Genomic DNA, 141,676 nt, shown 5'->3' with positions numbered 1-141,676 from the left:
TTGAGGGGAGGAAGAAGAGAAATAGACAAGGAACAAAATAAGTGAGTACATTTCTTAGCAATTAGGAGTTGAAAAATGCTATGATGAGAAATAAAGCAAGAAGAGTGTGTGGATTTGTTCCGGCGGCCGTAACAAAGTGCCACTGACTGGGTGGCTACAACAACAGACATTTATTGTCGCACAGTAAAGGGAGGCAGGGAGTCTGATATCAGGTGTTGGCTTCGTTCTGAGGCCTCTCTCCATGGCTCGTAGACACCTGTCTTTCCCAGTGTCTTCACATGGTCTTCCTCTTTGTTTGTGTCTGTGTCAAATTTATTCTTTTTTTCAAACTGTACTCATTAGTCTTTATTGAAATTACTATTAAAATGACCAGTAAACTACCATTTATACAGGATGAGTAGAGAACATGGCATTCTTTAGAGAAAGACAATTCATACATGGTTTATTTCTTTCTTTTTTTTTTTTTTTTTTTTTTGAGACAGAGTCTCCCTTTGTTGCCCGGGCTAGAGTGAGTGCTGTGGCGTCAGCCTAGCTCACAGCAACCTCAAACTCCTGGGCTCAAGCAATCCTCCTGCCTCAGCCTCCCGAGTAGCTGGGACTACAGGCATGCGCCACCATGCCCAGCTAATTTTTTCCTATATATATTTTAGTTGGCCAGATAATTTCTTTCTATTTATAGTAGAGACAGGGTCTTGCTCTTGCTCAGGCTGGTCTCGAACTCCTGACCTCAAGCGATCCACCCGCCTCGGCCTCCCAGAGTGCTAAGATTACAGGCGTGAGCCACCGCGCCCGGCCTGATTTATTTCTTTATCTCATTTTAATCCATTGATTAGGCCCTCAGGACAAGCTTAAAGCAGAGATGGGGTCATTTGTGTCTCATTCCTAACTTTGTTTTGTGTGTAGAGACAGGATCTCACTACATTGCTCCCACTGGTGTCAAACTCCTGGCCTCAAGTGATCCTCCTGCCTCAGCCTCCTGAAGTGCTGGGATTACAGGTGTGAGCCATGGCACCCAGCCTCTAATTTTATTTTTATATTTAAAAGCAAGTTTTTTAATTGACAAATTTAATTGTGTTATAATTAAGGCCTACTCATATGGCCTTGTTTTACCTTTATTACTTGGGTGAAGGTACTGTCTCCAAACAGCCACTTTCTGAGTTACTGGAGGTTAGACTTCAATATAGGAATCTGGGGGGATAATTCATCCGTGACATAGAGTGATAGGAGTGTTGGGTGGAGTGGTGACTATATTAAGTAAGAGGCCAGAGACAGCCTCACTGTGTAAGTGACATCTGAGCAGAGGCCTGAAGGAGGTGAAGTTGTACAAGCCATTTAGCTATCTGAGAGAAGAGCTTTCCAGGCAGAAGGAACAGCAGCATGTGCAAAGGCCCTGAAGCAGGACCGTGTGTGCCTTGCTCAAGGAATAACGAAGCGTCCCTTGTGGATGTGGGTGACACAGACCGTGGCTTCAGGAATCCACACCTCATCAAACAGCATATTTCCAATCCCAAACTGATTTTCCCCTCTCTAGTCAGCCCCCACCTCTGGCCTCTCGGTATCTGTCCAAGAAAAGCAAATCTATTGGAAGGCTGGCATGAATGAAATAGAATTGGGAGGCTCAACCTCATGCACAAATATTTCATAAGTCACCTCAACACCCACAGGTATAAGCAGGTGGGTGCAGAGAGTGAAGATGCCCTAGAATTGCAAAGAACCGGTTATAGGAAGGGAGAATTACGTCCGTTGTATTTCCTCTCACTCTGCTTTAAACATGCAAAGAAACGAGAACCCTCCCAGTCTCCCCTAAGCAGATCAACTCAATATCAGCTTAACGAATGCAGTCACTCTTTCGTTTCATTTCAAATCCTACAACTAATGGAGTTTAATAGATATACCCTTCAAGCCTCCTTTAAGCTTCAATTTATTCCTGTGAAACCTCACTCTTAATCACCTACGACTGTGCATTCATAAAGTCTTTTATGTTTTGCCAAATGCTTTCCCACTGCACTGAAAAACAAAGTCTGCTACTCATTTTATAACCACTTAGGCATGGACAGCATGCTCCTTCCCATTTTACAGAAATAAAACCAAGGACAGGAGGTAGATTCAAGTATCTTCCATGACGCACAGCCAAGCCTTGCTTCAAGGTTCCATTTCTACCTCCAGGAGTTCTCCCTCCCCTCAAAATATTCTGACTGCATCAAATTAAAGGAAGAGGCCAGGCACGGTGGTGCACACTGTATTCCCAGCACTTTGGGAGGCTGAGGCAGGAGGATTGCTTGAGGCCAAGAGTTCGAGACCAGCCTGGACAACATAGTCTCTACAAAAAATTTAAAAATTATCCAAGTATAGTGGTGCACGCCGGTAGTCCCAGCTATCTGGGAGGCTGAGGCAGGAGGATCACTTGAGCCCAGGAGTTTGAGGCTGCAGTGAGCTATGATGACATCACTGTACTCCAGCCTGGGTGACAGAGAGAGTGTGAGACCCTGTCTCAAAAAAAAAAAAAAAAATAGAGAGGGAGAGAAAGAAAGAAAGACACCAGCCAGCTTCCAGGTTGGGTGTGCTGTCGAGCTACAACCCCAGAGAGCAGACACGTTGGAAGCACTCTGATGGAAAGAACTCTAAATAGCAGAAGCGGTTCCATACCTGGGAAGGCAGGAAGAGGAGCCAGAAAGCTAAAGCCTAAGGCACACAGCCCAGGTGTCATCCTCGTAGATGTGCACCTGCTTCTCCCACGGGCCCGAGACAGGCTGCTCCCAGGGGCTACAGCACACAGCTCCCAGGCTCCGCCGTCTCATTATGGGCGCCCAATTCCCCCCGATGCACGAGCAATCATGGCTTTTTGCTTCCCTTCACTCCCGCCGTCGAATCCATCCACAGTCCCATCCACTCGCCTCCAAAATATATCCTGAATCCAACCACTTCCTGCCGCTGCAGGGCTGCCACCCTCGCTCCCCCAGACTGGGGCAGTGACCTCTCCCCTCCTCGTCACTCCAAATCCATCTACCCTCTGCAGTCAGTGGGGTCTTGCTAAAATGTCAGTTGGCACCTTCGCTGGTATTGGAATAACACGGCAGCCTCATCGCCTCCCCTCCTCCTCCTTGCCCAATAAGCCCAAGACTCACTGGCTTCCGCCCTGTTCCTGGGCTCTGCCAAGTTCATTCCACTTTTGCACCTGCTTTCTGTCTTCCTGGAATGCTTCTGCTCTAGGCTCGGATGAGCCCACTTCCTCTCACCATTCGAGGCTGTGACTGGATGCTGCTGGGCCTCCTGTCTAAAGCAACGCCATGGACAGGTGCTCTCTGTCGTACCCTCCAGCAAGGTCCTCCTCGTGGTCCTTGGATGTGGGCTGTAGAGCATCCACCTCCCCCATAGGATGCCACGTGGACAAGGATCTTGGTCTGTCTCATCTGTCGGTCGGTCCCCAGCACCTTAAATACTTCTTGCCTCAATGAATGACTGAATGAATGTTCCTAGGAATGAGTCTGCCCAGAAAAATGTCATCAAGCACCTTCCAAACTGCTGCCTGGGGACCGAGGCTTTTTTTTTTAAAGTACAGAAGGGATAAAGAAGGCATATTCCAACCCCAGCACACAACGAGCTGTGGGGACCCAGGCGAATGACGTAAGTCTCTGGGTCTCTGCTTTCTCTTCCACGACATGGGGACCATGAAGTACTTCCCAAAGCTGCCTCGAGAGGGGTCACTGGGCTCCCCTGTAAGACAGCAGCATCCGAAGTCCAAGGCCGGCCACGGGGGGTGCTCGGTCGACACCTGCTTTCGTGTTGATTTGTGGCAGGTGAACCAAATGGGACGTCCGCAGGAAAGGGGGACAGCTGCTCCAGCAATGTCACCGAGGACGCTTTGTAGAGCCCTCGTGAGTGGTTCTAACAGAGCCCCAGCTGTCCTGTGTGTACACATGAGAAACAAACACATCCCCGGCCCCGCAGACACTGCCCAGCCGGGTGTCCGTCCCTGCGTCCCTGGCACCTGGGAGGCCCCCTGACCGGTGTGTGCATGCGTGCACGCGTGCTCTCTCTCTCTCTCTCTCTCTCTGTTTGCCCAACCACAGCACGGAGGAAGTGGCGAAGCACATGGTGTTTGCTTCACCTAGAAGCAGCTGGGTTCTGCCAACAGACGGTGCCAAAAGAAGACAATGAGAAAAAGCAAATAGAAGAAAATAAACGGCCCTATGCCCAAGGCCACAGAGAGCCTTGTTGCTCATGTCACAGCAAGAATAGAACCTGCCCAGCGCACCAGGTAGCTGTTGTACCCATCACTTTCCCACACCTGAGATGGGGGCTGACACACCCTCTTCCCCCTCACCAAGCCTGGATCAGCCTGTGTTGCCATGGCAACCCAGTGGCACCTGGAGATGCTCCTGATTCATACAGTCTGGTCCAGGAGCTGTAGGGGGAGAGACAGGAAGGGAGGGACCACAAGGAAGTCTCAGAGGCACCTTCAGTGACCTCCCCCACCCCCATATGGACAGGGACATTTATACAGCTGTGCCGGGCACCAGGCCTCACCACCCATCAATGAGACAAGTGGTAACTATGGGTAAAACTGAGTGACAGATATAGCACTTAAGCAAAAAAAAAAAAAAAGTGGAGGAAAAACATTCTCTAAAACTTCGCAGGCAGGCTGGATGCAGTGGCTCACTCCTGTAATCCCAGCACTCCAGGAGGCTGAGGCGGGAGGATCACTTGAGGTCAGGAGTTCGAGACCATCCTGAGCAAGAGCAAGACCCCGTCTCTACAAAAAATAGAAAAATTAGCCGGGTGTGGTGGCGTGTACGTGTAGTCCCAGCTACTCAGGAGGCTGAGGCAGGAGGATCGCTTGAGCTCAGGAGTTCGAGGTTGCAGTGAGCTATGATGACACCACTGCACTCCAGCCCAGGTAACAGCGTGAGACCCTGTCTCAGAAAAACAAAACAACCAAACACACACAAAACCTTTGCAGGCTTGTGTACACATTTAAAAACCATGTGATGCTCTTAGGGAATGGGAGCTCAAATATCCCCTACTACATCCTTGATCCCAGGAAATAAAACTGGGACGAGGCAGAACTATAACCTTACATACTCTCCATTTAACCTCTGGGGTGGGAGAATGTCTTTTCCCCCTCATCCTCGAGGAAAAATTAAAAACTAATAATTACTCGGTAGGTCCACTCCTCAATATAAACCCGACAGAAACGAGTGCATATGGCCACCAAAAGGCATGTCCAAGATTGTTCGTGCTGCTCACCTTCACCATAGTTTGAAACTGGAAACATCGCAAAGGTCCCCAAATCAAAACACAAATTGTGACATGTCCGTAGGGTGGAAGACTATGCAACAGTGGAACAAAACGTGCTCCAGGCAACAGTGTGGAGGGATCTCACAGACAGACACGAAACAGGATCCACTGGAGGAGTCCATGTATATGAAGTTTAAAAACAGGCAAAATGAATTGAGGGTGAGGAGAGAGGGGTTGTTACCTGGCACAGGTCACAAAGGGACCTGCCGATAGGGTTGCCAGACAAAACACAGGATGTCCCATGGCATGGGATATATATGCATAGTAAACGCTACTCACTGTCTATCTGAAACCCAAATTTAACTGGGCATTATAGATTTTTATTTGCTTAACCAAACAACACTACCCACTGGGGGCTGAAAATTCCTTGACTTTTTTTTTTATTTGAGACAGAGTCTCACTCTGCCTGTCACCCGGGCTAGAGTGCAGTAGTGTGATCATAGCTCACTGCAAACTTGAACTCCTGGGCTCAAGAGATCTTCCTGCCTCAGCCTCCTGAGTACCTGGGACTCCAGGTGGGTGCCATGGCGCCTGGCTGATTTTTCTATTTTTAGTAGAGATGGGGTCTTGCTCTTGCTCAGGGTGATCTTGAACTCCTGGCTTCAAGTGATCCCCCTGTCTCGGCCTCCCAGAGTGCTAGGATTACAGGTGTGAGCCACCTTGCCCAGCCTAAATCCCTTGACTTTTGGCCTGGGTGATGGTGGTGACACAGGAGGTACATGTGTACCAAGTCATTTGAGCATTTTCCTGCGTGTTTGTTACACCGTGATAAATATTTTTAAAGCCAAAATAATCACACTCAGTTTATCAAGAGGGATTATATGTGCCCTTCCTCCCCGAAACCAAGTTTTAAGCTGGCAGAAAGGGAACATAGACGATAAAAGATCTCAGGCCAGGTCTCCCCACCCAAACACAAGTCCCCAGGGAAGTAGAAAACCTACTCCCTAATGTTACAACTGAAACAGAGGCTCACAGAGGTGAAGTGGGTCACCCAAGGTCCCACAGCCCAGAGCAGACAGATCAGGATAGGGACTTAGGTTTCTCGGGACTCTGAAGGCCTCTTTCTGAGCCCAGAACCTGGAATTGAGCGTTTTTTCTTGCCAGGCTCACTTCTCCCAAAAGATATTTATATAACATAATATATATTACATTCTATAAAGGGACTTCGCCACTGGAATCAAAGTTACAGATCTTAATATAGGGGGATTATCAGGCAGGCCTAACGTAATCATATAGACACATAAAAGCAGGAGAAGGAGGCAGAAGAATCGGTCAGAGGCGCAACACAGGAAGATTTTGGGCTCCGGAAGGAAGGGAAGCCCAGCCACACTGTGATTTCAGCCCAGCCACGCCTGCTGGATGGATTTCTGACCTCTGGAAACTATAAGATAAATAAATGCTGTTGTTGAGCCATTTATTTTGTGGTCATTCGGGGTAGCAGCAATGGAAGAGCTAATAGACAATCAGATACAGAATAATTTTTTACAAACATGGAATCTGTGAGGTCATGTATGTGTATATAACTACACACACACACACACGCACACACAAAGTCTCCAACTGTTTTTTTGCTTAATACTATATTGTGGATGACATTCCACATCAGTTCCTACAGTATTTTTTAATGACTCCATAGAATTTATCTGATCTGGACATCTGGGTCTTTCTGATTTTTTGCTGTTCCCCAGAATGCTGTAGCCAATGCCCTGTAGGTAGATCTCTGCGTTCTGCTACAGGCATCTCTGTGGAATACATTCCTAGAAGTGGAATTGCTATTTCAAAGAGCGTGCACATTTTAAAATTTGACAGATACTGCCACCAAAATCAATCAATCAATCGCAACACCCTGGTGAATATAAATTGGTCACTGAGCCCTGGCGAGGTGGCTCACGCCTGTAATCCTAGCACTCTGGGAGGCCAAGATCGTTTGAGCTCAGGAGTTTGAGACCAGCCTGAGCAAGAGTAAAGCCTGTCTCTACAAAAAATAGAAAAATTAGCCAGGCATGGTGGCACACTCCTGTAGTCCCAGCTACTCGGGAGGCTGAGGCAGGAGGATCGCTTGAGCCCAGGAGTTTGAGGTTGCAGTGAACTACGATGACACCACTGTGCTCTAGCCTGGGTGACAGAGTGAGACTCTGTCTCAAAAAAAAAAAAAAAAAAAAAAAAAAAAGAGCAGCTTTAAAAGAGTGTCCACACATTAAATCATATCTCCTCCCCTCACCTCTCTTGTTCTTTCTTTGCAGGCTTTTTTTTCTTTCTTCCCCTTGTCATTTGATCCTGTCCTTCTTTGTGTGGTAAGAGCTCAGTCGATAAAACATCTTAACTAGCCCCGGACAAAACAGGGTTGCTGAGCCCCATGGAAATGGTCTCCCTTCCTGAGCTCTAAACTGAAAAGTGTGAAATTCAGCAGAGCATGGATTCTAACAGCTCCCAAGGAAGAGCCAGGATGGAGAATAATCCAAATGTCATTTTTAATCGACCTTCAAATGCATTCGTCACCTTCCGGATGATGTTTTCTTTGGCTGATAGTAAAAGTGACTTCCGGGCCCTGAACAAACACTCCGTTGCAGGTAGCTAGACACGGAGCAAGTGTTCAGGATCTACCTAGAACCAAAAATTCATAACCAGGAAACGACCCACACGTCCATCGATGGATGGATGGACGGATAAACAGTATGTGTTGTACGCATACAATGAAATATTATTCAGCCTCAAAAAGGAAGGAAACTCTGACACACACCACAACATGGATGAACTGTGAGGACATTATGCTAAGGGAACTAAACTGGACACCAAAGTGAAGTACTGCATGACTCCACTTAGATAAAGTTCCTAGAGTCATCATATTCATAGAGATAGAAAGTAGGGCCGGGCGCGGTGGCTCACGCCTGTAATCCTAGCCCTCTGGGAGGCCGAGGCGGGTGGATCGCTCTAGGTCAGGAGTTCGAGACCAGCCTGAGCAAGAGCGAGACCCCGTCTCTACTAAAAATAGAAAAAATTAGCTGAGGCGTGGTAGCACACATTTGTAGTCCCAGCTACTCAAGAGGCTGAGGCAGGAGGATTTCTTGAGCCCAGGAGTTTGAGGTTATAGTGAGCTATGATGACACCACTGTGCTGTAGCCTGGGTGACAGAGCGTAGATCCTGTCAAGAAAAGAAAAGAAAAGAAGGAAAGAAAGGAAAGACAGAAAGAAGAAAGGTGTGTGCCAGGCCTGGAGTAGGGGGTAATGGGGAGTTCGTGTTTAATGAGGACCGAGTTTCTGTTGTGTTGAAAAAGTTTTGGGGATGGACGGTGGTGATGGTTGCACAACTATAGGAATGTACTTAATGCCACTGAACTGTATGCTTAAAAATGGTTAAGATGGTCAATTTTACGTTATGTGTACTTTATCAAAATTTTCCAGAATGTCTAAAAAAAACCCCATTACTGATGATCCCAAAACATCTGCCCATCCTCATGTAGATACTTAAGTTCACAGTGGGCAGGTGCCCTGACGTTTCAGCCTTGATGCGTCATAGCTTCAGTATCCGCTTGCTGAGCTTTGATGGGTAGACACAGGCACACACAAGGGCTTCTGTCTGTATTCCGACCACAGCTGAAGCTACCCCATCTCGGGCAGGGTGGACTCCACTCCTGCCCCATCTTTGCACAGACGAGCAAGGTGAAAGAAAAAATAAAGCCAGGGCCAACAAGAGCTCTCATCGCTTGGGGCAAAACTCCAGAAGTGCCCCACATACATGAGAACAGAGCTAAATAAAACGCCAGGCCAGATGGCGAAGGTTGAACGCGAGGGGCTGAGACCAGCAAGCCGACATAGCCCTGAGTGTGGCTGGAAATGTTCATCCCCTGGTGAGAATAAACCATGTCGCAGCTGGTGTCGTTTCCCACCCACTTTCTCTCTCACCAGCCGGACGGTGCAATCATGGTGTGGCCACACACACACACACACACACACACACACACACACACGCTCGCCCTCCCGCTGGCATGAACAGATCGCCTGAGCTGGCTGGAAGGTTGAGCAGCCCTGGGACAGCGACAGGGATTGCAGGAAGGAGAGAGGAACAGACACCCCCTGGGGGTGCAGGCTGCTGGGCTGTATCCACCACTTCATGGCTCTGTTTCCCCCCTACCGCTCGTTCATGCGTTCACCATTCATTCATTGAACTATACTGATGTCCCTACTGTATGCCAGACACTGTTCCCAACGCTGGGGACCCAGCAATGAACAAAACAGATAAGAGTCCCTCCTGGAGCTGACATCCTAATGGGGAAGATGGACACGCAACAAGAAAAACAAGTGAAATATACAGAATGGCAGATGGGAGAAAAGAAAATGAAAGAGGAGGAGAGGGAAGGTGAGGCGGCTCGTCACCGAGGTAAGGTGGCCAGAAGGGCCTCACTGAGAGAGAAACATTTGAGGAAAGACCTGAAGACAGAGGAAACAGCCTGTGCAAAGGCCCTGTGGCTGGGGTGTGCCTGGTGTGTTCAAGGATCAGCGAGGAGGCCCGTGTGGCTGCAGTGAGTGACTGAGGGGGTGAATGCAAGGAGATGAGCAAGGTGGAGCCATGTAAGGTTGTAGGCAGATGAGGGATGTGGCGTAACTCTGATGGTCACAGGAGCTCCCTGGAAGCCGAGTTTTCAAGAACCCCAAAATGCAGTGGAATTGATCACCCCAGCTATTGTGGGCTCCTTTCCTCTCTCCCTCATTCACCCCCACATTCTACTCATTATCAGAGCTGATGACGCGCTTTCATCTCTCCCGTGATGTGGCTCCAACCTGCCTTCTACCCTCGTTTCCCACTGCCCTCTTCATGAAGCCTAGCCTCTTCTAGAAAATTCTGCCAGGGCTCACCCCCCCCACCTGCCCCTTTGGGCCCACAGCACCCTACCTCCAGCACCTGCCACTTCCCACCCGGGGCTTGCCTGGACACAGGAGGTGCCGTCCACCTGCAGGGGACAGGTGAGAGGTGCTCCAGGGTTCCACTCCTGGAATATCTCTCCATCAATGACTGACAGAAGTTAGTGGAGAAATGTCCCCATCTTTGAACCAGCCCGTTTGAGCTTAAATCCTGGCTCAGCCATCTCCTGCTGTGTGACCTTGGGTAAATCACTTCACCTCTCTGGGCCACAGTTTCTTCAATGGGAACTCTAAAAGCACATACTTCATGGTGTCGTTGTGAGGATGAAACAACTGAATTCTATGTAACAGTGTCCTGCACACAGTAAGCCGTATAGAAGGGTTTGCTCTTATTAATATTATTACTGTGGGTGTGATGATGATTTCATTCTCGGTTTGATCCTCAAAGCCTAGCCCGTGGCCTGGCCAACAGGAAGAACTCAATAAGTAATTCTTGAAAGGTGGACCAATTACTCATCTTGTCCAGGCAGGGCAAAGCCAATGGCACCAGTTCAATATCAGAGCTGGACAAACATTCCGGACTGTCCTCTCTCTTTCTCTTAAACTTGCTTGGCATCATCAGCATGGGAGGGTTAAAAGAAAAAAGTATAGACTACAAGGACAAAAATAAAACTTCTCCCAATGGGAAAGTATTTTGCTAATGTTTCTCCCACAAAGTAATCTGTGAGTCTGTTCCCTAAGTCATTCTTGGGCATGGGTGGGTGGGTAATTTTGCTTATAGCCTCATTGAATTTTTTTCCCTGCATATGTATTTTTCCACTCCTCAATATTTAGCATCGGTGGGCGTTTCACAATCTCCCTCCCTCATCTGCCTCTTTGGCCAGACAGTGTCTGTGTGTGTCATCAACGTACTCAACGTGTTAAAGCCTTGATTCATTACAAGGGTCATTTGGAATACTCACGTGCTTTGTTGGCTCAACAAATATTTATTGAATACTGACTGTGTGTCACCGTGATTCAATTATCGTTCACCTGGGATCTTAAAACTCCAGAGAAATCATGTAGAAACTGCCTCCCTTGGGGGTTGAAAAAAAATGTAATGATGGCTTTTGCTGGAGAAAAACAATTAGACACCAAACATTGGAGTTTCTCCAAGTTAGAAAAAAGTGAATCCAGTCCGGAAAAAAATGTTTGAAGATGGTGCCTCCCTACACTTTGCTCTTGATTAGTAAGAATTAATGTGTGACTTAGTAGGGTCCACAGTGTGGTTCTGCCACGTGTGTATCTGACTGGGACGATTTAAGGGTAGGTGGGTGGGTAAGGGAAGCATCAGAGAGAGAAGAAAGAAGTGTGAACTACAAAAGAAATTAGAAATGAAAGAAGAGACAAAAAGGCCACCTATTGTATGATTCCATTTATGTGACATATGAGGAGTAAATAAATCCATAGGGACAGGAAGCAGATGAGTGGTCGCCAGGGGCTGCGGGAGAAGAGTATGGGGCGTGACTGCTAATCGGGATGGGGTTTCCCTTTGGGGTGATGAAAAAGTTCTGGAACTAGATAGAGGTGGTGGTTGCACAACATAGTGAACATGCTAAATGCCACTGAATTGTAAACTTTAAAATGGTAAACTGTCCGGGCGCGGTGGCTCACGCCTGTAACCCTAGCACTTTGGGAGGCCGAGGCAGGAGGATCACTTGAGGCCAGGAGTTCAAGACCAGCCTGAGCAATAGCGAGACCCTGTCTCTACAAAAAATAGAAAAATTAGCTGGCTGTGGTGGGGCACACCTGTAGTCCCAGCTAGTCAAAAGGCTGAGGCAGGGGGATCACTGGAGCCCAGGAGTTTGAGGCTGCAGTGAGCTATGATGATGCCACTGCACTGCAGCCTGGGTGACAGAGTGAGACCCTGTATCAAAAAAAAAAAGTAACTTTATGTTCCAAGTATTTTACCACAATTAAAAAAGAACAAATCAGATACATATCCCCACTCTGGAGAGAAATTTAAAAGTAGACAATGGCTGGGCATGGTGGCTCATGCCTGTAATCCTAGCACTCCAGGAGGCCGAAGCTGGAGGATTGCTTGAGCTCAGAAGTTCGAGACCAGCCTCAGCAAGAGAAAGACCCTGTCTCTACTAAAAACAGAAAAATTAGCCAGGCATTTTGGCACACACCTGTAATCCCTGCTATCTGGGAAATTGAAGCAAGAGGATGGCTTGAGCCCAGGAGTTTGAGGTTGCAGTGACCTATGATGATGCCACTGCAGTCTACCCAGGGCAACAGAATGAGACCCTGTCTCCAAAAAACAAGAAACAAAAAAGTAGACAACATTTAGTGAGCACCTATTAGGTACCTGGCACTGAACATCACCCGGCTCTGGCCTCCCAGCAATCCTAAGACACAAGTGCCATCGTTAGCCGCCAATGTTAGCCAGGAACACTGAGGCCCAGAGGGACTGAGAGACTCCTCTGGGTCCCACGCCCATGCGTGTGAGATCTCCAGACGGCCTCAGACTCTGACGGGCACGTGATGCGCCCAGGTAGGGGTGGGGGTGAGGGTGGGGCCTACTGCTACTGCTGCTGTTGCCAGATCTGCACTTTCAGGGGAGGGTCTGCAGGATTCGGACGAGCAGATCTTCCCACTGGGCTAAATCAGTCTTCCCAGGCAAACCTGGCCTTGCCTAAGGGGGGCGGGACCTGGGGGATGGGGTCAGAAAATGCTTGCCCAAAGCCCTTCCTTGTCTGTCCCTGTGAAGACAGCCGGGGTTGAAAGATCCCGGAATAGAAGCTTCCTCCCTTGCCCTGGGCAGAGAGGGCCCTCTGGCCCTGTAGGCTAACATCTCAAAACATAAAAAATGAAATAAATGAACAAACAAACAAATACATAAACAGTTAAAACCCTATACCGGAGCTTTTGATACCCATGAGCTGCAATTTACAATCACTCTGTAAGTCATTCCTCCAGGAATTTTGTTCAATGACAAATCTGCCCTCTGCCCCCATCAAAGGTGCTGAGGTTTCTGATTTCTTCTGGGGGAAGCAGCATTGAATTAAATCCTTCTTATGTGGAGGGAGGGTGACAATTGCACTGAATGACATCTTTATATGTCTCTACAGATTCCTGTGTCTTGGAGAAAGAGTATCAACAGGAATCAACTCAGTGTCTCAGGGCTTCTGGAGTTTGGAGTGTGGGGGGGAATCTTCCTGCAGCCTGGGATTGGGGTGCTGGAAAGTGGGAGGGGGGTGGCTTAGAGGTCACATGGGGAGGGAAGGGTGGGTGTCAGCTGTAGGCACCTGAGATCCTTGCAAGGGACCTAAGACTGTCCCTAAAAGAGCCAGCCTGGGACATGGCAAGGCTGTGCTGAGGTTATCGACTCTGAACATGACCGCCCAGGTACCTAGTGGAAATTCCTCCGCACACCTTTGGCTTTGAGATAAGGAGGAAGGAGGCACAGATATAAGCTTCCCTCTTGATGGTTCGACCTCTGGGAAGCTTCTCCGCCCGCCTGTTTACACTCTAAATTGGCTCCTCTCCCAGGTCAGTCTCTGAGGAGCCCCCAAAGCAAGTGCCCCTGGCAAGGGCAATGAGCACTCAAGGTGCTCCCTGCCCCCATCCCCCGTCCCCGGGGCCGGGCAGCATCTGTTCTATGAAGCTGTCAGCATGGAAGAAGGGAAGAGAGAGGAGGAGAGAGATTGTGCTGCCAATCTTTCTCACTTCTTGAGAAACCAAGCCACTCAGAGGGACAACTCTAAAATAAAAAAAAAAAAGGCAATGGTTTAATGGGGGGCGGGGGTGTCAAGTGCTTTAGCTGTTTTTCATTCAAGTGGAGCGAGGGAGGGGAGAGTATTAAATATTAAACATAGGAAGTAGTTCCCTGAGACGATGCAATTATTCTCAACAGCCTAAACTCCATCCGCCACCCATCTCTCTGTTACCAACACATTCACGCTGCGCTGAGCGCAGAAAACAAGGCCTGGCTACCCCGAACTTTGTTTGGGGTCCCCAAAGCTATGGGCGACGGTGGGGGTGGCGGGAGGCGTTGCATGATTCAAGCACTGTCACTTTTTCAGGTCTCAAAGCAGAGAGAGAGAGAGAGAGAGAGAGAGAATGCGAACTTGAACGGGGGAGTGGGAGAGAGATTCAAAGAGTAGAATTTGACTTAGGTCGGAAACTATGGTTATTAGGAGAATGTCACATGTCCAGGGCAGGTGGCAAAGACGTTGGTTGCTGGGGGAGGTGGTGAGGTTGCTAAGGGCACTTGAAAGAAAATGGATACAATGGATTTTTAAGAAAGAAACAAGTATAAGCTAGAAAGAAGGTGTCTGCACCCCACCCCCAAGAAAAACTCTTCGGAAAGGAGATGAGGTTTTTAAGACAAGAAATAAGCGAAATCTGGAAATAGACTGTCCACCCCCAAAGAAAAACTATTTATTGAGGGAGGCGAGGAAGATCTTTGTGTTTCTACCTTTGCAGAGGTAGGTCGTTTGCTGCAAGGAAAGAAAGATTAAACTCCTTGCAGGGCTCTGTCCCCAGCGCCCCCACCTCTCAGAAGACCCACTCACCTGTATGGCATCCGCGGGGCTCAGGCAACGTGGCTAGTGGGCAGGGCAGCAAGTCCTCCAGGTGTCCCGAGGAGGGTCCCACTTCGTCAGCACCCAGGGGTCCAAGCCATCTGAAGCCCACGAATCCATGGCCCACCCGGTGCAAAGAAGAAGGGACCCCGGAGAGAGGAGGGAGAAAGGGGGTGCCGAGAACAGCCGTGTTCCGAGCACAGGGCCCCCCACAAAGGCAGACACTGAGCGGGGCTGCTGTGCCAGCTGCCAGGGGCAGGAAAAAAAAAAAAAAACGGAGGAGGTTTCCCTGCTGCTGGGAGGAGGGAGGGGAGGACCGCTGGCTCGTCAGCTCCTGAACATCTCCAGCGAGGTACTGCGTGCAAACCCAGCACCCAGAGACAAATCCAGGCAGAAACTAAGAGCATGCCACCCCATTGCTCCTCGGTGAAAAAAAAAAAAAATAAAAGTGATTTCTTGCTCTCTCTTCTCTACGCCCCCTGAACACTGCACCGTGCCCTCCCAGCACAGGGCAAAAATGCAGTCTCAGGAAGGAGACTTTTTTCTCATGCGGCTTCCCTTAAGGAGCAGAGGAAAGTGCTAGCCAGGGATATTCTCTCTCTCTCTCTCTCTCTCTCTCTCACACACACTTGTTCCCGTCGGGGGTCTGGGGAGGGGGAGCGTAGAACAGGCGCCAGGCAGCAGGGATATGGAATCGTGCTTATAATTTAACCACCTCCACTCCACCAGCTTGCAACCTAAATTATTTATGCTCTTAGAAAAAATGGTAATTAGAGGACAGCTGCTAACCCCCTTTCTGAGTCTGTCCTGTTCCTGCTGGAAACAGCCCTCTGCCCCCCACCCCCTTATCCCAACTCCTCCCTGAGGCAGAGGGGTTAGAATTACTAACTAGAAGAGCAAAGTCCGGGAGAGGGAAAATTGAGTCTTTCAATGCAAAAAGGCAATTGACTGCAAGTTAGTAAGTTTGTTTGCAACCTGCATAGACTTATGTTCCAAAAATTAGGGTGACCCCGGCTCTCTTTTTGAAGGGTGTCCTTTTAAAGGTGAGGGTTATATTTTCCCTATGCGAAGCATCTAGAGCAGCGGTCCCCAACCTCCATGGCACCAGGGACTGTTTTCATGGGAGACAATTTTTCCACAGACCGGGGAGCGGGGGATGGTTTCGGGATGATTCGAGTGCATTCCATGTTGTGCGCTTTCTTTCTATTACTACTACGTTGAAATATATCATGAAATAATTAATACAACTCACCATAGATTGGGGACCCCTGATCTAGAGCACATATTTTTTCCAAGGTGGAGCCAAAATGGGAGAATCTACCTCATTAGAAAAAAGCAGCATTGTTTAGACAGGTGGGGAGACTAGAACCTGGCTGGGGGTTAGGAGAAATTAAGGTATTAGTGTGAAGTTTGTACGATCTGCTTGTGGTATTTTAATCACGTTGTTGTTTTTTTTTTTTTTTACAAGTGCTTATCTGTAAGAGGTGCATATTGAAGTATTTACGGATGAGGTGATATGATGTCTGGGTTTGCTTTTTAAAAAAAAAACAACTCCAGAAAACATCCCAAAGGTCCATCAATAGATAAATAGATCAATAAAACACAGTATAACTGTGGAATGGAATATTATTCAGGCAGGAAGGGGAGTGAAGCCCTGACCCACGCTACAACATGGATGAGCTTTAAAAGCATGACACTTTTAAAGCGAAAGAAGCCAGACACAAAAGGCCGCATACGGCATGATTCTATTGATATTCGTGTGAAATACCCAGACTAGGTAAAATCACAGGGACAGAAAGCAGACTGGTGGTTGCCAGGGCCTGGGGACGGGGAGTGGGGAGTGACTGCTCATGGGGACAAGGTTTCCTTTTGAGAAGATAAGAATGTTCTGGAACTAGACAGAGGTGGTGGTTGCGCAGCACTGTGAATGTACTAAATTGCCATACAACTGCACACTTTAAAATGATTAATTTTGTGTTATGTGAGTTTCACCTCCATTTTTTAAAAAAGCTCCCACAAAGAAAGGAGGTGAAAGATTTGCCTGAAGAGCAGAGGATTGCGAATTGAAAACGCTCGGGGATAGGGACTTGGGGACTCATTTTATCTTTCATTGTATTCTTCTCTCTACTTTGTGTATGCCTGAATTTTTTTTTTTTTTTTTTTTTTGAGACAGAGTCTCACTCTGTCGCCCTAGCTAGAGTGCAGTGGTGTCATCGTAGCTCACAGCAACCTCACACTCCTGGGCTCTAGTGATCCTCCTGCCTCAGCCTCCCAAGTACCTGGGACTACAGGTGCGTGCCACCATGCCGATAATTTTCTCTACTTTTAGTAGAGATGGGGTCTCGCTCTTGCTCAGGCTGGTCTCGAACTCCTGAAGCTCAAGTGATCCTCCAGCCTAGGCCTCCCAGAGTGCTAGGATTGTAGGCGTGAGCCACTGAGCCCAGCCGAGACTTTCTAGAGTGAGGTGAGGGGGATTGTATTAGGAAGGATGCAGCTCACACCATGGGCTTGGACCAACAGATGAAGACTGGGAAGGCTTCTCTGTGGTTGAGTCCAGCCTCCAGTTTAGCAGCTATGTGAGCCCCTAGGATGCGAAGTGACTAAAAGCAAAGCTGGGCTGAATGTGGTGGCTCACACCTATAATCCCAGCACTTCAGGAGGCTGAGGCAGGAGGATTGCTTGAGGTCAGGAGTTTGAGACCAGTCTAAGCAAGAGTGAAACCCCGTCTCTACAAATAAATACAAAAAATATATTAGCTGGGCATAGTGGCTTGTGCTTGTAGTCCCAGCTATTTGGGAAGCCGAGGCAGGAGGATCACTTGAGTCCAGGGGTCTGAGGTTGCAGTGAGCTATGGTGATGCCACTGCACTCTAGCCAGGGTGACAGAGCAAGACCTTCTCTCAAAAGAAAAAACAAAGCCCCGATTATAGGCTGGATTTGGTGTTTGGGCTATGGTTTGCTGACCTCTGGTATACGCAAAGCACTTAGCATCTGCTACATACAAAGAACTTTTATAAATTTCAGGTTCTGACGCTTGCATGCTGTGTGACCCTGGGCAAGTCCCTTAAGTTTCCTTTGCCTCCTATTCAAAACTTAGATAATAAGACTTGAGAAATGTTGTTTGAGAAGAAAACAAGACGTGGTTATTAAACTGCATTGTGAACTCTAAAATGCTATGCAATATAAGATGTTATTATTGTTATGCAGGGAGACATAAGTCTGTGCAATTAGCATTGAATTTTCCTGTTCTTAAATCACATGACTTCTATGAGTCACTTCAGGATGAACATAAATAGCCATCCTGGTTTCCTTAAAAGTCCTTTGAAAATGTCAAAGAGTTCTTTCTCCCCCATATGAAGGAGACCACCCTGACTCAACCATCTTTTAAACTCCTTGCAAGAGTTGGTGGCCATGAATAGATTGAACAATTGCCCTCAAATTATTTATTCCTTCCTGTCTGCAAATCTTTGCCATGTTCTCATCAGGGGTGGTGTGTACTTCTCCACCCCTTGGCTTTAAGCTTGGCTACAGGACTTGCTTTGGTCAATGGTGTGTGGACAGAAATGGCAATGAGTCAGTTCCAACCCTGGACCTTCAGAAGCCACTTGTGTCTCCACCTGACCATTTGCACCTTGGCTATCACCATGAGAACAACTGTCCCAGGGGGAAGAGGAGGGGGACACATGGAGCAGAGTCACCCAGCCAAGCACCACCCATATCAGCCAACCCTAGCTGATGCACAGGTGCATGTGGATAACTGACTACTGCTTTGAGCCACTGAGTATTGGAGTAATTCAAAACTGAATGAATTACCTGTGATGCTTAATTTTGAGTCAACTTGACTGGGCTAAGAGATGCTCATATAGCTGGTAAAACATCGTTTCTGGGTGTGTCTATGAGGGTGTTTCCCAAAGAGATTAGCCTTTGAGTCTATAGACTGAGTGAGGAAGATTCACCCTCTCCAATGTGAGTGGACATCATCCAATCTGTTGAGGGCTGGGATAGAACAAAAAGGCGGAGGAAGGGTGAATTCACTGTCTCTTCTTGAGCTGGGGCATCCATCTTTGTCTGTCCTGGGACATCAGAGTTCCTGATTCTTGGGCCTTCAGACTCTGGGACTTACACGAGCTCCCCTCCCCCACCCCAGGTTCTCAGGCCTTCGGACTTGGACTGAATGATACCACCAGCTCTCCCGGGTCTCCAGTGTGCAGATGGCATATGTAGGACTGCTTAGCCTCCATAATCACATGAGCCAATTCCCATAATAAATATTCTCTCATGTATCTATATACAGTTGATCCTTGAACAACTCAAGGCTTAGGAGCACTGAACCCCACACTGTCAAATCTGTGTATAACTTTAGACTCTCCAGTATAGGCTGGGTTATGCCGCAATAACAAACATCCCCAAAATTTCAGCGGCCAAAATGGTAAAACAATTTTTCATTCATGTTAAATGTCCTTTATAGGTGGGCAATATAGTCTGTTTCATATCATTTTCACTCAAAGACTCAGACTGTTGAAGTCTCTGCAATCTTGAACAATGTCAGTTTCCATGGCAACAAAAAGAGAGGTGGAGAATTGTGCCCAGCTCTGAAATGGTCCCTCACAGAAGTGACTCCCATCGCTGCTACTCATATGGCATTGGCCAGAGCAAGTCACACGGCCACACCAAACTTCAAAAGAGTAGAGAAATGCAGTCCTCCTCTGCGTCCATGTATCTGTTCGTGTTTGCTGTGTAACAAACCCCCCAAATTCAGTGGTTTAAAACAACAAAGATTTATTATTTCTCACAATTCTTTGGGTTGACTCTGTGGCTCTTCTAATCTGAGCCTACTCAGTTGATCTCTAAATTCTGATGATGGTTTGGCTGGGGCTGGGTGATCTAGCATGGCCTTATTCGTGTCTGCTGGTTAGGCTGGGGGATGTCTGTTCTTGCAGCGTAACCTAACCTGTACGATTAATATATCTCAGTCCAGAGGTCTGAGATGTCCCTCCCTGTCCCACATGAACTTCACTTTCATAGATCCCAGTCCTAGGGAGATTTTTACACCATCTTCTATTTACTCTTAGAAATCACAATTAACAGGCTGGTTAATCTGGGGATTCCTAGCTGGGACAGCTCATCCCTGCTCCCTGTAGAATCTCATCCTCCAGCAGGCTAGCCTGGCTCAGTTATATGGTGGCAGAGGGTTGTAAGAAAGCAAGAGCGGAAACTGCAAGTCATCTTAGGGTCTAGAGTCAAACTCTCACACCAACATGTCTGCCAAATTCTATTGGTCAAAGCAAGTCACATGGCCAAGACCAGATTCAAAGGATAGAAAAATAGACATCACTTCATGGTGGGAGGAATTTCAAAAAATGTGTGGCCTTCTATATGTACCACAGTCTGGAAGCAGAGAGCAGCCAGATATTAGGAGTGATAATAATCTGTCGCTCATAGGATGATCATGTGCTACTCCAACCAAACTGTTATGCGCTTCTCCGTTAAAGAATATGAGGCAATCAGGATGAGAGATGAGAAGGGAAGAAATCACCATCACACCAGGTCTGCTGCACACAGCTAGGGTGTCCTTTAGATTAGTGCAGTGCCCAACCTGTACAACTGTCAATGATACATGTACAACTGATATATTGTAGTCAGTAATTCCTCTCCCCATTCATTTACCCACCTCCAGCAAAGTGTGGGTGCGTAGCTCTGAGCCCAGACTATCAAAATTCTTGTGTCAAGAGATTTCACAGATCCTGGACTGAAAACAATTATAACTGCTTGGGCTTGCTCTTACCTCTGCCTGGCTCTTTTTTCTCTCTCTTTGATTATATCTATTTCTGACACATCTCACCAGCTCAGTATCAGACAGTTTCTTTTGGCAGGCCAGACTCACATGCATTTATGCTGAATATCCAAGTGCCCTCAAAAATCTATCTTAAGGGGCTATCTGGAGTCAGATTTTCAAACGGACTTGGCCTCCTCAAAGCAGACAAGATCCATCAAGATTGAACTCCTTCTTCTTATACTTCTTCTGGACGTCAGAAAGTGAGAGAAGAAATGCACATTGAACTCAGTTGGGATGTTACGCTCCAAAGCCCTGTTTGTGTAATTCAAAGACACCACGAAAGCCTATTCACTCTGAAAATTTCTGGGCCTTAGCCAGAGAACATTCAAAAGTCATATGCAAGGTTAGGCTCAGTGGCTCACACCTGTAATCCTGGCATCTTGGGAGGCCGAGGTGGAAGGATCACTTGAGGCCAAGAGTTCAAGACCAGTCTGGGCAACATAGCGAGACCCCAGCTCTCCAAAAAATTTTTTAATAATTAGCCAGGCATGGTGGTGCATGCCTGTAGTCCCAACTACTTGAGAGGCTGAGGCAGGAGGATTGCTTGAGCCCAGGAGTTTGAGGTTGCAGTGAGCTATGATTGTGCCATTGCACTCTAGCCTGGGTGACAGAGAGAGACCAGGTCTCAAAAAAAAAAAAAAACTTATATGCAAATATGGGGACAGCACCACAGCAAGCATGCACAATATGTTACCTTCTTCTCTCGTCATCATCATCATCATCATCACCATCATCATGTCTTGGAAAACTCCAGAGCAGTAGTGAATGGTTAAAGCTCTGGAGCCAGATGACCTGCATTAGAACCCTTGCTTAGTACTTAAGCTAGCTTTGTGACTCTGAGGAACTCACCTAACCTCTCTCCGCCTGAACTTTCTCATCTGCAGGATGCAGATGATAATAATCATATTTACATTACAGGGTTGTGAGAAGCTAACAATATGAAGCACAGTGCCTGATACATAATACCTGCTATATAAGCATAAGTCATTACTACTGCTGCTGCTGCTAACATCCATCAGAGCTCAAGCGAAAAACAGAGGGCATACACAAACTGGGTAATCAGAGAAGCAGTTAATCAAATTCATTTACAACAGAGGCAGGATCAGTTGCACGGTGCAACAGCAGCAGCAGAAAGCAGTTACCACCTAAGCCAGGAGGGCCAAAGAGCAGGAAAAGTTTGCAGACTCTGGAGACAGAGAGAGAAGTGTGCACAGAAGGCCTCCTGAAGGAGGTATGACCTTCCATAGAAGGATGTGCGTGACCCAGAATAAATGTAAATTACTGGCCGGGCGCAGTGGCTCACGCCTATAATCCTGGCACTCTGGGAGGCCGAGGTGGGAGGATCGCTTGAGCCCAGGGTTGGAGGTTGCAGTGAGCTGTGATGATGCCACTGTTCTCTAGCTGGGGCGACCAAGTGAGACTCTGTCCCTGCCAAAAAAAAAAAGAAACACTGATATCCAGGGAACCTTCCCAATAAGTCTCAAGGGCAATTCCACCCACACATTTATCTCCGGGTGACATCTGTTTTTGAGCCAGTCCACCCAAGAGAGGAGGGTGATTACTATACTGCTGTTTTCCTGTTCGTGTTCCTCTTGGCCAAAAGAGCAGGCGGCTGGCCAAACTTCAGTGTCCTCCGCGGTGGCAGACGTCTCTCTCTGAGCCTGACAGCTGAAGCTGCACTCACAGAGCACCACTGGGAAACAGGACTCCGCCACTGTGGGTGCTGCGCACCAGCCAATGCCCCTGCCATTTGCTCAGGCGAGAGAGTCACTGCTTGTATATCCTGGGCAAAGTCCAATTACACAATTACCAGTGAGAGAAGGGCAATTAGCAGTGGTCCTTAACCTTTTTGGCACCAGGGACCGGTTTCATGGAAGACAATTTTTCCACGGACTGGAGGGTGGGTAAGGATGGTTTCGGGATGATTCAAGTGCATTATGTTTATTGTGCAGTCAAACCTCTCTGCTAATGATAATCTGTATTTGCAGCCGCTCCCCAGCGCTCGCATCACCGCCTCAGCTCCACCCACATCATCAGACATCAGATTCTTACAAGGAGCTGCAACCTAGATCCCTCGAGTGCGCAGTTTACAGCAGGGTTCGTGCGTCTATGAGAATCTAATGCCCCCACTGATCTGACAGGAGGCGGAACCTATGCGGTGATGCCAGCTATGGGGAGCGGCTGTAAATACAAATGAAGCTTCGCTAGTCACTCACCGCTCACCTCCTGCTGTGCGGCCCAGTTCCTAACAGGCCACGGACAGGTACCAGTCCACAGCCTGGAGGTTGGGGCCACAGCAATTAGGATAGAAGAAACCAAGAAACAAAAATGTGAGGTAAATTGTCCTCCTTCCTCACCGGTATAAACCAATCACTTAAACCAGGAGAGGACACACGGGTTTCAGTGTGTCCTCTCCTGGAATGAAATCTTGTCTGTGCTGAGACCCCAACTTTGCCACTTCTTAGTTCAGTGGTTTCTAAGTTACTCTTTCAGTTGGCCAGGTCTGCCATAATGCAGAACCACACGCAGAGTGGCTTAAGCAACAGAAATCTCGTCTCTCACTGTTTCAGGGGCTGGAAGTTCAAAATCAAGGTTGTCAACAGGATTGGTTCCCTTGAGGCTGTGAGGCAAGGAACTCCAGGCCTCTCTCCTCGGCTTGTAGATAGCGCCATCTTGTTCACAGAGCATTCTCCCTCTGTGTGGGCCTATGTCCAAAAGTCCCCCTTTTTGGCCGGGCGTGGTGGCTCACACCTGTAATCCCAGCACTCTGGGAGGCCAAGGAGGGAGCATCACATGAGGTCAGGAGTTTGAGACCACCCTGAGCAAGAGCGAGACCCCGTGTCTACAAAAAATAGAAGAATTAGCCAGGTGTGGTGGCACATGCCTGTAGTCCCAGCTACTCGGGAGGCTGAGGCAGGAGGATCACTTGAGCCCAGGAGCTTGAGGCTGCAGTGAGCTATGATCACGCCACTGCACTCCAGCATGGGCAACAGAGCAAGACCCTGTCTGTAAAAGAAAAAAATAAGTAAAAATAAAATGAGGACTTGACTTACAGGGCTGGTGTGAGGAAATGAGATAATGAATGCATTGTGCCTGACACGCAGTAAACACTCAGTGCGTGTTAGTTATTATTTTCTTGACCAGTGTTGGGCACTCAGTATGTTGGGAATGAAATAAAAGCAATCCCCCTCCCATGGTGCTGTTAATAGAGACACCAATCTAGGTTGAACAAAAGCATCTTTTTGTGCCAATTCCAAAGGAGAGTGAAGGCTCTGAAGTAGCCAGGTGGGGAGAGACGCCCTTCTCAGTCTAGTCAGTTGTGCTGGGAGGGGGTAAGCAAAGGGGAAGAGAAATCACATCATACCACCATGGCTTCTAGGGCCATTCCTTTGGATAGAAAAAAATAATTCCCAAGGAGAGGGGTGGAGGTCATTGGATTGTGGACAAGTAGACACTCCAAAAGATGTCCACTACAATAACCATTATCTCAGCACTTCATTTCTAATCTTCACTCTAACCTAGAGAGACAATGGCACAAATGTTCAGAACAGCTTGTTATCAGTTACCTATTGCCATGGTAATGCTGTGTAACAAATGGGCACATATGGGCACAAAACATCAGTGGCATACAACAATAAGTCTGTCACTCATACGTCTGGGGCACCCTCACTAATGGGGTGGGGAGGAGGTGGTCAAAACACCAGGCAAGAACTTCTCCTTTTTCCCTACCTCCTTCCCCTTCTCCTCTTCCTTCATCAGTTCTAGCATTTATCAAACGATTCTTATGTCCCGGACGCTGCCCAGAAAGCTTCACAGGTAATTAGTAAGTTCATCCTCACCATGCGTTATAAGTATCACTAACATCCCCACTTTACAGATCAGAAAACTGAGGCACAAAGAAGTTACATAAGTAGCCTGAAAGCAAGCAGCTAGTGAGGGGCAGAATCTAAGAATCCTTGCTTCTGATCCCTATATCCAGAGGGCAAGAAATATTTTCTATAAAGGTCCGGATCATAAATATTTTAGGCTTTGTGGGCCATATGATTTGGCCTTTGGGCTGTAGTTTGCCAGCTGAATCCAACAGCCTAGAAACTTTCAAAGCAAAGCTGACCAGAGCTTCACTTTCCTATGAGATTGCTACCAAAGCCCCAAATACAGCAAGTTTGAAGCATGGTGTAATTCACCAGGAATCAGGCTGATTGGTGCATAATTCGTGATTATCAAAATGATATTTTAATGGCAATCATATTTTTTGTATTTTTTTTAAACTTCTAAGCACTTTCTTATTGCAGGGGGAAAAAAATTGCTACAAAGGAAAACCATGCACTGTCTAGAGCAGGGATTGGCAAACTCTATCCCAGAGGCCAAATCCAGCCACCCCCATGTGTTTATATTGTCTACAGCTGCTGCCACGCTACAGTGGCAGCGAGGAGTAGTTGCTACAGAGAACATATGGTCAGCAAAGCCTAAGCTATTTACTACCCAGCCTTTTATAGAGAAAGCTTGGCAACCCCTAGGCTAGAGAACACTCTTCTGGGTTATCAGATTCGAGCCCTTCCGTTCCTTTGAGCTATTTTACAATTCTGTAAATTCTTGATAAGTGACAGCAATGCAAAATAATCCTTTTTTATAGACATGCAAAAGCTGTAATATCAGCCTGGGCACAGTGGCTCACGCCTGTAATCCTAGCACTCTGGGAGGCCGAGGCAGGAGGATTGCTTGAGTTCAGGAGTTTGAGACCAGCTTGAGCAAGAGCAAGACCCCGTCTCTACTAAAAATAGAAAAATTAGCGAGGTGTTATGGTGCAAACCTGTAGTCCCAGCTACTCAGGAAGCTGAGGCAGGAGGATCCCTTGAGCCGAGGAGTTTGAGGTTGCTGTGTGCTATGATGAGTCCACTGCACTCTAGCCAGGGTGACAGAGAGAGACCCTGTCTCAAAAAAAAAAAAAAAAATAAGAGACTTGAGTGGACACACCTGCTCTTGTCCTCTCACCACACGATGTCTTCTGCCACATTATGATGCAACGAGGAGGCCCTCACCAGGTGCCAGCCCTTCAATCTTGAACTTCCCAGCCTTCAAAACTGTAAGAAATAAAATTTTTTTCCTTGATAAATTACACAGCTTGTGATATTCTGTTATAACAACACAAAATGGACTGAGATGGTATATAAGCGATTGTTGATGCCAAAAGGGTGGATGAGATCCCCCTGAGAAGTGTGGGGAGAAATGACAGTGGAAGAAAAGGCAGATACATGGGGAGGGACAGGGGAAAACAGCAACTGAGGACAGCCACAGGTAGACAGGACACAGTAGCGTTCTGGGCTGCATCAGCCCTGGGCTGAAGGGGTTTCAGGGGCAGAAGCATCAACTCCATCGAGCAGTGCAAGAAAATCAAGGAAGTTAGGACTACAAAGTGGCCATGGGTTTGAGCAAATACCAGGTCACTAGTGACCTTGGCCAGAACAATTTGAGAGGAATGATCAGTTGAAAGGCAAGCAGCAGTGGGCTTGCTGTCAATGGGGGATAGGCAGTGGAACTACAGTTGGCTGAGAAAATGAAAAATCATGCCTCATTGCTGCAAGGTTGCTATGACAACCAAATAAGATGACAGTGAATGCTCTTTTTTTTTAAAGGAAGTTTTTATTGAGGTACAATTTATATACAGTAAATCTCACCCTTTATTAGTGTACAATTCTATAGGCATTGGTAAATACACACAGTTATGTAACCACCACAAAAATCAAGATGTAGGATAGGTCCATGTCCCCAAACAGATTTCTCATGACCTTCTGTAATCAACCCCTTCCTGAACCCTCAGCCCATAGCAATCCTTGGCCTACTTTCTGTCCCTATAGTTTTGCCTTCCCCAGAAGGTCACCTAAATGGAGGTATGCAGCATGTAGCTATCTGAGTGTGGCTCCTGTCACTCTGAATAATGCACTTGAGGTTTACCCTCCTTGTTGTGTCTAACAGTATTTTATTCTTTGTTATTGCCAAATAATATTCCACTGCATATGAAGGCGCCTTGAAAAGTGCGGAACACTGTATGAAACTGTAAGGACTTCTCATTCTTGGAAAATAGACATATGTGCAGGAGGAGAAGTGTGTCTTAGTCTGGGCTCCCTCAGAAGCAGACCTCGAGACATGATTTATGTGAAAGTTGTTTGTTTCAGAATCAGTTCCAGGAGACTCCACAGGGGAATGGAAAGTGCGTCAGGGAAGAAAGGAAGACCAAGATAAGCAAGTCACCACTGTGGGCAACTGAACTTCAGTCTGCTGGGGACCTCTGGGAGGCAGCAGAAAATACAGATCTCAGAATCATCCAAGTGAGGGGCGAGGGAGCTGGGGTATTGATCCTCCACCTTCCTGCAAGTCACTGGTTGACGGCTATTATACATGGAGGACACTAAATCCCTAGCATTTTTCGCCTAATTGTGCAGATCACAATATGCACTCCTAAGGCCAGAGAAGGTCCACAAGCAAATGAATGCAGGTGTTGGCCATTGGAAGTAGGCTGGGGTGTGCTGACTGAGGATGAAGGGGGAGGGGCAGATTATCCTACTGCAGAAGGGTTATATAGTCAGATCATGATCTATTTCCTAATTTTCTTTTTCTTTCTTTCTTTCCTTTTTTTTTTTTTTTTTTTTTTGAGACAAGAGTCTCACTCTGTTGCTCTGGCTAGAGTGCAGTGGTGCCATCATAGTTCAATGCAGCCTCACAGTCCTAGGCTCAAGCGATCCTCCTGCCTCAGCCTCCTACTCAGTTCTGAGTATCTGGGACTATAGGCATGAGCCACACACCCGGCTAATTTTTCTATTTTTAGTGGAGATGGGGTCTCCTTCTTGCTCTGGGCTCAGGCTGGTCTTCAACTCCTGAGCTCAAGTGATCCTTCCACCTCAGCCTCCCAGAGTGCTGGGATTACAGGCACGAGCCACTGCCCCCACTCCTAATTTTCATCTCTTTCTTGAGCTGTAAACATCAAATATGTTCACAGCTGTTCAAGATGCATTGCATGGAGACCTTCTAAATCATCTCCATGTCCTCTAGTTGGGCTTGTTGCTCACAGCTAATCTTGCTGTATTTATAGTTCTTCTCTCCATATACAGTCTTATGGTTTATTTTTGGATTCATGAGTCAGGCATGCATATTCCAAGTATTCATGCTTGTGCTGCTATTTATCTCTCTCTATGGGAAAACAGGGTGTCATGTTCCCTTTTTTCCCCCTGCCTCACTGCACCTACCTCTGACTCTTGCCTGACTGCCTTTTTGCTTCTATTAACCTTTATAAATAACCTTTCCATCGACTTCATATTTAGCCAAATATTCCCAAATATTTTTATTTCGCTTAGTCTGCATGATAACACTAGGAGACAGGCAGGGATTTCTTGCCTCTACTGCATTTTTTTATGCATGAGAAAACTGAGGCTCAGACCTATTAAAAAATTACTGAAGTTTCCCCTACACTATTTCGGATGCTTTCAGTTGTGAATAACTAAAATCCCAAACTGAATTGAACATTAAAGAAAATTATTGGCTCACACGATAAATATAATAAATAAAAAGTAGGATGGGTTTTCAAGAGAAGTTTCATGCAGGTTCAGTGATGTCACTCAGCAACGGCCATCCTCATGGTCACAAAATGGCTGCCAGCGGCTCCTGCAGCTTCATATTCCCTGTTCACAACCAGAGAGAGAGAGATAGAATGCTTCCGTCCTGAGATTCACTCTGATTGGCCCAGTCTAAATTACATCACCACCTCTGAGCCAATGATTATAGCCAGGTAGATGGGGCATGCTGATTGGCCTAAACTGGGTCACATGTTCTACCCAGAGGTTGAGAGGGAAGTCTGATCTATAAAATATCTATAACCTAAAGTCAGAGTGGCTTAAATAAATAGGATTTTAGTTTTTGGACATAAAAAGAAGTATGGAGGTAAATGATAGTGGTTTCTTAAAAGGCCATTTTCCTCTCCTTTTTTCATCCACCCTCCTCATTATATTGGTTTTCATCCTGAAGTTTGGTCACCACCTGATCTCATGATGGCTGCTGCAGCGCCGACATCGTGCTTCCATTTGAAGGAAGGAAGAGAGAGGCTAGGAAAGTTTTAGAGCTTCTCTTTGAGCAGCTCTTGACTCTCAACAAGGAATAAATCTCTCTCTTATTCAGAATCCCTCCAGCAGATTTCCCTATGTTAGGTCAAGTTTTCCCAGTGCAGAGTCTGAAATAAGCATTAGAGTGCAAGAAGTTTATGTAGGAGTTTGGTCCCAGCAGAAACCAGGAAGGAAACAAAGAAAGCAGGACAGAGAAAGGGAAGACAGCAAACTAGATAGAGGAAGTCCTAGCCAGATCCCGCAGGAAGTTCCAGAGCTTAAATCACATCTTGGAGGTTTGTCCCATTGTGTCTCTAAGTTTAATCAGAACCACTATGCATGATCTAGAACAGGGAGTTTATTATGGGGATTTGACCTTGTTTAAGCAGCAAGAGTTCGTGGAGCCTTCTGTGGTCCTCTGTCTGGTGCTGGGTCTGCAGTCACTCCAGGTCAGCCAGGCCATCAGTCAGGAGGGAACGCTGGCTGTGCACAAAAATGGGTAGGAGCAGGAACTCACGAGGGACCTGCATCTGTCTTGCACCACCTGCAACCTTGATGCAGTGGGTGACCTGCAGGTGAAGCCAGCGTCTTTCACCTTGGAACTGCATGTCCAATTGACTCAGTTCTCAGGGAAGATGAAGGAGATCTGGCCGGGGCTGGAGAAGAGCCATCAGAACTGTAGCAACGTGTGTGCACCGCCACCACCACTCCTGGCGCCCTGCAGGGAGATTAAAAACTACAGCCACTGCTTTATATCCATCTTCCCAATCTTGTGCAGATTATTTTAGTGGCCAACTCTAACCCAGAACCACACAGGAAAGAGAGTTTGGAGGAATGTACCTCCAGCATAGCTAAATTGACATTATCCAAAGCTACCAGTCCCACCTGGAGACAGAGGAGCTGGCCATTGGCTATAGGTGCTCCAGGAAGGGGGTAAACGCCCAGGCTCTCCCTAGTCTATCTCCAGGCAAGGAGGTCCCAGTGATAGCCACAGGGGACTGGAAATTGTCAGGAAAACACACAAAACTGGTAAAGGGATCAGAGGGTGTCTGGGCAGGGCATGACAATGGCCACTACCTTTACCCTGCATCTTGATGGCCAGAATTATGTCACAAACCTACCGTAACCCAAACAGGCCAAGGTTCTAGTATGCCCCCGGGGGTAACCAACCCATGCTCACCACATCCACCATCGGCACACAAGCCAGGACAGGGACAAAGTCCTCCACTCTCCATCCAGTGCCTTTGCCATTCTGTTTTCAGTCTTGACCATTTCCAGAACATAACTAATCAAGATTAAATATCCAGAAAATCTTGTTGAAAATGTGTGGTTTTCCTTGCATCTTCCCAAACTAATCCTCAGAACTATTTTCTTCATCTCTAAATCAACTGTTCTTCAAAATGTGCTCTGGGAACCCCCAAACCCTGAAAGATCCTTTCAGGAATCCATGAGGTCCAGTCATGCTCTGAAGCCTGTTCCTATTAGCTGGAAGCAGCCAACTGTTAAAAATTTCAGACACTGGGGCCGGGTGTGGTGGCTCACACTTGTAATCCTAGCACTCTGGGAGGCCAAGGCAGGGTGATTGTTTGAGGTCAGAAGTTCGGGACCAGCCTGAGCAAGAGCGAGACCCCATCTCTACCAAAAATAGAGAAATTAGCTGGGCATCGTGGCACACACCTGTAGTCCCAGCCACTTGGGAGGCTGAGGAAGGAGGATCACTTGAGCTCAGGAGTTCGAGGCTGCAGTGAGTTACAATGATGCCACTGCACTCTACCCAGGGCCACAAAGCAAGACTCTGTCTCAAAAAAAAAAAAAATTCAGGCATTGGTGCGAGCCGGTTGTTAGCTTGAAATTGGCTGTAGAGGAAGTATTTACACCATGGAAATTGGCAGGCAGAGCTTTCTCCCCGACTCCTCTTTCTGGAAAGACCATTGTTAAACATTTACCAGAACACCATTGTTCATAATAGTTTTAAGATGTGATTTTCCTTTTTCTCTGTGCTGTCATTTGTACCGTTGGTACAAAAGAAACAGTGGGAGAAACTGCTGGTGCCTTAGCAGGAATCAAGGAGATATCACAAGACCGTACTAGTAGTTAGATTATTCATCGCGGCACATACTCACAGTAAGGATAAAGAAAGAAAGAGGGAGGGAGGGACGGTAGGAGGGAGAAAGAAAGAAGAAAAGAGACAACCTCATTTAAAACGTGCTCAATTAAACAGTAAAAATTATTAATTTTATTGATTCTTGACCCTGAAGTACATACCTTTTTAATATTTTATGTGAAAAATGGAACTATGATGGATGTCTTGACCTGACAGCCAAATTGACTGGTTTTTTATTGTCATGGAACGCCAAATTTATTTGAAAGAACAACTGACAGACTAATCGGTGTCTGATTCAGACTCAAGCATTTGGCAGAAATTGTCTCAAAAATGAATGAAGTGAGCCTGCCACTTCAAGGAAAACCACTGGCAGCTCTTGCTGCCAACGATAGAATTTGAGCTTTCAGAATAAGATTAGAACTTTGGAAAACACATATTTGTCACCATGGGTTTGACAGCTTCCCAATACTTAAAGACTTTTCAGATGAGTTTGGTGGTGATATTAACAAATGGGATTTTTAAAATATTATGTAATGAAATGTGTCACTTTCTGGAAGATTTGCATAACTCGGTGAACTAATATTTTTCAAAAGACCAATGCATGATGTCACAAAATCATGCAGGGATAAAAATATCCATTCAAAGTACAAGGTAGACCAATGGATTTTAATGAAACGGAGCCAATTGAAATGGTTTCGGATTCCTCACTGCAACTAACCCTTAAGAAAAATTCACTTTTTGAGTTTTGGTATAGTATCTAAGAAGAATTCCTGAAATTTCTGAAATATTGAAATACTTTTTCCTCCCTTTTTCTTTTTTCTGTGGGTTTTTTTTTGTTTTGGTTTGTTTTGTTTTGTTTTGACATAGTCTCACTCTGTCACCCGGGCTAGAGTGCAGTCGTGTCTTTGTAGCTGGTTTAACACCAGCCTGGGCAACATAGCAAGACCTGATCTCTACCAAAAACTTTGGCAAATTAGCCGGGCATGGCGGCACATGCCATAGTCCCAGCTATTCAGGAGGCTGAGGCAGGAGGATCACTTGAGCCCAGGAGTTCAAGGCTGCAGTGAGCTATGATGATACCACTGTACTACAGCCTGAGCAATAGAGTGAGACCCAATCTCTAAAATACCTCCCCAAAAGGCCCATATGACTCTATCTATATGTGGCTTTAATTTTTTTATTTATTCAGAAGGAACTGTCCACCTGAAACGAGCAACAGAGAGACCAACTCTCTTAACCAAGAGTTTATTCCAGAGTATCAGGGGATCGCAATCCTGGATTATGTGTGCTATGGTGGACCACAGGTACATCCAAACAGGTTGGGGCAAGAGGAAGCTTTAAAAAAGAAATAAAAGAAGTCCACATAAGCTGTTTTGAAACAAAGACGACTGGGTACCAGGGCTTGTTGCAGGAGTCCGTGTTAGTTCATTGGTGGAAACAGTCATGTCAGGCAGATGTCCCTGGGCAAGGGCTTATCTGGAATGCCACAGTTCTGAAGAATTCCTTGAATAGCTCTCACCATGAAACCTCCTCCTTCGTGGCCTCCTGGCTCCATTTTGTTAGGATTTGACAGAAGTGATTCCATTTTGATACTGATAACTTTTGTAAAACCACACTAATCCAATTGTTCTGCAACTTGCACATTTTCCCATAGTAACGTATCATGGGGATCTTTCCAGAATAATACACACTACATAGGTCTATGTCTTTCTTCTTAATGACTGCATTAGTAATGTAATAATACCGTGCCTTAAAATTTGTTAGAATCATCCCCAAATGATGGACACTTTCCAGTTCTGGGCTATTTCAAACAATGCTACAGTGAACATCTGCAACCCTATATCTTTGCAAAGTGTATCTGAATATTAAATACCTAGCAATGAGATTTCTAGGTCAAAGCATATAGTAGCTATCACCAATTTTTCTCCAGGAAGATTGCACTAACTTATACTACCACTAATAATGTAGAAGAGTTTACATTTCTACATACACCGAGTGAAATAAGTCAGTCACAAAAAGATAACTGCTGTTTGATTCCATGAGATGCCCAGGGGCTGGGTGTAAGAAAGGAATAGAGGTTATTGTTTAATGGGGACATAGTTTCAGTTTTGCAAGAAGAAAAGAATTCTGGAGATGGTGGTGATGGTTGCACAACAATCTGAGTATACTTATTGCCACTAAACTATACACTTAAAAACAATGAACACGGTAAATTTTGTTATGTGTATTTTACCACAATAAAAAAATTGGGTAAAAAAAAACTTCAAGCATCTCTAACTACTGCCTCTTTGCTCTAAATTGTTTACTTTGTTAATGCTTCTTGGGTAATTTTAGCATTTGTTTAGCCATTCTGAAAGTTAAATTTCTTCCTAATGCCCTCCTCTTCCTCCTAACTCTACCAGAACAATCTTCTCCTAATTCTAGGGCCTGGTTGTTTTTTCTGCCTGGAGGGCTCCCACAGAAACCACAGCACGTCACTCAGAATCACGGGGTGATTGCCTTTCCAGTGGCAGATCACCATGGAATGTTAGCATCACACGTATTAAGAAATTAAAGAGCGGAAAGTGCCTGGCTTAGAAACCAGGGATCTGCACAGAGACACACACACATGGTTCCTCTAAAAGTCCCCCAGTGCAAACATCTGGTCTCAATTTAGGAATTCAATTAGCCGTAGCTGGGAGTTTTTCCTTCCTTTGGACCATGGGGCCTCTCCAAGTGACACGTCCCCCACAAGGACATAGCCATAAAGGACACACAAGGAAAGTAAGAGAAGAGGACCCAGGGAAAAGTTTTCTTTTTTAACAATATTTCTGCCAGTAGAGAAGCAATACTTACTCATCAGTCAAAAACCTGAAGATGTAAAGAAATAAAAATCACTCATTGGGGTAGACAGATAATGTTTTTAACCGTGCAACATCTATTACTCCCTTTTCTTTCCTGATACCAATGGCCTGACCCTCCCTTGGAAAACCTTACCATTCTCCTTCCCTGTGGCTGGAACAGGGCTGGCTGCATCTCTAACTCCTAGCATAGGCTCACCCCTTGGGAAAGCCCCATCCCCTGGCCTCTGAGATTGGTTCAAGGGTGAGTGACCAAAGCTGAATCAATCAGATAGTGCCAGGATTTTGAATGGAGCCAGCAGGAATTGGTTGCATGTCCAACAGAATCCATCTCCCTTTCCCTAAGAATATGGCTCCCCAGCCAAGGACTGCATTTCCCCACCTCCCTTGCAGCTAGACATGGTGCTCAGCAATGGTGCAGAAGTGACTGTGCTTCTTGTAAGCTGAGGCTCTTAAGAAGCAGGTGTATCCCCTCTATGCTCTTTCCCTGGTTTTGCTAGCCTTGAATAGCTGAGCTACCCAGGAAGTCATGTGTGAAAGATGATGGAGCCACCATCTACTCGAGCCCCCAAGTAGATGGGTTAGGCTGCCCGTGTTCAAACTCCAGTCCACTACTACTTAGAAGCTGTGTGACTTTAGACAAGTTACTCGACTTTGCTGTGCCTCTGTTTTCTCATCTATGAAAAAGATATAATAAGCTGGGCATGGTGGTTCACACCTGTATTCCCAGCTACTTTGGAAGCTGAGGTGGGAAAATCACTTGAGCCCAGGAGTTGGAGGCTTCAGTGAGCTATGATTGAGGCACTGCACTCTACCCAGAGCAACAGGGTGAGATCCAGTGTCAAGAAAGAAAGAAGAAGGGAGGGAGGGAGGGAGGATGGATGGAAGGAAGGAAGGAAGGAAGGAAGGAAGGAAGGAAAGAAAGAATAGTACATATGGTAGACGTCAACAGAAAAGAACCCAAACTCTGTAAAATAATTTAAAGAGGTTTATTCTGAGCCTAACATATGTGACCATGGCCCAGAGAACCATGCCCGGGAAGCTTTGAGCAAACAGTATCACCATGGTTGGGTTTCAGTTTGGTTTTATACATTTTAGGGAGATAGGAATTATATGTAAAGTCATACATCAATACATGCAAGGCGTACTTTTTGGTTTAGCCCAAAAAGGCAGGACATCTCAAAGTGGGGGATTGCAGGTTATAGATGGGTTTAAGGATTCTTTGATTTGTGATTGGTTAAAGAAATGAAGCTTTGTCTAAAGGCTTGGAGTGTTTAAGTTAAGACACTCTAGCCTGGGAAACACAGAGAGATCCTGCCTCTAAAAAAATAAGTATAAAGTACTTAGAAGTAATCATAACAGAAACATTACTGTAAGGATTAAATGAAGAAAGTGAGTTTTTTCAATCAAACAATAAGTATATATTAATGTAACATTGGGCAGTTAAGAAATTACAGGCTTCACAGCTTGGGATGGTAGTACATGTGCCTAAAGAATTGCAGTAGTAAACCCTTACCTGCAGTTTGGTTTTCCATGGTTTCAGTTATTCAAGGTTAACCACAATCCAAAAATATTCAATGAAAAATTCCGGAAATAAACAATTCCTTGGTTTTAAATTTCACACCATCCTGAGTAGCATGGCGAAATCTCTTGTCGTCACTCCACTTGTTGGGGACATGAATTCTCCCTTTGTCCAGCGTATCCACCTGTTGGTGACTTCGTAGCCATTTGGGTTATGAGATTGCCTGTCATGGTATCATGGCGCTTGTGTTCAAGTCACCCTTATTTCACTTCATAATGGCCCCAAAGCACAACAGTAGTGATGCCAGCAATTCAGATATGCCAAAGAGAAACCATAAAGTGTTTCCTTGAAGTGAAAAGGTGAAAGTTCTCTACTTAATAAGGAAAAAATCATATGCTGAGGTTGCTAATATCTACAGTAAGAACAAATCTTTGATCCGTGAAATTGTGAAGAAGGAAAAGGAAATTTGTGCATTATATAAATAGGGTTCAGTACAATCCATGGTTTCCCCTGGACATCCACTGGGGGTCTTAGAAATTATCCTGCATGGGTAAGGGACGGCTGCTGCACCCAGGGGCGTGTGTGTGTGTGTGTGTGTGTGTGTGTAGTTTATGCAATATAATCACATGTACAGATCTGTATAACCACCACCACATTCAAGATACAGAACTGTCCCATCTCCACAAACAACCTCCCTCATTCTAATCATACGTTCCCTTCCCTACCGCCTGGCAACCACTAATCTGTTCTCCATCTCTACAATTTTGTCATTTCAAGACTGTTAAATAAATAGAATCATACCACATGAATTTCGGGGTTAGTTTTTCTCACTCAACACAATGCCTTGAGATGCATCCAAGTTGTTCTGCGTATCAATAGTTCATTCCCTTTCATTGCTAAGTAGTATTCCGCCTGAGGAGCTGTTTCACCTCACACACACTCACTCACAAAGATGATCCATACTGCACTGGGCTGCCCTAATCTCTGCTAAAACCACGAGCCTAGAGATACAGTGTTTCTCTTAGATATGCTGGGTGAAGGCAGGGGGGAAGGAGGAACAAAAACCACTGCTTGATTTAATTGTCTACCCTTCACCTGACTGGTGAGGAAGGGATTCTTGCCCTCAGGGTCACGTGAATGGCTAAACACATAAATAACACCTGACACCAGACAGACATGATTGACAGCAGTTTATTGGTCACATATACTCACAGCGTGGGAAAAGGATGCTGCAGGCCATGCAGGGCCATGTGGGGCTGACTTGGGAAAAGAGTGAACAAGTGGGCTGGGCGCGGTGGCTCACACCTGTAATCCTAGCACTCTGGGAGGCCAAGGTGGGAGGATCGCTCGAGGTCAGGAGATTGAGACCAGCCTGAGCAAGAGCAAGACCCCATCTCTACTAAAAATAGAAATAAATGATTTGGACAGCTAAAAATATATAGAAAAAATTAGCCGGGCATGGTGGCTCATGCCTGTAGTCCCAGCTACTCGGGAGGCTGAGGCAGGAGGATCCCTTGAGCCCAGGAGTTTGAGGTTGCTGTGAGCTAGGCTGACGCCATGGCACTGTAGCTTGGGCAGCAGAGCGAGATGCTGTCTCAAAAAAAAAAAAAAAAAGAGTGAACAAGTAGGGGCTGTGGGAGGCAAACTTTGTAGTAACAAGAGGAGGAGGTGGCCCCTGGTTCCCGCAGGAGGATGTGATTGCCTTGTTTGAATGATTCCACATGCTGGCAGGGGACTGAAACCCGCTACTCAGGAATAAACAGGAACTGTGTCTAGTCCATTAGATAAAGCAGGCTTTTTTTGGCTGGGGAGAGAGACCTTCTCTATGGGAGCAGAATGGGAAGGGGAAGTCGGGGTAAGCCATTCGAGGCCCTCCTGGGTTCACCAGATGTCAAAATATAAGCCTTAATGTTAGGCTTTACATCACATTATTTCAGGGCAATATTTCTGAGCACGTATGAATATTATGGACAGACAGAATGGAAATATAGAAATATTCTCTCTGAGGGACTTTATTCATAATCACTGCAGTTGTACAGAAATTGGTGTAAGATGTCTTTTTTTTTTTTCTCTCTTGTGTCCTGGGGAACTAAACTCCCAATGAAGTGAAATGACGTTGGAGAGAACTTTGACCCCACTGCCATGGAGACATTTCTCGCTCATGGGGAAAGGGGAGTTTACGTGAGGATTTCCCGAGGTGATAAGGCACCTGGCCATTGGTGATTCCAGGTGTATCTGATCAACAAGCCAGAAATCGTAAGGATTTCCCGGTATTGACCAGCTGAGAAAGGGAAACGTGGGATCCTAATGCTTCTCTGCGGGAGGTGTTCCCCGCCCCCTCATCCAACACCAGGCAGTTCTGCTCCCTCGTGGTACCCCGAGTCTCCACATCGGAGAAACTAGCACCATTTGCAGTTATGCATAGCCTGTGTGCTCCCTGAAGGTTAATGTGATGAGGCACAAAGCATCGTTGTGCCCTGAATACTGAATCCACCAAGAACTAATACGTGTGTATAGAATAAACAAACGCACAAACCTAACACACATGTGTACTCACTTGCCATGTAGAGCATACTCTTATCATTTTATGTTACCTCGGCATCCATTTTGAACATGAGTTTAACTTTCTCATCCCAGAAGCAGGGCTCAGCCACCCTTGACACAGTTTCAAGTTCTCCACCTCCTACCAGTTCCCCAATGGGGTCAATCCAGATATCTGCCTTGCACGACTGCCTCCTGCTGACCACCTCCCTAAGGGGCAGCTGCATACAACCTGCCAGAATCCCCCCGACTGTCCTCCATACCCTGTATGGACTGCAGATATGCCACAGTGACTACCTCTCAGTCCCAGCCTGACCCCATGGAACTCGTGCCCACTTGGTTTAAACTCAGCAGCTAGAATGCCCCACAGGAAACCTGCTTGGGTAATGTGCTGGACTCCAATAAAGGCTTTGGCCCACAGGTTCTCTCTGTCTCTCTCTCTCCTCCCTCCCCCCTCCCTGCCCCATCACCCCATCCATCATCTGCTGGCTGAGCATGTGTGTCCCAGATGGCTCCCTCTGCTGGCCTCTTCTCTCTGGGATCTGTAAGTAATAAACTGCTTCTGCTATTTCCTGTGTTTTGTTGAGTGGCCTCTTCTGTGTCTCATCCTTCCAACACATCTGAACCTAATTTCTTTCCCAATCAGGGATCTCTAGAATAGGAGTCCCCAACCTATGGTGAGTTGTATAATTATTTCATTATTTATTACAATATAATAGTAATAGAAATAAAGTATACAATAAATGTGATGCACTTGAATCACCCAGAAACCATCCCCCCATCTCTGGTCTGTGGAAAAATTGTCTTCCATGCAAATGGTCCTTGGTGCCAAAAAGGTTGGGTACAGCTTCTCTAGAGAGCAGCTAATGTGGTAGGAATAAACTGGGCATAGGTCAGGTGAAAGCCACAAGGGTGTTTCCCAGCAGGAACAAGTTTCCTGTGAGAGGGACACCTGGTCATGGGTTGGGACACTTAGGCATTAGACTGTCCACCAGGAAAAAGAAATGTCCTGTGAAACCCACACTATAAACACACACAACCAAATCCCTGGAACCGCATCAGGGCAGGGCTAGAGCTTACAGCCAGGCTCCAGGGAGAAATCTCAGGACCAAATTAAAAAGAAATCACAACACCATGGTTTTTATTTTTTAATTTATTTATTTATCTTGAGACAGACTCTCACTCTGTTGCCCTGGGTAGAGTGAAGTGGCATCATCATAGCTCACAGCAACCTCAAACTCCTGGGGTTAAACTGTCCTCTTGCCTCAGCCTCCCGAGTAGCTGGGACCACAGATGCATACACCACCACACCCAGCTAACTTTTCTATTTTTAGTAGAGATGGGGGTCTCACTCTTGCTCAGGCTGGTCTCGAACTGCTGAGCTCAAGTGATCCTCCCACTTCAGCCTCCCAGAGTGCTAGGATTACAGGTGTGAGCCACCGTGCCCGGCCCCTTATTGAATTCTTAGACTGTCACACATTGGCTTCAGGGTTGGCTAGATCCAGGTGCTCAAATAGTGTCAGGTATCTGTTTCTTTCCATTCTCATCCCTGCTCTCTTTGGTGTTGGTTTTATCAGTTGTCAGACTCTCTATAGTGTAGGCAGTTGCATTCTCCTATCTTAATAATTTTAACAAAAGTCCTGGGATTAAGTCTCATTGGCCTGTCTTGAGATGTGTGTTCATGGTTGAACTACATATGGGCAGAAGGATGGAACATACCAACTGGCCAGTCTTGGTCATGTCCCCAATTTTAAAGTTGGCCCCTCTCAAGCCACATGGCTGTGAATGGAACAATGGCTCCCCAAAGGAAAATCAGAAAAAAGAAGATGCTGGGCAGAAAAACCCAGCAGACACTACACCTACACTAAGCAAGTCATTAAAGCTTACTCAAATGTAGTGCTCATGTATTAAAAATAGAAAGTTACTGTAATGTCTTGAGCACTCTATTTTAGTACTCCACCTAGAAGCTGGGCTGACAAACAATACATCACAGCATTGCACACAAGTGTACACCGATAGTCTACATTTCCATAATTTCTTGGAGGAACATTTTGTCTTCATGTTATCTTGAACCGGCCACGGTTTTCAATTGCTGTTCTTTTTGCTTAGCTAATGATAAATTGCAATTGAGCTCGTTATTAGCAATTTAATTTGTTGTGGGTTGTTTGGCAAATCCTACAGTGTTTAATAATACTCATTTGCATCAGCAGTATTTTTGGCCTATAATTGTTCAATAAATAGACTTTAAGTCATGTATGCATTGGGTGAAAATAGGAATCATCTGTACTCTCTCTGCTAAAGCAGATGTACCCACAATTCCCTAACTTTAAGAATGCTTTTAGGACGACATTCCATTTTTAATCACCTAGTTGTTTGTCTTCAGGAAGGTAGGAACAGGTGGGGTCTTGATCCCCTCTTAATTGGGCTGGGGACAAAAAAAATTTAGAGCTGATGGCTTAGAGGAGTTTGCATAGACCAATTTTAATACATTGGAAAATTTACGTGCTACAGAGTAGCAGAGCACATGTTTTAAAAACTGGTCTTAAATTGCGCAGGGTCTCGAAAACTTAATCTAGAACAAAAGCTGGCAAATTTCTTCCATAAATGACCAGAGAGTAAATATTTTTGGCTCTGCAGACTGGATGGTCTCTGTCACAATGACTCAACTCTGATGTTGTAGCACAAAAACAGCCATAGGCAATACATACATGAATGGGCATGGCAGTGTTCAAAAAAAACCTTAATTACAAAAACAAGCAGCCAACTATATTTGGCCCGCCGGCCATAGTTGGTCAACCCCTGGTCTAGACGTTTGGTTTTCCTTCTACTGAACCATTGAGGATGTTACAGATATAAATTTCAGTCCCCAATTTAAATACTTAAGAAAATGTGACCTTATTTTTCTGTTACTGGATTTCACTGGTAGTTTAAATCCCATTCCTCAGGGGTGGTGGAAACTTCATCTCAGCCAATTTAGGGTGTTTCTGTCCTTTTCCTTAGAGCCTCCGTGCTGCATCCCTGGGGCGTGGATAGTGTGTAGGATCTGGGAGGCAGAAGGGTGGGAAAAGTTGCCAAGTCGTTATCTCTCCATGATGTTCCCACAGAGATGTTCCTCATCATTATGATCCTTGGTTATTGGCTGCTATGGGTTGAATTATGTGCCCTCCCAAAAATATATATTTGAGTCTTAACCTCCAGTACCTCAGAATATGACCTTATTAGGGTGGTTACAGATGTAATTTGCTAAGATGAGGTTATACTGGAGTATGGCAGGCCCTTATTCCAATATAACTAGTGTCTTTTAAAGAAAAGGAGAAGAGGCTGGGCGTGGTGGCTCACACCTGTAATCCTAGCACTTTGGGAGGCTGAGAAAGTAGTAAGGTAAGGGGTAAGGACCAGCTTGAGGTAAGGAGTTCACGACCAACCTGAGCAAGAGCAAGACCCCATCTCTACAAAAAAAAAAATAGAAAAATTAGCTGGGCATTGTGGTGCACACCTGTAGTCCCAGCTACTCAGGAGGCTGAGGCAGGAGGATTGCTTGAGCCCAGGAGGTTGCAGTGAGCTATGATTATGCCACCACACTAGAACCCAGGTGAAAGAGCAAGACCCTGCCTCAAAAAAAAAAAAAAAAAAAAAAAAAAAAGGAGACAAGACACAGACACACGAGGGGAGAACGCCATGCAACAACAAGGCAGAGTTTGACATGCTGCAGCTGAGAGCTAAGGAATGCCAAGGTGGACTGCTGGCAAACCATCAGAAACTAGGAAGAGGCAAAGGAGAAATTTTCCCTACAGATTTAGAAAACATGGCCCTGCAGCATCCTGATTTCAGACTTCTAGCCTCTGGAATTCTGAGATAATAAGTTTTGTTGTTTTAAGCACTCAGTTTGTGTTACTTGGTTAAGGCAACTCTCAGAAATGAACACATTGGCCAACACTAGTCACTGCTAGCTCCACTCTTGTTCTCACCTCTTCGGATCCACTGGATCTCCGAGCCACAACCCTTGTCCTGAGTCCATTTCCTTCTCTTTCCAAGGTAACAGCATGGTAGCTAGGGACACAGCTGCCTAGCTTGACATGTCCCAGCCTCCTTGCGGGTAGGTGGAGTCACATGACTGGGTTCTCAGGAGGGGAGGGTGAGAGGAAGTGACATATACCACTTCCCGGTTTGAGTTTTATGACATCACAGACACCCCCTGCATAGTCTCCTCCCCCTTCCTGTTGGCTGGAACAGAGACTGTGATGATCCAGCACTGACCAGGCAGGCAAAGCGATGCTGCTGGGAGGGAGGTTGTGAGCATATGGCTGCACATTAGAGCCTCCTGGGGACTTTTATAACCTACCTAGGTCCCACCATAGACAAGTTAAATCAGAATCTCTGAGGGTGGGGCCCAGCCACCAGTATTTTCTTTTTTGAGACAGGATCTTGCTCTGTCGCCCAGACTAGAGCACAGTGGAGTCATCGTAGCTCACAACAACCTCAAACTCCCAGGCTCAAGCGATCCTCCTGCCTCAGCCTCTCGAGTAGCTGGGACTAAAGGCATGCACCACCATGCCTGGCTAATTTTTTCTAATCTTTTTAGAGATGGGGTCTCACGCTTGTTCAGGCTGGTCTTAAACTCCTGGCCTCAAACGATCCTCCTGCCTTGGCCTCCCAAAGAAGGTAGGTAGGATTAGGACAGTATACTCATTTAGTCAGGTATACTGTCCTCTATTCCCTATGAATTTTATTAACAATTCTGTTAAAATGTCATATTTTATATGTTCAATATGCCTTTGAAAATGTTAAGCGTAGGATATATTAAGTACAGACATCAGTGACTTTAAGACTTGAAAAGATATTACTTGATCTGTACAAGTCTAAAGATCATTAAGACTTGTACAGATCATTTTGTATTTGGCTGCTTTGTTATAAAGGTGAGAAAACTGAGATTTCATTCATCCATTTATCATTCATTTAATACATGCTTATTGGGTAGCAACAAGGGTTCGCTCTTACTGAGAGCTAACTGTGTCAGGCACTGTTCTAGGCCTCTTGCAGGTATTTACTTATGAAACCTTCAAACATCCTTATGATGTTGACACTGTTAGTTACCCCATTTTATGGATGGGGAGTCCAAGACACAGAAAAGTAAAGTTCATGTTTCTAGTGAGTGGTAGAGAAAGGATTCAATGCTAGATGAGCTCATAGTAAAAAAAAAGTCACGGAACGATGACAAGCCACTTTGACAAAGCACAGAAGAAATAATCAACAGGAGATTTAAACCCCCTTCCAAGGTCTGCAGATACTGGAATTGTCAGATACAAATGACTGAAGAAATTTAAGATGCAGTCGCAAAAGTGATCAAACAACAAGAAATTTTGGGGAGCAAATAGAAAGGTGTTTTTTTAATAGAACTTATAAAAATGAAAAATGTAATTGCTGAAATAAAAACTCAACTGATAAAAAGGAGAGTAAACACAACCCGAGAAGAAATGAGTAAACTGGAAGACATAGCTGAAAAAATAACCATGAACATAACACAAAGAGACAAGAGATATAAAATATGAGACAGTAAGAGAGATGATGAGTAAGATGATTATACTCAAGGCACATCTAATCAAAGACCCAGAAGGATTAAGCAGAGAAAATAGAGGAAAAGCAAAATCTAAAGAGATAAGAACTGAAAATTTTCTAAAACTACTGACAAACTTCAGTCCATAGATTCAAGAAGCATAGTATGTCCCAAGCAGGATAAATAAAAAGAAACATATGCCTAGGCACATCTTGGTGAAACTGTAAACACCAAAGACAAGAGAGAAAATCTTAAAAGCAGTCAGCAAGAAATTACACATCATCTGCGCAAAGGAATGATAATTTTAAAACAATTTTTAGACATTGTAGTGAATGTAAGGAATGACAGTTTCAACACAGGCCACCTTCCAACAGTAATAGTGGAAGATAGAAGGCATCGAAAGGATCTCTTGACACAGTTGGAGCAAAAGCCATTCTCCCCTAAAGACCCTTGGCAGCTTTGGTGCCATAAGGGATGAGGAAGGTCGCCACTGAGGACCACCAGGCCCTCGCATCCTAAACAGCAAGGCACTCACGGAAAGCACTGAAAGTAGAGAAGGCAGCAAGGTGGCTGCCACTGGGACTTCAACAGCAGTAAATCTGTTGTGCGCAAACTTTGTCCTGGACACAAATGAAATATCCCCTCAGAATCCTGCAACATAATGTAGGAAACTTGCAGAGAGGAGATGTCAAGGTCTTCCATGTGGAAAATAATGAGCTACTGAAATTCAGGCATTCATGTTAATGTGGTCCCATTTATATTCACCGTCTAATTGGGACTGGACTTTTCTGCTTCTGAGGTCTACTGACTGACCAATAAACTCTAAATTTTGTTTACAAACTCTGACTCAAGTTAAGAACTGAATCCATTTCCCTGAAATATACTCTCATGCTCAGACAGTAAGTGACTGTATCAGCCTATAAACAAGATTCTGAAACAAAGACCTCAAGATATTGAACAATGAGACTCAAGAAAACAATGGCTCAAATAACAAACAAGGTTAAATTCTCCTGCACTTAAGAATCCAGAAGGAGGTTGATGGTCCCACACAGGCAGGTGACTCTGCTGCACAAGGTTATCCTGGGACCCAGCTTTTTATCTCATTGCTCCCCGGTCTCCTGTGTATGTTTTCATCCACATGCCCAATCCGGCTCACTGCTATGTCCTTATTCCAGCCATCAAGAAGGGGGAAAGAGATTCCAGAAGTTCCTTTCTGAGGTAGCGTGCAGGTCATGTGGTCTTTGTGAGAGTCCATCATGGTGTACCGTAGCCAGGGCCAGAAAATGCAGAAGGTGATGGTGCAGCCCATCAAACTCATCTTCAGATACTTACAAAATAGATCCGGATTCAGGTGTGGCTCTATGAGCAAGTGAATATGCAGGGAGAGGGCTGTGGCATTGGTTTTGATGAGTATATGAACCTTGTATTAGGTGATGCAGAAGAGATTCATTCTAAAACAAAGTCAAGAAAACAACTGGGTTGGCTCATGCTCAAAGGAGACAATATTACTCTGCTACAAAGTGTCTCCAACTAGAAATGATCCATGAAGTGAGAAATTATTGAGATGGCAATACAGTGTTTTAAGGTGTACTTGGTTGGGAGGACAGTTCTAAAAACATTTGTTCGTGTTGTTTTGATTACCCTTATGTTATTTCAAAATGACAATAAATGTTGTGGGATTGTTTTTATTTAAAACAAAGGAGGAAAGAGAAAAAGTGGAGGGCAAGTATTTTCTTTTAAGGAAGCAACACAAAATTTACATTACTGTTTCCACTTAAATTCTATTGCTGAGACCTTGGTCATATGACTTGTATAGCTGCAAGAGAAGCTGGGAAGTACAGACGCCAACTGAGTAACTATGTGCCCTGCCAATACTCAACGGAGTTCTATTACCAAAAGTATGAAAGGGAGAGAGATTCCTGGGACAGATGGCAATGCCTGCCCTGGAGGGCAGGAGATAGACAAAGCATGCTGAGATTAACTCACAATTGTTTTCAAATAATAGTGATAACAATAATAGCTAACATTTACATATGATGTGCCAAGCACTACTCTAAGTACTTTACTTGTATTAACTCATTTAATCCTCAACTCTAGGAGGTAGTTACTATATTAATCCCATTTTGTAAATGAGAAAATAAAGACAGAAAGACTAAGTAATATTATACTACCAAGTGGTACAATTAGAGCTAAAACTCTTTGGCCAAAGTCTTATGAAAATTCATTTCCAAACAATGACTTTGCATTTACCTACAAAGTGATTATTTGAGAGAATGTAAAAGAGATTTCTAGGGCCGTGAACAAGAAAGCTAGCAAAGCAACTGATTTCCAGTTTAGTACAAAGAAGCAAACTATTTGCTGAATAGAGAGAAAAACAAAAACACCTCCCTGTTTCATCTCTAAAAACAAGTCCTTTGTGAATATAATCCATTTGCCCCTAGGATGAAGTCAGAGCAATTTCAGTCTCAGAATTTAATCTCTCTTCCAAATATGGTTCCAATTACTAACCCCCCTTGGCTAGAAACCTTCAGAATCCAGAGAATAGTCCTTTCTGGTCCCTAACGTACAGATGTTGGGAGCAAACATTTGTCCGCTGGGAATCTTGGCGGGGCGAAAAATTTTTTTTTAAAAAATTTGCCACCGGCCGGGCGCGGTGGCTCACACCTGTAATCCTAGCACTCTGGGAGGCTGAGGTGGGCGGATCGTTTGAGCTCAGGAGTTCGAGACCAGCCTGAGCAAGAGTGAGACCCCATCTCTACTAAAAATAGGAAGAAATTATATGGACAGCTAAAAATATATATAGAAAAAATTAGCCAGGCATGGTGGTGCATGCCTGTAGTCCCAGCTACTCGGGAGGCTGAGACAGGAGGATCCCTTGAGCTCAGGAGTTTGAGGTTGCTGTGAGCTAGGCTGACGCCACGGCACTCACTCTAGCCTGGGCAACAGAGTGAGACTCTGTCTCAAAAAAAAAAAAAAAAAATTTGCCACCAAGCTACTTAGGGAATTAAGATCATTAAAGACTAATAGCAGCTGTTAGGTACTTAGCAAATGTAGCTAATCAGCCTCACACACACGGGGAAGTATCTAAATACACCGCTGGTGCTAAATCCCAGTCCTGACTAGTGATATCTGTTCCCTTCTGACCAGGTAATTAGAAAGAACAGGATAATCACTGTAGCCAAATAGCAGAGGCAGTGATATATCATGCCTGTCCGCAAGCTGTGTGGCAGGATCAAGGCTGAAAGTACCTCTGGGCTGAGAAATATCCCAGTAAAAATGATGTGTCCTAGAAGCTAAAATTCACTGAGCCAGCCTCTGTTGGAAGCACGTAACTCAGGAGCACTGGGGACTTTTAGAGTGGGCACAGGGATGCCCAGTGGGAGACTACATCTCTCAACCTCTCTTGGAGCTGGATATAGCCAGATGAGTAAGGTCTTGCCAATGAAATGTGCTCCAAAGTGACGAGTTGCTTGCCCAAGAACCAGAATGTAGACGTTCCTGTGACCTAGTCTCCATCTATCAGATGAAGACAGTGCATCAGATGAGAAGAAACAGTATCCCACGGTGACTGTGTGTGGAACAGCTGTGCCCTGCCAACCTCGAAGGCTCATGGCCGACCATTATGTGAATGAGAAGTAATCATTTGTCCTCCACAAGCCGCCTCAATTGGGGGTGGAGGGTGCTCTTTGTTATAGCATCCTAACCTTTCTCCTAATATCATAGGCTAGTTCGTTTAATCTTCGCACTAACCCAATGAGTTGGTTACTATTATTATTCCCATTTCACAAACAAGGTAACTGAGACTCAGAGAAGCTTAAATGTTTTGCCCAAAACCAACAAGTGGTGCAAACAGAATTGGAAACCAGGTTTTTTATATACCAAAGCCCATGGACAAAGTTTTGATTCAGTAGGTCCTTTGTAGAAATTCTGCATTTCTACAAAGTCCCCAGGTAAGGCCGGTGCTATTAGGCCACAAATCACAATTGTAGGAACAAGGATCACTCCCTTGCCTCCCCCAAGAGTTAGAGACTAACCAACCAGATTACCAAGTTATAGTCTCAGATCTTTAAAGGACAGTGAATAGCTTCTTAAAATTTCTTCCCCTTTCTGCACTGTTCCCTTCTCCTGGAAATTAGTTGGAGTCAGGTATTCAGGGTTTTTTTAATGAGCAAATTCTCTTTCAAGCATCAGGTTTCTCCTGGGAAGGTGTCATGCTCCAAAGAGCAGTTTTCGTGAAATTGTGAAATTTGATGCCACTTTCTGGAGATCCTGTGACAGCTGTCTCACCCCCTGTCTTTTCCTACTGTAGCTCTGTAACCCAAAATAACATTCATTGAGGCTGCTTGGGAAAGGTGACATGTCATTCTGTGTTTCAACAGGAAACATCGACTACATTAAGGTAACAACACCCTCAGCCTGGAGGGATATTTCAATCAACAGCAAAAACCATTTCAGTACCCAAAAAAACACTTGGGGAAATGTATCCTTGTTGCAAACCCAACTTCAGCCGGAGAAAAGTGTCACCATTCTAAAAGTAAGCCAAAGTCAGTTCACAAAAGAGAAATGCAAATGGCCAGTAAGAATATGACTAATGTTTAACATTAGTGGTAAATAGATGAAGTTGAAACAAGGTACCATTCTTCACCTCAAAAACTGGCAAAGACTAAATACCCAGTGCTGTTGTTGATGAGGGGAAATGGGCACTCCAGTTTACTGTGAGGGAGAATGTGTATTGGGACTCATGTGGTGACGGGGACAGTATCCCAATTCAAAATAGCTTAATCAAAAAGGGAAGGGGGAAGAGGGAGGGGGATTTATCCACTGGTGACTTTGGGATGTCCAAAGATGAATCTGGCTCCAAGCATGGCTGGAATCAGGGCTGCCAAAGATGCCATCAGTTCTCACATTCTGTCTCCATCTCTCACTCCATTGGGTGAGAACCTCCCTCTCTCTCATAACTTCACCAAGCGAGCTATAGTAGATAGCGTTGCATTTTTAGAAATTCAGCACATTCGGTACAACTGTTAGGTCTGGTGGAGGGTAAACAGGTGGCAAGGGAGTGGCCAAGGGCGGAGAGTGGGATCTGAATTGTAGCTAGGAACCAAATTGCAGCTAGGAACTGCTCCCTGGTGGGAACATACAAAGCAAAATGTTCCCAGTAACCTTTAACTGACCTAGAGCTAATTACCATCTAATTAGCATAACATGGGTGGAGCTTCATGGAAAATTCTAGAAAAGATGCATGCACAGAAAGGGAAACTGTTATATAATCTACCCTGTTATGTAACCTGTCATGTGATCCCTTCTATAACACCAACCTGTCAATCACCCCCAAAGGCGGGAAATGGCAACCAATCCTGCCACAGGAAAGGCGGGACAAATTAGTGGGCTTATAAAAGGCACCATGTGCTCAGCCTCCAGTGTCTGTCTCCACTTTGACCGGTTCCACTCTCTCTGGAATGTATTTTCACTTTGTGCAGCTTCGTTCTGTACTTTCATTCTTTCTTTTATGTGATAAACTACATAAAATTGCTCTGTGTTTGTGATCACTCCATCATCAGCTCAACTTGGTACCAGTACTCATTCTTGACACTGGGAATCGGGAGACCAGGAACATCCACACAGACAAACCTAACACAACTACACTCTTTGCATGTGACCGTGCAGTGTCCGCCCGCTGTGGGTGGGGTATATTTCCCCACCACACAGATTCTGGGCTTTGGCATATGGGATGTTAGCAGATGTGAACAGACGTAAATGTGCCTGCATGATTTAGTTTAGCTCTTGCACTCCATTATTCTGCAAAGAGAGGAGCATGCCCCAGGGAATGAGTTGCTTTGTGTTTATCCCAGGAATTAACAAATGGGGAGCAGAATAACCCATCCTTCCACTTGACATGAACTGAGCCCAACCAATCCACAGCCAGAAGTCACTCATCCAAGTCCTGAAACAGTTTTCCAAAGTAGTTGTACCAATTTGCACTCCCACCAGCAGTGTACCAGCATCCCAGTCACTCCACATCTTCCCCAACACTTAGTATTTATTGCCTGTACTTTTTTTTAATTTCAAAGTATTAAGGGGATACAAAAGTTTTTGTTACGTGGATACCACAGAGTATTGTCAGTCCTTTTTTTTTTTTTTTTTTTGAGACAGAGTCTCACTCTGTTGCCCAGGCTAGAGTGAGTGCCGTGGCGTCAGCCTAGCTCACAGCAACCTCAAACTCCTGAGCTCAAGGGATCCTCCTGTCTCAGCCTCCCGAGTAGCTGGGACTACAGGCATGCGCCACCATGCCCGGCTAATTTTTTCTATATATATTTTTAGCTGTCCATATAATTTCTTTCTATTTTTAGTAGAGATGGGGTCTCGCTCTTGCTCAGGCTGGTCTCGAACTCCTGAGCTCAAACGATCCGCCCACCTCGGCCTCCCAGAGTGCTAGGATTACAGGCGTGAGCCACCGCGCCCGGCCGTCAGTCCTTTTAATGGTAGCCATCCTGATGGAGGTATAGTTAATTTGTATTTCTCTCATCAGTAATGGTGTTGAGTACCTTATTGTATACTTATGGGTCACTTTTTCATCTTTGTTTCCTGAAGTGCCTGTTTGAGTCTTTTGCACACTTTGTTATTCAGTCACCTGGCCTATTGACTTGTGGGAGTTCTTTATATATTCTGAGTATTAGTCCTTTGAGACTATATATAATACAAATATCTTCTCCCAGTCCTTGGTTTGACTTTTCACTCTCTTAATGGGATCTTTGAGGAAGAAAAGTTCTTAATTTTAATAAAGCCTAATTTATCAGTGTTTTCTTTTATGGTTAGTGTTTTTTGGGATCTGATTCAGCTTCTCATTCAAGCCAAATAATATCCCTTCTCACTGAAACTCACAGAAGTACATTCAAATTTTAGGGTTATTCTATTAGCAAAATTTCAAAAACTTTAGAAGTGTTTATTAATTTTTGCCTGAAAAATGAGGGAGAAAGACATTTTTCTGTTATTATTTCTCTGTAATGAGGGACAATATAAGAGTCTACAATTTTTCTATTAAGGTTACCTTCCTAAGAGATTTTCAAAGGCAATTTGATGGGCAGGTGGGAGGGGGAGGAGGGGATAAGTAAATTCACACCTAATGGGTGCAGTGCATGCTGTCTGGGGGTTGGGCCTGCTTGTAGCTTTAACTCGGGTGGTGCAAAGGCAATCTACGTGACCAAAGCATTTGTACCCCCATAATATTCTGAAATTTCAAAAAAGGGCAATTTGAGCCATATGCAACTTTTGCCTTTTTCACTGCCTTCATAACCTAAGCCCTGTGTAAGGTGCAACACCACCGCAAGAACAAACTGCAGCTCCTCACATGTCCCGTGTGTGCTCTACATCTCCCAATGACCCTTGTGATTTGATTAGGGTCATGTGATAAGTTTTGGCCAATGGGCCAAAACTGTGAGCACAAGTCATGCCCGCCATTTCCAGACTGAGGCAGTTAAGCACTGGCATTCCTCCTCTCTCCCTCTTCCCCCTGCCCACTGACCTTGGAAGCCACATGTTCTGGATGGTTGAAGAAGGGCTGCCCAACCTACCTGGAACTGCACGTGAGTGAAAAACAAACCTCTGTTGTGTTGAGCCACTGAGATTTCAGGATGTGCCTATTGCAGCAGCTGGCATTGCTTAATCTAACTAATACCCAAAGAAAATCAGAACAGCCATTAATAGAACCGGCCAAAGCTCTGCAAGTTGAATTCATGTCCTGACAGTTTCTGTGTCCTCAACTCAGGACTGAGGTTATCTTTGGCAACGTTCTGCATCGCTGATTTTCTTAGGTCAGATTCTCCCAGAAGCAGTCCCTGAGACAAGGATTCAGATGCAAGTGATTTATTATAAGGTGCTCCCACAGTAACTGGTAAGGGGGTGCCGAAAGCAGGATAGAGAAATGGAAGAAGTCAAATAAGGGTGTAATGTCAGGTGAAGTCCCAAACTCAGATTGATCCACAGGCAGTCCCAAGGCATAAATTATATCCCAGAGCTGGTCCTACCTAGAGACAAAGGAGCTGGGATTTTGGACCCTATATTCATCAGCTCTGGCTGCTATAACAAAATGCCATAGACTAGGTGGCTTGAACAACAGAAATTTATTTTCTCCTAGTTCTGGAGGCTGGGAAGGCCAAGCTCAAGGTGGCGGCCAGCGTGATGTCTGGTGAGGGCTCTCCCCTTGGGTTACAGATGCTGCCTTCTCATTCTATCCTCGCATGGCCATCCTTTTTTTTTTTTTATGTTTACTGGTTTATTATAAGGACATTACAAAGGATACACATGCAGAGATGTGTAGGGCAAGGTAGAGGGGAAGGGACACGGAGCTTCCATGCCCTCCCTGGGCACATCCCCCTCCAGGGTGTTCAGCTGTCTGGAAGTTCCCTGAACCCTGTCCTTTTGGGGCTTTATAACATAGGCATGATTGACAGCCATGTAGAAATGTGATGGGACAAAAAGCGCATAATCTACACCCAGCAAGGCCTGTCTGTTCAGATTCTTCCTGGTCTTTTGTACAGCATTTCTTCCTCCAGGGTACGGGGCAGGAACCTCTCTGGAATGAGGGTCTTAAGGCCCACAATTGGATTAGAGTCCTGCTGTGGGGATGTAACAGGAGGACAGGAGAAGGTCAGAGAGAGAGATTCTGCCTCCTGAGGCTTTCACCAGAGACCTAAAGCACCCCAACATTACAATAAGGACTATGGGAGGCATGAGCCGGGAACTATGGACAAAAATATACACACACACACACATATCATAACACCACAGGGCATCGCTGGTTTTCAAACATGGGATCCCTTACATCAAAAGAATACACAACTCAGATGACATTGCCACATTGCTAGAATCCCATTCAGTCATTAACAGTTAGTCCAGGCTGGGTGTGGGGGCTCATGCCTGTAATCGCAGCACTTTGGGAGGCCGAGGCAGGAGGATCACTTGAGGCCAGGAGTTTGAGACCAGCCTGAGCAAGAGCAAGACTCCATCTCTAAAAAAATAGAAAAATTAGCCAGGGTTGGTGGCGCGTGCCTGTAGTCCCAGCTACTTGGGAGACAGAGGCAGGAGGATCGCTTTAGTTTGAGGTTGCAGTGAGCTGTGATGATGCCACTGCACTCTAGCCCGGGTGACAGTGTGAGACCCTGTCTCAAAAAAATATATATAGTCCAGTCCTCACATGGCCTTTTTCAGTGCATGCATGCAGAGAGGGAAAGGAGAGAGACTCTCTGGTGTCTCTTCTTATAAGGACACTAAACCTATTGGATCAAGGGCCAAGTACTCATAATACTTCACCTAACTTTCATTGCCTCCCGAAGGTCCTATCTCCAAATATAGTCACATTTCGGGGTTAGGGCTTCAACATATGAATTTGAGGGGCACACAAACATTTAGTCCATAACAGACCCCTAAACCTATCAGCAATTAGCGCCCAGAAAGTTGAGCGAGGTAAGCTCCCAGACACTTCTGGCCTTCCTCAAGTGCAAGGTGGCTCCAGTGCCCATGAACAACCCTCTGAAGGTCGCAGTCTGAGCAGGTAGCAGGTGAGCAAGAAGAAACTGGGCAATGGGCACGCCAAGGTGGGGTCGAGGTCTGGGTGCAGCTGCAAGGCTGCCTGCTACTCTACCACTGCATCAATGAAAAATAGCTTATAAATTTGCCATGATGAGGAAAGTAAATTTCAACCATATATCTGCAGATTTCTCTCACTCCACGCCAGCCTGCAGAAGTCTTCTGCTAGGGTTAAAGTTTTCTACCAGGTTATCTCCAATCTCGTCTCACAGCCTGGCAATTCGACCAAAAGAATTTCCGGGTTTTTCACAAAATCCATAATGGTGACTGGAGGGCTTTGAATTTCCCTCAGCGAGATGGTCCTAAAGCACTGCCAAGCCCTGTTTCGTGTCCCTGTCAAACTGCTCTGAGAATGAGCAAAAAGCTGAGAAACTTGTGCCCGTAGCCTAACCAAGTATTTGTCTTAAAAGCACTTGGCCTTGAAAGCCAGCCAACTTCTGTGCAATAGAGGATAATCTATTTTGTGCTTCTATTTCTTGACCAATCCTCCTGCACAGGCAGTGACTCAAGACCGGGGCTCTGAGGAAGTCAGTGGTTGGTGCAGCTGCAATGAGATGCCCATCGGTGAGCTGGCATCTCTGACAATGGTGTGTGCCCACAGAGAGGCTGTGACTCAGGTGGGCAGGTGGCACTCTGTTCTCCTCCAAAGCAGCCAAGCCAGGTGGGGTGCCAGGCATCACAGGTGCTCCTGAGCTGGAAGACTGACAGTTTCCTTTCAGTTGAAGCAGTGGTTGGCAAAGAAATTGTTCAGCCTCTTGCAGATATTGACAGCCTGGTAGTTTCCAAAGTGGGGTCAGAAGATGGAAATTCTCCTAGGATGGTGTGAGTGGGCACATAATAGGTGTGTGGTTGTTCTCTGTGCTCAGAAACATCTGCGGCCCCATCCAGTTACATGCCAGAGGAAGACGAGGAGCTGCCAACTCCTCCACGACCAGCTTCAAAATATTGAAAGAACCATTAGAAATTCTGGGTTAATAGCAAAGGCACCTCTTGGGTTTTCTTTCCCTGTTTCAATTCACAAACCAACTCAACCATTTCTAGGACACACAGTTCTACTGGGATCCTATCCTATTCACTCTAGGAGATTTCATGACAAAAGCTTATTGGGGTAATTCCAACTCTTTGTAAGATTTTTCTTTTTTCTTTTTTTAGAGACAAAGTCTTGCTCTGTCACGCAGGCTGGAGTGCAGTGGCATGATCATAGCTCACTATAACCTCCAACTCCTGGGCTCAAGCGATCCTCCTGCCTCAGCTCCTGAGTAGCTGGGACTACAGGTACGCACCACCATGCCTGGCTAAATTTTCAAAGTTTTTTGTAGAGATGAGATCTCGTTATGTTGCCCAGGCTGGTCTTGAGCTCCTGGCCTCAAGTGATCTTCCTGCCTGGACCTCCCAAAGTAAGATTACAGGCATGAACCACCATGCCTGGCCAAATTGTGCTTTCTTCACACCCCAACATGTTCAAGTTGGATAGACTTAAGATTCAAAATGTACTTCGAGAGTGTCTTAATTTGAATTCCCCCAGAAGCCAACCCTCAGACAAGGATTTGAGGATTAGTAGACTATTTAGGAAATAGCCCCAGGAAGCATCAGTAGCGAATAAGTAAGTAAGCTGGGGAGGAGAAGGCAGACAGTAAAGGATTCATCGTTAAGTAGTGAGTTACTTCTGTGGGTAACAAGGGCTTAGTCCCGCTGGGGAAATCTGGGAGCCAGTGTAGAACACGCACCTGACAGTTATCCCACATGAGGGGCGAGAGGGCTGGGTACTGATCCGTGATTTCTGTCAGTCATTAGTAGAAGACTCCCCTCGGGGACTTTAATTCTCCAGCACTTCTGGCTGCCACAAATGAGGCAAAACAGACTCTGACAGCAAGAGAGAGCCCTCAGGCAAATAAAGGCAGATCCTGAGAGCAGCTCTTGGGAGCTGGAAATGGGGCCAATGTTTGCTAAAGTGTTGAGGGTGAGGGGACAGTTGTGACCTCAAGTTTCTGGGGATGAGAGTCTTCCCACATAAGCAGCACTAAGCTTTTGTGATTTAGCAATAGATGCTAAATACAAACCCAAAAGCTGCATGTACCAAGTATGGTTAACTTACAGAGAAAAGAAGAAGGCCAGGTGCAGTGACTCAGGCCTGTAATCTTAGCACTTTGGGAGGCCAAGGAGAGAGGATGGCTTGAGGCCAGGAGTTCAAGACCAGCCTGAGCAGGAGCGAGACCCCGCCCCCTCTACAAAAAGTAGAAAAATTAGCCAGGTGTGGTGGTGTGCACCTGTAGTCCCATCTACTTGGGAAGCTGAGGAAGGAGGATCCCTTGAGCCCAGGAGTTTGAGGTTGCAGTGAGCTATGATCACACCACTGCACTCCAGCCTGGGAGACAGACTGAGACCCTGTATCCAAAACAAGCCCCTTTTTAAACGTTTTAGTTGCAGTAAAAATAAATAAATCTTACCATCTTAGCCATGTTTAAGTGTACAATTCAGTAGTGTTAAGTACCTTCACATTATTGTGCAAACCATCTCCAGAACTTTCTCATCTTCCCAAACTGAAACTGTACTCACTAAACACTAACTCCCCATTCCTCTTCCTTAGCCCCTGGCACCCACCATTCTACTTTCTGTCTCTACGAATGTGACAACGCTTGGTACCTCATATAAGTAGAACCACACAGTATCTGTCTGGCATTTTACTTAGCATAATGTTCTCAAAGTTCATCCATGTTGTGGCATATGACAGAATTTCCTTCCTTTTTAAGGCTGAATAATATTTCATTGTGTGTATATGCTCCATTTTGTTTATCCATGCATCCATCAGTGGACATTTGAGTTGCTTCCTGGCTGTTGAGAATAATCTTGCTGTCAACATGGTTGTGCAAATAACTTCTGCTTTCAATTTTTTTTGGATATGTACATAGAAGTGGAATTGCTGTGGGGGGAGAATCCCTTTTAAGGCAGAAAGGGAGTTAATACAAGGAATCAAATGTTTTCAAATTTGTTTAAAAGCTGGAAAACAATGAGCTGTAGGCTCAATCTCCAAGAATGATCTCATCACCATTGGACTGATCCACCAGGGGACACACACAAAGGTGAGGAGGCTGCTGTATGTTTGCTCTGCGTTCACCCAAACTCAAAACACACCGCTGAACTCTATTTCCCATCCTCCCTTGCGGTTAGAAACGTCAGGGGAAGCGATGTGCGCCACTTCCGGGCATGGCCACTTCCAGACATGGCCTCCATCTAATTCCGCATCTTCATCCCCTGGAAGCAAAGTTCCAACGGCTTGGCTGTGGTGAAAACACAAGATGGAGAGACCCTGAATCCCTAAAATTATAGGCTGATGGCCATGAAAATACACCTCTGGGGTTTAGAGGAAGTGTAACTGAACAAGCACCCTGGCTGCTGGGCTCTGAAGTCCAGCACTTCGCAGCAAGGGAGGCCAGGCTTCCCACAAGCTGCTCCCCACCAGTGCCTAAGCAGGGCAAGGAGACTGAGGGAGGCGAGGTCTTGAATGATGCAGGACTCTTCTGGGACAAGCAACTTTGGCTCAATGTCCTGGCCACAGTCCCTCAGAACTGCCCTGCAGTCCAACATGCTTCCAGCCCACCTTCCTTCCCTCCCTCCTTTACTCTCTCCCCTCTGTGCACTGTCTCTCTCTACTGCTGTAAATGCAACAAAGAAATCGTGAAGGTGACAACCCCTTTTTTCCCTTGGGTAGCTGACATTGGCTATATTTCTGGCCATCCACCATCTAACGTTTACCTTCCTATTAGCGCTCAGACCTCCCTTTTGGAGGGATTTGTGTGAGAGTTGGGCACACAAGGGCTACTTCAAACACCAGCCTCCCAAGGCAGGCATGTGATGTGCAACCAGCCAACCTAAATCTTATTGCTTTGACTCCTGGGTCAATGTCCCAGTGTCATCTGGGAATGTTTGCAGGACAGTGGCAGAGATGGCGTGTGGCCAGCACTGTCTGCTGTGTGACTTCAGCTCTGAACTCCCTTGCTGGCCTCCAAGGAGGAAGGTTTATCTAACACAGACATGCTGAGGATGAACTTCCTACGAACTTTCTATCCAGCGTGGATGCACACGGTGTTTTGCAACAACATGCAAGTGACCAGGAGAAGGGATGTGCTGAGCTCTGCTGGGGGCTTTCTGCCTACAAGAAGGGAAATTCTGAACAGAGCTGGCTTCCACACCTGGGGAAACCCACCCTACCTGGCTCCTATCTCAGGGGGCTTGCTGTCCCCAGGTACCTAAGAGAATTCCAGGGAACTTCTAGATGCTGATATTAACTCCTAAATTCCTGGGGCTGGGGCTGGGTGCAGTGGCTCACACCTGTAATCCTAGTATTTTGGGAGGTCAAGGTGGGAGGATTGCTTGACGTCAGGAGTTCAAGACCAGCCTGAGCAACACGGCAAGACCCCATCCCTACAAAAAATGGAAAAATCAGCCAGGCATGGTGGCACAAACCTATAGTCCCAGGGAGGGAGGCTAAGGTAGGAGAATCACTGAAGCCCAGGAGTTTGAGGCTGCAGTGAGCTATGATGGTGTCTCTGCACTCTAACCTGGGTGACAGAGCAAGACCCTCTCTAAAAAAAACGTAAAAAGCTGAGAAAGGAGGTGGTTGGGGTGTGGGCTCCAGATTGGAGGATTGGCTGGTTTGCATTGGAAAAAATACATGTTCACTGATGAGTCCTTTACTATCTCTAAGAATCAACTAACTCTGGGAGGGGCCAAGGCCCCAGATGTCAAAATATCAGAAACGCATGGTCAATATAAACCCCCACCCCCAGCACAGCCCATGTCCTTTCAGTGCTTTATTTTTCTTCCCACTAATTACTAATACCTGGAGTACTGTATAGTTTACCTCTGTTTATTGTCTGTCTCCTCGACTAGAATGCCAGACCCATAAAGGCAGGAATGTTTGTTTTCAATCCCTGATGTGTCACCAGCACCTAGAACAGTGCCTGCTACACTTAATTAAATGAATGAATTGATCCATATACAGTAGGTCCTCCTTATTCATGAGTCCCCCTTCTGTCGATTCAACCAACCACCGGTCGAAAATATTTGGGAAAAATAAAAATAACAACATAATACAAATTTTAAAACAATACAGTATAACAACTAGTTAATAGCAGTTACATCATGCTAGGTATTCTAAGTGATCTAGAGATGATTTAAAGTATATAGGAAAATGTACGTAGGTTATAAGCAAATACTATGCCATTTTATATCAGGGACTTGAGCATCCGCGGATTTTAGTATCCTCAGGGGTCCTGGAAGGATTACTTGAGGTCAGGAGTTGGAGATCAGCCTGAGCAAGAGCAAGACCCCATCTCTACAAAAAATAGAAAAATCAGCTGGGTGTGGTGGTGCACACCTGTAGTCCCAGCTACTCAGGACGCTGAGGCAGGAGGATCGCTTTAGCCCAGGAGTTTGAGGTTGCTGTGAGCTATGATCACACTACTGCACTCTAGCTGGGTGGAACAGAGCAAGACCCTGTCTCAAATCTTTTTTTAAAAAATCCAGTATTGATGGAGACCGTGTTGTGTGACCATCTGCTCGTCAGATTTGAGTCTTTCCCAAAAGTGGGCATCTGTGAACCACTCATCTCTGAGAACCCTCATCCTGAGGCAGTGGAAGGGGACGTTCCTCCCTGGAGGTGACTCTCAGTCACATTTTTCCTTCACCCCCTCCTCTAACCTAAAAATAGCCAGGATGCTCCAAGCTGTTAAGGCTGCATTGGGCTATTTTTAGCCTTAGGATCCTGAAGTTGGGGCTCGAGCTGGGCTTAGCTGCAAGGAAGGGATGTGGGTGGGGAAGTCGCACCTCAGAGAGCCTTTTGAATGGCCCTATAATGTCCAAGTTCCAATTTCTGACTTAAGAGATGGTGACAATGGAGTTATGGGGGAAGACGTAGAGGAATGAGTGAAATGTGAGAATTCATTCATTCAGCGTCGGGCTCTGTTCCCATCACTGAGGATGCAGGAGAGAACAAAACAAACAAACAAACAAAATATGTGCCCTGCAAACAAACAGGGAGAGTTGAGAATATCTTCTTGTGTGAGAGATCAAGGAAAGAGCTTTTAAAGACCAAAGTGGAGAAAAACAAAAACAAAAACAAAAACAAAAAAAGACATAAAAAAACAACAAAAAAGAAACAAACAAAAAGACTAAAGGAGTTTTGTCAAAAGAACACAGAAACTAGCCTGAAGGGACTCCCACTGGTCAAAATTAGGATAATAGCATTCTACTCTGTTAGTCAAAAGTCTGTGTCAAAGAAACCCTTGCTTACAGATGTTAAATGCAATTTCTTACAGCTCCAATCAGGGCAATTAAATAAGCAGGCTGTCTAGAGGTTTCACGCAACAAGAAAAAATAGCCAAATGCCAGGGATTTTTGAAAAGCAATATGGCTCATTATTTCCCTTGGGACAGTCTCGCTGAGCCAAGGATTAATCAAAACACGAAGCACAGCAGTACTAAGAAGTATTCCATTACCAGGAAGTGTAATTTCTAACATATTCTACTTTAGAATAGTAAAAGCTGCTAATTTCTGGGTCCTTTCTTAGACACTAGATGCATTTGTTCTACGTGTGTTGGGTACATTATCCAGCCACAACCCAGCAAGGTAGGCATTGATCACCAATGTGACATAGAAGAGGGGACAAAGCATCATTGAAAGCACATGTTAGCAAAGAAGAAGGAGAAGGAAAAGGAAAAGAACAGGACAAAGAAGAGGGAAGACAGCGAAGAAAATATTTTCATAATAGTCATTTCCCCTTTCAATAGATGAATAAGCTTATCAGAAATCACTTCTGCTACATAGAACAGACAACTCAAATAACCGTGGCTTAAACAAGAGAGAGGTATATTTTTCCCCATATAGATGTACAGCAGCAGGAAGTTCATGGCTAGTAGGGCATCTCCATAATTATCAGGGACTTAAGTGCCTCCTAACGTTCTGCTCTTGGATGTCATTCTTGGATTTCATCCTCAAGGTTGCCTCATGACCACAAAATGGCTGCTATGGCTTCAGCCACCAAATCCATGTTCCAGGCAGCATTAAGAGGAAAGGGTCTAGGGCAAAAGGGCATACCTCTCAACTAAATCATCACAACTAAAGAGTTTACTGGAAGCCCCATTCAATAACTTCCATTTATATTTTAGTGGGCCACTGCTATCTGCATTAAAAGTTAGGAAATGTAGTTTTCTAGCTGGGCACATTGTAACCCCAGTAAATACAGGAATAGAGATTCTTTTAGAAAGAAGACTAGAGGACGAACACTGAGGATGCACTAAGCAGTCTTTGCCACGACAAGCATGCTGCATTTTCCTTCTGGTTTTTACTTATTGCACAGGAATTCCAGCCATGCCCCCTTACCCATACTCCTTCAGTGCACACCAGACTCTCTTCCAAGTGCCCGGCTGGGAGCTTTCGTTTGATGTTGAGTCCCACTCTGCCACGTGCAGGCCATAGAATGAACACCCCCTAGAGCAGCTCTCAACTAGTAACCGACAAAATTGGTGGATAAATACCACAGCTCTCTCATCGTTCAAAGGGGACAACTGGGAAGTGTATGCCCTATGCTGTCTCCTAGAGATCCCCAGCCAAATTGAGCTCTCTTTGCCCAGTAGGAACTGACTTGAAAAGACACCCTTCCCCCCACCACTGATGTTGCCTGGGGTCACCTCCCACCATGTAGACATTGCTGCTGTTTGTCGCATTTCCAAACACATGAAAGGATATCTCTTCTGGCTGCCCTTGGGGTTGGCTCAGCCATGTGACCTGTTCTGACCAATGAGGTATGAGAGGAAGTGTTTTGTGTCCCTTCCAGGTGCAAGCATTTGATTGCCAATGGGAGACTCTCAGATTCCTCTTCCCGTCATGTTTAGGCTGCCCTTCTATCTAAACAACAGAGATGAATCATTGCAACAGAGACCATATGGTCCATAAAGCCAAAAATAGTTACTGTCTGGCCCTTTACAGAAAACATAGCCCAACACCATTTAAACCACCAGGACTTGGAGTGGGGGGAGGTTGCGGCAGCACAATCTAGAGCATTCTGCTTGTTGAACTGTTCAAAGTCTGGTTCTTATCTTGGAAGGTTTGAAACAACTAAAATTGCTAGTGTGGTATATCAACGAGACCACAGTTTTTTTCCACTCTTCCCATCAAGAAGTGACCAACATGGCTGGGTGCGGTGGCTCATGCCTGTAATCCTAGCACTTTGGGAGGCCGAAGCAGGGGGATCACTTGAGGCCAGGAGTTTGAGTCTGCAGTGAGCTAGGTCACCCCACTGCACTCTACCCCAGGCAACAGAGAGAAACCCTGTTTCAAACAAAAGAAAAAGAAAGAAAAGGAAAGAGAAGGAAAGAAAAGAAGAGAAAAGAAAGGTAATAAAAAGAAATAAATGACCAACAGAATGAAATAAACATGACATTCTGGTACTTCCAAGCCCAGTCTTAAGAGGACTGACAACTTCTTCTTTCTCTCTCTTGGATGCCAGCTGCTGTCCTATGAGGAAGCTCAGGCCAAACTACTGAATGAGGGAGGCCACGTGAAGAGAGGCCCTGCAGGACTGAGAGACCTTCTCAAATGCTCCAGCCTCTGCCCCTAATGCAGCCACGTGAGGGACCTCCGCCTACACCATGTGGAACAAAAGAACTGCCTGGCTGAGCTCAGTCGACCACACAATCATGAGAAATCATCATCGTCCTTGTTCTAAGCCACTAAGTTTTGGGGAGAGTTTGTTACTCAGCTATAGATAACTGAAATGAGGGGAATGGGTTAGAAATAAACTTTTGTTGTTTTAAAGCTCCTAAAATTTAGCCTATCCTGACTGACCCACCCTCACTGTACTCACCTTCTGCTGGAAGCTGGGTGAGTATCTGAGCAGGACATGACCCTCAAACAAATGTGGTTGACTGGGTCTGGTGAGAGACTCAGGGTTTGCCAGCTACACACAGTCAAGATCAATGGCATGTCTAGATGTCTGCATCAAAAGGGAAAAGTGTTCTACTCCTTTTATTATCCTGGTGGTCTCCAAACATAATTCTCATGCCATATTCAAGGTACTAAAAGGCAAGTCTCTCTCTACTTTCCAATAGAAATTGTAAGCCATGTGCTGGTGTTCACCTAGTTCTCCTATGTTTCCCAGGATCCCTTGCAGATGGGAAGGACCCATGTGACTCATTCTAGCCAATGAGCTATCACTACTGGGATGAGGCATTTAAGAGCTGGTGTGTCCCTCTGTCCTTTTCTCCCCTTCCTGGGGTGGCTTTGAAAGCTGTGTGAGAGACTGTGCTGTTGCAAAATGGAGAAAGACTGGATCTCTGAGTCACCACCTGGAGGCAAGCCTTGCTCACCAGCCTGACAGGAATGAGAAACAAACTCGTGCTGTATGAAGCCACCGAGGTTTCCAATTTGTTATTGCTACTGAGTGTAGCCTTATGCTGACTAGCAAGCATAATTTCTGGACAAAGAATGAATTCTCAGGGAAATTTTGCAGACATTTCATGTCATTATCCCCAGCTACAATTTGCATAATTCATTTTCCAAGAGGAACTCATCCAAGATAGAACTTAATGAAGAACTGTCTAAGATAGGTAAGCAGCACATTACTGATCCCACGTGTTAAGGAATAAAAAATATTTATTACATGATGAATATCAGCCTTCTCTTTAAAGGGGATATAGCCAAGAGCCTCTCAAAGCAATGAGTGATACACGTAAGTCACTACACCCATATGAATCTCAGTTTCCCCATATGAAAGGCTGGGTGGAAATGTCTCTGCAATCTATTCTCTCATCAAAAAAAAAATCCTTAATTCTAATTTCAGTTTGTGTAATTTGGGGAAGAGAAGTAGACAGGGAGTTTGGAAATAATTCCCTCCATGTGGCAACCCCTGAATATCACAAAAAAAAGTTATAGTAAGAATGGGAGCAAGAATTCTAAAACTTCCCCACTCCTGGGGAACCTGCTGTCCTAAATTTAAACTTGGCAGAGATTTTGGCAACACCCTCATGCTTCTTTCTGCCAACAAACTCACTGAAATTAACAAATGGCCTGTTTGCTTATGTTTGGTCTGTCCTTAGCACGGAAACGGTTCTCCACGCACATAACTGATTACATCCAAATTTACTCCCAGTTTTTCCTCTCCCCTCTGCTGTTGTGTTGTGTCCTCAGTTTGAAAGGTCACATTCATCAAATTAGAACATGAAAGGTTGGCACACAGACATTTCATGTGAATGCCTAAATGCCTGGAGCAGGATAAGGAGAAAAAAAAAAACTTTCGCAAAAGAAAAATAATTATAATAACGCTCAGGCACAGTCCTAGAGGTTTACATATATTAAATTTAGCAACGTTGGACTTTTTTAACAGCCTGGTTTTTTCTACAGTGCATGATTTCATTTGCCCACACAAACCATTGCAATAAATTTCCAACGCATAAAGATGCAGCTATCATCCCAAAATGTAAAATGCGAAAAGTGGTGATCTAAAATAACAAAAACAAATTGCTAACACTCTGCTCTGAGCCTCCACCTCTCCACCTGGACAGTGCTGTTGTTTCTGCCCTGATCTGCCCTCACAGTCTGTTCCCCCCACAGCCGCCAGAGGGCGCCTGTGAACACCTAAGTCAGGTCACATCCCTCCCCTGCTCAGAACTTTCCATGGCTCCCACTTTATTTGAGGTAAAAACCAAAGTCCTTTGCAAGACCCACAAAGCCCTCTGAATGATCTGCCCTTGTCACCTCCCTGCCCTTGTCATCGCCCTTTCTTCCCCTCAATCCCTGCCTCCAACTTCACTGGCCTCCTTAACTGTTGCTCAGACATGGCAGGCACGGTGCCACCTCAGGGTCTTTGCACTTGCTGTTCTCACTGCCTAGAAAGTTCTTCCATTCAACTCCCTCTGTCACTTGCATCAAGTTTTGCTCAGTCCTAACTTTCTTAATGAAGCCCAGCCTGACCACCCTATTTAAAACTGTAACCCAACCCCTCCCCAGCATCTCCAATCCCTTCACCCTGTCCTATATTCTTTTTTTATACCACCTTCTAACATATTTGTATCTATGTTTCACATTTATTATTTATCCCCTCCAACTCAAATTTAAGCCCCCTGAGGGTAAAAACTTTGCTTATTCACTGCTGTATCCTGAGGACTTAGAAAGTATTAATACCTAGCCCTTCCAGGTACAGTGGCTCACACCTATAGTCCTGGCTGGCTACTCAGGAGGCTGAGGCAAGAGGATCACTTGAGGCCAGGAGTTCGAGACCAGCCTGAGCAACATAGCAAGACCCCCATCTCTAAAGAAAAGTAAAATAAAAACTTAAAATCTGGCCCATAGTAGCTACACAATAAATATTAGTTGCAGGAATGGATAAATGAATAAAAGACTTGCTTTGGACGACCTAACTTTTAGAACTTTGGAATATCTAACTTTGGAATATCTCCGTCTTGGCTTCTGAGGTAGGTTTTCATTTGGTTGTCACTATACATTAGCCACTGACGATCCACATTTCATCTCTACCTGCCAGCATTTATTCAACAACATTGTGTGGTCCAGATTAAAGAGCTATTTTCCTCCTCGGAAAGTAGGAACTCCTTCAAGATTTGCATAAACCATTTAGGAGACAGGGAACCTTGGGGTAGATGTGAATCTTGGAATGTGGGTTGTTAAGAATATTTTAAAGCTGGTGAGAAAAAAAAAAAAGAAAGTTGAAATAAAACAAGAATGTCCATGCGGAGGCATCTGCAAGACAAAATAGCACCCCCACCCCACCCGTCAACAAACAGGACAAGTAACACTTTTCTGCCCTCGTGGGAACAGATTGAGTGGAGGGAGTTGATGGGTGGGGAGATGCTGCTGCCAAAATCCCAAAATAGAGCTGTTCAAAACACCCTTTCACAGCCCGTCAGACAAATGCCGAGTGGAGACTGTGACATCCCAGAGTGATTGAATGTCAAGTGGAGACTTCTTTGAGAAACAGAGAAAGGGCAGAAGCTAGACATGAAAACATACTCTTTTCATCTCTTTCCGAATCTGGGTCAAAGATGCTCAGCTGCGGAATCGGGACACTTTCTCAGCTGTCTGGGTAGCAACACCACCTTAATCTGCGTCTGCCAGGGTGCCAAAATTGTCTGGGTTCCTCTGATTAATTGATCTGTGTGGTGTACGTTCGTGGAGTACTTATGTTCCGAGCATTGGAAAATACAATGGATTCCCCCAGCCCCTGCCCTTGAGGGTTTATAGTCCAGTGAGCAAAACAAAGAAGTAGGGACAACGTAGTTGATTGAATTATTGTTCCCACTTCTTCAACCCTCTCTAGACCCCACACCCTGTGCCATGGGACTTTGCTGCTACTCTCAACAAAGGCAGAATCCGTGCCTCTTGACGTTGGGCCACGTGACCTGCTTTGCTCAACAGGTAACCAGGTTCGAGGGTAGACCTCAAGAGACCTCCTGTGTTTCCACTTGCCTTCTTAACTCTGTCATCATCATAAGGAAAGCTTCCCCCCAGGAGTGACTATTCCTTTGGCTGAGACCCCAGAATGAATACATGCAGAGTAGACCTAAACCCAACCCACAGAGAGAAGCCAACACATGAATCAGAGAAGCCCTGCTGGTCTCCACATGCATCAGCCAAGTCCCAGCCAACCCCCAGAAATGTGAGTGAGAATAAATGATTGCCTTTATTTATCCTTTTGGAACAGTCACCAAAATAGTCCACATGCTGGGCTATAAAGCAAGTTTCAATAAATTTTAAAGTACTAAAAGCATACAGAGTATGACCATACTCTGGAATTAAACTAGAAATCAACAACAAAAAGACAGCTAGAAATTTCCAATTCAATTGTTTGGAAATTTAGCCATATATCTCTAAATTACCCACAAGTCAGAGAAAAAGAAAAATCACAGTGGAAATTAAGAAATACTTTGGACTGAATGCTAACGAAAATACAACATGAAAAAAAAGCTGTGGGATGCAGCTAAAGCAGTGATTAGAGGGAAATACATAGCTTTGAGTGACTACATTAAAAATTTTTTAAATTTGTTCTTTAAAGATACTGCATTTTGGGGGCTCTTTTCTTATACAGCTATAGCTAACTGCTACAATAACCAGCATTTATACTCTATTCATTATGTGCCAGGCACAGTTCTAAGTACCTTGTAAATATTATACACATTAATTCTTTGAAACTTCAGATGGACTATAGAAAGAAGATACTGTTAATATTATGTCCCCCCTTTTTAGACCCAAATAGACAGGTTATGTGAATAGTTAGTAAGGAGCAAAGCCAGGATTTGAAAGTGCTATTAATTCACGGAGGTCAGGGGGCCTAACACAGAGGATAAGAAGAAAACTTCCAGAAAGAAGTGATGCTTGAGCATGGTTAAGAAAAAGCAAAGGCAGTTGGAAAAGGTTATGCAAAGGCCCAGAGGCATGAAAGACATAGCCCAGAGTTCAGTGTGGTGGGCCCATAAAGTGAGTGTGAGTTTTTGCAGGAAATGAAAATGAAGAGCTAGTTCAGATCTGATCAAGAAAGGTCTTGCTGGTCAGGCACAATGGCTCTTACCTGTAATCCCAGCACTTTGGGAGACCGAGGCAGGAGGATCACTTGAGGCCAGGAGTTCAAAACGAGCCTGAGCAAGAGCAAGACCCCATCTCTACAAAAATTAGAAAAATTATCCAGGTGTGGTGGTGTGCCCTGGAGGGGAGAGAGCATGCAAAAAATCCAGTTAAGAGGCATGACAGCATTGATATGATAAAGACTCTTTTCCTTGCCCAAACTCTAGACAGTCTCCTCTGAGCCCTATTTTCAACTAGGCCTCATCCTCAGGCCCTGTCCTAAGCCTGCCCTGTCCTTTGCCACTCTTGGCAAAGAATCCTACTCAGTTATCCCCTCTGTCCTTAGCTATTTGATCACCCTCGACTGCCTTCAGCAAGAATCCTGCTAAGTTGGTATCTTAATCCATTTGGGCTGCTCTAACAGAATGAATACCACAGAGTGGGTGGCTTAAAACAACAGAAATTTATTGCTCACAGTTCTCGGGGATGGGAAGTCCAAGATCAAGGTGCCAGCAGATTAGTGTCTGGTGAGAACCCACTTCTTGGTTCATAAAAGGGCTATCTTTTCACTGTGTCCTCACATGGTGAAAAGGACATGGGACCTCTCTGGTGTCTCTTCCACCTTCATGACCTAATCACCTCCCAAAAGCCTGACCTCCAAATACTATCACATTTGGGATTTACGTTCCAACATACGAATTTGAAGGAGACACATACATTGTCTATAGCAGTAAGTTTAGCAAGAATATCCCTACCTTTGATGTTTACTCTTAGTAATTTTCCATCCACTAACCCCCTCCCCCTGTCCACTGGCTACAAATCCCCAGCTGTCTTTGGAATTGAGCTCAGTTCTATGCCAAAGTCTCTTTCCGCCTATTGCAATAGTTCTGAATAAAACTGTCTTTGCCACTTATTTAACTAGCGTTCAGTTCTGTCTCTTTGTGATGACATCCAGATGAGTCACCAAGACCTGAACTAAGGCACTAGCAGTTAGGGTCCATTCATGCATCAAACATTTGTTTAGGGCTAGCACATCAGGGGACAGAAGTGGGAGGATTTCTTGAGGCCAGGAGTTTGAGACTAGCCTGGACAACATAGCAAGACCCCATCTCTATAAAAAGTAGAAAACTTAGCCAGGCATGTTGGCGCTATAGTCCCTGCTGCTCTGGAGACTGAGGCAGGAGGATCCTTTGAGCCCAAGAGTTTGAGGTTGCAGTGGGCTATGATGATACCACAGCACTCTACCCAGAGCCACAGAGTGAGACTCAGTCTCAAAAAAAAACCACATTTATTTAGCACCTATGGTGTGCCAGATGTTAGCTGAGGCAATGTGAATACAGCAATGAACACAACAGGTAAAAACACCTGCCCTGGTGGAGCTGACATTCTAATGCATCGAATGTGAGTCAAATATAGGAGAGAATCCACAGTCCTGAGTAACAGGTTGACTGTGAGAGATCCAAAGAGGGAGGGAAGAGTCTAGGAGGACACTCCAGTCTTTGGCTGGTGAGACCGGCAGATGGAGAAGAGAATGCTGGAATGAACAGGTTTGGTGGGAGACATGGCAACGTCAGCTTCAGGCATAATCAAGGTCAAAGCTTGTGGAACATCCACATGGAGATGTCTCATCCACAGCGGGAGATGATGCGTCTGGAACTTGGGAGAGAGTTTTGGGGCTGCAGATGAGAAAGCATGCTATTTTTAGTGAGAGCATCCATGTGGATGAGAAGAAGTCAGTTTCAGTGAGAAGACAGAGGAGAAAAGGAACAAGAAGAGAAACTCAAGAAGACTCCTTCATGGACCCAAGGGTGCAGTGACCATGAAGAAGGCTGAGAAAGGAGTGGCCAGAGAAGGGGCTAGAGGGGAGAGCGCATTAGTTGCCCAGGGCTGCCGTAACAAAGCTCCACAATCCGGGTGGCCTAAAACAACAGAATTTATTGTCTCCCGGTTCTGGAGGCCAGAATTCCAAAATCTAGGTGTCAGCAGTACTGTCTTCCCTCTGAAGGCTCTTGGGCGAAATCCCTCCTTGCTTTTTCCTGCTTCTGGTAGTTGCTAGCAACCCTTGGCATTCCCAAGCTTACAGGGGGGCATTACTCCAACTTCTGCCTCCTTCTTCACACAACCCTCTCCCTCTGTGTGTGTCCGTGTCTTCACGTGGCTTTCTTATAAGGACTCAAGTCATTGGATGTAGGGCCCACCCTACTCCAGGATGACCGCATCTTAACTTAACTAATTACATCTGCAAAGATGCTATGTTCAAATGAGGGTGCATTCTGAAGTTCTAGGTGGATGTGAATTTGGTGGGGATACCATTCAACCCTGCACAGACAGAGTATTAGAGTTCTCCAGAGAAACAGAGCAATAGAAGATAAGTAGGTAGATAGTTAGATAATAGATGGATAGATGTATAGATGTATAAAGAAATTTATTATAAGATATTGGCTGGCCAGGCACAGTGGTTCACACCTGTAATCCTAGGATTCTGGGAGGCCAAGGCAGGAGGATCGCTTGAGCTCAGGAGTTCCAGACCAGCCTGACCAAGAGAGAGACCACGTCTCTACTAAAAATAGAATAATTAGCCAGGTGTGGTGGCACGCCCCTGTAGTCCCAGCTACTTGGGAGGCTGAGGCAGGAGGATTGCTTGAGCCCAGGAGTTTGAGGTTGCTGTGAGCTAGGCTGATGCCACTACACTCTAGCCTGGGAAACAGAGCAAGACTCTGTTTCAGAAGGAAAAAAAAAAAAAACCAGCAAGAAATTCAGAAGAGATAAAGCCCCCAGGAGGTAACTCATGCCCAGCGCAGAATGAGAGTCAATGAATGAATGTCCCACTCCCCACCTCATCCTATGAGTGGACCATGCTGACGTGTTTATTTACCATTTATTTACCTGCAGTAGTAACCAACTCAAAAATGCACCCTTTCCTGGCTTTTCCTGCTAACCTGTCTCCCTCTACCAGCACCCCTGCTACTGCTTCCCAAAACGATTTTCCAAATAAGCTATCAGAAAAGCAAAACTAAGACACAATGGAAGAGAATATTTCAAAAAGCCAGGAGTGGTCAAAATGTCACATAAAAGCAGACAGACCGTGGATAATAGAATGAGACAGAAAAAAGAAAAAAAAAAAAAAAGAATTGAGACTTGAGGGAAAGCCATTTTAAACCAGTAACGAGTCCCAGGGCAAAAGAAGTGCTTGGTTCTATTCTAAAAATAGTGCATTAATTAAAATTCACAGAGAAAGTAAATAAATGTGTTCCCCTTTAGGTCTGCTTGTCTTAGTTCTGTTCTCCAAATTAGGGGCAGAGGTATTGAAGATACGGAAGAGAACGAAGTTCTTCTAAGGACATGAAGAAACATGGGAAACCCTTGTTAATATGAGTTCAGACCTGGGGAGCCAGCCAGTCCCACCTGTATTCAGTCTAAGACAGGAACTGAAAATACAACAGTTTCTCTTGTAGAAAATCCAGGTACATTATGCTAAGTGCAATAGCCAGATTATACTCTAGCTATATATGATGTTACAATTTGGGGAGTCTAGAGGAATGATATATGGGAATATTTTGCAATTTTTTATATTTTATTGAAAAGAAATTTGCAAAACATGAAATTAATCAAAGTGTACAATTCAGTGGAATTTAGTACATCCACAATGTTGTACAACCCCCACCTCTATCTAGTTCCAAAACATTTAATTGCCCCCGTATCCATTGGAAGTCACTCCTCATTCCTGCTTCCCCAGCCCCTGGAATCTGCTTTCTGTGTCTATAGATTTGCCTACTCTGTATATTTCATGGAAATGGAATCACACAGTATGTGGCCTTTTGTGTCTGGCACTGAGTATAACATTTTTGAGGTTCTACTACATTGTAGACTGGATCAGCACTTTGTTCCTTTTTATGGTGGAATAATGCTATTCCATCGTACCACAGTTGATTTATCCATTCATCTGTTGGTAGACATTGGTGTCGCTTTCACCTTTTGGCTGTTGTAAACAGTGCTGGTATGAGCATTCTAGTTTTCGTCTGAATACCTGTTTCTAATTCTTTAGGGTATATACCTAGGAGTGGAATCACTTGTGCTATTTTTGCAACATGTTTGTAAGTCTGCAATGATTTCCAAATAAAGTGTTTTTAGAAATCAAAATAAGCCAGGTGCCATGGCTTAGGCCTGTAATCCCAGCACTTTGGGAGGCTGAGGCGGCAGGAGGATTGCTTGAGGACAGGAGTTCGAGACCAGCCTGAGCTAGAGCGATACCCTATCTCTACAAAAAACAGAAAAATGAGCGGGGCGTGGTGGCATGTGCCTGTAGTCCCAGCTACTCAGGAGGCTGAGGCAGGAGGATAGCTTGAGCCCAGGAGTTTGAGGTTGCTGTGAGCTATGATGATGCCACTGAACTCTAGTGCGAGAATCTGACTCAAAAAAAAAAGGGGGGGGGAGAAGAAAAGAAAAAGAAATCAAAATAGATTAAATAATCAAAATCCAGGTAGGATCTGTAGAAAAAGTCACACTCTTGGAACAAGCTATTAAGGAAAGGGTAAGTTAAAAGATTCCTTCTGAGACAATGCCTGAAATCTAGCTGTGGTGACAGAGCTCTCGTGCCCCCCCCCCCCCCCCCCCCCCCCGCCGTGGGCATTATGCACTGAATGGAATCCGGAGTGCAGCTCTGAGTATGACTGGGGAAAGGCCTTTCAGACACAAGCGCTCATCAGCCAGTAGGATCCCAGGCACTGGGGCAAGTAGGCTGGGAGGGATTAGCATCAGCATGCAAGGGCAAAGCTTGCCAAAAATGCATTGTGCTAAGCAAAATAAGCCAGGCACAGAAAGAGAAATACCGCATGATCTCACTTGTATGTGGAATCGAAAAGAGTTGAACTCATATAAGCAGAGAGAAGAATAGTAGTTACCAAAAGCTATGGGGGGGCTACGGGGGTAAGGGTACGAAGTGGAGAGATGTTTGTCAAAGGGTGCAAGTTTCAGTTGGACAGGAGATCCACTGCATGGCATAAAAACTGCAGTTAATATTAACATACTGGGGTCTAGATGCAGTGGCTCACACCTATAATCCCAGCACTTTGAGAGGCTAAGGCAGGAGGATCGCTTGAGCCCAGGAGTTTGAGACCAGCCTGGGCAACATAATGAGACCCCATCTCCACAAAAAAATAAAATAAAAATGAGTCAAGTGTGGTGGCACACACCTGTAGTCCCAGCTACTCGAGAGGCTGAGGCAGGAGGATCGCTTGAGCCCAGGAGTTTGAGGTTGCTGTGAGCTAGGCTGATGCCATGGCACTCTAGCCTGGGAGCAAGACTCTGTTCCCTAGTCACAAAAAAAAATTAGAGTAATATGAGGGCATAGCAAAAGGTGCAGCCCCAACACCATGCATAAAACACCTTTGAGTAACTCCCATACTATGGGGGTTCTGGCTACGGCATTCCACACCAATGTACTGAGAACAGGGTTCCCTTTGGGGTGATGAAAATTTCCAGAACTAGATAGAGGTGGTGGGCGCACAACATTGCAAATGTACTTGACGCCACTGAATTGTTCTTTTTAAACTGGTTAATTTTATGTTTTGTGACTTTCACTTCAGTTTTAAAAAGAAAAAAACTGATATACGAATTTGAAAACTTTTGCTAAAAAGGAAAAACAAAGGCTCCCTCTGGCTGCAGTGTGGAGAATAGACTGTACCACGAAGTAGAAGCCCAAGATAGAGTTTGGGAAGAGTGTCTAGGTCCTCAGGCTTCAGTTATTATACTTTCCTTAGTTCCATTATTTATAAAATATTTCTTTTTCTTTTTTTTTTTTTTTAAGATAGTCTCATTCTGTCAGCCTGGGTAGAGTGCAGTGGTGTCATGATAGCTCACAGCAACCTCAAACTCCTGGGCTCAAGCAATCCTCCTGCCTCAGCCTCCCGAGTAGCTGGGACTATAGGGGTGCACCACCACACCTGGCTAATTATTCTATTTTTAGTAGAGACGAGGTCTCGCTCTTGCTCAGGCTGGTCTCGAACTCCTGAGCTCAAGCGACCCTCCTGCCTCAGCCTCCCAGAGTGCTCGGATTACAGGTGTGAGCCACCGCGCCCGGCCCTATAAAATATTTCTTAAGGGACACAGAATGTTTGATCTCAGTGCTACTGGGACTGCTGAACTTCCTCAGCCTTAGAAATGCCAGAAAATAAAGGTGCTACTACCAGGCAAGCTGGGGTGGGAGGCAATTTAGTATTCACAGAATGACACTGCCAGATGCTGGAAATCGTGTAGCAGTGGCTAACACCCACCTGAGCTCTTGCTATGGAACAAGCACAGCAATAATTTATTTAATCTTGACAATACCCCTGTGGATTGATAGGCTATTTTATTATCACTCTGCAGCAGACCCTCTGGTGCCTCGATTCCCCTCCCGGCATGCACAGCAGACAGTTCCCTGCAAGCCCCGATTCACCTGTTGCTGACGGTGTCACATTTCAAGCCTAGACCACCCATCCTCCTGCTTTTTCCAGCTGTCTCCAACCTCTCAGGGCAGCCCAAAAGTGTGGGGTTAAAGAGCCCAGGGTGCAACTGGTCACAGTTAACATCAGCATATCACATCATGTGGCCTCTAATAGGATGGACTCAAAAGAATCCCTCATTTCTATGAAATTCCTACCAGAAATGCATAATCTTATACCTAGAGCGGTCAAATTCATAGAGACAGAATAGAACAGTGGTTGCCGGGGGTTGGGGAAGTGGAGAATGGGAAATTATTGCTTAAAGGGTACAGAGTTTCAGTTTGGGAAGATTAAAAAATTCTGAAGATAGATGATCATCATAGTTGCACAACGGTATGAATGTACTTAATAATTTCACTGAACTCTACTCTTAAAAATGGTTGAGATGGACCAGGCACAGTGGCTCACGCCTGTAATCCTAGCACTCTGGGAGGCCAAGGCAGGAGGATTGATTGAGCTCAGGAGTTCGAGACCAGCCTGAGCTAGAGCGATACCCCATCTCTACAAAAAATACAAAAATTAGCTGGGTGTGGTGGCGTGTGCCTGTAGTCCCAGCTACTCGGAGGCTGAGGCAGGAGGATCGCTTGAGCCCAGGAGTTTGAGGTTGCTGTGAGCTACCAGCTGTGAACCACAGCACTCTACCTGGTGTGATAGAGTAAGACTCTGTTTCAAAAAAAAAAATGGTTTAGATGAGAAATTTTATATTATGTATATTTTACCCCAATTTTTAAAAGGTGATTTTCCAGGTATAGAACTATAGTCATTGTCTTAGTCCATTTTCTGTTGCTATAACGCAATACTACAAACTGGGTAACTTACAAAGAATAGAAGTTTATTTAGCTCACGATTCTGGAGGCTGGGAAGTCCAAGGTTGAGAGGCTGCATCTGGTGAGGGCCTTGCTGCACCATGACATGGTAGAAGGCATCACATGACGAGATGGCAACAGCATACGTCTCCACTCAAGTCTCTCTTCCTCTTCTTATAAAGAAGAGTCCCACCGTGGGGGCCTCGCCCTCATGATCTTATCTAAGCCCAATTACCTCCCAAAGGCCCCACCTCCAACCAACATACGAATTTGGAGATTAAATATCCAACACATGAAATTTGGGGGACACATTGAAACCATACCAATCATATTTCGGCAATCACTTGTAAAAAGAGATGTATAACCTCAGTCCAATTGTGAGAAAACACCAAGAGGGACATTCTGGCCAGTACACTTCAAAAATTCCTGGCCAGTACACTCAAAAGTGTTACAAACACGAAAGACAAGGAAAGACAGAAGGACAAAGGCAGATTCCCCGCTACATAACAGAAACACAGTGTTAGCCTGGAGTGAGCAACCAAATTGTCACACCGTGGATTAAGCAAGTACCAAGACTGCTGCTGGGCCCGGAAAAGTGCCCAGCACTTTCTTGCTTGTCTCAGCAGTTTCTTGTCCTGAAACAGCCAACTCAGACCAGCCCAGACTGTTTTAAAACTGCTTTAGCTATCCTATAGTGCCCTTTAGCTAACTGTAATACTAAAATCCCCGCCCAGTAGAAAATTGTAGTATCATTAACAAACCACGGATTGCATGACAGTTTATGAGGATGGTACTGTGCCTGTGTGATTTGTTTCACTGTCAACAAGCAAAGATAGAAATCTAAAAAATTTGCCTTACTCATTGGGAAGAGATTTAAGGTAACACTACAAAGTGGGCAGACGCAGATTTTGCACGCAAGAAGCCTCCTGTGGAAGAAATTCCTGTGCCGCCCAGGAGCAAGAGCCCTTGTAAGTAACCTCTAATAAACTCATCTAACTCACCAAGCTGGGCTTGTCTGAGTCATTCTTTGGTCTTTCAACTCCCTCCCAGTTTAGGGGGTGATTTTTCTATGTTGTCCCAGAATTTTCGCAAAACAAAGACAGAGGAACTGTCACAGACTGGAGAAGAGGAAGGAAACATGATAACTAAATGCAATTCAGGCCACACATGATGGGTCACGCCGGTAATCCCAGCATTTTGGAAGGCTGAGGCAGGAGGATCACTTGAGGCCAGGAGTTCAGATCAGCCTAAGCAATGCAGCAAGATGCTATCCCTACCAAAAAAAAAAAAAAATAGAAAAATTAGCTGAGCATGGTGGCATGTACCTGGAGTTCCAGCTACTCAGGAGGCTGAGGCAGGAGGATCGCTTGAGCCTAGGAGTTGGAGTCCAGCCTGGGCAACATAGCAAGACCCCCATCTCTACAAAAAATTTTAAAAATTAGCTGGGCATAGTGCTGCACACCTTTAGTCCCAGCTACCTGGGAGGCCAAGGTGGGAGGCTCACTTGTCTGGGAGGAACATAAACTAAGACAATCTCCATTTAACAGAGGAGGAGAATGAGGCACAGAGAAGTTAAGGAGTTCTCTCAAGGTCACACAGCCAGGAAGTAGCAGAGATAAGGCTCCAACCAGACAACCCAGCACTGGAATCTGCTCTGTGGATGACAACACTATGCTGCCTCTAAGAGTTAAAGGAAACAGAAAACTGTTTTAAATGTCACGAATTTAGACCCAAATTTATGTCCCCATAATTCCCTAATGTAAACCCAAACAACATTCTTCTGCCAACTTATTTGAATAACGTGTGTAGGACAGAGAAAAGCAACAGCTTGAAACTACTCTAATTTTACTTACAAATAATTGAGGTTGATTCATGCTGCTTTCTCTAAAATCTTCAAAAAAAAAAAAAAAAAAAAAAACCCCAGTAATCCTGTTGGTGTTACAGGATGCCAAATTTGTCACATACATCTCTTATAACTTCCACTGTTCTCCCTCGAAAGCAACACTCCAAAACAGCCAGTCACAAAGCTAGAATAGTCAACAAGGGATATTCCAAGACAGGAGAAAGTTAACTTTCCAAAACTGAAAGGAGCAAAAGAGGAAGAAGAAGGTGAAGAGGTAGCTTCTGGGAGAAAGAAACATTACTGTTCAATGTCATAAAGTCCATCAGCAGGGTAAAAAACTACGCTGCTCTAACAGAGACCCAAAAATACAGCAGTTTAAAGAACATCCAAATATGACCCTTTCTTAGGTAACTTCCCAGCTCCTTTCTGTTTGGATATTTGGGATATAGGTTCTTGTCATTTTCTTGTTCTGCATTGTGTTCATTTCTAAGGGCTGTCATAACAAAGTGCCAGAAATTGAGTAGCTTAACACAGCAGAAATTTATTTTGTCTTAGGTCTGGTGGCCAGGAGTCTGAAATCAAGGTGTTGGCAGAGCCACACTCCCTCTGAAGCCTCTAAGGAAGGATCTTTCCTTGTCTCTTCCATCTTCTGGTAGCCCCTGGTGTTTCCTGGCTTGTGGCCGCATCACTCCAATCTCTGCCTCTGTCTTCACATGGCCCTCTTCCCTGCGTCTCTCTCTGTTGTCTCCTCTTCTTATAAAGACACTAATCAGCCAGGCACAGTGGCTTGCACTTGTTAATCCCAGCTACTCTGGAAGCTGAGACGGGAGGATCGCTTGAGCCCAGGAGTTCAAGGACACAGTGAGCTATGACTGTGCCACTGCATAGAGCCAGACCCTGTCTCTAAAGAAGCCAAGAAAAAAAGACACTAGTGCTTTTGGATTAGGGCCCGCCCTAAAGACATCATCTTACCTTGGTTATACCTACAAAGACCTTATTTTCTTTTTTTTATTATTTATTTAATTTTTTCTGAGACAGAGTCTCACTCTGTTGCCCTGGGTAGAGTGTCGTGGCATCATGATGTGGTAGGGGCCTGAACTCTGTAAAGCTATAGGCACAGTTAAAATATGTTTATAACCAGCCGTTGTCCCCTAGTTTGCTTTTCCATAATTGCTACTCCGCAGTCACATAGCTGATGTTCATAAAGATTCTTTACTCTTTTAATTACTCCCATAGATAACAGCACCCTAGTGGAACCTAAGGCTAGCTTTTGAGATACCTTCCAGGCCCTGCATTCCAGTGGATCAGCTGGCCCACCCTGATCAGTGGCCCATACCAAGGAACTGACTCATCTTTCTCCCACATTCTCCAAGAGACAGATTTGAGAACTTCCTTCTGTATCCTCATGTGGCACCTGCAATATTAAACTCTTTCCCTGCTGTAACACCTGCTGTCTCAGTGTATTGGCTTCTTCTTGAGCAGTGGGCAGTGAACCTGGTAAGGCTATAACAATTTGAAGTCTACCAGATCTCGACATGTACTTTTTATATGACAATAAACTTTAAAATTTTTCCTAACTAGATCTATTTTTGACACTGTAAAAGTATTGTGTGCAAAAAGGTAGCTGGTACACAGGGAAACTTCATGTGAATAGAATAAAGCACCCCCTCTAACAGATGAATTAGAAGAATATGCCCTGTCCTCCAGCTTGAAGAACATAGCCTGGGCTAGATTTCAGCCCCATTCCCATGCCCTCAGCCAGGCACCCTTGTGCAGGGCACAACCTACACAACCATACACAGCACCCCTGACTATGCCTGTATGCAAACAAAAAAGTAGGCAGGAGAGTAGGGTCTGGTATCTAAATGAATTTTATATAAAATGAACCGTTTTCAGTGCACTAAAGAAGTTTTCTATTTAAAGAAATCCTCTGTGAATCCTTTTGTAAAGAATGCCTTCCTAATGATATTAGTCATCACTGAGTCTTTTCTCCAAAACTCAGATTCGTGATTTTGTCTAAGCAAGATCTGGCCGGCGAAGTCAGATAAATTATAGATGCCGCTAATAAATTATAGAGTACTCAAAGGCAAAAGAGAAAAGAAAAAAAAAATGACATGTATGTAAACCGGATTGACACTGGGAGCTCTTTAAAGCGGTCTCCACCAGCACCTAATCATGGCTAGAATCCTTGGTTAACCCACTCCTGAGGCTATAAAGTCAGCTTCTGTGCAACTGGATAGTGAACAAACGAACGAACAACAAAGAATTCGAAGAAGCTTCACCAAGTTGAATCAAACGGCCATTTATGAACAAATAAAGACTCAGACACGTTCTGGCCCCGCCTCGCCCCGCCCCGCCCCGCCTCGGTAGCCCTGACAACCGCGCCGGCGCCGGGGCGGTGCCTCGAGCGCGCGACCGTCTTCCCACAGGCCTCCGCGCGCACGTCCGCGCATGCGCCTCGGAGCTGGCGTCCAGCAGCGGAGTCTCGGCCCGCCCATGTTTCCTGTGGCCACACACTGAAATCCTAGCGAAGTGGAGAATCAGAATCCGAGGGGCCCAGGAAGGATGAGAAGCTTGTCTGGGCGCCTAGTTGGTGCTGAGAGCCCTTGACGGGGGCCCTGGAGAAGACCTTCGCCTTCCAAACCAGCCCTCTCCCTCAAAGGTTTGAAATCATGGTCCAGTTCCGTGGTCTTCCAGCCTCAGTTTCCCCGTTTGTAGAAAGAGCGTTCACAGCCCCTACCTCAGAGGCGGCTTTGAGGATTTAGAGAACCCGGCACAGGGCAGGCTCCGTGGTGAACTCTCCACAGTCCTTCGGGGTGGGAGTGGTGGGTGAAGAGACCGCACAACAGCCCGAGGAGGTGGCTTAAAAAAAGAAAATTAATGTATAACAGCCAATTACGAAAAAGCTCAAAATACTTGCTCTTTTTATTCTCCTCATTTTACAGGGAAGAAAACTGAGGTCCAGGAAAGTTAAGTGACCCACCCAAGGGGCTCAGATAGTGCCTGGCAGAACACGAATGAGAAGGGATCCACCCTGGGGTAACCCCCACTGGAGAATCCTGGGGTGGGATGAGCCTTTGTGCCTGAGCAGGGGTGCCCCGGTTGTATTTAATTGTTTAGGGTGGGGAGAAGGAGGGCAGGCAAGAAATAGAATGCTCAGAATGCCCCAAACACCATCCAGACTATAAAATGTGATGGGGAAAGTGTTGGATTTAGGAGCTCAAAGTTGTGTATCTTTTAAAACAACGCCTTTGCTGGCAAATTCTTCAGCCCACGTGACATCCCCATCGTGGTCAAGCTTACTGTCCGTCTGAGCCCGTTTTGGTGCCTGTGCCTCTGATGCAAGGTTTCTTAACCTCAGCATTTGGGGCCAGATCATTCTTTGTAGTAGAGGGATGCCCTGAGCACAGAAGTTGAACAGCAAATCTTACCTCTACTCACGAGATGGCCATGAACACTCCCTCCCAACTCAAGTTGTCACTACCAAAAGTGTCTTCAGATATTGCCAAATGTCCCCCAGAGGCAAGATGGCACCTGTTGAGAATCACTGACCTAGAGCCAAAAATTAAAACAGATGAATCTGCTAGTTGTCACTAAATAGATTTGAAGCCCTTAACCATTGTCCTCTGCCAAAAAATATATATTAATATATTAATTCTCTCACTGTAGAGATTCCTTTATTTATTTTTTTTTTTTTAGAGCCCCACTCTGTTGCCCAGGCTGGAACTCCTGGGCTCAAGCAATCCTTCTGCCTCAGCCTCCCCAGAAGCTGGTATTATGTGCATGAGCCAGCATGCCTGGCTAATTTTTTCTTATTTTTTGTAGCACTAGGAGGAGTCTTGCTATGTTGCCCAGGCTGGTCTCAAACTCCTGGCTTCAATCAATTCAATCCACCCAGCTTGGCCTCCTAAACTACTGGGGGGCATAAGCCACCTCACCCAGCTGGAGATTCTTTTTTTTTTGAGACAGAGTCTCACTCTGTTGCCCTAGGTAGAGTGCAGTGGCATCATCACAGCTCACCACAACCTCAAACTCCTGGGCTCAAGTGATCCTCCTGCCTCAGCCTCCCAAGTATCTAGGACTACCTACAGGCACGCACCACCACACCCAGCCAATTTTTTCTATTTTCGGTAGAAACAGGGTATCACTCTTCCTCGAGCTGGTCTTGAACTCCTGACCTGAAGCGATCCTCCTGCCTCGGCCTCTAAGAGTGCTAGGATTACAGGTATGAGTGACCATGCCCAGCCATAGAGATTCTTAAAATATGTTCTGGAAACTAGTTGACCTGATTATATGGATTGATTGGATTATATGAAACACAGTGGGTGGTTGTAATGGGCAGTTCAGCTCAGGGCAACAAGCGTTAGCCAAGAATCAGGAGACCTGGCTTCCGTCCCTAATTCTGCCATTACAAGCTCTGTGACCTTGTCACTTCTTTGGTCTTGTTTTCCCCTCTGTCAAATGAAGATGTTGAGGTGATTTCTAAGGACCCGGAAATGCCCAGATTCTATCATAATGCCCACATCTGACCTGGAAGTTACTTAAGCCACCCAGCCTCTCTCCCCTAGTGCCCTCTTCGCCTCCAAATGTCTTTTGTTCTTTTTCTCAGCCTCCCAGCCTCGTCCCCTAAACACATCTTTCAGAGTCTGTTCTTCCAGGCTGTTGTTAGCACTCAGACAAACTCATTATTATTCCTGATTCTAACAAGTAAATTATGGTGGTGTTTAACACAGGAGTGGCAGGGGTTTGTTTGTGGGAAATTATGGTGTTTAAGCACAAGACACCCTGGTGTTTGCATGAGGAAAAATAAAATAAAATTAAAAACTGGCCTTTTAAAGTGCTCTGTGATGTGGTGGTTAAATTATAGGAGCATCCCAGGTCTTTACATCGGTTCTTCTGACCTGGCTAATATTCATACAAAAAGCCAAAGTTCATCCCTATAATTAAGTTTCTTCAGCAGCCACCTGCCTTCCCGTGTGCTCTGCAGGGGCCAGATTGGGATAATAGGTTAGAAGAGTCTGTGTCCTACCCAGAAGGAGCAGGAACTTGAAATAAGGAATTAGGATATTGCCCATGAGAATGGTCTGCCCAGGATAACCCAAACTGAACCTGCTAGGACGTAAGCTCTAGACAGCAAGGGCTGCCTGTTTTGTTTATCGCTGCATACCCAGCATCTGGAGCTAAGCTCAGCACCTAGTAGCGCTCAGTAAGTATGTTGACTAAGTGAATGAGTGAATGAAGGGTACATGCAGCATTTGAATAAGTGAGAAATAAAGTGAATCTAAGTGTTTTGCTTGAAGTTTAAGGCTGCGTTCCGACTTTCTAGAAAGTATTTGTGTTAGACATCATTTCCCACTCTCTTCCTCACTCCCCCTGGCTGTTCACGTTTTCCTGCCTGCTGTCCTCACTGGTTCTTCATCTGAGAAAGCAACTCCTCCCTCATCTGGGTTGGCTGTGTGCGGGCAGCACCACTCTAGAGGGCCGTGTTCACGTGTGTTCCTGGCGGCAGAGGAAGAAGGAATTGAGTACGTTTGCGGGGGCTATGCTTTCCCAGCTGTACCTTACGTATCTGGGGACTTGGGTGAGAGCCTGTGATGGGATGGACGTCATGTTACAGATCGGGAGGAGGCAGTTCTGTGGTCCCTAATCCTGATTCCTGCCCCCACCGCTACCCTGTTGCATCCTGGTCTTATCCCAGAAGCTTGTTCCATCTGCTTGTGGTTTAATGTCTGGAAGCATCACCTTAACGCAGGTAAGTCAGAACAGGTGGAAGTGTTGAAGAAATCTGTGCTCAGTACCAGGCATCATGCTAAGTACCTTCCCAGCGTCATCCTATGAAACTGAGTTGTGCTGGGTTTATAGGCGTGAGCCACTGCACCCAGCCAGATTCAGCTGTTTTTAAGGGACACCAGAGGGCCATGAAGTATACTCATGGATTTGTGGACACTTAGTGGTGAATAAAGGACCCCTGCCACAGAACCACCAAGCGAACAAGAAATGCCTGCCTCGTAGAGTCTGTGTTGGCAGTGGGGGCGGCATTCCTGGCCTGCCCCCAGCCATAAGCAGTAATGCCTTGAGTTATTCAAAGGCTTTTAGAAAAACCAGAAATGCTGTGAGTACCTCTGTATCTCCATGTCCTTGCTCTCTCCTCAAATTTCAAGAACAGTGAAGTTCCAAGAGATTGTCAAAGCCATCCCATCACACAGCAGGTCACCTAAAATAGCAAACAAGCAATCCAGCCAAGAATAGAACCCAACTGTTCCTGAGAATCCAGTTTTCCCAGCCCCATAAAGGTACAAACCCCTTTAAAAGTCCTTTGAACCTTGTGGAATAAAAGCAGTGCCCGAGGCCAGGTGCAGTGGCTCACACCTGTACCCCTGGCACTTTGGGGAGGATAAGGCAAGATGATCGCTTGAGCCTGGGAGTTCATGACCAGCCTGGGCAACATAGCAAGACCCCATCTCTACAAAAAAATTTTAAAATTAGCTGGGCGTGGTGGTGTGCACCTGCAGTGCCAGCTACGCGGGAGGCTGAGGCAGGAGGATGGCTTGGGCCCAGGAGTTCAAGGCTGCAGTGAGCTACGACTGTGCTACTGCACTCCAGCCTGGTAGACAGAACAAAACCCTGTCTCTAAAAAAACAAGCAAAAAAAATCAATGCCTGATTTATATGTATTATTTGGAGGCAGCACACAGATGACAGATGGCTTTGAGCTCTTTGAGGTAAAGACCTGTTATGTTTTCTTCCTGTTCCAGAGCCACATGACGGGGCCTCAGTGGCTTCAAGGTGCCCTTCCACAACTGGAAGGGAGGTTCTCTCTCGTTTAATCCAGCCTTGTCGTATCCTAGGCTAAATAAGAGGCTTTCACTACTCTGTGTGGACTCAAAGCCCTTTGTGTTACCATCATCATCTTGGCACACAAGAAATGTGTATTTGTAAACAAATGTTCCCTTTCAGAGTTTGTTTCAGCAAAGGACTTTAGCTGCAGAATAAGTCAGGTGAAGCAGCTAGCAAGTGGAGGTGTGACACTGAACTTGATCTCTTTGGGAGGTCTCTCGTTCTGCCTTCTCTGGAGGGTCAGTATCATGGCGCTCCCTTGTGCTCAGTTCTTGGCCACTGAAGGAGTGACTCACTCGGACCCTAGAGATCTCCCTTGTGCCCTGGCCCTGGCCCTGGCCCCTCTTCTTTCAGGCTTGCACCAGGAAGAGGATTTTTTCTAGAATCCTTTGCATAACCGAGAAACCCAAGTGTCATACCAATCACACTGGAGTCTTACAGATGCAAATATATAGTCCTGCAGTTGAGTTTTGTGTTTTGCCTGCAGTCGGTTTGAAAACACTTCATGCAGGTTGCTTTCATCACATGTTGCTTCATACCTTGGGAAAGAAACTGTATTAGTTCTCTATTGCTGCATAACAAATTACGACAAACACAGTGGCTTAAAGCAAGGTACATTTATTATGTCACAGTTCCTATGGGTCGGGGTCTGGGTGCAGCTTAACCGGGTTCACTGCAAGGCTGTGGTCAAGGTGTTGCCCAGGGCTGTGTTCTCACCTGAGGCTCAACTGAGGAAGGCTATGCTTCCAAGCTTGTGGTTATTGGTAGCATTTCTCTTCTTTGCAGGCTGTCAGACTGAAGGCCTCAGTTCCTTGCTGGCTCTGGGCTTTCTTTTCGCATGGCCCTCTCTCTAGGACAGCTAACAGCATGGCAGTAACTTCTTCAGAGCCAGCAAAGGAGAGAGTCTCCTAACCAGATGGATATTACAATCTTGTGTAGTATATTTCCATACACCCAGTGACATATATCCCATCACCTTTACCATGCTCTGTTAGTCACTGAGCCCTACCCACACTCAAGGAGAGATTTATACAGGGTAAACACTAGAAGGCAGGGATCGAGGGCCACCATAGAGTCTGTCTGCTATAGAAACCCTCTTCTCTGGTTTGCTGGGCACAGCTACTCTGGAGGCCGAGGCGGGAGGATCACTTGAGCCTAAGAGTTTGAGTCCAGCCTGGGCAACATAAGTGAGACTGTATCTTAAAAGAAAAAGAAAAGAAAAAAGAAAACTTCTGGTTTAATAGAAAAAATAAATTATAAAGATAAAATAAGTTGTCAAATTGTAAAATTATCAATTTATAATTGATAAAGTATCGATCGGATTTGTCTTTCATAACATCTCACTATCCTTGCCGTTTGCTCTCTCAAAAGGGCAAGAAAGACTTTGGATGCCATCAAAGTCTTGGAGTTTAAAAAAAATAAAAATCTTAAAAATAAAAATAAGAGTTTGGGTTGCCTTGAAATCGTCACCCTATCCTTTCTTTGCTACAGCACAACTGTTGATTTACCAGTTTCCAGTAACCAGGAGGAACCCTCAAGCTTTTGTCTCTCCCAGCCATTTGTTCAATCTGCAGAATATCCAGGCTCATCACGTTGACCTCACCAAAGTGCACTGTGAGTCCTTTCTTGTCTCCTTCCACTTCCTCCTTCCCACCTTCCCAAGGATGCCAGTCTCAGTGATGGGCTGCTCTTCCTTTTAGCAGAGACCAGACTGAAAGCGAAATCAGTTTATTGGACCTCCCTCGGTGCAGAATGTCTTCCTTCATCATGCATGCAGCTGGGAGGAAGGATTCCACCTCTTTCTGCATTCTTCTCGCTTCTGGATATGGAAATGACCACTTGCAGAGTAAATGACCTGCACACCCGGACGAGCTGCACCTTCTCACATTCACCCAAAACTCAGCACATGTGATCCCTGAACCTTGGGCTTCTGGAATCAATTTCCCCATTCCCTTCACTTAGAGTTAGTTCCACCATTGCTGAAATTCCTGAGTTCATCCTCTTGAAATCTTTCTCCACAAGCAACGTGGAAGGAAGTTGTCAGAACTACCAAGATGGCCAGACATGGTGGTGCATGCCTGTAATCCCAGCATTTTGGGAGGCCAAAGTGGGAGGATTGTTTGAAGCCAGGAGTTTAAGACCAGCCTGGGCAACATTGCGAGACCTGTCTCTACCAAAAAAATTTTTTTAAATTAGCCAAGTATCGTGGCACACACGTGTGATCCCACCTACTTGGGAGGCTGAGGCAAGAGGATCACTTGAGCCCAGGAGTTGAAGGCTGCAGTGAGCTACTACACTCCAGCCTGGGCAAGAGTGAGACTCCATCTCAAAAAAATAAATAAAAGAACTACTCAGATGCCTTGGCATATAGTCAAATTATGAGCAAGCCAGGCAGAACAGCAGAGGCGGCACAGTGACTGCTTGGCTCTTACAGTGACCTCTTCAGCACCAGACCTTGAGGCCATTTCTCAGTACTGCCTCCTGCTGGTGAAGCCTGGGCCATCCTCTGTATAAATCCCTGCTGCTTTACTCTCCTGTTGACTTGTAGACCAGCTCTGTGCTGCTACTGAGAACTGGAAATGAGACAGGTGACACTGAGGAATGGGATATTTAATTTGACTTCATTTTGTTTAAATTTAGCCCTATGTGGCTGGTGACTCCCCTACTGTACAGTTCCAGACTGTAACCCATGCTCTTGGGAAATAATACAAATGATACAGTTTTCCAAGAGTAAAAAAAGCTTAGAGAATGCCAACGAAGTGCTGCTAGCTCTTCTTGTAGACAAAACCATTGGAATGATGACTTTTCTAGTTCTCCCTCCTCCAAACTCCAGGGCATCTGCCCCTTGGCACTGGACATCACAGTAGCCATTGGGTTCAAGATCAAGCTGTCTTGATTCTTGTGGTCCAGATGTTCCTCCTCAACCAAAAAGGCCCATGGTGCCTTTTTGACTGTCCCCCAAAATATACCTTTCGACCATTCGGTGCAGTATGACTTTTTGCATTCAATGTCTGTCTTGGGAATGTCTGTCTTCACCATGGCCTTGGGCTCTGGGGACATTTCAGTGGATAAACAGAATAAGTGGAGAGGACAAGAGGATAAAAAGGTGAAATGACACCATCACCATTATGATGTCATCACTATGGTGACATCATCACCATTGTAACATCATCGCCCCACCACAAGTCATCACTGTTATGGATTCATTTTTCTTCTGAATTCTTGGTTCCCATTTCTTCACATGTGTTTAAAACTCCTTTGACAGATTGCTTACCAAATAGAAGTTTCTTTTTATGTTAAATTCCTTTGCTGGATAAAACCATAAAATAAATGGATTTATGCTTATCTATATAAATCAGATGCACTCACATACAGCACTCCATTGTCTCACTCGTGCATACCTTTTTTTTGTTTTTTTTGTTTTTTTTTTTGAGATATGGTCTTGCTCCATCACCTAGGCTAGAGTGCAGTGATGTCATCATTGCTCACTACAACCTCAAACTCCTGGGTTCAAGCGATCCTCCTGTCTCAGCCTCTGGAGTAGCTGAGACTATGGGTGTGCACCACCACGCCCGGCTAAATTTTCTATTTTTTGTAGAGATGGGGTCTCACTGTTGCTCAGGCTGATCTCGAACACCTGACATCAAGCTTTCCTCCCACCTTGGCCTCCCAAAGTGGTAGGATTACAGGCATGAGCCACCTCGCCCAGCCAGGATTTTTTTAATATGTTTTAATATTTGACTTCTAGGAAAGCTGTCTATATTCACATGAGCTGGAAATGCTAATTCTTTATTCCCTCAACTCTACTTTATGGACTTGGAAGCTCCAGCCATGCCCAACACCACCCTCAGTCTGTGAGGACATGTGGTTGCCAGAGAAGAGAGGGACTGCCTTTTATTTCTCTGTGTTCTGGTGTTTTGAAATATCCCATTGGCCCTCTTGGTTAAGTTAGTCATAAGATCACATGGCACTCTGTGCTGAGTTAGAAACTCGAAGAAAATCATGTTCTTTGGCACCAGTTAGGAAACTTGAGTTGGAGCCCGAAACTTGAGTGGGGAGCATCTACCCTTCCTGAAACTGTGCCCCTAACAGCGGACGCAGCAGGATGACCCATAGTCAGAGACAGAGCTTCTTTGTCAAGGCAATGAGTAAGAGGATACTGCATAAAACAGGGAGGAAGACGACTAGGGAGTTCTCACCTTAATTAGAGTTTGGGTCAGAATCCCACAGTGATGACTAAGGCATGTAGTGATTTTTTTTTTTTTAGTAGCGATAATCCCATCTCTCTCCACTGTAATCTACACAATGCTTTTCAATGTCCTATTTGGGGTTATAATTGTTGGGACTCACGATGACCTAAATCTTGGCCTGGGACGGAGTACTAAGTGTGTTGAATATGTTTTACCAATCATCCTTTACTACTCACTTTTTCAAGACTCCAGGAATGTAAAAATAAAAGAGGATTCCATGTTAGCTATTAACACTAAATTACTGGGAATTATTAGCACCTACCCCTGAAGTTTAGTAGGATCATGAGAGTTGGAGACTATGTTACCCAAAATTATGGTGTTCAAAAATGATTCCTGAAGTCAGATGCAGTGGCGTGCACCTGTAGTCCCAGCTACTCAGAAGGCAGGAGGAGCCTGGGAGTTTGAGGCTACAGTGCACTAGGATCGTGCTAGTGACTAGTCCCTGCACTCCAGCCTGGGCAACATAGTGGGACCCCATCTCTTAAGAAAAAAAAAAAAAAAAAGATTCCTGGAATACACAGTAGAAATCTAGAAAAACCAGAGGCCTCCAGCCAGCACAAAGAAAAAACTAATTAAAGCCTAGCTGGTTTTGACAATGTGTTTTCCGTGACTGTGTAACAGATTATCCCAAAATATAGCGGGCTGGTTTGATTTGGCCCGAGGGCTACAATTTGCGCGGTCCTCGCTGACCGGCTTCAGCGCGCAGGCCAGTCCCGCGAGGGCGGCGTCAGGGGGCGGGCCTCGGATTAGGCCACGCGAAGTGGGCGGGGCGGAGGGTGGGGCTTCGTGTCGCGAGCGCGGTTGGGAGGAGCGGTCTGGGATTGGTCCTCTGTGGTGCGTAGAGCCCGCCTCATTTCGGTGCTCAGCCAATCAGTCCGTCGCTGCCGCCTCTCCCCGCCTCGCGCTGGCGTTCCAGTCACGCGGAGAGGGCCCCAAGCTTCCCTGCGGTCCCAGCGCGCACTTCCGGGCACGGTCGGGGCGTGACGTCGGGAGGAGGGCAGGTAAGTGCGGGCCGGCCCTGTGGGGCCGTGGGGTCAGGCGGTCTCCTCAGCCTCACCTCGGAGCCTCCGGGTGCATACGGGTGCCCCGGGGGACGCAGAGCTCTGAGGACGCGACCTAGATGTCCAAGGATGACCCAGGTCCCACTGGCGACTCCGGACCCAAGTGCCCGGGCCCCGGCCGCAACCTAGCCCCGACCCATATTATGCCTGAAGTGCCCCTAGGTCTCCTCATCTGGAAAATGGGACCCATAAACCCCTACCTCGCCGGGTTGTGATGAAGATTTTGTAAAGTGATGCTTTAAGACGGTGGGCGTGAGATATAACCAAACTGCCAACGTTTTTACTCGGTGTCAGTAAGTTAAAGTGTTTAGGACAAAGCCTGAGTCTTGACAGCAACCTTAACACGCTGATACTTTTATAAACCTTCCTTTTACAGATGCAGAAAGTGAGGTTTGGAGAGGGTAAACAGTTTGCCCGAGATCAGGCAGCTGGGAAGCAGCAGAGTAGATAGAATTCCAAACCCAGGCTGCAAACCCTGGACAAATGAGGTCAATAAGTACTCTTGACACCAAAGACCAGAGATTTTTCTATACATCCACCCCACAGTCCTGTCTGCCATTCACTGGGGGGTAACAAAATCATCTTAAGGCATACACACCCCCTAGCTCCTGTAAACTATTTACTCCATGCAAGCACTTACTGTGTGTCACTTCATTCACAGCAACCCCAGAAAGTCAGTCAGTGTCACGTTCATTTGATGAGGAAATTGGAGTTCAGGGAAGCGCAGAGACTGACCAAGGTCACCCAGCCTGACAAATGGAGCTGGCATTTAACCCCACGGAGCTGTGACCCCCAAAGCCTTGCAGGGTACTTAGCTATTTTGTTGGCAAAAGTATTTTTAGATTGGAACAGACCTTAGAAAACTCCAATCCAAGGGGCACACTTTACGGATGACGGGTCCAAGACGAAGAGAGGTTCAGGGTGGTAGGGGAAGAGTTGACATCCGGGGCTTTGCACCACGCCCCGCCCCCACCCCCCTCCCCATCAGACGCTCTGCTCTCAGTTTCTGATGCTGTGCAAAGTACTTAAGCCCCTAATGTCCTCATTTGTCACCTGGAAATAATGGTAACATAATTCAGACTAAATGAAGCAATGATGTCAGACTCTTCACAGCACCTGGCACACAGTAAACGTTAGAGTGTGCAGGTAAGTTGGTAGAAAGCTAATCAGAGACCAAGCTTCCTGGTTCTTGAACAAGGACTGGTGAACTAGGCCTGCAGTCCAAAACCAGCACATCCCCTGATTTTTGTACAGTGCTGAAGTTAAGAATGGCTTTAAATTTTTACATGGTTGAGGGAAAATCAACAGGAGAATGATACTCTGTGTCGGATGACAATTGTATGAAATTCAAATTTCTGTGTCCTTAAATAAGATTTTTTTTTTTTTTTTTTTTTTTTTGTTTGTTGAGACAGAGTCTCACTTTGTTGCCCAGGCTAGAGTGAGTGCCGTGGCGTCAGCTTAGCTCACAGCAACCTCAGACTCCTCGGCTTAAGCGATCCTACTGCCTCAGCCTCCCGAGTAGCTGGGACTACAGGCATGCGCCACTATGCCCGGCTAATTTTTTCTATATAGATTTTTAGGTGTCCATATAATGTCTTTCTATTTTTAGTAGAGACGGGGTCTCGCTCAGGCTGGTCTCGAACTCCTGACCTTGAGCAATCCACCCGCCTCGGCCTCCCAGAGTGCTAGGATTACAGGCGTGAGCCACCGCGCCCGGCCCTTAAATAAGATTTTATTGGAATGCAGCCATGCCCGTTCACGTACATATCGTCTGGGGCTGCTTTCTAGCTACAAGGACAGAGTTGAGTAGCTTTCTAGCTACAAGGGGCAGAGAGAGTGTGGCCTAAAAAGCCACAAATAGTTACTGTCTAGCCCTTGACTGAAAATTTGCCGTTCCCCATTCTAGAATACACTTCAGTGCCCTACAGTGTTTCTCTTTAGTGTAAACTAGAACTTCCTTCTGGTTTAGACTTTTCTCCTAAAAGTGTCTTTTTTCCAAACATGGGAGGGGTCTCCCCACCTCCAGTTTAAGGCGCCCCCGCATTTGATACCCATGTCACCTGCACTGCTTCTTATGGAGCCTCTATCAATTATTTCACTTGTTCACTCACTTAGCAGTTATCAGGGGCCACGTGCTGTCCTAGGTGTTGGGGATACCGCACAGTGTGATCTAGCTGGAAAAACAGCCACAGGGTGATATGATTGGAACTCCAGGGAAGAAGTGACTATAGGTGGGGTGGTCACATGAGACTTATGACAGAGGTGATGTGTAAACCGACACCTATAACAAAGAGGTAGCTGGTGGAAGAGCAGTCAAGGCAGAACAGCAGGGACGAGTTGGCTGCACTTGGCCTTTGAAGACAGCCAGGAAGCCAGTGTGGCTGCAGCAGAGTGGGGGAGACGGAGAGGGCTAAGAGGTGGGCTTGGAAAGGCGGGCAGGGGCTTTGTAGGCTTTGGGGAGGGGTTTGGCCTGATTGTAAAAGCGGCAGGATTCTCAGGGGCAGGGGGTTTAAGCAGGAGAGTAATGCATCAATTCGAATTTTGAGAGATCCCTCTGGCTGCCATGGGGTGAACAAGTGTCAAGGGCAGAGTCGGGAGACGAGAAGACCCCGCTGGGGTCCAGGTGGGCAGTGCTGGAGCCTGGACCAGGTGGGCGCAGCGGAGGGATCGAAAGCGTCCAGTGCGGCCTATGCGTTGGCTGTAGAGCAGACAGGACACTCTCTCTAAACAGACACACAGCTCTTTGGACGCCTCTCTGCGCCTGAGGGGGTCTTGTCTGAGCCGGCACCACCGCACAGCACACAGCATCTTCGCGGGGAACCCCGTGGACCTTCTCCCAGGCTCCGCAGAAGGACAGGGCTGGGCAGCGGATTCAGAGGCCAATTTCAGATCAGCCACCCTGAGAGCGAGGACCAGTAGGCGGCCCCTAAGATGGTGAGTAGACGGCCTTGTGCGCCCTGGACTTCTCTCCTGGTCTTTGACAGGCCCCAGAAGTAGCCACTTTCTTCCCCCTCCTAGAGATCCCTCCTCCTCTCCTGGAGCTCTCAGATGGTCACATCAAACTTTGGATCATGATCTTTGGATGCAGTGGTTCTAAAACTTTGCTGTGCACTGAAATCACCCATCACCCAGGGGAGCTTTTTTCCTTTTCTTTGGGTTTTTTTATTTTTTTTTATTTTTAATGAGGTGAAATTCACATAGCATAAAATGAACCATTTTAGGCCAGGCATCATGGCTCACGCCTGTTATCTCAGCACTTTAGGAGGCTGAGGCAGGGGAATCGCTGGAGGCCAGGAGTTTGAGACCAGCCTGAGCAACAAGCAAGACCCCATCTCTACAAAATATTTTTTGAAAAATTGGCAGGGCGTTGTGGCACGTGTCTGTGTCTGTGGTCCCAGCCACTTGGGAGGCTGAGGTGGGAAGATCACTTGAGCCCAGGAGTTCGAGGCTACAGTGAGCTATGATTGCACCACTGCACTCCAGCCTGGGCAACAGAGCGAGAACTTGTCTCTAAAAAATAAAAAATTTTAAAAAAATTAATCATTTTAGAGCATGCAAATTCTGTAGCATTTGGTACATCCGCAGTGTTGTCCAACTTCCACTTCTAATTCCAAAATATGTTCATCCCCCTACTCCATCCCCATAAGCAGTCACTTTCCATTCCCCTTCCTCGGCCCCTGGCAACCACTAATCTGCTTTTTGTCTCTCTGGATTTGCCTGTTCTGAACATTTCATAGAAATAGAATCACACACTAAGTAGCTTTTGGTGTCTGGCTTCTTTCACTGAGCATGATGTTTTCAAGGTTCATCTACGTTGTATAATGAATCAGCGCTTTATTCCTTCTTGTGGCTGAGTAATATTCCATTGGTTGGACAGACCACATTTTGGTGGCGCCTTCCTCTGTTGGTGGACTTTGGGGCATTTCCAGTTTGGGACTTTTTTGAATCGTGCTGCTCTGAACGTTCGTGTACCAGGATTTGTTTTAGCTCCTATTTCCCAGGGAGCTTTTTAAAAGCCCAGTATCTAAGCAGCTCACCCCTAGCAGGTACACTGTCCAGAGAGCCTCTGGAGGTGGGGCGCAGGCACCCCTATTTTAGAAACTCCTCCAGGGGTTGTAAGACATAGCCAGGTTTGACAACCACTGCGTTGGTGGGTCTTTAAGTCGATTTAGTGGGCATTTACAAAGAACAACTCTCGCAGCCGGGGTCTGTGTTCTTTCACGAGACCTGTGCTTTAGCTGTATTACATGTGTATTTGCACAGTTGAAATGATAGATATTTCTTACTGTCAGTCACGTTCCCAAGAAAAGTGTGAAAGCCACTGCTATAGGAGAGTCTGAACCTCGTGGCATTTTCCAAAGTGACGACAATTGGTTTTTTGCCCAAGCGGCCAGTCCCTGGTCAGACACCGAACCCAGCACCATCCCCTAAGATGCCCCCAAGTCTCCCTCATTCAGGTCCTGCCCCCTGAGGCTGCACACATAGGTGTCCTGGAGGGCTGTCACTGAGTCACGTCTCTCTTTTGCTTTCCAGGGTGAAAGGAAAGGTGTAAACAAATACTACCCGCCGGATTTCAACCCCGAAAAGGTAAGGGACAGGCTCCCTTTTCCAAGTGTCTGATGGCAGAGAGACCCATGCTGTCCCCTCCTGGAGTCAGCTTCTGCAGTGGAAAGACAGGGATCCCCTGAGATCTCTCTGTCACAAGTGGCACAAATCTCAGGGCTGTTTTCACTCCTGCGTGAGAAATGTGCTCCTCAGTGACGTTAGCTCTGAGCCTGGCATTTTTAGTGGGTTTAAAGCAGAGCTGAGGATGAGGCTGAGGACACGGGCTTAGGGTCAGGTCCCCTGGCCCTCCCAGCTCCAGCTCCTCTGGCATCCTGGCTGTCCCCTCTGCCTGGAACCTCCTCCTTCTTTTGACCACACTCTTTGATTTCCTTTAGGTCTTTTCTCACAGAAGTCCTTCCTGACCACCGTCTCGTTCTCTGTCATATCACTGGGTGCTTTATTTATCTTCATAGCTCTTATAACTCCTGGATGTATCATTCGTTTGTATACTGTCCATACCCCTCTAGAATGTCCACTTCACGAGGGCAGAGATGTTTGTCTTATTCATAGCTGTGTGTCCCCACACAGTAGGCGCTTAATAAGGGCCCGAGTGTCCCAGCTGTGTGGTCTGGAGCACAGGACTCGGCTTGCCTGTGCTGAAGTTTCCCCTTATGTCAGAAGAGGGGAATAAAACAACCTGACCTCACAGTCTTTGGGGGATTAAAATGTGGTGACTCACACGAAGTGCCCTGTGAGCATTTGCCAGTATTGTCATCTCACGTAATCCTCCCTACAAAACCCAGAGGTAATGATGATCGTTATCCCCAGGTGACAGATTGGGGAAACTGACTCGGGAAGGCAAAAAGTGAGATCACTTGCCCGGGCTCATGTAGCTCTTTCAGCTCATAAATGGAAGAGCAGCCACTCAAATTCACATATTCCTGATTTGAAGCCCACATGCTTCACCAAGACTTCGATGCCTCCTGTATTGCTATGAACTCCATCCTACAGGACATAAGAACTAGGCCTGGCCGAACCCATGAGGCACTTGTCCCAGAGCCATGGAGATGACACAAAGAATGAACTCCCCTAGCTCAGCAAGTGCTAATCTGTTCCCTTGTCCTTTCCACGCAGCATGGCTCTCTCAACCGATACCACAATAGCCACCCCCTTCGAGAGCGGGCTCGGAAGCTGTCACAAGGCATCCTCATCATCCGGTAAGGCCCTCATATCACCTGAGGACCCCGCCTCTGTGCCACCTAACGTCAGTCTCAAGGAGAATTCGGTACCCCCAGTTGGCCCAATGCTGCAAGGTCCTAATTCCATAGAGCAGAAAGTCACTGTATCAGTCAGCTATTGCTGTGTAACAAAACAATAAGCATTGGTTATTGCTCACAAGTCCACAGCTCAACCGGATGCCTCTGCTGGGCGTGGAACAGCTGGGCTGGGCTGGGCTGGGCTGGGCTGATCTGGGCTGGGCTTGTTCACATGTTTAGGGCTTGGGGACCGGCTGGTCTAGCAGGGCCTTGACCTATACAGCTGGTCTCTGCTCCACATTGTGTCACATCCTCCAACAGGCTAGCCTTGGCTTGCTCACGTAGAAGTGGCAGGGTTCCAACGCAGAAGCATGCAAGGCCCCTTGAGGCCAAGACCCAGAAATGGCACACCATCTCTTCTGTCTCACTCATTGCCCACAAGGCTTGTGATTGCAGGGGTGGAACGGTAGACTCCACCTCTCGGTGGGAAGAGCTGCAGAGTCACGTTGCACAGGGCATGGGTGTGGAGAGGACTAAGCATCGGCCACGACTGCAGTCAAGCCAGGCCCTTCCCTCCGGGGTCTCCTCTTGTCTCTGGCCAGCACCTGGCAGGTCGTCCCTGGCAGGGGGCAGAAGGTAGCTTGTTTGGCCCCTCCGCCCTGTCTCCTTTCCCATGTGGGCTCTGATCTCAGTCTCCCACGTCTGCCCTGGGCCTGAGCAGAGATTGCAGCGACAAAATCGTCAGAGGCAGGAATGTGTATAGAAGAAGAATCAAGATCCCCAGTCCCAGCAGTGGCCTGGAGAGCCACAGGGCTGAAGGACACCTCAAAACTCCCGCCTTGTCTCCACACTGCAGAGCTGACCAGACTTGCCCGCCTCTGTTCTGCCCACGCCAATTCCAGCCTCAGTTTGCCAAGCCCTCATCTCATCCGTGCAGTGTCTTTAATTAAACTTGTTTGCTACTTAATGGTTTTAGTTTAAAAGGAAAACCAAGATCACATGTCGTAGATGGAACTGTGGAAAAGAAATACAGAGGCAGGCTGGGTGCGGTGGCCCACACCTGTAATCCCAGCACTTTGGGTCGCTGTGGCAGGAGGATCGCTTGAAGCCAGGAGTTTGAGAACAGCTTGGGCAACATAGCAAGACCCCATCTCTACAAAAAATAAAAAATTAGCCAGGTGTGGTGGTGCACGCCTGTTGTTCCAGCTACTCAGGAGGCTGAGGCAGGAGGATCGCTTGAGCCGAGGAGTTCGAGGCTGCAGAGAGCTATGACGATGCCACTGCACTCAAGCCTGGGCGACAGAGTGAGACCCTGTCTCTTAAAAAATTTAATTTAATTAAAAAAAATAATAAGCCAGTGATGATACCACTACTTTTCTTTAATCAGACAGCACTGCATGGGGACAGCGCCCTGAGCCCATTTCCTCTTCCGTTCAAAACCTGCTTTGGCTGATGTGAGGTGTTGCTGACACGGTGGCACCCTAAGGGGACTCTCCCTGGACTCGGCCAGTTGGCTAGAGAGTGTGACAGGGAGAGGACCTGCTCAGTTACAGGAACAACTGTGATTCTTCATCCTCTCGTGTCTGTGCCCTTTGCGGTGTGACCGCAACTCGTTTGCAGCTCCCATCAAGGGGGGGAGTCCGCTGCCCCACCCCGCAAATCACAGCTGCGGCCAGTCGCAGGTGTGGGGGCCTAGGGAGAGCCCAAGTGCACGTGCGCAAATAAGATCTCATCTGTCTTCGTAGGTTTGAGATGCCGTATAACATCTGGTGCGACGGCTGCAAGAACCACATCGGCATGGGTGAGCCTCTGCCCGCTCCCGACCCTGCAGTCCTGCAGATGGCAGGTGCCTTAACTGCTGGGCACTGGGACGCTCATTGCACCAGAGGTTCCGGGTCAGCACTCAGGCAGGGCACAGGCACCCGAGTGACTGGCAGGCTGTGTGCAGAGTTTCTTTACAAGCAGTGAGGAAGTCAGGCTCTGGGTTCAAATCCTGTCTCTGCCCGTTTCTAGCTGGGTGACCCTCAGCAAGCGACACTGAGCCTCTGTGTGCCTCAGTTTAGCCATCGGTAAAATTCCAGTGGCAATGAAATACCACCTCCACCTGTTCCCCAATCCAGGGAAATGATGCTGGGGGTGGCCTGAGCCTGAGCCTCTGTGCTCTCCTTCCCCTCCCAGGTGTTCGTTACAATGCAGAAAAGAAGAAGGTTGGCAATTACTACACAACCCCGATCTACAGGTAAGGGCAGCTGGGCGATGTCTCAGGAACAGGTGGGGTGGCCATGGCTATAGAGGAGTCTGAGTAGGATGTACCCTGTTGGCCATTCTCTGCAGGACTGTCCTGGAAACCGTCCCAGTCTGTCAGTCAGGGCATGTCTCTCTGCCTAGAACCCTCCATGACTCCCACCTTCCTCAGTAAAAGCCCAGGTTCTCCCCCTGACTTAAAAGGCCCTGCATATTCTGCTTGTCCCTTCCCCACCTGCACCTCCTCACTTCCTCTGCTCCAGCCACATGGCTTCCTCCTCTCTGTCCCTCACCCAAGGGACACGCCCCTCTCTTTGCCTTCCACCTGGAATGCTCTTCCCCAGGTAGCTGCAAGGCCCCCTCCCTGAACTTGCCCGCAGAGAGAACATTTCTAAGATGGCACTCGTCCCCCAACATTGTGTGGTTGTTTGTCCCCTTGCTGGGGAGGGGCCGCCTGCTGGAGCACCAGCATCTCCAAGAGCAGGTTGGCTGCAGTGTCCCCGGCAGCTGGCACCGAGCCTGCCGCAGACCAACTGTCTTGGGAAGGCTTCTTGAATAAGTGAATGAATGAATGGAGATGAATGAACTAATGAATTAAGTGAATGAATAAACTAACAAATGAATTAATAAACGAATGGATGAATGAACAAATGAATGCATGGATGCGCCAACTTCATTCCCTGAAGGAGGGTGGGTCGTGGGGCGGCGGCACACGTCCCTCTGGACCCCGGCTGCGCTCCCAGGTCCAGAGGCCAGTGCTCAGTAGGTGCTCCGTGAACTCTTGCTGAATGCCGTGAATGGCTCGAAGGAAGCAGACAGGTGACGGGTGTCCTGGGCACATCCTCGGCCCCCTGCCTCCCCCCTGCCTCCCCCGCGCAGGTTCCGGATGAAATGCCACCTGTGCGTCAACTACATCGAGATGCAGACAGACCCCGCCAACTGCGACTACGTGATCGTGAGCGGCGCCCAGCGCAAGGAGGAGCGCTGGGACATGGCGGACAACGAGCAGGTGCTGACGACAGGTGAGCGCCACCCGCCTGTCCACCCGGCATGTCCCAGGCCAGCCTCGCCCGTGCCTGTGCCCATGCCCACGCTGGGGCCACAGAGGCCCAGTTGAGCCCCGGTCGTTGCAGAGCACGAGAAGAAGCAGAAGCTGGAGACGGACGCCATGTTCCGGCTGGAGCACGGGGAGGCCGACCGCAGCACACTCAGGAAGGCGCTGCCCACCCTGAGCCACATCCAGGAGGCCCAGAGCGCCTGGAGGGACGACTTCGCCCTCAACAGCATGCTGCGGAGAAGGTTCCGGGTGAGCGGGGCTGCATCCTGGGGTCAGGGAGAACGCACAGTGGGTGGGCTGAGACCCGGTCCAGCCCTCGCCCCACCACACCCTAGCTGTGAGCAGCTCTTTGCACGCTCTCAGCCTCAGTTTCCCCACCTGCTACATGGGGATCTCGCCCGTGTTGATCCATCCCTGCTGCTATGATGAAAATACCATAGACTGGGTAACCTGTAAACAATAGAAACGTACCGCTCCGGTTCTGGGAGTCCAAGGCCAAGGCGCAGGCAGATTCAGTGAGGGCCCCTTCCTCTTAGACACACCTTCTCGCTGCGACCTCATAGGGTAGCACAGACGAACACGCACTCAGGCCTCTTTTATAAGGACACTAATCCCACCCCTAAGGGCAAAGGCCTCCTGACTTAATGACTTTCCCTAAGGCCCTGCCTCTTATCATCTCTGTTTATTTGTTTATCTCCTTTAAGCTCTTGGACATGAACCCACCTCTTAATACTTTCATGCTGGGGATTGAATTTCAATATAAGGATTTGGGGGAGGGACATAAACATTGAGACCATAGCTCACCCCTGCTGTGGGAGGTGAAGGGTCTCACCTGGTGGCCCTCTCAGGAAGCACACAGTCCCTGTCCCTAGAGAAGTGGGCCTTCATTTCCAGCACAGTCTCGAAGGCCGGGGCCGGCAGGGCAATAGTTACGAGGTGGCCAGCCCCTGACACATTTCATGGGCCCTCTTAACCATCCTGGAATGAAATCCCTATGTCATCAACCCGCCCCCACAACATTTCCAATATCCACATTTAGGAGTCCCTTAAATGTGACAGACAAAAAGGAAAAGTCATCTATAATAAAACCCAATAATACGGATTGCAGTTTGTAAATGCCTGGGCAGGACACCTGAGCCTGTGTGTAGAGTCCCTGAGGGCGCAGATCCAGCTGCCAGACTCGGGCCACCAGGGGCGCTGTCCTGCTGCGGAGGACACCCCCGGGGGCATTGCTGTGAGTGACCCAGTGGCTGCCAACGTTGAGGCAAAAATACTGGGTGAGGCTGTGTCAGGCGGAGTCTGGGCCTGGACTCACAGAGTGTAACACAAGGGTTTTTCACCCCCCAGGGTGTCCAGTGGTGGCAGCACTGGAAGGTCCTATAGGCCGTGAGAACCTCTCCCTCTGCCCTCGCGCTGGTGGGTGGCTGGCGCCCCCGGGCACTGCGCACGGAGCCCGGGCAGGGGCGTCCTAGCCCCACCATGGGGCCCAAACTCACCATCCCCACTCCCGTCTTTTTCCGTCTCCTCTTCTGATCATTCTGTGGTCATCATTAGTAGGACTAAAACTGCTGGTTTTCTTACTAATTATTTGTTACTGAAAGGGTATCCTTCCAGCCAGGCCTCTGTCCTGACCTGTGTGTCCCCTCCCTTCTGATCATCGCCACATGGGGGGTCTACAGCCCCTCACATTTAGCATCCCACCAAAGCCTGATCCATCCCTAACTTGCCCTGCCTGTTACCCGCCTTGTCGACAGAGGCAGCCCCTCCCTTCCGCGCATGCAGGCCCCAAAGCCTGGAGTCGGCTTTCACTCCCCTTCCCCACTCCCTGCATCTGTCCTTTAGCAGTTCTGGCCCCCATTTGTTGAGTAGCTTCTATGTCCCGGGCACTGTGTGAGGCCCTTCCCTGACATGAGTGATGGCCCCCAAGACACAGAAGAGGCCAAGCTTTGACACACCCCTGCCTCCCCCGTGCTGTTCTCGCCACACACAGGAAAAGAAAAAGGCCATCCAAGAGGAGGAGGAGAGAGACCAGGCCCTGCAGGCCAAGGCAAGCCTGACCATCCCGCTGGTGCCCGAGACGGAGGACGACCGCCGGCTGGCCGCCCTGCTGAAGTTCCACACCCTGGACTGTGCGTGGGGGGCCACGGGGCGGGGAGGCTCCCAGGGGTTGGGGGAGAGATAGGGGCTCCCCAGCCATGAGTGGACGCTGGCAGGCCAGGGCCGAGGCAGCTCCGGACCTCCTAACCTGCTCCCCTCAAATGTCCTTTCGTCCCCCGCAGCCTACGAGGACAAGCAAAAACTCAAGCGGACCGAGATCATCAGCCGCTCCTGGTTCCCCTCTGCCCCGGGATCAGGCCCCAGCAGCAAAGTTGGCAGCGTCCTGAAGAAGCTGGCCCAGAGCCGTAGACCCACGCCCGCCGGCTCCCCCATCACGGTGGGGGATCTGGGCATCGTGCGGCGGAGATCGCGCGATGTCCCCGAGAGCCCCCAGCACACAGCCGAGACCCCCAAGTCTGGAGAAGCTCAGGTGCCACAGGGGACTGCCCAGGACAGGCCCACGTCCCTTGGAGACTGTCCTCAGGAGCCAACAAACACCCCCAAGACAAGTGCGCAGGAGGGGAGCTGTGAGGACAAGCCCCTGTCTGCACCAGGCTCCTCCCAGGAGGCAGCTGAGCCCCCGGACAGGCCACACCCCTGTACCGCCAGCTCCTCCCTCGTGGCCGACTACGACTCGGAGAGTGAGTGATTCTGGGGACTGGACCCGCTCCAGAGGCCGTGACACACCCAGGAGGCCCCGCACAGACTGCAGACCCCTGCTCACCCAGCAGCCCCTGGAGAGCTCAGACGCTGCGCCCCCTCCCCAGACCTGCCTTCCCACAACGACGGAGTTGTTATTTATTTGGTCCTGGTGAGGGTGTTTGTGCCTTGTGGGCCCTTGACATTAAAGCCTTCTTTGCCCCTGCCTTGGGTTACTAGATGGGGCCAGTGGCTGCCCTCCCTCTCCCTCCACCCAGCTGAGCCCCTCGTTCAGCAAATGCTGATGCAGGCCACAGCTGTGGCCACAGACAGGATTCCCACCCAGCGTGATGAGGGCTTCAAGTGAGTGGCTCCGGTTGGCCTACAGTCAAGGCAGACTTCCTGGAGGAGGTGGCACGAGCTAAGCGCGAAGGGTGGAAAGGGGGCTGGGGAGCAGGAACCACACAGGGTAGGCCAGGGGCAAGGCACATGGGGTGCCCAGGGCATCGGGGGCTGGCGCGTGCAGGTGTGAGCTGTTGTCCCCAGCCAAGGGGGACGCCGTGGAAAAGGTCCCAGCATGTCAACTTTTGAAGCAAGCCAGGCAGAAAATGGCCCCGAAACTGTCGTGCATCCATCAGGGGGCGCCTGATACTCCCCACCTCAACCTTGGAGAATCATGTAACAAATACGAACTGAACGCCTGTATCTCGTCACTGGGGATGCACCCCTGACTGTGGTCAGGCGACCGCTGAACACACAGCCTGGTATCCAGTAGGCGCCCACTAAATGATGCCACCTTTGTGGTTCCGAGGAGGAGGCTGACTGTCGGTCCTCCGGGCGTGGAGGCGGGACGCGGACGGGATCGGCCACGTGGACGGCAGGTCAAGAGCCTGTAGGGCTCCGTGCCAGTGTGCGTGCGCATGCGCCTTTCCTGGGGTGGGCTCCGCCCCCTGCGCCCCGTTGCGCCCTGTCCCGCCCCGCCTCTGCGTGCGGCGAGAGCGCGATCGTGGCGGCGGCACCATGACCTTGGAGGCGATCCGCTATTCGCGGGGCTCGCTGCAGATCCTCGACCAGCTGCTGCTGCCCCAGCAGAGCCGCTACGAGGCGGTGGGCTCGGTGCGCCAGGCCTGGGAGGCGATCCGCGCCATGAAGGTGGGGCGGCGCGGCGGGGGTCCGGAAGGGGACCCGGGGCTGGAGGTGGGTGGCGCCCGCAGCCCCTGACGCCCCGAATCCTCCCCTCCAGGTGCGCGGCGCCCCGGCCATCGCCCTGGTGGGCTGCCTCAGCCTCGCCGTGGAGCTGCAGGCGGGCGCTGGGGGACCGGGACTCGCCGCGCTCGTGACATTCGTGCGCGACATGCTGAACTTCCTCGTCACCGCCCGGCCCACCGCCGTCAACATGGCCCGCGCCGCCCGCGACCTGGCGGACGCCGCAGCCCGGGAGGCGGAGCGGGAGGGCGCCACGGAGGAGGCGGTCCGGGAGAGGTACGAGGACTTCGTGCCAGGCACCGCCTCTGGGCGGAAGCTATTCACTGACTCATGGGTTTTTTTAAATGCACAGCGACCCATTATACCGATAGGGAAACTGAGGCACGGCGCACTTAAGTCCCTTGTCCAAGGTTCCACAGTCAGAGCTGGGAATCTTGCATGGGCAGCCTGGCCCAAGCGTCCTGGCCCCAGCCCCCTAACTGTGCCTCCCCTCAACACGCCTAGCAGCGCCCCCTCCCCCCCCCCCCCCCCCCCCGTTTTTGGTGTCGCCTTGTTCTCTTGTTTTTGCTTTTGAGGAATTATTTCCAATCTTGGTCCCCTCCCTGCTTTCTTCTTCCCCTCCCTTCCTTTCACTCCAGCCCTGCCCCTTGGTGTTACTTGGCCCCACCAGGCTGGCTCCTGCCTCAGGGCCTTTGCACACGCCATTCCTGCAGGAATCCACAGAGCTAATCTCACGTTCGGGTTTCAGGTTTCTGCCTTCCCCAACCGACCTTTCTAATACGTCTCATCCCCTGCTCTCTGTCACCTGATTCTGCCACCTTTTCCTTCTTTGCTGCCTCCCCCACCGCTTGTCAGCTCCATAGGGACAGAAGAGTTTTGTCTCGGTTACTGCTGTGTCCCCCAGCACCTGGCACACTGGAAGTGCTCCATAAACCTGTGTTGTGCTAGCGAATGGAGTGACAGTTTTGTGACAGTGGCAGAAGAGTTCAGGCCCCACAGCGACAAGAGGCTTCAAGCAGGAGGGCTCCCGCACAGCAGCGTTGTGCAGAGAGGCAGGATTGGCCTGGGCCCCAAGGCCTCATGGCTGGTGCTGAAAGCCCCTTATTGGCCCCAGAGTGATCCGCTGCGCCGAGGACATGCTGGAGAAAGACCTCAGAGACAATCGGAGCATTGGGGACCTGGGAGCCCACCACCTCCTGGAGCGGGTGGCCCCCAGCGGTGGCAAGGTGACGGTGCTGACACACTGTAACACCGGTGCACTGGCCACCGCTGGCTATGGCACAGCCCTAGGTGAGTGAGCATCCTTGGGGGTACCGAAGGGCCTTCCAGGGCCCTTGTTGAATGAGAGAGAAAGCAACCCAAACCACTTGACCGCAAAAAAAAAAAAGTGGATGTATTGGTTCTTGTGCAGAAACACTTAGAGGGTAGGCTTCAGGTATGGCTAGATCCAGGGTCTCAACCAATAGCATCAGGACCCATCTATCACTGTTCTTCATCCTCAGACTCCACGGGTTGCCAGGCAGCTCTCAGGGTTAAGATCATGAGAGAAAGAGCCAAGGGTAACAGAAAAGCCTCCTTACATCTCAGGGGGTATGATAGGGTCGCCTGCCCACCCCAGATCAGTCACAGGACAAGCCCAGCCTGAACTGTATGCCTAGAGACTGGGCAGGATGTGGATCCCAGGAGGACCAGGGAGAAGGGAGTGACCAAAGGAAGATTGGGTAGGTGCGACCAGGAGTGAGGGGAATGGATCAAGGCAGCAGATTCCACTTGACCTTGAATTCCCCAGGAAACTGCCCCACCTGCGTGGGTCCCATCGTCATCCCTGGGAACTGGGGCCTTCATGGCAAGACTTCTGCCTTTGATTCAGTCACTGAACCAGCATTAAGCACTTTCTGTGCACCAGACACTGTTCCACCTGCTGGGAACATAGCAGTGAACAAAGTACATAAAATCTCTGCTCTGTCTGGGGAGGTCCCAGGGGAGTAAGAACAAACACAGGCAAGATAAATAAATGCAGAGGTTTCTCGGTCTCAGTGGGGGATTGGTTGCACGACCTCCCAAGGATGCTAAAATCTGCAGATGCTCATGTCCCTGATATAAAGTGGCATAATATTTGCATATAACCTTCATACGTCCTCCTGCATACTGTAAGTCATCTTTGGGTTACTTATAACACCTGATACAATTGTAAATGCTATGTAAATAACTATTATACTGGGTTTTGTTTGGTTGTTGTTTTTGTTTTTTTTTTCCGAGACAGAGCCTCACTCTGTCACCCCGGCTAGAGTGCTGTGGCGTCAGCCTACCTCACAGCAACCTCAGACTCCTGGGCTCAAGTGATCCTCCTGCCTCAGCCTCCCGAGTAGCTGGGACTACAGGTGTGCGCCACCATGGCTGGCTAATTTTTTCTTTTTTCTTTTTTTTTTTCTTTTTTTTTTTTTTAGTAGAGACAGGGTCCCGTTCTTCCTCAGGGTGGTCTCAAACTCCTAAGCTCAAGCGATCCTCCCACCTTGGCCTCCCAGGGTGATAGGATTTCAGGCATGAGCCACCTCGGCCTATATTGTATTGTTAAGAAAATAATGACAAGAAAAAAAGTCTGTACACATTCAGTACAGGTGCTTTTTTTTTTTTTCTTTGGCAAATATTTTCAAATCACATAGTTGAATCCACAGAGGCAGAACCCACAGACAGGGAGGGCAAACCATACACATGAGGTGTTCACAGGTGACAAATGCTAAGGACAAACAGCAGGGTATCGGAGGTGTGGGGGTCACCGTGTGAAATCCAGAAATCAGGGAGGGCTTCACAGAGAAGATGTCCTCTAAGCAGATGTGAAGGAGATGAGGAGGGCGCCATACCGATATCTGGGAAGAGCGCACGAGGCAGAGGGAACAGCCACTGCAAGAAATCTAGGAGCCCGCACCCCTAACCATTGGACCACCCTGTTTCTACCCCTCCCCGGGGCCTTCTGGTGGGCGGGGCCCCCACAGGTGTGATCCGCTCCCTGCACGCCATGGGCCGCCTGGAACATGCCTTCTGCACGGAGACCCGGCCCTACAACCAGGGGGCCCGGCTGACGGCCTTCGAGCTGGTGTATGAGCAGATCCCTGCCACCCTCGTTGCTGACAGCATGGCTGCAGCCGCCATGGCCCACAGGGGCGTGTCAGGTCAGTGGGCTGGGTGCAGGGCAAGGGGTTCCACGGGGCCAGGGCCAGGTAGTGACCCCTGACTTCTCACCACTCCCACCAGCCGTGGTCGTGGGAGCCGACCGTGTGGTTGCCAACGGCGACACAGCCAACAAGGTGGGCACCTACCAGCTGGCCATCGCGGCCAAGCACCACGGCATTCCCTTCTACGTGGCTGCTCCCAGCTCCTCGTGTGACCTCCATCTCCAGACTGGCCGAGAGATCGTCATCGAGGAGCGCCCAGGCCAGGAGCTGACTGATGTTAATGGCATCAGGATTGCAGCGCCCGGTAAGCTGTGACCTCAGAAAGGGGACACCACGACACCTGGGCACTTCGTGGGGGCAGGTAGCATTTAGGGCATTGTTGGCCTTCTGGGGCATAAACGGCTCCTTTAAGCCATTTTTATAACAGCTGCATTCTGGAGGCCAGATTCAAGGTCAGAATTTACAACTACTAAGTTATATGTGTGGCCTTGAGCAAATCGTCTTATTCTCCAGCTGGGTTTTCTCACCTGAAGAAGTAAGGATATCTGTCTGGCCAACTGTCCATAAAGAAAAAATGAGACTTTCTTAGCCCTCCACACTTCCTGGCCATGCAACCATGAGCAAGTTTCCTAAGATCTCTTAAGTCCCTGTGATCCTCAGTCTTCCTACCTGTAAGATGGGCTATCGTTAGAACCTGCCACATAAACCAAGAGCCTTCGGTGAATTAATCCACTTTTTTTTTTTTTTTTTTTTTTTTTTTTTTGAGACAGAGTCTTACTCTGTTGCCCAGGCTAGAGTGAGTGCCGTGGCGTCAGCCTAGCTCACAGCAACCTCAAACTCCTGGGCTCAAGCAATCCTCCTGTCTCAGCCTCCCGAGTAGCTGGGACTACAGGCATGCGCCACCATGCCCGGCTAATTTTTTTCTATATATATTTTTAGCTGTCCATATAATTTCTTTCTATTTTTAGTAGAGATGGGGTCTCGCTCTTGCTCAGGCTGGTCTCGAACTCCTGAGCTCAAACGATCCGCCCACCTCGGCCTCCCAGAGTGCTAGGATTACAGGCGTGAGCCACCGCGCCCGGCCTGAATTAATCCACTTGACAGTTAGAACAGTGCCTGGCCCTTTAAATATTAGCTCATTAAATATTAGCTGCTATGGTAATGATTACAATTATGATTGAAAACCCTTTATGGCATGTGCCTGGAGTCCCAGCTACTCTGGAGGCTGAGATGGGAGCATCGCTTGAGTCCAGGAGTTCAAGGCTGCAGTGAGCTATGATCACACCCCTGCACTCCAGCCTGGGTGACAGAGTGAAACCCTGTCTCTAAAAAAAAAAAAAAAAAAAAAAAAAAAGAAAACATGACCAGGTGTAGTGGCTCACACTTATAATCCCAGCACTTTGGGAGGCCAAGGCAAGAGGATCACTTGAGCCCAGGAGTTCAAGGCCAGCCTGAGTGATAGAGCAAAACTTTGTCTCTATAAAAAAAAAAAGAAAAAAAAGAAAACCCTTTATAGAAAGGACCAGTTAAAATCCCTAAGCACTGAAAATACTATAGGACCACCACCCAGTAGGGAAATCAAGGTCAAACGAATGCTATACAACTAAGCAGAAAAGAGTCCTAAAATTCTGTTGTTTTCTGCTGTGAGCACTTAAGGCTTTTTAAAAATAAGACACATTAATTCTGAAATATATTTTTTTCTCTTTTTTTTTTTTTTGGTCCCTCTGCTTTCCTGGAGGTGTTATTAGCACGCACATAATCCCTAAGATGCCCAACTGTATAAAGCAGAGTTAAACCCCCCCCCCCACGCTCCCCACTGCCCCGACACAGGGGACAGTGGGTAACAAGGATGACTGACACAGACCAGGTGCAGACTGCGGCCCCTAATACTCTGCTGTGGCCAGTGATTGCAGAGCAAAGATCCCTGGGGGACTGGTCTTCTGATTTTTCCCAGAGGAGCCTTACTTGTTATTTTATATATGAAATCTCCCAATTTTTAAAAACTGGCAGCTAATTCAATGATCTTAAAAACACATTTACAGGCCGGGCGCGGTGGCTCACGCCTGTAATCCTAGCACTCTGGGAGGCCGAGGCGGGTGGATCACTCAAGGTCAGGAGTTCGAGACCAGCCTGAGCAATGAGCGAGACCTCGTCTCTACTAAAAATAGAAAGAAATTATCTGGCCAACTAAAATATATATAGAAAAAAAAATTAGCCGGGCATGGTGGCGCATGCCTGTAGTCCCAGCTACTCGGGAGGCTGAGGCAGTAGGATTGCTTAAGCCCAGGCCTTTGAGGTTGCGGTGAGCTAGGCTGACGCCACGGCACTCACTCTAGCCTGGGCAACAGAGTGAGACTCTGTCTCAAAAAAAAAAAAAACACATTTACAGAGAAAAACACATTTACAGGCCACCAGTTTGTAGCCTCTAGGTAGAGGGTTATGATTTGCCGTAATTAATTCATTCCACAAATTTTTTTTTTTTAAGTTTTACTTTTTTAAGGAACAAGGTCTGACTCTGTTGCCCAGGCTGGAGTGCAATGGTGTGATCATAGCCCCAGTGATCCTCCCACCTTAGCCTCCCGAGTAGCTGGGACTATAGGTGCATGCCACCGCACCCAGGTAATATTTTCATTTTTTTGTAGATACAGGGTCTTGCTATGTTGTTCAGGCTGGTCTTGAACTCCTGGCCTCAAGCGATCCTCCCACTTTGGCCTCCTAAAGTGCTGGGATTTCAGGCGTGAGCCATGATGCCCGGTCAGCAAATATATTTGAGTGCATGCTCGTGCCAGCTACCGTGCAAGGCGCTGGGGACACAGTGGATAAAGACAGATAAGTCCCTGCGGAGAGGGAGCTGACAGTGCAATGAGGGAGACAGAGCAAGACAAATAACGAAGTTCCAGTGTATGTTAGAAGGGACTAATGGCTGGCTAAGAAGAAGCAAGGAAGGGTATGGGAAGTGTCTATACAGGGACGTTTAGACAGGGGAGTCAAGTAAGGCCACATTGAGAAGGTGACATTTGAGCAAAGATGAAGAAGGTGAAACAGTGAGTCGTGTGCATATCTAGGGAAGAGCATCCAGGCACAGGGAGTAGCCTGTGCAAAGGCCATGAGGTAGCTTCTGAGATTCTTAAAGAGATGCTGAGAGCAGACAGAAGTGGGGTAGATGTAGATAAGACTTTGATGATTTCTTGGGCAGTGACATTCTGGGAGTGGTTGGAAGTCTAAACTTGTTAACTGAGTGCAGTGTCCATGCCTTTGTGCACTTTTTGGTGTGAGGATCCCCAGATTCTTGGTGGAACCCCAAGAACCAATGTGGTGGATGGAGGCAGGTGACAACAGCTTGAGAACTCTCACAGGGTCAAATCCCAGCCTCATTGCCTGCGCTCTTTGCCTTGCAGGGATTGGGGTTTGGAATCCCGCCTTTGATGTCACCCCCCACGACCTCATCACCGGTGGCATCATCACAGAGCTGGGGGTCTTTGCCCCGGAAGAGCTGCAGGCAGCCCTAACCACCACCATCTCCTCGGGGGGAGGGACCCTAGATGGACCCCAGTTGTAACCAACTCAGCTCTGCCTGCCCTGCCCCCATCCCCCAGGTTTTATAATAAATTTCTTGAATGGCCTGTCCAAAAGCTGACCTTCTGCCCTCAACCACACTCTTTCCTAGAGCAGGGAGATCAGACAGGGCCTTGCACAACTCTTAAGAGCCTAGTAGCCAGAGGCAGGCTGCCCAGGTTCAAATCCTAGCTCTGCCACTTTTTCCACTGTGTGATCTGAAGCAAGTCACTTCACCTCTCCGTGCCTTGGTCTCCTTTTTTATAAAATGGGAATAATACTAGTACCTCCCTCTTAAGCTTGCTGTCAGGGCTGGAACTAGGCTGACATTTTGGGTGCAAAATTTAAAAGAGGACCCAAAAAGCTCAGTAACCAAGATAAATAATATTTTAAAGCAATTTTGTTGTTGTTTTTGCCTCAGCCTCCCGAGTAGCTGGGACTATGGGCATACGCCACTACGCCCAGCTAATTTTTCTCATTTGGTAGAGACAGCGTCTCGCTATCTTGACCAGGGTGGTCTCGGAACTCCTGGCCTCAAGCAATTCTCCTACCTCGGGCTCCCCCCCCCCAAAGTGCTGCAATTACAACCGTGAGCCACCACGTTCAGCAAAGCAATATTTTTTTTAAAAAATCAATTAATGCAAAAAACTCCATGATGAAAAATACAAATCTTGAAAATGTTGTTTATCTTGGTTACTGAAGTTTGTGGCCTCCCATGAAATTTTGCAACAGAGATGAGTGCAACTTTCCTCACCCTAATCCTAGCCTCAGATTTTACGTATAAAGAGCACAAAAGTAAGGTTTATACACTCTAATCCTAGTTTCATGTATATAGGGCATAAAATAGCATGTTTTATAAAATACATAAGCACGCAATAAATGTTAGCTTATCATTGTCCCCTTTCGTCTGAAATTTTTGCAAAATGCTGGTTATGAATACTAGTTATCATCGACTACCTTTGTGACATACGGTCCCTTTAACGTGTGCCACGTCGTGTCTCTTGATCCCTTGCGCTTTTCCGCCCCGCTGCATCCCATGATGCTTTGCGTCTTCCGGCTACGATTGTTCACGGCACCGCCTCTTCCGGTGCGTGCGTGAACATGGCGCAGGGGCAGCGCAAGTTCCAGGCGCACAAGCCGGCGAAGAGGAAGACTGCAGCGGCGGCATCTGAGCGGAACCGGGGCCCGAAGAAAGGCGGTGAGGAGCGGGCCGGGAGCTGGGGGTGAGGTCGGCCTGGGGCTCCCTAGCCTCACGCGAACGCGTCTCTTCCCAGGTCGTGTTATCGCTGCCAAGAAGGCGCGCATCGTGCAGCAGCAAAAGCTCAAGAAGGTGTGCGGGGCCAGAGATGGAACCCGGGGGCCGGCGACGGGCCAGGGAGGGAGCTTGGAGGACTCCCAGCTCTGGGAGCCTCCGTTTCCTCCCCTGTGCAGCGGGCACAGGAACACCACTTACCAGTCAACGGGGCCTCATAGAAGCAAGGCCTGGAGCACAAAATGTGTTCAAAAAACGTCAGCTGCTCCTGCTATTACTGTTCTTTTTAATGGAACCCAGGAAGGGAGGTGGAATGGGCAGGGAGTTGAAAACCCAGCTTTGTAAGAACGCGGTGCTGGCTGCAAATCTCAGCTCCTTGGATAAGTAGTAGTTCTTCCTGAGCCTTTTTTCTGTGAAGTGGCCAGACTGAGAGCCCCTTCTTCCTAGAGTTATCGCCCTACAGCGCGATAGGGCGCCTGTCAGCTCAGAGCAGCGCAGAGCTCAGAAGTGTGAGGTGCCTTGGTTGTCGTTCTCGTTTTTTCCGGTTGTCTTTTAAGTGTAACTTTGTCATGTAGGCAGGTAGGATTTAGCATATAGAGAAGTTTGAAAGAGATTTCCAGCTGTGGGTTTGGTGGAGTCAGACCTGGGTTTAGTTGTACTCCACTGTAACCAGCCCTGTGAGCTGCAGGAAATCGTTTAGTCCCCACAGAGCATCAGTTTTCTCAGAACTGCGTAGCAAGCGGTCTGCTTAGCTCCAGGGTCCTGGGGTGGGGGTGGGGGGGAGGTGTCTCATTGACACTTCAAATTTATCATGTCCAAAACCAAGCTCCTGATCCTCCATTCTACCCTTCTAGTCTCGCTTCAGGATGACTCTGTCCTTGCACCTCCCCAGGAAATCCACACAGCTCCCTTCCTCCAACTTCAAAGAAGCCTGCCCTGATGGCGGTCCCCGCCCCTCACTCCTCACCCCTGCCTCCTTTTCTCTGTTTTCTCCGTAGTGGCCCTTACCATCCTTTAACAGTTTAAAGAACATCCTTTGAAGTTTAATGTATTATGTTACTGACATTTACGTTGTCCACACACACTCAGTGCTGGCTCCGTGTCCCCTGCACCCAGGCACATGGTTAGCTCCTCCAGTGGTGTTCATGGTCTTTGAAACTCATAAGCAGTTTGGGGAAGGTGACTGAGCTACCAGTTTTGGACTCACACACTTGGTTTTGCTCCATCCTTGTGCATTTGCTTAGCAGCTCCGGTACCCACCCCTCAGATCCCCAGCTCACCATCTGTAAAGCAGAGATGACATGGGACAGGAGGAGGCTGTCCACCTAGAGCCTGGGGCCAGAGGCTGTGGACACACCAGGCCCCAGTCCCCCATGACCCTTGTGGTTTGGGGACCCTGGGAAAGTACCTCCTTGCTGCAGGAGCTTCAGTTTCCCCATCTGTTAAATGGGCATAAGCAGAGCTAAGGTGCAGAGATGAGAAGGATTTCTTTGTGTGTTGAGGCCCCAGAGGGTGCTGGGCAAAAGCAGGACTTAAACTCCTACCTCTAGACCCCAGTCAGATGCTGTTTGAGTGGCTAGTTGTGGATCCAGCCCCCTGCGAGCCTCAGTAAGGAAGAGGCCAAATGGTCAGGCCCTCCCCCTGCCTCGGGTCCCAGTCTGACTGTCCTGTGGTTGCCCCTCAGAACCTGGAAGTCGGGATCCGGAAGAAGATCGAACATGACGTGGTGATGAGAGCCAGCACCAGCCTGCCCAGGAAGCTGGCGCTGCTGAAGGGCCCCGCCAAGAAGAAGGGGGCAGCTGCCGCCTCCTCCAATAAGGCGACTTCCTAAGAACACAAGCCCAAGCAGGGGTCAACGCTGCAGCCCCCACCTGCACACTCGGACCTGGCACATGACCCCGTGGCTGCACCATGGGGAAGAGGACCCTGTCCCCCAGCACGAGGTTACACCTAGAACTTGGGTGGGGGCCCGGCCCATTAGCAGCTGATGTGCAGATCCCAGGGTGCCAAGAACCCAATGATGGCCAGGAACATGTGGTCACCAACTTCCTCGGTCCCCTTGCTCTGGTCCTGTCTCCACTTGTTTAACCCAGAGAAATAAACCTGGTTTTGTTCCTTCTGTGATCCCGTGGTTCCGTGAGCAGGCCAGGGCCAGGGCTGGGTGAGCCCGCTGGTCTCCCTGAGAGACCTGTTCTGCCCCGTCCCACCGTCCCCAGCAGCCATGTGCCCAGGGAATGAAAGCTGGGCTTCCGTGCCTCCATCCCAGAGCCTGGGAGCTGAGCAAGGGTCTTTCCTCCCTCTGACCCTGGGTGACTCACTCCAGTCTCCTTGCTCACCTGCACTGGGGACACAACCAGGGACAAGTCAGACATCTGTAGGTCAGGTGCCACCTCATTGGGTCATGGTGCTGAGTAAACCAGAGTGCAGTCAGAAACCACGCAGTGCCACCTGGGTAGAGTGCCGACTGAAAAAAAAAAAAGGCTGGGTGTGGTGGCTCATACCTGTAATCCTAGCACTCTGGGAGACCAAGGTGGGATCGAGGATTGCTTGAGCTCAGGAAGTCGAGACCAGCCTCAGCAAGAGTAAGACCCGTCTCTACAAAAAGTAGAAAAATTAGCCAGGTGTTGTGGCACACGCCTGTAGCCCCAGCTACTCGGGAGGCTGAGGCAGGAGGATCCCTTGAGCCCAGGAGTTGGAGGCTGCAGTGAGCTGGGCTGACGTTATGGCACTCAGGGCAACAGAGCGGAACTCTGTCTCAAAAAAAAAAAAAGAAAAGTTATGGCAGCCAGCATTGAGTGCTGTGTTCGGGCCAGGCACAGTTCTAGTGCTTTCCACAAATCACCAAAACCAGCAGGACACCCAGGCTAGGCTGCATGTGACATTCCACAGTTGAGACTTGAACCCAAAGCTGGCAGAGTCCCGATCCATGCTCTCAGCTGGCCACCTGTGGCCTCACTCCCTGCAGCCCAAGATTCTCTCCTGCCCATCCCGGGGCTCCCCCACACCCAAATTGTTGTTCAGGTCTGAAGCTGGCGGTGCCTGTGGAATCTGCTGGGAGCTCTGGCCTGAGCTGGACCCGGGTCACAGCATGGTGGCAGACAGGCTATAGTCAGGTGACACTGAACTGCTATCCTTTGGGGGTGGTGCCTGTAGGCACAGTTGGTGCTCACCCAAGACAGGAGTGACTGGTTTTCTAGCGGCCCGTCCTTTCCCAGCCCCCTGACCCACCAGGAAGACGGGGCTGTTGGGTCACCAGCAGCTGACCCCAAACTGCATCCCAAGCGTGTTTTCTTGGTCCCACACAGTGGTGGTCACTGAACTGCCAACATTTTTTTTTTAAAAGCAGGGAAAACAGTCTTGACAATTCTTCAGTGAGTTCCTCATAGAATTACCGTGTGACCCAGCAATTCGCTCCTAGGCATCTGCCCCAAAGAACGGAGAACCGGTGTCCACACAGATTTGTAGACACATGTCCGTGACAGCACCGTTCCCAATAGCTAAAAGGTTGAGACGACCCAAATGTCCATCCACAGACGATTGGATAAACAAACTTGGTATATCCGTACAGTGGAGTATTAGTCAGCCCATAAAAGGCACGAAGCCCTGATCCGTGCTGCGATGTGGAAGAACCTCACAGACATTGCGCTGAGGGAAGCCAGACACCAAAGGCCACGGGTGTGACTCCATTTATACAAAATGTCCAGAACAGGCAAATCTGTAGAGACAGCAAATTAGTGGTTACCCGGGGCTGTGGGTAGGGAGGAGTGGGGAGTGGCTGCTAATGGGGACAGGGTTTGTTTTGGGGGAGATGAAAACATTCTAGAACTAGCAGTAATTACACAACACTGCGATGGTACTAAATGGCACTCAACTGTACACTTTAAGATAATGAATTTCATGTGAACCTTACCGCCAAAAAAGGCGGTGGGGGGGGGGGAGAAATCTCACAAAAAAAGAACATCTTGAAAAATTGCGAATTCTGGCAGCAGAACAAGACTGTCCCTTTGGGGTTCCTCGGGGCCCCGTGAAGACCCGGTGGCCTTCAGGGTTTCTGTGGGGCAGGAAGCGAGTGGAGGATGAGATCAGACCCCAGACTTGGGGGCAGGGAGGAGTTTTCCCTTCCCTCTTTCTGGCTGGAGGGCTGTGGCTTGGCTGCGTGACCCCCAGGGCACACCCTTGAGCCCCACCTAGGGGACCTGGGCCCTCTAGCCCACCTCAGGCAGTGAGTGACTTTTGCCCTTTGAGATGGGACCAGTTTGCTCAATCAGCATTTATTGTGACCGTTTTGTGCCAACCTCCGGGCTAGGCAGAGCTAAGAACTGACGATGCAGTGAGAACAGAAAGAGCACCAAGCCTGTGTCGCCTCCCTACTCCCCTTCTCCCTGCCCTGCCTCCTGGCCTTTGCACTTAGCAGTTCCCTGCCCCCGCTGCCCTTCCCCAGACACCCCCTTCTCTGAGAAGCCTTCCCCGTCCCCCAGCCCTAGGAGGGGCCTATTCAATTGCGGTCACCATGTGCTGTTTTCTGTCTCTGCTTTGCTTCTCAAGTGCGGGTCTTTGTTTTGTTCCTGGCCTGTGTCTCCAGCACCTAGAACAGCGCACAATACGCACTCGATGAGCAGGTGTTTGTTGAATGAGGGAAGAAATGAATGGTTTCTTCCTTCTGCCAGGGAAATCTTGCGTCTCAATCCGTTATGGTCATTCAATAGATCCTCCAGTGCATTATCTACACACAACACACCCTTCCCGGGTACCTGATTCAGACCGTCTTTGAACTATTTTACAACTCCCTAAGTCGTGAGCACCAACTGCTAGCAATACAAAGTGAATAATTCTTATCTCCAGACATGCAAATGCCAGCCCAGCTAGCCAAGGTTCAATTGACAATCCTGGTCCGCCTGTGAAAAAAGCCATTTGCCGCCATTCACACATTTCCTGGAATAGGCTGATCTGTAAAAGTGTCTTTTGCAGACTGTCTTTTGAACCATTTAGAACATCTGCCTGTGTGTGCATCAGTGAAATGAAAATTTTAACACGTGTTTATCGTTATATGTTAGGAGAGTGGCGATTTCGCCCTCTTTTTAAAATTTTAATTTTTCGATCTGGGACTTCAGAAAGGCGAGCCTGGGGGCGGGGTGGGTTCTGGGTGCCATCTGGCACTTGACGCGGCCACCAGGAGGCGCCTTTGACCCGGGCCAAGCCCACCTACAGGCTGGCAGCGCCTGGACGAACGGAGGAATCCTGCCAGTGGGTTCCTTTTGTGCCTGTGAAACCAGCCCCCTTTGAGGAGGACCCCAGGGGCAAGGAGGGTTTTCAGGTGCTACAGGTATGGGGGCTGGAATGTCCATCCGCCTGTTCCCCCTTCCCTAATCTCCAAACAGCCTCAGTTTCCCATCACTTCCCCGGGCCATTTTTTCCCTGCTGTGTTTCTGTGTCCCTTCCACCTGCTTCCAAGAGCCCCAGACTCCAGAAAAAACCCACACCGGGAGTTCTAGGCCAGGTTCTGCCACTTCTGGGCTGCGTGACCTTCAGTGGGTCCGTTCACCTCTCTGAGCCTCAGTTTCCCCATCTGTTAAATGGGGATCCTGACGCTTCCACACACACCCTCTGTGTGGAGAAATCAGGAGCCTGATGGACTTGGGACTCACTGGTGTGACTGTGACCTGCCTTCTGTGCTGGGGGCAGGGAGGTGGTAGCCCAAGCCCAGCTGCCCACCTGCCCACCTGACATCCCTCTCTACCTGTCCCCTGCCCCTCTCCCCCAGGGCCAGGGTGTCACTACATGTAGCTTTTTGGAGGAGCACAGTGGCTCACGCATGCCTATAGTCCCAGCACTTTGGGAGGCCAAGGCGGGAAGATAGCTTGAGGCCAGGAGTTCGAGACCAGCCTGAGCAGCATAGTGAGATCCTGTCTCTACAAAAACTTTAAAAATTAGCCGAGCATGGTAATGCACACTGTAGTCCTGGGGGCGCTGAGGCAGGAGGATCACTTGAGCCCAGGAGTTTAAGGTTATAGTGAGCTATGGTCACACCACTACACTCCAGCCTGGGTGACAGAGCAAGACCATCTCTAAAAAAAATTAAATAAATAAAAAATAAATACATGTATTTTATTTATTCTTGTATATCTTGTCCAAGCCTTTTCCTCTCTTGCTTTCATGTTCCCCATGGGCCTGAAATGCCTACTCCTCTGGCATGGTCCTGACACTTTGCCCTCTAACTCGTGTTTCAAAAAGGAAGAAAAGAAACCTAACGAGGAACTGTTGCCAGCTGGGCAGGCCGGAGGGGCTGCGTCCTCAGGACCAGGAAGCACTCGAAAGCGACCCAGCTGGTTTCCTGCCTGAGTCAACAGGGGTGAGGGGTGCTGCAGGGGACTGGCAGAAGGGAAGGACTCTCAGAAAGTTGGGGGATGTCCACATAGCTGGGGGGCCGTGTCCCCTCGTTCATCTGAGCCTCCAGAGTAGCCCTGGTTTATCACGGGTCAAGAGCACACGTGGGTTTGAAGTGAGGCGCTGCAAATGCCTAGACAGTGAGCTCACACCGAGCGGGCAGGCGGAATAAATGTGGCTTCCATTTCCCTGCAGCCCAAGCTTGCTGGCTCCACCAAGAAGGAAGGATGCCCCCTCCAACTGTCGTTTCCTAAAAGCATTGCCAGGAAGTGGGGGGCAGCTTGACACAGGCCTAGAGACTTCATCTGAGGACACCCCCAGCCTCCCAGGGGCCTTTCTGACCTCCCACATTCTCCCAGGATCGCTGTGTGGCTTTGGGCAGCTTCCCAACCCTCTCTGGGTCTCATTTCCCTCACCTGTCAAATCAGGGGATGGAAACAGAATGTTCTTCTTACCCAAACTCTGTGCAGGCCCTACCCTTTCCTGTCGTGGAGCTTGGGCAAGTGACATGAACTTTCTGTGCTTCAGTTTTCTCATCTGCGAGATGGGGGTGGTGGCAATATTAGTATCTATTGTTACGAGAAGAAAATAAAACATCCTCACCCTGTGATACCCCATTCTCTGTTCGTCCTAAAATCCACCCACTGGCCGAGAGTGACTTCTCCAACTCAGCATCTCAGGACACCCACCCTTCTCAAAGGCAAGGACCTGGACTTAGCTGACACAGCCATGTACTAGACGCTGAAGAGGACTGCTGGGAAAAGCCCGCCCCTGTGTCCTGTTTGCAAGGGGAGCACCTGGTAGATACGCTTTGCTTTAAGTCTTTCCTGCTTTTCCCCCCACCCCAGTTGCTCCTTCCCCCATAGATCTGTCTCTGCCCCAAATCCTTTGCAAGAAAGAGACACTCCAGTAAGTCTAGGGCTCCAGGGTAGCCCCAGCTGCCTCCAGCAGTGAGACTGTTACTGCCAGGTGACCTCAAGCAAGTAGCTGAACCCCTCCAAGCCTCGGTTTCCTCATCTGAGAAATGGGGTGACAATCCCCATTTTGCAGCACTGTGAGAAGGCTTAAACTTGATATCTACACAATGAAGGCATTGCATAAGCAGTCAGTACATTCTTTTTTTTTTTTTTTTTTTTTTTTTTGAGACAGAGTCTCACTCTGTTGCCCAGGCTAGAGTGAGTGCCGTGGCGTCAGCCTAGCTCACAGCAACCTCAAACTCCTGGGCTCAAGCGATCCTCCTGCCTCAGCCTCCCGAGTAGCTGGGACTACAGGCATGCACCACCATGCCCGGCTAATTTTTTTCTATATATAGTTTTAGCTGTCCATATAATTTCTTTCTATTTTTAGTAGAGATGGGGTCTCGCTCTTGCTCAGGCTGGTCTCGAACTCCTGAGCTCAAACGATCCGCCCACCTCGGCCTCCCAGAGTGCTAGGATTACAGGCGTGAGCCACCGCGCCCGGCCAGTACATTCTTATTAATGCTGCTTCTGTTGTCATTGTGACAGGCTGTGGTTTCTCAAGACCAGCACTGTCTGGTACAAATACAATACAAGTCATTTATGTAATTTTTAAATGTCCTGATAGCATATAAAATGAAAGGAAACAGGTGAAGTCAATTTTAATGATGTATTTTATTCAACCCCAATTTTTCTAAAATATAATTTTAACATGTAATCAATATAAAAATATCCTGTTTTGTTTTTTTTTTTTTTTGTAGAGACAGGGTCTTGCTATGTTGCCCAGGCTTGTCTCCAACTCCTGACCTCAAGCGATCCTCCTGTATCACTGGGACTACCGGTGTGAGCCACCACACCTGGCAATATAAGAAATAATTCTTTTTTTTTTTAATTTATTTCTAAGTTTTTTTTTGTTTGTTTGTTTTTTTGGAGACAGGGTTTCACTCTGTTGCCCCAGCTGAAATGCAGTCATGCGATCATAGCTCACTGTAGCCTCCAACTCCTGGGCTCAAGTGATCCTCCTTCTGCCTCAGCCTCCCCAGTAGCTGGGACTACAGGCACACGCCACCATGCCTGACTATTTTTCTTATTCTTTGTAGAGATGGGGTCCCACTATGTTGCACAGGCTGGTCTCAAACTCCTGGCTTCAAGTGATCCTCCCGCCTTGGCCTCCCAAAATGCTGGGATTACAGGTGTGAGCCACTGCACCTGGCCCAAGAAATTCTTAATGAGATATTTTGCCTTCTTTTTGTCCCACTAAGTCTCTGAAATCCAGTGTGTATTTTACCTCCACAGTACAGCCCAATTCAGGCTAGTCCCGTTTTAAAGGCTCAAAGGCCACTTGTGGCCAGCGGTGACCATACTAGGCGGTGCAGGTCTAGGCGGGAGTGGTGGGGACTGGACGGAGACTGCAGTTGTGACATTGGAAGTTTCTTCAGGAGAAAGCTGCGGTTGCAATACGGAGGCAGCGCAGTCAAGCCACTTAGGGACCAGCGTGGATTTTTTTCTGCGGTGAAGATCCTTTCATTCAACAACCTATCAACTGAGCGCCGACTGTATGCCAGGTGCTGTTCCAAGTGCTGATGCTACGGCAACGTGCCCATGGGACAAACTCCTGCTTCGTGGAGCTCACCATCCAGAGGATGAGACAGAAATGAAACCACCGTCGAACTAGATAAATAAACGATAGTGCGGAAGAGTACAAGGAAGGGAAAATGCAGGGTTCTCTGAGGACATTGGCGGGGACTGGGGTGGAGACCGGTGATGAAGACCATGGCCGGCTTCCAGGCCAGTGAGTCAGAAAAAATGATCAGAGGGGGGATTTAATATGTGTTAGGTTGAACCTTCTGAAATTGCCATTTTAATAGGTCAAATATGGTCGAAAATTAGCAATTTCATATGACACAACGTAAATATTTAGGGCGGAGAGAGGATGCGGGATTCCTAGTTTGAGGCTCAAGGATGGGCATGAGGGATAGTCCATAACCCCACTAATTGAGCTCTGTTTCTGAAGAGGGGGTCCGCAGCCCGCATGAGCTCCTCCAGTGAGCCTGCGCCCCGCAAAGCATCAAAACTCGGTGCACAGAGAGGGTGAGTAAGTTTCCCAGGTCACACAGCCCGGAGGGAGGTGGGGCTGAGCCGCTGGCAGGGGATCCCGCGGCTCCGTCTCGCTCACCGGCCAGGCTGTGTTGATTGTCCCCTCACGGCGCCCGGAAGCGACCCTCAGTAAACAAAGCCGTGTGTGGGCGCAGCCCCAGCTGCCCCGGGCGCGCTGTCCAGCCCGAGGGGGGCGGGGGAGGAATGTTGTGAATGAACCCAGGGCCCGCCCCGAAACTCCGCAAAAGGCCTGGGCCGCGGGAGTCCTCCCGCTCTGATTGGTCTCTGGCGCCCCGTGATTGACAGCGCCGCTCGCTGCGCGCTCTGATTGGGCGAACACGAAAAGACTGGTATCTCAGCAATCGAATGATCGGCGAAGGCTTGGAGACGGGTCCGACGGCGCAGCCAATGGCGGGGGAGAGCCGCGGAGGCCGAGGGGGGTTCCAATGGGGACGGGCGGCGGAGGCGGGACGACGACGGAGCTAAAGCGGCGACCGAGGCAGCTTCATTGTTGTGAAGAGTCTTAAAGGGGCCGCATCACCCGGCCGGCCCGGCGCGGGGCTGGGGTGGGTGCGGCGGCGGTCCCGGGGCGGCCGAGCGCGGAGGAAGGACGGGAAGGAGGGCAGGGGCGCGGGAGCCGCTGAAGCGGAGCGGGCATCGGACGGACCCCCCAACAGGCCCCGCCCTGGCCCCGGCACGGCCAGATGGACCCCCCAGCGGCCAAGCGGAGCCGGGGCTGCCCCGCGGGACCGGAGGAACGCGATGCCGGGGCCGGGGCCGTGCGCGGCCGGGGTCGGCCCGAGGCGCTGCTGGACCTCAGCGCCAAGCGAGTAGCCGAGAGCTGGGCCTTCGAGCAGGTGACCGCGGGAGGGCGGGGGAGGGGGAGGCACGCACCCCCAGCTCCTTCCCGGGCCTATGCCCCCCCTCCGCCTAACCCGGGCCCCGGACCAACCCCCCATCAGAGAAACACCCCTGCGATTCCACCCTCCCGCAAGATCCTTAATCTTGCCCCAAAACACCCCCTCATCCTCCGATTTCTGTCCTTCAAACCCTATGACCCACCGCCCCCATCCCTTCTCTGCCATCCCTGTGCCTCAGCGCCCCGGATCCCACCTCTGGACACTTCCTTCTCCTCCCGCCCCAGATCCCTAGAACCCAACCCCCTTGGGGTCCTCCCCCAACCCCAGCTACCCCTCTTTTCCAACCTCATCCTCATCTCCCCCACAATAAGGGCACCCCATTCAATCCTCACCCCTCTTTCCAGCCCCTGCAAGCCGCCCCACTTGGGGACACCCCATCTCCCCTGATCTTAGCCTCTAGAGACACGGGCTCTCCTATTCCTGCTTCTCCACATCCCTGTCTTACATCTCAAGTTGAAAATGGCCCCATCTCTCCAGATGCCAGCTCAGGACACCCCTTTCTTCCCCTCTCATCCCTGCCCTCAAGCCTCCAGAACCCACCTGTTTCTTGAGGACCACCCCTCTCCAGATCCTGGCCGCCTGGGGTTGCCAGGACCTCCTGGGTAGCAGCAGGAATTACTCAAGTGCCAGGGTCCCTCTGCCCTCCTCAACTACCCGCCCTCCCCTCGGCCACCCTAACCCTTCTGTCAGCAGCAGGGCTGGGCCTGGAGCCCTGCCTCCCTGGCTTCTGGGGGCCCTTTCCTAGCCTCAGTGTGAGTCCCCAAGAAGCCGGAGATGTACGTGGCTCCCCTAGGCTCTGTCCAGCTTTGGGGGGATGTTCTTGGCTCCCTGACCTCTCCGGAGTTAGGAAGTCAGCTAGGATGATGGGTGATTTGGGCCAAATGTGCATGGGGCAGGCTCTGATTCATGTACTGGAAAATCCCTCCTTAGTCATCTGCCAACTGTCCCCGGGGCCTGGGCTGGTCACTGGCCCTTCCGCTTCCCCCAGAAACTCAGGCAGGAGTCAGGGCTAAGGAGGGCCCCTGCCCCTTCATTGTGAGTGAGCCATGCAGAATAATCGTAAAACCATCTCCAAGGCTCCCAGGTACCTGCCCCTGGCCAGGCTGGGAGCTAAGAAAGCTTTCAACCCACAGAAGCTCATGGAATCCTCTGCAACCCTTTGGGAGTTGTTGTTCTTGTTCCTACTTTCAGGAAACTGGGGCACAGAGAGGTTGAGAAACTTGCCCAAGGTCACCCAGCCAGTGAATAGCAAGCCCAGATTGGAACACAGGCTTAACCAGCTCAGTTCATTGCCTGGAGCGCACAGAGGTGGCCAGGACACCCTTCTATTCCTGGGGACCCTTCCCAGGAGAGAGAGACAGACAGGAAACTGAGGACCGATGCCTGTCTTGGGAGTTGGAACAATTTGCCAGCTCTGAGCCCCTGAGCAAGTGAATTCACCCCGCCTCTGAGCCTCAGTTTCCCCCAGGTGTAAAATAGGGTAATGATTTAGTATCAACTCATGGGTTGTTTTGAGAACTGGGAAGTCACATATGCAAAGCATTTAGCATCATGTAAGCTAAAAAAGCGTGCACCTTAATCATTATTCTTATCATTTTTGTCTAACTTCCCCCTGCTCTGTCAAGGCCTGAGAGGTGGGAGGCCCTTACACCAGGACCCTGGGATCTTGTGTCCAGGAGGGAAGCAGCAGAAAGTTCTAGAATGCTAACTGTGGGCCAGGTGTTATTATAAGCTCTTTACATGTATTCATGCATATTTCATCTTCACAATCTTCAGGGGGTGGGTACCGTTAATATCCCCACTTTATCCTTGAGAAAACTGAGATTCAGAGAGGCCAAGTGACTTACCCAGGGTCGTACCACTCGTAAATGGCAAAGCTAGGATTCAAACCCAGGTTTCTTTCTTTTCTTTTTTTTTTTTTTTTTTTGAGACAGAGTCTTGCTCTGTTGCTGGGGCATCAGCCCAGCTCACAGCAACCTCAGAGTCCTGGGCTCAAGCGATCCTCCTGCCTCAGCCTCCCGAGTAGCTGGGATTACAGGGATGCACCACCACACAAAGCTAATCTTTTCTATTTTTAGTTGCCCAGCTAATTTTTTTCTGTTTTTTTTTTTAGTAGAGACGGGATCTCACTCTTGCTGGTCTCGAACTCCTGAGCTCAAGCAATCCTCCTGCCTCGGTCTCCCAGAGTGCTAGGATTACGGGCGTGAGCCACCATGCCCGGCCATTCAAACTCAGGTTTTTAACCCACCCCTGCCCTTCCCGCAGGTGGAAGAGCGGTTCTCCCGGGTGCCTGAGCCAGTCCAGAAGCGCATCGTGTTCTGGTCGTTTCCACGCAGCGAACGGGAAATATGTATGTACTCATCACTGGGCTACCAGCCCCCAGAGGGCGAGCATGACGCCCGGGTGCCCTTCACCCGTGGGCTGCACCTGCTGCAAAGCGGGGCTGTAGACCGCGTCCTGCAAGTGGGTAAGTGTTTGCCCCCACCCCTGCCCCGGGGGCCGGGAAGTCCAGAGCAGGCCTGGAGGAGGGGCAGTTTCAGGGAGGCCTGGGCAGGGGGGGAGGAGGTTCCAGACCTCAGCCAGAGGGATCCAGTGATGCTTTGGGGCGCGGGTTTGGAGCCAGAGGTAAGAATGATCCTAAGGCCGGGCTTGTTGGCTCACACATGTAATCCCAGCACTTTAAGAGGCTGAGGCAGGAGGATCACTTGAGATCAGGAGTTCAAGACCAGCCTGGGCAACATAGCAAGACCCTATCTCTACAAACAAAAATTTTTAATTAGCCAGGCATGGTGGTGCGCACCTGTAGTCTTAGCTACTCAGGCAACTGAGGCAGGAGGATCACTTGAGCCCAGAAGTTTGAGTTTGCAGTGAGCTATGATCGTGCCACTGCACTGCAGCCTGGGTGACAGAGCAAGACGGTGTCTTTAAGAATGATCGTAGATCTCAGGCAGCGGGGCCCAGGTGGGAGTTGGACACAGAGATTTAGAGCCGAGGTGAGAGACAGTTTTAGACCTCAGGCAGAGAGACTCAGGTGGAGGTTGGGATTTTAAAGGTTAGAGCCATTATTGAGGGCTGGTCTCAGACCTAAGGCAGCAGCGGCGGCGGGGCTTAGGTGGGAGCGTAGAGGAAGAAGTTTAGGATCAACTGTGAGGGGTGGTCTTAGAGCTCAGGCAGCGGGGCCCAGGTGAGGGTAGGGAGCAGAGGTTTAGAGCTGGAGGTGAAAACTGATCCTAGACCTCAGACCTCGCCAGCGAGGTCTAAGTCGGGCTTGGGGGAAGGTTATGAACCAGAAGAAAAGAGTTGCAGAGCCTGTGTTGGGGGAGATGTACTAAGGCAGAGGGGAAAAAAGCCTCAGAACTCAGGCAGCGGGCCTCAGAAAGGGACTAGTAGATGTTGTGCGGGGAAACAAGTGGAGGCGGGACTCTAGACTGCGCGTGGCAGCCGGTCACACCTCCCAGCTGGAGGCTAGGGCTCAGCCAAGATGACCCTTTGGGGGCCCTGTCCACCCCCTTGCCTGGACATGGCCTAGCCATCCCCAGGCTGCCTGTGGCCACCTCCAGACGGTATGAGGAAGCCATCTCCCTGCATGACGCAGGCTGGGCCCGAGCTGCCCAACCAGTTGGATGAGCCTGGCACCTGGGCTTCCCAGGGGCCAGGGAGAGGCAGGGGGTGAAGGGGCGACCTGGCCCCAGGCCCACCTCATCAGTCCCTCATCCACAAGCGTCACAGGCCTTTGGCATCTGCCCAGGAAGTTCACAGGGCTCCCAAAGCCCTGACTGTAGCCATGGTAACCCAAGGGCTAAGCAAACCATCTCTAACATCATGACTGTAATAATATTATTCATAATTAGAATAAGAACAAGTGTTTACTCAGGACTTAACTTTATGCAGGCAGTATCCTAAGCACTTTCCAAGTATTAACTCATTTAATTCCTATTACAACCACACGAGGAGGGTGTCACTATGATTCTAGTTGGTTAAGTGGCTCGCACGCCAGGTTACTCAGCTGGGCTTTGCACCCGGGTCTCGTGCTGCACTGCGGACAAACACAGCACCTGTCCCTGAGGTGACACAGCCGCGACAGTTTGGCATTGGTTGTAGGGTTCCACCTGAGCGGAAACATCCGCGAGCCCGGGGGCCCCGGAGAGCCCGAGCGCCTGTTCCACGTCTCCATCAGCTTTGATCGCTGCAAGATCACCTCCGTGAGCTGTGGCTGCGACAACCGCGACCTCTTCTACTGCGCCCACGTGGTGGCCCTGTCGCTGTACCGCATCCGGCATGCGCGCCAGGTGGAGCTGCGGCTGCCCATCTCCGAGACGCTGTCGCAGATGAACCGGGACCAGCTGCAGAAGTTCGTGCAGTACCTAATCAGCGCCCACCACACCGAGGTGCTGCCCACCGCTCAGCGCTTAGCCGACGAGATCCTCCTGCTGGGCTCGGAGATCAACCTGGTGCATGGTAAGGACGACGGGGGCGGGGTCCTCTGGGGGCAAGGCAGCCCCAGCAAACAGCCACATCGCTTACCCTGTGTCCACACTTGTTGCAAATCCTCCCAACATATGCTGGGGACAGGGTGAGGAGTGCCATGGCCTGCATCATCTAAGGTCACCCTCCTGGAGAGTGGCAGATCCTGGATCCAACCGATGAGTGGTTGGAAATCGGCACAAGCAGAGGGTGAGGGCAGGAGGGGAGACCCTGAGTTAGGGGACAAGTGGGAGGTCCAGCCCCAGAGATCACATGACTGTCCACAGGACATGTCCATATCCTGTGGACATTCGTGGGTGTCAGGGGTAAGGTGTGGGTGAGGGGATATGCCAGAAGTGTTGTGAAGACAGGGAGGGTTTGGGGGCTCCAAGGGGTTATGTCACCTAGCTAGAATCCAGGGAGGATGAGTTGCAGGTGGAGGCAACTGTGGATAATCAAAGGTGGGTCTGGGTGGGCAGGGAAAGTATTCATCATCAGGCATTGGGGTGAACCGATGGTCTGGAAAAATGACTGGGTGAGCGAACGGGTGATTAGGTATACCCATAGGTGAATGGGGATTGGAGGTGGGATGGTGGTTGGGTGGGGAGGGCTTTGATTGGGGGCACTGGGGTGGACTGATGGTGGTAGACAGATGGGGTTAGTGCAAGAATGGAGGGACCAATGGGTACATGGGTTGGGAGTGAGTTCATGGGCGTATGGAAGGTTCATATGTGTGGACCAACATGGTGGGTGGGCAGAGTGGGCGGGTGCTTTGTGTAGAGTGGCTGTTTTGAGAGGTACATATGAATGGATGGTTTGATGGGAGAAGAAGAGAGAGAGAGTTGGGTGGGTGGATAGTGTCATTGTTTGGGTTCATGGATGAATGGTGGGGTGGGTATTTTGAGTGGTTGGTTCACACTGATTGGAAAGAGAAATGGGGGATGGATCAGTGGGCTGAGTATGTGGATGGGTGGGCAAGTGGTAATGATGGTGGTGGGGTGGATGGTGGACTGATGTGTAGATGAACTGACATGGGGGACACAGATAGATGGAGAGTGGCTGGCGTGACACGGGTGCGGGTGGATGGACGGCCGTTGGTTCAGGTGAGATAGATGAATGGATTGGGTGGATGACTAAGTGGACAAATGAGCTGGTGGTGTTTGGGGCAGGATGGGTGGATGGGTGGGTGCATGGATGGAAGGGTGGTTTTCAGGTGAGATGGATGAATGAGTACCTGGAAGGGTAGGTGGGGTTTCAGATGAGACAGATGAATGAATTGGATGGATAACTAAGGAAATGGAAGAGTGAGTAAATGGATGAATGAGCCGGTGGTGTTTTGGGAGGATGGGTGGATGGATGGATGGTTGGGTGGATGGTTGGATGGATGTTTGGGTGAGATGGACACGTGGGTGAGTGGTGTGTAGGTGGGAAGGATGGAACTTTGGAATGGGTTGGGTGATTTGGAGGAATGGATGCATGGCAGGAGCAGACACCTCTTCTCCCTACTCCAAGCCCAGCCCCAGCCTCCACTTTCTGTCCCTCCCTCCCCACAGGTGCCCCAGACCCCACAGCAGGTGCGGGCATCGAGGATGCCAACTGCTGGCACCTGGACGAGGAGCAGATTCAGGAGCAAGTAAAGCAGTTGTTGTCCAACGGCGGCTACTACGGGGCCAGCCAGCAGCTGCGCTCCATGTTCAGCAAGGTGCTGTGCGGGTCGGCGGGGCATGGGTGTGGCAGGGCACGGGTCTTACGAGGCCCTGGCGTCGGCGCCCTGCCCCTTCCTCACCAGCCTGTCCCCGGCACAGGTGCGGGAGATGCTGCGAATGCGGGACTCCAACGGGGCGCGCATGCTGATCCTCATGACCGAGCAGTTCCTGCAGGACCCACGCCTGGCTCTGTGGCGACAGCAGGGTGCAGGCATGACGGACAAGTGCCGGCAGCTCTGGGACGAGCTGGGTGAGGCCCAAACCCTGGTGCATGGTGGGTACCAGGGCACTGGCTCCCAGGGGGCCTTGCATGCCTCGAAATTAGGTTCTGTCCCCTGAATTCTCTCCCCGTTCATTTGGCAAACATTTATGAGCACCACCGGTGTGCCAGGGGCTGGAGTTCCAGCAGAGAACACAGGAGAAAAATTCCTGCCCTCAGCTGGTAGGGGAGACAGATGATAAAATATCGTTGGCCCAGGGGTTGACACACTTTTTCTTTTTTTTTCTTTAATAACTCCTTTCACAGAAGACACAGGTTTTCTATTAGGGTGAGGGAGTCAATGTCACCACCTCTGCAGGCCATCTGGTCTCTGTCTTGACTATTCAGCTGTGCCACTTACAGTAGAGAAAGCAGCCACAGGGCCAGGTGCGGTGGGTGGCTCACACCTGTAATCCCAGCACTTTGGAAGGCAGAGGTGGGAGGATCGCTTGAAGCCAGGAGTTTGAGACCAGCCTGAGCAACATAGTGAGATCTAGAATCTACAAAACAAAAATCAGCAGTGCAGTGGCATGTGCCCAGAGTCCCAACTACTCAGGAGGCTGAAGCAGGAGGATCGCTTGAGTCCAGAAGTTAAAATCCAACCTGGGCAACATAGCGAGGCCCCTTCTCTAAAAAAAAAAAAAAGAAGAAGAAGAAGGAAAAAATTATATAGGTGCTTTATTTATTTGAATTTCATATCATTTCCACAAGTTGCAAAATACTCTTTTGGTTCCCCCTCACCACCACCTTTTAAAAATGTAAAAATAAATCTTAGCTTAGACACCAATCAAAAACAGATGGTGAGTTCAGTTTTCTCCACGGGCGGTAGTTTGCTGGTTTGCTGACCCTGTGTTAGAGGGTGATAATTGCTATGGGAGAAAAAAAAAACACCTTGAGAGGAATTTGGCCACCTGGTGTTGAGTCCTGATTTCTGACTCACCAGCTGTGTGACCTTGAACAAGTGGCCTTACCTCTCTGTGCCTCACCCGTAAAGTGAAAAGACTGAATTGTAGCGTCAGAGGGTCAAGGTGAGGGTCAGGCAGACCAGTGCCTGGTATACAGTAAGCGTTCCACAAGTGTGTGCTGCTGCTGCCGCTGGCGTGAATACTGAGCCCTCCCCATGCCTCTTCAGGGGCCCTGTGGGTCTGCGTCATCCTGAGCCCCCACTGCAAACCAGAAGAGCGGGCGGGCTGGCTCCAGCTGCTTGGCAAGTGGGACAAGCTCGATGTGTGCCCGCTGGAAGAGGGCAACTACTCCTTCAACGGCCCCAGCCTGCAGCCTGCTGTGGCCCCCAGCCCAGGTAGGAGAGGGGTCCCTGCCTCACCCCTCAAAACCATCACCACTGACTGTGGCCCCACTTCCCATCATGGTGCTCTGTCCTGGGGGGGCGGGGCAGAGCAAAGGAGGACCTCAGCCCTTGGCTACCCTCCAAGCCGAGAGGGAGTACATGCTGAGGGCAGGAGCAATGGCAGCCCAATGGGCAGTGAAGTGCTTAAGACACCTGCAGTCCTGGGTGTCTGGTCTCCTGGCTTGGCCTCCTACTAGCTATGGAAGCAGAGAGAGGGTGAGAGAGGGAAGAGGCCAAGAGGAATCAAACAGAAGGGGAAAGGGAGATCTTGAGAGAGACAAGGGAAGAGAAACAGAGATGGACGGAGAGAGGGATAGTAGGAGAGAAACAGAGGAGTCAAGGGGAGGGAAGAGAGAGATTGAGGAGAGAGGGAAGGGGAAATGGCAAGTGGGAAGAGAAAGATAGTTGCTCAATCTGTTTTCCATCCATATCATAGGGCTGTAATAGCCCCCAACACACACACACACACACACACACACACACACATCTTTGAAGGGCTGCTTGGAGGATTCAGGGATGATTTATGCCCAGGGCCTAGCCTTAAGTCAGCACTTGGGGGGGAAGCTGGCCACAGCTCCACTGCTAGGGCCCCCTCACCAGGTGGCATTGGGCACCTCTCCTGCAGGCTCAGAGGAGGAGGAAGAGGAGGAGGTGGCAGCCACGACTTCCCGCCACACAGTGTTTGGCCGCGCCCTGCAGGCTGGAGAGCTGCACTGGAGTGACGGCCATCTACAGAGAATCCTGGCCAGCGACTCCTATGGCCCCAGCCTCACAGGCAGCGTGGGTGGTGACAAGCTGACCTTTGACCCCCAGGCCCGCCCACTCTGGCTGGGTGAACCTTTCCCCACTGCCTGTGCCCGTGTGGACGCCCTGCGTGCCCATGGATACCCCCGCCAGGCCCTGCGGCTGGCAGGTGCCATAGTCAACACACTCCGGCTGCAGCAGCGGCATCAGCTTGAGAGCTACAAGCAGCAGAAAAAAGGTGGGCACTAATATTACCATCCTGTCCCCGGGGCTGCAGACACAAATGCCAACCGCTGAGAGCTGTGGCAAACTGGAGTGTCTGTGGGTGCCACTCAGCATCCCACCAGGAAAATAGGACCATTCTGGGTGTTTCATGCAGAAAGGAAGTTAGTACAGGGGATTGAGGGTTCACAAAACCATTGGAAGGGCTGTAGGATGGAAAGTTGGAGATGCTGCTGCTCAAGTTCAAGAATTCAAAGGTGTAGAGATCATACCTAACTGCTAACAGTGGCCCACAGCCCCCGCGGGTGGGGTGTGCAGTTTGCAAGAGAACACTCAGAACCTGCTGGCAAAACCTCATGTCTGTGCCCTGCACGTGGCCACACACCTGCTCACAGCTGCCACAGGAGAATAACAGCCTCATTCTCTGATCGGCCACATCTCGTGCAAAGGAGTCTGGGAAATGTAGTTTCTAAGCTGCCAGCCCCTGCGGTGGGCAGAGGGGGGTGGGTGCCGGCCACATGCCTCTCTGGAACATGGACCCAGTATGGCCAGATCTTCCAGTTTTTCCAGAGAGGCCAGAAACCTGGATTATTTGATGTGGAATTTACTGATTTTTTTAAAACATGGACAACAAATTCAAATTTGTGTTAAGAAAAAAAACCACACTGCATGTGCCCAGAAAAACACATTTGTGGCCTAGATATGGTGGACAGGAAGGAGGCCACCAGCTGGGTTCTCTGGGTGATGGGGTTGATGGAACAGCTATCAGGAAATTGAACAGAGTGTGTGTCATGGAAGAAACGGGGGCTCTGAGCCCGGAGCAGAGCTCTGACCCCAGAGGTGAGAGCTAAGCTGAGAACTTAAGGATAAATAGGAGGTGCCCAGGAGAAGGAACAGCATGGACAGACGCCTAGAGGCAAGAGAGTGCACGGTTTGGAGGAGAAGGTTGGAGGACGGGCTTCCAGAGGGAAGGGACATATGCCACCATATGGGGAAACTTCATATTGGTCCTTGGGTCCCTGAACGCTATTCAGACTTTGTCTTCAGGGTGGTGAGGAGGGATTAAGTACTAGGAGGAGGGAACTGACACTCTGGTTGGGTGTTTTAGAAAACACCCAGTGTCGTTCCTGTGCCTTGCCGGGCCTGGGTTCGCAAACAATCCTGAGCAGAGGACATGGCCACCAGGTTGGCAGGTGGTGGGCCCTGGGAGGCCGGACTGGGGGTCGGAGAGGAAGCCCCTCCCCAGACATTTAGACAGGTGGGCGGGCATTGAGCCCCTACTTTCGTCCTTCAGAGCTGCTCCAAAAAGGCTCCACCTGCATCACTAACACGGAAGGATGGGTGGGCCACCCCCTGGATCCCATTGGCTGCCTCTGCAGGGCGCTCCTGGAGGCCTGTCGCCTGGAGGAGGAGACCCTCGCTCTTTACCCAGGTACCCACGTGGGAGGCCCTAGGAGGAGACAAGGCAATCCCCACCCCTTGACCACGCCCCATGGCCAGTGCCAGGAGCCAATAGGCTTAGCTTCTCCTGAAAGTGAGGCCACCTTGGGCCTAGCTGCTGCTAGAAGGAGGGGCCCCACCCTCTGGTGAGTGCTGGGGTCTTCTGGGCTCCCTCTAAAGCCCACCCTGCCCCCAAGCTCCATGCCTGGGACCAAGGGCTACGGGGTCCTCTGGAAGGGGCTCCACTTCCAACAGCCCTGGTCCTGTTCTCCCCAGAATCAGGCTCCGAGAAGCGCAAGGTGGCCTACCAGCATGTCCCCGTGCCCGGGAGCCCTGGGGAGTCCTACCTGGCGCTGGCTCTGGAGGTGGCACTGCTGGGGCTGGGGCAGCAGCGGGCCCTGCCAGAGGGGCTGTATGCCCAGGACAAGGTGGTGCGCAGCGAGGAGCAGCTGCTGGCCCTGCTGGAGGAGGTGGACTTGGATGAGCGGTTGGTGCAGGTGTTGCGCAAGCAGGCGGGGCTGCTGCTGGAAGGTGAGGCCCTGCCCCTGAGCCTGGCCGGTCCCAAAAGGTAGCTCCTGCCCCCGTCCTGTAGTGGCCTCATTGCTGCCTGACAGCGAGGCCCCGCCCCTAGCCCCGCCTCCTGGGCCTCACTGTCCACTGATACCTTGGTGGTTCCCAAAAGGTGAGATCCAGCTCTTGGTCCCGCCCCCTACTGCTCGCTGGCAACCAATAACTGCCGCAAGTGGGAGACCCCACCCCCTGCCTACCTTGCAGCCAATGAGTCTAGTTGCCCAGCCGTGTCCACTACGCAGGTTCCGTCCTCTGGCTCCGCCCAGGCCTCACTGGCTCTGCCCATGGCCTGGCTCTATTGGCTTGTGGGTCGTGAGGCCCCACCCCCTACTGCCGCAGCGAGCCACTTGGCCCTGCCCCTTCCAGGCCCTCCTTGATGCTATTGGACCTTGCTGGTCTTGGCCGTTGGTTCCACCCTCCAGGCAGGTGCAGCCCCATCTCCACCCTCCGGCCACACCTTGCATCAGAGTCCTTCCCCCGCTAGGTGTGCTCAAGGTCTCCTCCTTGGCTTATCCCGCGCTTGTTGCTGGTTGAAGTGTCAGCCCTGAGCCCCTACCGCCTGGACCTCCCAGGCCCCAGCCACTCTGTCCTGGGGCCAGCCCCTCCTCCACTTTGAGCTTGAGGTCTAGAGAGACCTGGGAAGAAGCAGAGACGAGCCCACACTTGGGGGCTGAGCTCAGGCTGTCCCTGCAGGGGGTCCCTTCAGCGGCTTCGGAGAGGTGCTGTTCCGCGAGAGCGTGCCCATGCACACCTGTGCCCGCTACCTGTTCACTGCGCTGCTGCCTCATGACCCAGACCTGGCCTATCGCCTCGCACTCCGAGCCATGAGGTGAGGACAGGCGGCTGGGGACATGGCCAGAGTGGGAGCTGGGGGCAAGAGTCCGGTGGCAGGAGGGCTCCGAGCCCTACCTTCCAGCCCGAACTCACAGACTGATTAATTCAGTCTCCCTCATCCCGGCATTCAATACTGCCATGTGCTTTTCATGATTAAATATAAAAGTGCAATAGTGTTTTGAGTTGAGAATATCCACATGGTACAGAATTCAAAAGGTACACAAAGCCAAGCCCTTTTCTAGGCAGGTTTGTCTCAGGCTGCCCAAATCTCTCTGCAGGTAAGCAATGTTACCACTTCCTTATCTATCCTGCAAGAGGAGAGAGTTGTGCAAACTCATAACCTGGAAATCGAACATAAATCCTCCTTATATGCCAATGATACATCCTGTACCTATTCTTTGCATCTTGTTTTCGCTAAGCATGGCTTCTGTTACAGACTTTGTCTTATCACATAGTATGTGAGTCACTGCATAGTATTCTACTATAGGGACGTATCATTAAAAAAGCAGTTAGCGTCTGGCGCGGTGGCTCGCTTCTATAATCCCAGCACTTTGGGAGGCCAAGGCAAGAGGGTCGCTTGAGGCCAGGAGTTAGAGACCAGCCTGGGCAACACAGTGAGACCCTGTCTAAACAACAACAAAAAATTATCTGGGTGTGGTGGCGTGCACTTGTGGTCCCAGCTACTCGGGAGGCTGAGGTGGGAGGATCACTTGAGCCCAGGAGTTGGAGGTTGTAGTGAGCCTTGATCGTATCACTACATTCCAGTCTAGGCAACAGAGAGATCTCACCTCAAAAACATAAAAAATTTGAAAAAAAAAAAAAACCAGTCAGGAGATGATAGCCGTTTATGCCATTTCAAAAAAAGAAAAAGCATCAGTGAATAACCTTATTATCATTTCTCATGTGCACCAGCAGATCATAGAATGTTTAAAGGCCCTCTCAAAAGTAAACCTTGCCCAACAAAGTGAAACCTGTCCCACTTCCTCTGAAACCGTCCTTCAGAGATACCTGAGCCAGATGCAGTGGTGCGCGCCTGCAGTCCCAGTTACTGGGGAGGCTGAGGCAGGAGGATCACTTTGAGGGTGGAAATTTGAGGCTGTAATGAGCTATGATTGCATCTGTGAACAGCCACTGCACTCCAGTCTAGGCAACATAGCAAGACCCAGTCCCTTTAAAAAAAAAAAAAAAACAAAAACAATTTGGAGTGTCTTTCCAGAATATTTGGAAAGAACAATAAATAAAGCTTTTATATGCAAAACGTTTTTGTCTAAGCCAAGGGTCTGCAAACTACAGCCCATAGACCCAGTTTGGCCTTGCCACCTATTTTTATAAAGCCGCTGAGATCAAATGGTTTTTACATTTTTGAATGGTTGGAAAAAATCAAAAGAAAATTTTATGATAACATGAAAAGTCCATGAAAGTCAAATTTCAGTGTCCAGAAATGGTTTTGTTGGCACACAGCCATGTGCATTCATCTGTGAATTGTCTGTGGTTTCTTTTGCATGGCAATGGCAGAATTAAGCTGTTGCAACAGAGACCAAACAACTTGCAAAGCCAAAAATATTGGCTGTCTAGCCCTTTACAGAAAAAAAAGGTTCTGACCCCTGGTCTAAGTCCATGACTCATAGTAATCCATATAATCTTCAAAACAACCTAGCAAAATAAGTATGTTTAGTCTCATTTTCCACATAAAGAAACAGGCTTGGGCCGGGCACAGTGGCTCACGCCTGTAATCCTAGCACTCTGGGAGGCTGAGGCGGGAGGATCGCTTGAGCTCAGGAGTTCGAGACCAGCCTGAGCAACAGCGAGACTTCGTCTCTACAAAAAATAGAAAAATTAGCCAGTGGTGTGTGCTTGTAGTCCCAGCTAGTCAGGAGGCTAAAGCAGGAGAATGGCTTGAGCCTAGGAATTGGAGGTTACAGTGAGCTATGATCAGACCACTGCACTCTAGCCTGGATGACACAGTGAAACCATGTCTCAATCAATCAATCAATCAATAATTTTTAGAAAGATTTAAGCAAAGAAGGAGGGGAGGGGAGAGCCACTAGGAGATCTGGGAAGAGCATTCCAGGCAGAGGGAACAGCCCATTTTGCAGTCCTAAGGCAGGACTGTTTTTGTTGTGTTCGGGGACGTTGAGGGGAACAGTGGCTGGAGCCGAGCCAGCAAGGGAGAGGGGTGTCATAGAGTGACTAATGGGGGGCATGTCAGGACATAAGTAATCCCCTCACCTCTTTAGCAGCCATGTGGCTCTCAGTGCATGAATGGAGCAGTGTTTATTGAACCCAATCCCAAGTGACGGGCATGTTCTAGATCATTTCCCATCTCATTATAAACAGCGCTGTGGTGAACATCTCGTGCACACGTCTTCCATCTTCTTGGCCTCCCAGGGTTCTGCTGGCCTGGGAGAGGAGGCTCAGGCTGGAGCAGGAAGCTTCTCTGTCTCCTAGAGAGAGTAGAGACAGCAGCCCCGCCTCACCACGGGCTTCCATGTCCCCTCACCCCAGGCTGCCCGTACTGGAGACAGCGTTTCCGGCTGGAGAACCTCACCCCAACCCGCTGGACTCCATCATGAGCAACCGCTTCCCCCGCTGGTTCATCCTCGGCCACCTGGAGACCCGCCAGTGTGAACTGGCCTCTGCCATGCTGACAGCCGCCAAGGGTGAGGATGGCAGCTGTCCCCATAACTCTGCCTTCCTGTCCTTCCTCCTTTCCCTCTTGCCTCTCCTACCTCCTCTTATCCTTTTGCCAAATTCCATCAGTATTCCTTGAGCACCTTCTACAGGTACCAGACACTGTCCCAGGTGCTGGGGATGTAGCAGGCAACAAAGCCATCCTGGATCCCCTGCCCTGTGGCAGAAGATGGTGATGCAGTAACTGAGAAGGTAGTAAGTGCTATGAAAGGGAACGAAGCAGGTAGACATTTAAGCAAAGGCCTGAAGGTGAGGCTGGAGCTGGCAGGTACTTGGTGTCCTAGCTCAGGCTGCCACAACAAAATACCATAGGCTGAGCAACTTAAACGACAGAAATTTATTTTCTCATCACTCTGGAGGCTAGAAGTCTGAGATCAGGGTGCCAGCATGGTCAGTTCCTGGTGAGGGCTCGCTTCCTGGCTTGCAGATGGCCACCTTCTTGCTGTGTCCTCACATGGTGAGAAGAAAGAGAGAGAGAGAGAAAAGGACAGAAAGGGAAAGTTAAAGTTCTTGGTCTCTTTTAATAAGGGCGCTAATCCTCTCATGAGGGCTCCACCTTCATGACCTCATCTAAACCTAATTATCTCCCAGAAGCCCCCTCTCCAAATACTTTCACATTGGGTGTTAGAGCTTCAATGTATGATTGGCAGAGGGGTGGGGGTGGGGGACAATCCAGTCCATAGCATCTGGGAAAAGCATTCTAGGCAGAGGGAACAGCCAGTGCAAAGGCCCTGAGGCTGGACCATGCCTGTTATGTTTGAGGGACAGGGAGGAGGCCAGTGTGGCTGGAGCAGAGGGACAGGGACTTATGAGATCTGGATCAATGATAATTGTAGCAATAAAAGCTAACATTTGTGTAGCTTCTTGCCACGTTAAGGCCTTTCCAAGTATGGGCTCACCACGGCCCTGTGAGACAGGTTCCATTGCCTTAATGTTACCCATTTTACAGAGGGGACAACTAGGACCCAGAGAGGTAAAGTGACTTGCTCAGGGTCACACAGCTAGTTCGCAGCAGGACGGGGATTTGAACCCTAGCACTCTGGGTCCAGAATCAATGCCCTTGAAAGTGAGGGGCCCAGAGGGTCACGAGGTGGCCTCCTCCGGGAGATAACTGGGAGGTAACCAGCAGAGAGCGGCACTGAAGGTCTGAATTTCCACAGAGCCATTGCCTGGTGTGCCCCCTCCACACTCGGGCACGTGCCCCAGGGAGGGGGGACCTGTGTGAACAAGTCAGGCAGCTGCAGGGGCAGGTGCTGGAGTGTGTCTAACGGTGCTCTCTGGCCCTTCCTTCACCCAGGAGACCCTAAGTGGCTGCACGCGGTCTTGGGCTCCATCCAGCAGAACATCCACTCTCCGGCCCTGCTCTTCAAGCTGGCACAGGACGCCTGCAAGACAGCCACCCCGGCCAGTGCGCCACCGGATACCACGCTGCTGGGCATCGCGTTGGAGCTAGGCCTGCAGGTGAGGGCTGCCAGGTGGAGGCGGGAGGGCCATGCTGCTTGGGGGCGGGGCCTGAGTGTGAGCGGCTCCTCTGGGGGGTGGGGCTGGAATGTTGGCCACACCCCTGTGGGTGGGGTCTGCATGTGAGCCACACCTCTGGGGTCGGGGCCACACAAGGGCAGGGTCCCTGAGTAAAAGTCCTAGGAGTGAGGGAATGATGGGTCACCAGTCCCAGTGGTGGCGCTTATGAATGAGGATCGCCTCTGGAGCTCTGACTGAGAATGAAGTAGGGGCCCGCGATTGAGTGGACGGGGGACAAGAACAAGCGGGCCCTGCGGGCGGGGCCTGCCACTGATTTGCCATTGGTTACGGACCATGGGCGGGTGGGGTTGAAGCGGAGGGTGGGACAGAGCCTACCAATAAGGGACTTTCTTGGAGTCGGGGCCTGAAGACAAAGGCAGCTTAGGGGGTCCGATTCACCACTGAGGGGCTGGCCTGGGGGAGGGTCCTGAAGGTATGGAGCCACCCCTGGGAGTGGGGTCTGCCACTGAAATTCCTGTAGGCGGAGCCTGCAGCTGAGTGTCCCAGTCGTCCCCAGGGGCTGGGCAAGTGACAGAGCAAGGGGTGTTCCTGAAAGGGCAAGTCTCCGGTACAGCCTTGTAGGGAAGGAGTCAACTGCAGGGTGTGGGCCCCAGGCGGCCCGGGGGCGCGGGGGCTGAGGGGATAGACAAGTAGGGGCTCCGCGGGCCGGGGCCTCGGAGAGTGGCCGAGATTCAATAAGAAAATAAGAGATCTGGTGCGGTGGCTCACGCCTGTAATCCCAGCACTTTGGGAGAGTGAGGCGGGAGGATCTCTTTGGGGTCAGGAGTTCAAGACCAGCGTGAGCAAGAGCGAGACCCCGTCTCTACTAAAAATAGAAAAAATTAGCCAAGGGTGTGGCGTGCACCTGTAGTCCCCGCTACTGGGGAGGCTGAGGCAGGAGGATTGCTTGAGCCCAGGAGTTTGAGGTTGCTGTGAGCTAGGCTGACACCACGGCACTCTAGGCCAGGCGACAGAGCGAGACTGTCTCAAAAAAAAAAAAAAGAAAAAGAACAACCCCAGCCATAGCAGGAACACAGGAATAGTAGTGGCTGACGTTATCTGATTACTTTCAAGCAACAAACACTGTGCAAAGAGCTTGACCCACATAATTTGTTTAACTCTCACAACGATCTTATGAGGTAGATACTATTTTTATCCCCACTTTATAGATGAGGAAACTGAGGCCCAGAGAGGTGAGGTCACCGGCCCAGGTTCATTGGCTCAGCCTTAACCTCCAAGCTTGTCTGGAGGGCCAGCCCTCCAGGGGCCCGCCCAAGACACCGAGCGACCCTCTTCCTCTTCTCTCCACCCCCCTCACTCCACAGGTGATGCGGATGACCCTGAACACCATGACCTGGCGGCGGAGGGAGATGGTGCGCTGGCTGGTCAGCTGTGCCACGGAGATCGGTGAGAGCCCCTGAGGGGACCTGCCGCCCACCTCCCTGTTGTGGCTCTGTATATGCCACTGAGGGAACCAGGCAGGCAAGAAAGAGAAGCATAGGTCTTTCCCTGACTCTGTCCTGTGCTCAGGGCTAGGCTGGGAGGGATTGTCAGGCTGAACAACAGCCCAGAGGATGGCCAGGCTGATGTGGTGGGGGCCACATTAGCGTCCCACCCCAATTCCCACCTGGTCTGGCTGCCCCCTGATTTTTTGGAAAAGTAAAACAAAGTTTCTGTCCAGGCCTGGCGCGGTGGCTCATGCCTCTAATCCAAGCACTCTGGGAGGCTGAGGCGGGAGGATCGCTTCCGATCAGGAGTTCGAGACCAGCCTGAGCAAGAACGAGATTCCCGTCTCTACAAAAAATAAAAAATTAGCCGGTGGTGTGCCTGTGGTCCCACCTACTTGGGAGGCTGAGGCAGGAGGACTTGAGCCCAGGAGTTTGAGGTTGCAGTGAGCTATGCTGATGCCACTGCACTCTGGCCCAAGTGACAAAGCAAGACCTTGTCTCAAAAAAGAAAGAAAGAAAAAAAGAAACAAAGTTTCTGTCCAGCATGTTGTAGCCATGGGGGTGGGGGGAGGAACAGGGAACAGCACTGTCTGGGTAAATCCATGGGAACACCTACCTGTCCCTGCCTCTCCTCCTGAACAGTTTCCCCCTGTCACCTCCTACCAGGCCCACAAGCCCTGATGAACATCATGCAAAACTGGTATTCCTTATTCACGCCGGTGGAGGCGGCCACCATCGTGGCAGTGACAGGCACCACGCATGCCACGCTGCTGCGGCTGCAGCTAGACACAGCCCGGCGGGAGGAGCTCTGGGCCTGCGCGCGCACCCTGGCACTGCAGTGCGCCATGAAAGACCCTCAGAACTGCGCCCTGCCCGCCCTGACCCTGTGCGAGAAGAACCACGCGGCCTTTGAGGCGGCCTATCAGATCGTGCTGGACGCCGCCGCCGGAGGGCTGGGCCACGCTCACCTCTTCACGGTGGCCCGCTATATGGAGCACCGTGGCCTGCCTCTGCGGGCCTACAAGCTGGCGACGCTGGCCTTGGCGCAGCTCAGCATCGCCTTCAACCAGGACAGCCACCCCGCCGTCAACGACGTGCTGTGGGCCTGCTCCCTCAGCCACTCGCTGGGCCGGCACGAGCTCTCCGCCATCGTCCCCCTTATCGTCCGAAGCATCCACTGTGCCCCAATGCTCTCCGACATCCTGCGCCGCTGGACCCTCTCGGCGCCTGGCCTGGGTCCCCTGGGGGCCCGCCGGGCTGCCAAGCCACTGGGCGCCGACCGGGCCCCGCTCTGCCAGCTCTTGGACGCCGCAGTAGCCGCCTACATTACCACTAGCCACTCCCGCCTCACGCACATCAGCCCACGACACTATGGCGACTTCATCGAGTTCCTGGGCAAGGCCCGTGAGACCTTCCTCTTGGCGCCCGACGGGCACCTTCAGTTCGCCCAGTTCTTGGAGAACCTCAAACAGACCTACAAGGGCAAGAAGAAGCTCATGCTTTTGGTGCGAGAGCGCTTCGGTTGAGGGGCGGCAGGGTGGTGGGAGTGGGGATCCCCTCACCCCTGCCGCCCTGCCCCCCCCACTCTCTTTGGGGGGCCTCGGCACTGGAGGCCCATGTGGCATTTCAGTATTAAGTCAGGGAAGGAGCCCGGCTGGAGATGGGAGGCAGGGGGTGGCGTCCTGCCACGGCCACGTGCGTGCCTAGGAGTGTGTGAACGAGTGTGCGAGACTCTAGGAGCAGAAGCCATACCACCACCCAGAAGCCTGGAAGGGGGTGTGTGCTTGGGCAGCTGGTATGACCCCGCCCCGGGCACCCCAAAAGCAATAGACAAGCTCACCCTCTCCAAACTCACAGGCCTGGCTTGGGCTCCAGGAGGTGGCGGGAGGCAGGACTTCCCAGAAACTGGCCCACTAAGTCAATGTAGCAGACCCTCCCAGAAAACCCCACCCCGCCCCGTGGCCAGGGGACTTGTATTAGGGCACCTGAGTCCCTCTGCCCCACTGCTCAGGGTCCCTAGTCTGCCGCCTCCCAGGCAGCTGCCCAGCCAGGACCAATGTCTCTCCCCCATTGAAGGATTTGAGGAGGCTTCAGGCCTCAGCCACATACCTCACCCCCCTCACCCTGTGTCTGGCCAGGACGTCCCCCCATTCCCTTGGGCACCAGGGTCCCAAGATGGGCTGGAGGGTGGTCATCGCTGCCCCTTGCCCCACCTGCTAGTCACTGGACATGCAACTCAGGAACCGAGCGAGGCTCACACACTGCCCCTCTGAGCCTGGTGTCAGGGGACACAGGCACAAGAGAGCCAGGGACCCCCAACCCTGATCTGGAAAGGAAAGAGACCTGCTTCTTGGCATTTTCTGGCTGTCTTGTCTGTCCTTTTCTCCTCCTCTGTCTCCCTGCTTCACCCATTCATCTCACTCTGTTTCCATATTTATCTGCATCTCTCTCGGTCCCAGATGCTTGCTGTCTCTCTTTGGCCACCCTTCCCTTCCCCTGCCTTGGCCCAGGGGGGAGGAGGAGGGAGGGCGTCCCACTGCCCAGTCACCTCCTGCACCTTCCCCGCTCTTGTGTATTAAGGACAAAAGATCACGTCATTTTGTAACTTTTTTTCTATTTATTGAACCATATATTGTATTTTCGTGTTTTTTTTCTCTTTTCTTTTTTTAAAGATTGAACACAGATTTTTCTTTTTAATTTTATTGTGAGACAGGGGTTCGTCCCCTCCCCCTTACCCCTTCAGGCCAGGGTCACCCCGTTTCTTCTGCATAAAAAAAAAAAAATCTCCGGCCTCATTTCTGGAGAGGCATGGGAGAGACTTACTGGCTTAATCCAGGGGTAATTATGTGAATAATCGTAAACAAGATGGCGAGTCCTTCCGTAATCATGACCAAGCATGGTACTGAATGCTTTATAGCTGTCATTCAATCGTCACAATGGCCTTGAGTCTGTAGGATTATCGTTTCCATTTTACAGACGAGAAAACTGAGGCTGCCAAGTTGAAAGAAAGCGTTCCCAGCTAAGAAGCAAGGCCGTTCAATTCAGTACCTCGCTGAGGCCACAGAGCCTGCCCCACCCCGAACTGGATGGCCCGTGCATGGCTGGGAATGGCCACTAGGGGTCCCCTGGCTCCGGACACCAATATTGGGGGGTACTCGTCTCCAAACCGCTGCGCACGGGAGGCGGCGGCGGGTGCTGAGTGCAGCTGGATACGGGAGATACCCGGACCAAAATCGGTAACGCTGGGTTTAGTTCGGCCTTGGTGGGCGGGGCTACGGCCAAGACCAGAACAGCGGGGTGGGCGTGTCTGGACGGCGGGGGGCGTGCCAGGGCGTGTCCGCGATCTTACACTAGAGATCGGGCTCCCAGTCCCCAAATAGACTGTGGGGTCTGCGGGACGGCGGGGAGGAGCTTAGTTGTCTACACTTCCCTGGCTCCCCGAGAATTAGCTCCCTCGGGGCCGCCCTGCCTTTAGAGACTGACGGACGAATGGACAGACTGTGTTTGGGTCACTGTCAGGGTCGGGGCAGGTGAGGACAGGGGCTCCCCGGCGTGCCGGCGCTGGCCGCTAGAGGGCGCCGCGCGGACTCGTGGGCGGGGCTTTCGCGGTGCTGGGCACGGCGATTGGCTTGTGGCACCGCCCTCCCGTCGAGGGGACCAATTGGAGGCGGCCCCACCTCCTCCCCGGCCGTGCGTGTTCCCGCAGGTATGTGCGGACTGCCCCTGGGCTGGTCGGTGCGTTCCCCGCAGCCGCTGGAGTCCTGGGATGGTGCGGGGGTGGCAAGCCTCGAGTGCACCCCCTGTGGTCCCTGCCACCTCCAAATGTCTTCAGGCCTGGGGCACCCCGTACTGTGCTCTTCAGCTGTCAGTTACCCACAAACGTTCCCACCGACCTGAGGTGCCAGTCACACGGAAATGTTCCCCCTCCGGCCTGGGGTTTCCCTCATGTCACCTCAAGCCCAAGTTACCCTCTAGCATTTCAGACAGCAGGCACCCCAAATCCTCCTCCCAGGCCTGAGTTAACCCTTAGGTCCCAGTTGCCCCCCACAAACGTCACTGGCTCAAAACCCTCAGGTCCCATTTGCCTCCAAACGTCACCCTTCAAGCCGAGCATTTCCACCAGGCACCCCCATCTAGGTCCTTCCCAGCACAGCTCTCTCTCCCAGTCACATCACTGAAAGTCAGTCCCTCCAGGGTCACCTTTCCAAGCACAGGGAACCCTCTGGGTCCCTGTGACTAAACTCTCACTTTCCTCGGTGGGGCGGGGATGGGGTGGCAGTGGAGTCAGGAGCCTAGGGTGCCAGGACAGGCCAATCAAAAGCTGAAACTCTAGGGACGAGAAGCAGGAGTGAATCACAGACCAGACCTTCAGGAATGAAGCCAGGGCAACTTTTATTTAATTGGACAACAGGCATGACACACAGCACAAACTGCCTCTCCCTCCCACCTCAAGCTTCTATCCGCCCCTGCCCAGGGCAGGGAAAGGGGACAGTGGGCTGGCCCCAAAGACCTGGGGGGCTTCACTGTGCCTCCTCAGTCTCACCCAGAAAAGAGTCCCTCATCCCATGTGACTCTGAGAGAGCGGACAGAGTCTTAATTCCTCCCTGTCCTGAGACCACCCGAGGAGGGGAAGATCAGCCGTTCCCAGGGCCCCAGGACTGAGCAGGCCTGCCTGTGTCCTTTCTAGGTCCACATGGACCTTGTTCCCTGCCCCACGTGTAGGGCGGGTGTCACTGCTCCTCCCCCCAAGTTAGGAAGCTGCAGAGCCCAGGGAGATGGGGCCAGGTCAGGTCAGCCCAGCCTGATTCCGGAAGCCCAGAGTTGGCATTTAACGGTCAGGGGGGCCCAAGGCAGCTTCCTCTTGGGTAACTGGCTGCTGGGAAGGTGCAGGGCAGGGCCATGTCCCCAGTCAGGATTGGGAGAGGAGGGGCTGAGGCCCCAGTCCCAGAGGGGACACAGCTATAGCTTCCTTTTTTATGGAAGGGCTGTCTACCCACCTACCCACCTACCTGTCCACCCTGGGGCCACAGCCCAGGCTGAAGTGTGGCCATGGAGGGGGAGTCCTCAAGTGCAGTGTTAAGGACGGGGGCCTGCAGCAGATAGCTGGGCCCAGCCAAGCCCACCCACTCCCTCCCTCCCTCCCTTCCCATGTCCCTCCTCCAGACACAGGTCTGGGTCTGCATCCTCATCTTCCCTGCAGGCATCAGCCCACCCAGGGAAGGCAGGGGCTGCGGGCTCCAAGGGGGCTTGACTCCTGTTCCTGCTGAACTGAGCCAGTCTGCACAAATCAACTGTGTTTCAGCTCAGTAGGCACGGGAGGCAGAGCCCAGGGAGGCCGGGCAGCAGGAGAGTGGGACAGGCAGTGGCAGCGGGGACGAGGCGGCACAGCCAGAGGGGGTGAGGG

The 141,676-nt window shown here is 49.0% G+C and overlaps 4 protein-coding genes across 7 annotated transcripts; all 4 read left to right on the top strand.

Moving 5' to 3' along the window:
- The first annotated feature begins 78,425 nt into the window (after positions 1 to 78,425).
- On the top strand, positions 78,426 to 99,697 carry YJU2B (YJU2 splicing factor homolog B). Of its 3 annotated transcripts, none has more exons than XM_069494975.1 (10): positions 78,426 to 78,561; positions 90,376 to 90,578; positions 92,178 to 92,231; positions 93,324 to 93,406; positions 95,191 to 95,246; positions 95,624 to 95,684; positions 96,569 to 96,711; positions 96,823 to 96,995; positions 98,737 to 98,875; positions 99,026 to 99,697. In XM_069494975.1, the coding sequence occupies exons 2-10, from the start codon at positions 90,576 to 90,578 to the stop codon at positions 99,490 to 99,492; spliced, it is 1,179 nt and encodes a 392-aa protein (XP_069351076.1). In that variant the 5' UTR covers positions 78,426 to 78,561; positions 90,376 to 90,575; the 3' UTR covers positions 99,493 to 99,697. The 3 variants fall into 3 exon arrangements, with proteins under 3 accessions (XP_069351076.1, XP_069351069.1, XP_069351086.1); XM_069494968.1 differs by lacking the exon at positions 78,426 to 78,561 and adding an exon at positions 87,528 to 87,584; XM_069494985.1 differs by lacking the exons at positions 78,426 to 78,561; positions 90,376 to 90,578 and adding an exon at positions 87,528 to 87,584.
- A 764-nt stretch (positions 99,698 to 100,461) lies between these two features.
- Positions 100,462 to 107,954, top strand: MRI1 (methylthioribose-1-phosphate isomerase 1). The gene is made up of 6 exons (XM_069477446.1): positions 100,462 to 100,634; positions 100,726 to 100,964; positions 101,803 to 101,978; positions 103,682 to 103,858; positions 103,941 to 104,165; positions 107,260 to 107,954. The coding sequence occupies exons 1-6, from the start codon at positions 100,503 to 100,505 to the stop codon at positions 107,418 to 107,420; spliced, it is 1,110 nt and encodes a 369-aa protein (XP_069333547.1). The 5' UTR covers positions 100,462 to 100,502; the 3' UTR covers positions 107,421 to 107,954.
- A 6-nt stretch (positions 107,955 to 107,960) lies between these two features.
- C2H19orf53 (chromosome 2 C19orf53 homolog) lies at positions 107,961 to 110,777 on the top strand. Its single transcript, XM_069477458.1, has 3 exons — positions 107,961 to 108,614; positions 108,691 to 108,746; positions 110,353 to 110,777. Exons 1-3 carry the CDS (start codon positions 108,518 to 108,520, stop codon positions 110,497 to 110,499), a joined length of 300 nt encoding a protein of 99 aa, XP_069333559.1. The 5' UTR covers positions 107,961 to 108,517; the 3' UTR covers positions 110,500 to 110,777.
- Positions 110,778 to 118,612: 7,835 nt separating this feature from the next.
- Positions 118,613 to 139,041, top strand: ZSWIM4 (zinc finger SWIM-type containing 4). Of its 2 annotated transcripts, XM_069494947.1 has the most exons (14): positions 118,613 to 118,962; positions 121,291 to 121,492; positions 123,127 to 123,483; positions 125,043 to 125,191; positions 125,295 to 125,445; positions 126,587 to 126,754; positions 127,428 to 127,784; positions 129,063 to 129,200; positions 129,485 to 129,739; positions 130,472 to 130,607; positions 133,118 to 133,272; positions 134,601 to 134,764; positions 136,150 to 136,231; positions 136,939 to 139,041. In XM_069494947.1, exons 1-14 carry the CDS (start codon positions 118,810 to 118,812, stop codon positions 137,796 to 137,798), a joined length of 3,327 nt encoding a protein of 1,108 aa, XP_069351048.1. In that variant the 5' UTR covers positions 118,613 to 118,809; the 3' UTR covers positions 137,799 to 139,041. The 2 variants fall into 2 exon arrangements, with proteins under 2 accessions (XP_069351048.1, XP_069351058.1); XM_069494957.1 differs by lacking the exon at positions 127,428 to 127,784.
- Positions 139,042 to 141,676: the final 2,635 nt, after the last annotated feature.

The sequence above is a fragment of the Eulemur rufifrons genome, chromosome 2 (assembly GCF_041146395.1).
Source record: "Eulemur rufifrons isolate Redbay chromosome 2, OSU_ERuf_1, whole genome shotgun sequence".
Lineage (NCBI taxonomy): Eukaryota > Metazoa > Chordata > Mammalia > Primates > Lemuridae > Eulemur > Eulemur rufifrons.
This window is presented reverse-complemented; position numbering and strand designations above follow the sequence as displayed.

Coding starts and splice junctions, on each gene's coding strand:
- YJU2B (XM_069494975.1), top strand. Junction 96,712..96,822: donor CGAGCAGGTGCTGACGACAG/GTGAGCGCCACC, acceptor CGGTCGTTGCAG/AGCACGAGAAGAAGCAGAAG. Junction 96,996..98,736: donor TGCTGCGGAGAAGGTTCCGG/GTGAGCGGGGCT, acceptor CGCCACACACAG/GAAAAGAAAAAGGCCATCCA.
- MRI1 (XM_069477446.1), top strand. CDS start 100,503: ATGACCTTGGAGGCGATCCGCTATTCGCGGGGCTCGCTGCAGATCCTC. Junction 100,965..101,802: donor GAGGAGGCGGTCCGGGAGAG/GTACGAGGACTT, acceptor TATTGGCCCCAG/AGTGATCCGCTGCGCCGAGG. Junction 104,166..107,259: donor CATCAGGATTGCAGCGCCCG/GTAAGCTGTGAC, acceptor TTTGCCTTGCAG/GGATTGGGGTTTGGAATCCC.
- C2H19orf53 (XM_069477458.1), top strand. CDS start 108,518: ATGGCGCAGGGGCAGCGCAAGTTCCAGGCGCACAAGCCGGCGAAGAGG. Junction 108,615..108,690: donor CCGGGGCCCGAAGAAAGGCG/GTGAGGAGCGGG, acceptor GTCTCTTCCCAG/GTCGTGTTATCGCTGCCAAG. Junction 108,747..110,352: donor AGCAGCAAAAGCTCAAGAAG/GTGTGCGGGGCC, acceptor GTTGCCCCTCAG/AACCTGGAAGTCGGGATCCG.
- ZSWIM4 (XM_069494947.1), top strand. CDS start 118,810: ATGGACCCCCCAGCGGCCAAGCGGAGCCGGGGCTGCCCCGCGGGACCG. Junction 118,963..121,290: donor AGAGCTGGGCCTTCGAGCAG/GTGACCGCGGGA, acceptor CCCTTCCCGCAG/GTGGAAGAGCGGTTCTCCCG. Junction 121,493..123,126: donor AGACCGCGTCCTGCAAGTGG/GTAAGTGTTTGC, acceptor CATTGGTTGTAG/GGTTCCACCTGAGCGGAAAC.